This window comes from Copadichromis virginalis, linkage group LG8, assembly GCF_057382275.1.
Source record: "Copadichromis virginalis isolate Kocher_CV1m ecotype Utaka linkage group LG8, C_Virginalis_male_GT1.1, whole genome shotgun sequence".
NCBI classification, from domain to species: Eukaryota; Metazoa; Chordata; class Actinopteri; order Cichliformes; family Cichlidae; genus Copadichromis; species Copadichromis virginalis.
Window position 1 is genome coordinate 16,804,352 of NC_140625.1, and position 121,896 is coordinate 16,926,247.

Here is a 121,896-nt window from a genome sequence, read left to right on the forward strand (position 1 = left end):
GGCTGTCACCCCCGCCTTCCGGTCGATCTGCTGTTCGGCCTGGTTGAGGAAACTGAACCAGTGTCGCACGGGGGGTATGCTGAAAAGTGGCGTAAGAGAATGACAGAGGCCTATCAGGTTGCCACCAGGTTGCCTTCCCCTTAGCTAGTGCTAAGGGGAAGTCGTACTATGATCAGAAGGTGAGGGGAGTGGTACTGAAACCAGGGGACAGAGTGTTGGTGAGGAACTTAGGCGAGCGGGGTGGACCTGGCAAATTACGCTCCTACTGGGAGAACAGGATATATGTGGTCAAGGAACAGGCTTCGGATAACCCAGTGTATGTCGTCCATCCAGAGGGTAATGACCAGGGAAGGACTCGGACCCTGCACCGGAACTTGCTCCTCTTGGTCAATGATTTGCCAGTAGAGTTCCCACCACAACCAACTAAACTAACCTTAAGATCGACTCACAAACAGACCAATGCTCGAGTGAGGGGTAAAGACAGGGAAGGACGGATAGAAAATGCTGAGACCTCTGATTCAGATGATGACCCGGGTAGTGGCTACTGGCTGAGGGTACCACCAATCCAGGCTGAGTTCAGAACAACCGTCCCTTCCGGGAAACAGGCTGTCAGCCAGGACAGATTGGAACCGGGTAGGCAGACGCAGGCTCAGTTTGAAGGAGGATCTGTTCTGAGCCCGAGAGATCTTGAAGAGCCAGGACGAAGGACACCTGTGATAGATGCCGAGGACATTGTTGAGAATCTGTCAGAGGTGGCTGGAGCCCACGAAGGAGGTCCATTAGGAAGAGGGGGTCCCATGGCACCTGAGAATGGAGATGAAGTTGAGACTCACCAGTGTGACCGCGAGGGGAGTAACAGTTCGGCAGCCCTTAGCTTGCCTCAGTCAGAAGTGGAACCTGAGTTACCTCGACATGAGTGCTGTGATGAGCAGGTAGGAGACTCTCAGTCTAGCTCACCTGCCCCACTGAGGCGATCCACCCGACAGAGGCGTCCAGGCCAAATGCTCACCTATTCATCTCTAGGTCATCCAACATACCAGTCACGGCCCACTGTAAACATGGTAGATACTTACCTCGTGCCTTCGGCCACCCTGTGGCCCCCACAACCAAGCCTATCTTCATTCCAAGGCCCACCGGTCGTCCAGGTCCCATATATCTCTCTTCTCTACCCCATATGTAGTTATTAGGAAGAAGCCCTAAACTATGGTGGTTGCTTAATCCTAGAGAACCAAACATTCCTAAGTGCTTGAAGTTTTAATTTAAGGGTTTGATTATTCACTGTCCGAGATTTGACGAGAATACAGAGATTGGGAGTGTAAATTTGTTTCAAGTGTCAGGAGCCACTTTTGTTGTAGGGGAGTGTGTGGCACCCCTGTGAGGGAATGACCACATTAATGTTATTTTGTGTAAAACACTCATGTAACGGGACATTTTTCATTGCTATATGTATTTATCTTCAGTTCTTTAAGAGGATAGAAAATCCATGTAATAGGGATTCATTTTATGTTAGAAAGCAGTGAGGGCGGAACTTTGGTGCTTGCTCCGGGGTTTGGGGGTGCAGTAAGTGGAGCCCACCTTCCGCTGCTTCCTCAGACACGTTCTGGAGGAAAGCAGAGACGCATCGTGTCTTCCTTACTCCGCTCTTCACCTGCTTTTACAGGTCGGTAAATGGTGCTCGCACCGAAAATGTTGTTTATTGTTACCATGGTTACCCACGTTAACGTGAATGAGAGAGTTAAGGCGGTCCGCCCGAGTTAATTACATGTAAACGCGGGAGAAAACCAGAGGAGTGTCCCGTGCGACCGCACCGCGAGCCCGCTCGTTAGGTGGAGCGCTCGTGAAGCAGAGTCAGTGCGCTCCTATGCTCGGTGCAAACGTGTTGTAATGCTCCAATCGAATCAGTTCTGTGAGATGTGAATGTTAATAGTTATGTTGAAAGTGACTGAGTAGATTAGCTAGTGTAACACAAGCACTCTGAGCAACTCTGTGTAGCTAACAGAGGCATTCACGGGTTAATTAAACAAGCTGTGTTTCATGATGCACTAAATAGTGATTTTGCCAGTAAATTACTGGAGGGAACAAATGTAATGTATTTACCAATGCTGTTATTGAATATAACTGTTTAGCCAGTAAGACACTGCAGAAGACAATGTGATGTGTTTATTGATATGATAAAAGAATGTAGTTGTTATGGAAAGAAGTGTGAACTTAAGAAACTGAACCAGTTAAAAAGAGTATATTTCACTGATGTTGTGAAATAAGTAAATGTAATTGATGTGAATGAGGAACCAGCTGAACAGTATATTGAAAGCTCATGTTTAGTGTTTTATAGCATTTATTTGTGTGAAATAAATCAGACTCAGACACGTTCTGGAGGAAAGCAGAGACGCATCGTGTCTTCCTTACTCCGCTCTTCACCTGCTTTTACAGGTAACATATTGTCATCGTGGTCTTCATCCTTGGGACCCGTAACATTTACACTGGCTCCCTGTCCCCTACAGGATCCAATTTAAACTCTTACTTTTTGTCTTTAAGTCACTCAACGCCCGAGCCCCCCCCCTACTTGTCAGAGCTCCTCTCTGCCTATGCTCCAGGAAAACCCACGAGATCTAGTTCAAAACTATTGTTGTCCATTCCACGGACTAACCTCAAATCTCGTGGTGATAGATCCTTCTCTGTGGCAGGTCCCAGACTTTGGAATAGTCTCCCCTTTAATATTAGATCTGCTCAAACTCTTGAGCAATTTAAATCTTTACTAAAGACACACTTTTACGCTCTGGCTTTTAACACATTATGACCCAAGCATTTTGGATTTATCTGAATTAGTTAGTATTGTTTCAATTCTTCTATTTTATTGTTTCTATTGTTATTATTGTATTACACTGTAGTTTTTAATTTTATTGTTATTGTTAAGCACTTTGTGCAGCATCGGCTGTTGGAAATGTGCTATATAAATAAATCTGACCTTGACCTTGACCTTGACTAATAGTTTGAGAATGATTTACTGTGTCAGCAGTAAACCCTTTGTCTGAGATCTGTATCTATCGTTGTTAAAGTTACTGCTTGACTATTAACCATGGTGACGGTAACTGACATCATTCTTCTCTAAATATCCTTTGATGGAGTATTTGATTACATTTCCTAGGTAAATATCCCCAACTATATAAAGCCTTGTGTGTCCCCTGCAGTCTCAAATGAGCATGAGAGACTCACAACTAATATTACATCAAGATTCAACAGATTCATCTGAATTTAGCTCTGCACTTAGGTTATAAATTAAATTTTTTTTTTCCCTTTTTAATGAAGAGATCTGATTTGACAAAATGGCGGGTCAAATCGTGTTTTTTGTGCTGTTTTTGGGAATGACAGGTTAGTAATTGTGTGGATGCTTTAAGCATCCACACTATTGAGTTCCTGTTTCTCTTTATTCTTTATTGTGTGGATGCTTTAAGCATCCACACTATTGAGTTCCTGTTTCTCTTTATTCTTTATTTTTATTGTGTGGATGCTTTAAGCATCCACACTATTGAGTTCCTGTTTCTCTTTATTCTTTATTATTATTATTCTTCAAGTTGCTTCCGTACACTTTTCGCCGTAGAACTACTTCCACAATTTTCAGCCGATTTTCACCGTTCAAATTTTAAACTATTCTGCTATTTTTGCTCTTTCCGGCTATGACTTTTGCTATTTTTTGCTATTATACTTTTTAAAATATTAAGCTTTTTTCCTTTAATTTGTCCCATTGAAATGAATGGGAAACTTCAGCAATTCTGCTAAAATTTGCTTGTTTTTGAAACTTAACTACTTCCTCATACTTTCACCTAGAACAACCATTCAAATTTTAAAATGTTCACAAATTATTGGGCTATTCAGGTATGATTCAGCTTTTTCAAATCTTTTACTGTTTTACTTTTATGCCTCTTAAAGTTTTGAGTTGCAAAATTGTGATTTTTCACAAAATACATGTGTTGTTATGGTTGCTATGCTCTTGGCTTCCAGTGTGCCACTGAAGGTTTTGCAATTTTCACTTCATGTCCGAACAACTTCCTGCTACTTGCTCAATTTTCACTCAACTTCCACAAATTATACATCAAAACGTAGGTATTTTTGCTGGCTTTCAGAAAATGTCACCATCATTGTTGTGGGATTTATATAATTTTGGCAAATCTCCTCAGACTAACACAAGGTCAGAAAACTCTCCATATAAAGTCAATGGAGAGTTTGTTCAAAATCACCGCTGCATTTCTGTAATGAGAGGCATATTCGAATCGTCATATCTCCTTAACGAAGCAAAGTTAAGACATGAGGCTTGTCCCGGTATATCTTCAGACACTCCTGACGCTCACAATTCAAGAATTATTTTCTCACCTATTACCGTTCTGAAATGAGTTGGACTTGTTTGAGGGTAGGAAATTTGTCCTTCGCTCAGATTTCTTCAGATTTCAAACTGTGGAAATGAACCACTTTTTTCTCTCGTCATAACTTTTTGTTGGATTTCCACAGAGACCTGAAAATTTCCATGATTGTTCACCAAACCCTGCTGTCTCTTACGGTGAAAGAATGATATCGATACTCCAAATAGATTTAGAGTTAGAAAGCGTTGTTTGAGGGCAAGTCAAGGCAGTTTTTGCTTCGCTCTACTCAGTTATGGTGCATTAGAAGTCAAATATCTTTAATAATTCATATTTTAATGATAAATTGTAAACACTGGAAGATTCCCCCATCTCTTCTGAACAAAACGGTGTAAGAATGACCGCTCTAGCCCCTACGGTTAGGAAATTATTTTCATTTGTTTGAGGGGAGTCGTCACTATGAGAAATAGGCTGCAATAATCCTGTGCCTCTCTGTGCTGCGTGTGTAAAAAGAGGCACATGTTTTGGCGGGAAAAAGTACACAGGCTCTCTGATTGGTGGATTCAAATTCAGCAGCTCCCAGGCTGACCTAGAAACTTACTTCTCTCTCCCTGTGCATTTTTTTGCTGATTTTTTCATTTAACAAGTATATTTGAGGGACCCTCAGCATGTTCAGCATTTTTTCAGCTGTCCATTTTGCTTTTCCAATTTTTCTGTTTAACTTATTACTATTGTGCTAAATAATACTATTTCTGCTATTTTATAAGATTTGTGCCTAATATAGTATTTCTGCTAAATTACAATATTTCTGCTTTTTATACTAGTTGTGCTAAAACATAGTATTTCTACTAAATGTAGTATTTATGCTTAATCATACTATTTCTGCTTTTTATGGGATTTGTGCCTAATATAGTATTTCTGCTTTTTATAGGATTTTTGCTCAAACATAGTATTTCTACTAAATGTAGTGTTTATGCTTAATCATCCTATTTCTGCTTTTTATAGGATTTGTGCTTAATATAGTATTTCTGCTAAATTATAGTATTTCTGCTTTTTATAGTATTTGTGCTAAAACATAGTATTTCTACTAAATGTAGTATTTATGCTTAATCATAGTATTTCTATATATTTCTGCCAGGTCCCCAGGCAGCCAATCCTCTGTGAGGACTGAGAAATTCAAATTTTCAAATCAGGGCCTGCACGGCTTCCCAGCCAATCATATATGTGTCCTGAGGCATTCAAATTTGCATATTGGGGCCTTCATGGCTTCTAAGCCAGCCAATCATATCTGAGGGCTGAGGAATTCAAATCCACAAATCAGGGCCTGCACAGCTTCCCAGCCAGCCAATCATGTATGTGGGCTCCAGGTATTCAAATTTGCATATTGGGGAATTCGTGGCTTCTAAGTCAACAAGTCATCCATGTCATATATCTCTAAAAATTCATATTTTAATGATAAATTGTCAACACTTGAAGATTCCCCCATCTCTTCTGAACAAAACGGTGTAAGAATGACCGCTCTAGCCCCTATGGTTAGGAAATTATGGTCATTTGTTTGAGGGGAATCCTCACTATGTGAAATAAACTGAAAGAAGCAGGTCTATGTCTCTGTGCTGCGTGTGTAAAAAGATGCACCTGTTTTGGCGGGAAAACGTAAACAGCCTCTCTGATTGGTGGATTCAAATTCAGCAGCTCCCAGGCTGACCTAGAAACTTAGTCCTCTCTCCCTGTGTGTGTGTGTGTGTGTGTGTGTGTGTGTGTGTGTGTGTGTGTGTGTGTGTGTGTGTGTGTGTTTAGTGGGAGAGAGAGGACCCTGCCCTTATTTGACAGCATGTCATTGTAGGATTTAAATTGAACATAGTTAGACTGGTTGACTGGATTAGAGCCTTTGTTTGTGTGTCCCTCTGTGCATTTGTGTTTCAATAAGTTATTACTATTCTGCTAAATCATAGTATTTCTGGTACTTTTCGGTACTTGTGCTAAATACAGTATTTCTGCTAAATCATACTATTTCTGCTTTTCATAGGATTTGTGCTTAATATAGTATTTCTGCTAAATTATAGTTTTTCTTCTTTTTATAATATTTGTGCTAAAACATAGTATTTCTACTAAATGTAGTATTTATGCTTAATAATAGTATTTCTATATATTTCTGCCAGGTCCCCAGGCAGCCAATCCTCTGTGAGGACTGAGACATTCAAATTTTCAAATCAGGGCCTGCACAGTTTCCCAGCCAATCAAATAAGTGTCCTGAGGCATTCAAATTTGCATATTGGGGCCTTCGTGGCTTCTAAGCCAGCCAATCATATCTGAGGGCTGAGGAATTCAAATCCACAAATCAGGGCCTGCACGGCTTCCCAGCCAGCCAATCACATATGTGGTCTCAGGCATTCAAATTTGCATATTGGGGAATTCGTGGCTTCTAAGTCAACAAGTCATCCATGTCATATATCTCTAAAAATTCATATTTTAATATTAAATTGTCAACACTTGAAGATTCCCCCATCTCTTCTGAACAAAACGGTGTAAGAATGACCGCTCTAGCCCCTACGGTTAGGAAATTATGGTCATTTGTTTGAGGGGAGTCCTCACTATGAGAAATAGGCTGCAATAATCCTGTGCCTCTCTCTGCTGCGTGTGTAAAAAGATGCACCTGTTTTGGCGGGAAAAAGTACACAGGCTCTCTAATTGGTGGATTCAAATTCAGCAGCTCCCAGGCTGACCTAGAAACTTACTTCTCTCTCCCTGTGCATTTTTTTGCTGATTTTTTTCATTTAACAAGTATATTTGAGGGACCCTCAGCATGTTCAGCATTTTTTCAGCTGTCCATTTTGCTTTTCCAATTTTTCTGTTTAACTTATTACTATTGTGCTAAATCATACTGTTTCTGCTATTTCATAAGATTTGTGCTTAATATAGTATTTCTGCTTTTAATAGGATTTGTGCTTAATATAGTATTTCTGCTTTTTATAGAATTTGTGCTTAATATAGTATTTCTGCTTTTTATAGGATTTGTGCTTAATATGGTATTTCTGCTAAATTATAGTATTTCTGCTTTTTATAGTATTTGTGCTAAAACATAGTATTTCTACTAAATGTAGTATTTATGCTTAATCATACTATTTCTATATATTTCTGCCAGGTCCCCAGGAAGCCAATCCTCTGTGAGGACTGAGACATTCAAATTTTCAAATCAGGGCCTGCACAGTTTCCCAGCCAATCAAATAAGTGTCCTGAGGCATTCAAATTTGCATATTGGGGCCTTCGTGGCTTCTAAGCCAGCCAATCATATCTGAGGGCTGAGGAATTCAAATCCACAAATCAGGGCCTGCACGGCTTCCCAGCCAGCCAATCACATATGTGGTCTCAGGCATTCAAATTTGCATATTGGGGAATTCGTGGCTTCTAAGTCAACAAGTCATCCATGTCATATATCTCTAAAAATTCATATTTTAATATTAAATTGTCAACACTTGAAGATTCCCCCATCTCTTCTGAACAAAACGGTGTAAGAATGACCGTTCTAGCCCCTACGGTTAGGAAATTACGGTCATTTGTTTGAGGGGAGTCGTCACTATGAGAAATAGACTGCAAAAATCCTGTGTCTCTCTGTGCTGCTGCGTGTGTAAACAGATGCACCTGTTTTGGTGGGGAAAAGTGCACAGCCTCTCTGATTGGTGGATTCAAATTCACCAGCTCCCAGGCTGACCTAGAAACTTACTTCTCTCTCCCTGTGTGTCTGTGTGTGTGTGTGTGTCTGTGTGTGACAGAGAGAGAGAGAGAGAGAGAGAGAGAGAGAGAGAGAAAGGCTTTTAATGGGATGATCTCATTCTAAGATTTAAATTCAATATATTCAGACTGGTTGACTGAATTGGATCTTGTGTGTGGGTCTCTCTGTGCATGTGTGTTTCCTCATGTGTACATATTTGTGATTGTGTGGCTGTAATAAATTTTTTTGCAGATTTTTGTCATTTAACAAGTATATTTGAGGGACCCTCAGCATGTTCAGCATTTTTTCAGCTGTCCATTTTGCTTTTCCAATTTTTCTGTTTAACTTATTACTATTGTGTTGTACTATTTTTCTAAATCATAGTGTTTCTGTAATGTTTAAGTATTTTTGGCTAAATATATTCTTTCTGTTATCTTATACTATTTCTCCTAAATTCTTATATTTTTGAGAAGTTATCATGTTTCTGGTAAGTTACAATATTTCTGCTAAATTCTGCTATGCTATTGTATTTCTGCCAAGTATTATGTTTCCTCTAAGATATTGCAGTTCTGCTAAGTTATTCCATTTTAGCAAACTTATTTTGCTTCTGCAAAGTTTTTACAATTTCTGCAACTTTTCAGCTTTTTCAGCTAGTTTTTGCATACAGCTTCAGCTTTAAGCATCCACACTGCATTTTCGCAGGAAATGCAAATTTTTCTAGTTATTATTGTGTGGATGCTTTAAGCATCCACACTATTGAGTTCCTGTTTCTCTTTATTCTTTATTATTATCTTTATTATTATTGTGTGGATGCTTTAAGCATCCACACTATTGAGTTCCTGTTTCTCTTTATTCTTTATTATTATTATTCCGGGTGTTTCCGTACACTTTTCGCCGTAGAACTACTTCCACAATTTTCAGCCGATTTTCACCATTCAAATTTTAAACTATTCTGCTATTTTTGCTCTTTCCGGCTATATCTTTTGGTATTTTTAACTATTATACTTTTTAAAATATTCCACTTTTTTCCTTTAATTTGTCCCATTGAAATTAATGGGAAACTTCAGCAATTCTGCTAAATTTTGCTTGTTTTTGAAACTTAACTACTTCCTCAAATTTTCACCTAGAACAACCATTCAAACTTTAAAATGTTCACAAATTATTGGGCTATTCATGTATGTTTCAGCTTTTTCAAATCTTTTACTGTTTTACTTTTATGCCTCTTAAAGTTTTGAGTTGCAAAATTGTGATTTTTCACAAAATACATGTGTTGTTATGGTTGCTATGCTCTTGGCTTCCAGTGTGCCACTGAAGGTTTTGCAATTTTCACTTCATGTCCGAACAACTGTTTGCTACTTGCTCAATTTTCACTCAACTTCCACAAATTATACATCAAAACGTAGGTATTTTTGCTGGCTTTCAGAAAATGTCACCATCATTGTTGTGGGATTTATAGAATTTTTGCAAATCTCCTCAGACTAACACAAGGTCAGAAAACTCTCCATATAAAGTGAATGGAGAGCTTGTTCAAAATCACCGCTGGATTTCTGTAATGAGAGGCATATTCGAATCGTCATATCTCCTTAACGAAGCAAAGTTAAGACATGAGGCTTGTCCCCGAATATCTTCAGACACCCCTGACGCTCACAATTCAAGAATTTCTTTCTCACCTATTACCGTTCTGAAATGAGTTGGACTTGTTTGAGGGTAGGAAATTCGTCCTTCGCTCAGATTTCTTCAGATTTCAAACTGTGGAAATAAACCACTTTTTTCTCTCGTCATAACTTTTTGTTGGATTTCCACAGAGACCTGAAAATTTCCATGATTGTTCACCAAAGCCTGCTGTCTCTTACGGTGAAAGAATGATATCGATACTCCAAATAGATTTCAAGTCACAAAGCGTTGTTTGAGGGCAAGTCAAGGCAGTTTTTGCTTCGCTCTACTCAGTTATGGTGCATTAGAAGTCAAATATCTTTAATAATTCATATTTTAATGATAAATTGTAAACACTGGAAGATTCCCCCATCTCTTCTGAACAAAACGGTGTAAGAATGACCGCTCTAGCCCCTACGGTTTGGAAATTATGGTCATTTGTTTGAGGGGAGTCCTCACTATGAGAAATAGGCTGCAATAATCCTGTGCCTCTCTGTGCTGCGTGTGTAAAAAGAGGCACATGTTTTGGCGGGAAAAAGTACACAGGCTCTCTGATTGGTGGATTCAAATTCAGCAGCTCCCAGGCTGACCTAGAAACTTACTTCTCTCTCCCTGTGCATTTTTTTGCTGATTTTTTCATTTAACAAGTATATTTGAGGGACCCTCAGCATGTTCAGCATTTTTTCAGCTGTCCATTTTGCTTTTCCAATTTTTCTGTTTAACTTATTACTATTGTGCTAAATAATACTATTTCTGCTATTTTATAAGATTTGTGCCTAATATAGTATTTCTGCTAAATTACAATATTTCTGCTTTTTATACTATTTGTGCTAAAACATAGTATTTCTACTAAATGTAGTATTTATGCTTAATCATACTATTTCTGCTTTTTATGGGATTTGTGCCTAATATAGTATTTCTGCTTTTTATAGGATTTTTGCTCAAACATAGTATTTCTACTAAATGTAGTGTTTATGCTTAATCATCCTATTTCTGCTTTTTATAGGATTTGTGCTTAATATAGTATTTCTGCTAAATTATAGTATTTCTGCTTTTTATAGTATTTGTGCTAAAACATAGTATTTCTACTAAATGTAGTATTTATGCTTAATGATAGTATTTCTATATATTTCTGCCAGGTCCCCAGGCAGCCAATCCTCTGTGAGGACTGAGAAATTCAAATTTTCAAATCAGGGCCTGCACGGCTTCCCAGCCAGTCATATATGTGTCCTGAGGCATTCAAATTTGCATATTGGGGCCTTCATGGCTTCTAAGCCAGCCAATCATATCTGAGGGCTGAGGAATTCAAATCCACAAATCAGGGCCTGCACGGCTTCCCAGCCAGCCAATCATATATGTGGTCTCAGGCATTCATATTTGCATATTGGGGAATTCGTGGCTTCTAAGTCAACAAGTCATCCATGTCATATATCTCTAAAAATTCACATTTTAATGATAAATTGTTAACACTGGAAGATTCCCCCATCTCTTCTGAACAAAACAGTGTAAGAATGACCGCTCTAGCCCCTACGGTTAGGAAATTATGGTCATTTGTTTGAGGGGAGTCCTCACTATGAGAAATAGGCTGCAATAATCCTGTGCCTCTCTGTGCTGCTGCGTGTGTAAAAAGATGCACCTGTTTTGGCGGGAAAACGTAAACAGCCACTCTGATTGGTGGATTTAAATTCGGCAGCTCTCTCCCTCTGTGTCTGTCTGTGTGTGTGTGTGTGTGTGTGTGTGTGTGTGTGTGTGTGTGTGTGTGTGTGTGTGTGTGTGTTTAGTGGGAGAGAGAGGACCCTGCCCTTATTTGACAGCATGTCATTGTAGGATTTAAATTGAACATAGTTAGACTGGTTGACTGGATTAGAGCCTGTGTTTGTGTGTCCCTCTGTGCATTTGTGTTTCAATAAGTTATTACTATTCTGCTAAATCATAGTATTTCTGGTACTTTTCGGTACTTGTGCTAAACACAGTATTTCTGCTAAATCATAATATTTCTGCTTTTCATAGGATTTATGCCTAATATAGTATTTCTGCTAAATTATAGTATTTCTGCTTTTTATAGGATTTGTGCCTAACATAGTATTTCTGCTAAATTATAGTATTTCTGCTTTTTATACTATTTGTTCTAAATTATAGTATTTCTGCTTTTTATAGGATTTGTGCTTAATATAGTATTTCTGCTAAATTATAGTTTTTCTTCTTTTTATAATATTTGTGCTAAAACATAGTATTTCTACTAAATGTAGTATTTATGCTTAATAATAGTATTTCTATATATTTCTGCCAGGTCCCCAGGCAGCCAATCCTCTGTGAGGACTGAGACATTCAAATTTTCAAATCAGGGCCTGCACAGTTTCCCAGCCAATCAAATAAGTGTCCTGAGGCATTCAAATTTGCATATTGGGGCCTTCGTGGCTTCTAAGCCAGCCAATCATATCTGAGGGCTGAGGAATTCAAATCCACAAATCAGGGCCTGCACGGCTTCCCAGCCAGCCAATCACATATGTGGTCTCAGGCATTCAAATTTGCATATTGGGGAATTCGTGGCTTCTAAGTCAACAAGTCATCCATGTCATATATCTCTAAAAATTCATATTTTAATATTAAATTGTCAACACTTGAAGATTCCCCCATCTCTTCTGAACAAAACGGTGTAAGAATGACCGTTCTAGCCCCTACGGTTAGGAAATTACGGTCATTTGTTTGAGGGGAGTCGTCACTATGAGAAATAGACTGCAAAAATCCTGTGTCTCTCTGTGCTGCTGCGTGTGTAAACAGATGCACCTGTTTTGGTGGGGAAAAGTGCACAGCCTCTCTGATTGGTGGATTCAAATTCACCAGCTCCCAGGCTGACCTAGAAACTTACTTCTCTCTCCCTGTGTGTGTGTGTGTGTGTGTGTGTGTGTGTGTGTGTGTGTGTGTGTGACAGAGAGAGAGAGAGAGAGAGAGAGAGAGAAAGGCTTTTAATGGGATGATCTCATTCTAAGATTTAAATTCAATATATTTAGACTGGTTGACTGAATTGGATCTTGTGTGTGGGTCTCTCTGTGCATGTGTGTTTCCTCATGTGTACATATTTGTGATTGTGTGGCTGTAATAAATTTTTTTGCAGATTTTTGTCATTTAACAAGTATATTTGAGGGACCCTCAGCATGTTCAGCATTTTTTCAGCTGTCCATTTTGCTTTTCCAATTTTTCTGTTTAACTTATTACTATTGTGCTAAATCATACTATTTCTGCTATTTTATAAGATTTGTGCTTAATATACTATTTCTGCTTTTATAGGATTTGTGCTTAATATAGTATTTCTGCTAAATGTAGTATTTATGCTTAATCATACTATTTCTGCTTTTCATAGTATTTGTGCTTAATATAGTATTTCTGCTAAATTTAGTATTTCTGATTAATTATAGTTTTTCTACTAAATCATAGTACAGTATTTCTGCTTTTTATGGGATTTGTGCTAAAACAAAGTATTTCTACTAAATGTAGTATTTGTGCTTAATCATACCATTTCTGCTTTTTATAGGATTTGTGCTTAATATAGTATTTCTGCTAAATTATAGTATTTCTGCCAAATTATAATATTTGTGCTAAAACATAGTCTCAATTTAAAATTACAATATTCATAGTTCATCACAGTGTCTCTGGTAAATCACAATATTTCTGCTCTGTTGTACTATTTTTCTAAATCATAGTGTTTCTGTAATGTTTAAGTATTTTTGGCTAAATATATTCTTTCTGTTATCTTATACTATTTCTCCTAAATTCTTGTATTTTTGAGAAGTTATCATGTTTCTGGTAAGTTACAATATTTCTGCTAAATTCTGCTATGCTATTGTATTTCTGCCAAGTATTATGTTTCCTCTAAGATATTGCAGTTCTGCTAAGTTATTCCATTTTAGCAAACTTCTTTTGCTTCTGCAAAGTTTTTACAATTTCTGCAACTTTTCAGCTTTTTCAGCTACTTTTTGCATACAGCTTCAGCTTTAAGCATCCACACTGCATTTTCGCAGGAAATGCAAATTTTTCTAGTTATTCTTCAAGTTGCTTCCGTACACTTTTCGCCGTAGAACTACTTCCACAATTTTCAGCCGATTTTCACCGTTCAAATTTTAAACTATTCTGCTATTTTTGCTCTTTCCGGCTATGACTTTTGCTATTTTTTGCTATTATACTTTTTAAAATATTAAGCTTTTTTCCTTTAATTTGTCCCATTGAAATGAATGGGAAACTTCAGCAATTCTGCTAAAATTTGCTTGTTTTTGAAACTTAACTACTTCCTCATACTTTCACCTAGAACAACCATTCAAATTTTAAAATGTTCACAAATTATTGGGCTATTCAGGTATGATTCAGCTTTTTCAAATCTTTTACTGTTTTACTTTTATGCCTCTTAAAGTTTTCAGTTGCAAAATTGTGATTTTTCACAAAATACATGTGTTGTTATGGTTGCTATGCTCTTGGCTTCCAGTGTGCCACTGAAGGTTTTGCAATTTTCACTTCATGTCCGAACAACTTCCTGCTACTTGCTCAATTTTCACTCAACTTCCACAAATTATACATCAAAACGTAGGTATTTTTGCTGGCTTTCAGAAAATGTCACCATCATTGTTGTGGGATTTATAGAATTTTGACAAATCTCCTCAGACTAACACAAGGTCAGAAAACTCTCCATATAAAGTCAATGGAGAGTTTGTTCAAAATCACCGCTGCATTTCTGTAATGAGAGGCATATTCGAATCGTCATATCTCCTTAACGAAGCAAAGTTAAGACATGAGGCTTGTCCCGGTATATCTTCAGACACTCGTGACGCTCACAATTCAAGAATTATTTTCTCACCTATTACCGTTCTGAAATGAGTTGGACTTGTTTGAGGGTAGGAAATTTGTCCTTCGCTCAGATTTCTTCAGATTTCAAACTGTGGAAATGAACCACTTTTTTCTCTCGTCATAACTTTTTGTTGGATTTCCACAGAGACCTGAAAATTTCCATGATTGTTCACCAAAGCCTGCTGTCTCTTACGGTGAAAGACTGATATCGATACTCCAAATAGATTTAGAGTTAGAAAGCGTTGTTTGAGGGCAAGTCAAGGCAGTTTTTGCTTCGCTCTACTCAGTTATGGTGCATTAGAAGTCAAATATCTTTAATAATTCATATTTTAATGATAAATTGTAAACACTGGAAGATTCCCCCATCTCTTCTGAACAAAACGGTGTAAGAATGACCGCTCTAGCCCCTACGGTTAGAAAATTATTTTCATTTGTTTGAGGGGAGTCCTCACTATGAGAAATAGGCTGCAATAATCCTGTGCCTCTCTGTGCTGCGTGTGTAAAAAGAGGCACATGTTTTGGCGGGAAAAAGTACACAGGCTCTCTGATTGGTGGATTCAAATTCAGCAGCTCCCAGGCTGACCTAGAAACTTACTTCTCTCTCCCTGTGCATTTTTTTGCTGATTTTTTCATTTAACAAGTATATTTGAGGGACCCTCAGCATGTTCAGCATTTTTTCAGCTGTCCATTTTGCTTTTCCAATTTTTCTGTTTAACTTATTACTATTGTGCTAAATAATACTATTTCTGCTATTTTATAAGATTTGTGCCTAATATAGTATTTCTGCTAAATTACAATATTTCTGCTTTTTATACTATTTGTGCTAAAACATAGTATTTCTACTAAATGTAGTATTTATGCTTAATCATACTATTTCTGCTTTTTATGGGATTTGTGCCTAATATAGTATTTCTGCTTTTTATAAGATTTTTGCTCAAACATAGTATTTCTACTAAATGTAGTGTTTATGCTTAATCATCCTATTTCTGCTTTTTATAGGATTTGTGCTTAATATAGTATTTCTGCTAAATTATAGTATTTCTGCTTTTTATAGTATTTGTGCTAAAACATAGTATTTCTACTAAATGTAGTATTTATGCTTAATCATAGTATTTCTATATATTTCTGCCAGGTCCCCAGGCAGCCAATCCTCTGTGAGGACTGAGACATTCAAATTTTCAAATCAGGGCCTGCACGGCTTCCCAGCCAATCATATATGTGTCCTGAGGCATTCAAATTTGCATATTGGGGCCTTCATGGCTTCTAAGCCAGCCAATCATATCTGAGGGCTGAGGAATTCAAATCCACAAATCAGGGCCTGCACAGCTTCCCAGCCAGCCAATCATGTATGTGGGCTCCAGGTATTCAAATTTGCATATTGGGGAATTCGTGGCTTCTAAGTCAACAAGTCATCCATGTCATATATCTCTAAAAATTCATATTTTAATGATAAATTGTCAACACTTGAAGATTCCCCCATCTCTTCTGAACAAAACGGTGTAAGAATGACCGCTCTAGCCCCTATGGTTCTGAAATTATGGTCATTTGTTTGAGGGGAATCCTCACTATGTGAAATAAACTGAAAGAAGCAGGTCTATGTCTCTGTGCTGCGTGTGTAAAAAGAGGCACCTGTTTTGGCGGGAAAACGTAAACAGCCTCTCTGATTGGTGGATTCAAATTCAGCAGCTCCCAGGCTGACCTAGAAACTTAGTCCTCTCTCCCTGTGTGTGTGTGTGTGTGTGTGTGTGTGTGTGTGTGTGTGTGTGTGTTTAGTGGGAGAGAGAGGACCCTGCCCTTATTTGACAGCATGTCATTGTAGGATTTAAATTGAACATAGTTAGACTGGTTGACTGGATTAGAGCCTGTGTTTGTGTGTCCCTCTGTGCATTTGTGTTTCAATAAGTTATTACTATTCTGCTAAATCATAGTATTTCTGGTACTTTTCGGTACTTGTGCTAAATACAGTATTTCTGCTAAATCATACTATTTCTGCTTTTCATAGGATTTGTGCTTAATATAGTATTTCTGCTAAATTATAGTTTTTCTTCTTTTTATAATATTTGTGCTAAAACATAGTATTTCTACTAAATGTAGTATTTATGCTTAATAATAGTATTTCTATATATTTCTGCCAGGTCCCCAGGCAGCCAATCCTCTGTGAGGACTGAGACATTCAAATTTTCAAATCAGGGCCTGCACAGTTTCCCAGCCAATCAAATAAGTGTCCTGAGGCATTCAAATTTGCATATTGGGGCCTTCGTGGCTTCTAAGCCAGCCAATCATATCTGAGGGCTGAGGAATTCAAATCCACAAATCAGGGCCTGCACGGCTTCCCAGCCAGCCAATCACATATGTGGTCTCAGGCATTCAAATTTGCATATTGGGGAATTCGTGGCTTCTAAGTCAACAAGTCATCCATGTCATATATCTCTAAAAATTCATATTTTAATATTAAATTGTCAACACTTGAAGATTCCCCCATCTCTTCTGAACAAAACGGTGTAAGAATGACCGTTCTAGCCCCTACGGTTAGGAAATTACGGTCATTTGTTTGAGGGGAGTCGTCACTATGAGAAATAGACTGCAAAAATCCTGTGTCTCTCTGTGCTGCTGCGTGTGTAAACAGATGCACCTGTTTTGGTGGGGAAAAGTGCACAGCCTCTCTGATTGGTGGATTCAAATTCACCAGCTCCCAGGCTGACCTAGAAACTTACTTCTCTCTCCCTGTGTGTGTGTGTGTGTGTGTGTGTGTGTGTGTGTGTGTGTGTGTGTGTGTGTGTGTGTGTGTGTGTGTGTGTGTGTGTGTGACAGAGAGAGAGAGAGAGAGAGAGAAAGGCTTTTAATGGGATGATCTCATTCTAAGATTTAAATTCAATATATTTAGACTGGTTGACTGAATTGGATCTTGTGTGTGGGTCTCTCTGTGCATGTGTGTTTCCTCATGTGTACATATTTGTGATTGTGTGGCTGTAATAAATGTTTTTGCAGATTTTTGTCATTTAACAAGTATATTTGAGGGACCCTCAGCATGTTCAGCATTTTTTCAGCTGTCCATTTTGCTTTTCCAATTTTTCTGTTTAACTTATTACTATTGTGCTAAATCATACTATTTCTGCTATTTTATAAGATTTGTGCTTAATATACTATTTCTGCTTTTATAGGATTTGTGCTTAATATAGTATTTCTGCTAAATGTAGTATTTATGCTTAATCATACTATTTCTGCTTTTCATAGTATTTGTGCTTAATATAGTATTTCTGCTAAATTTAGTATTTCTGATTAATTATAGTTTTTCTACTAAATCATAGTACAGTATTTCTGCTTTTTATGGGATTTGTGCTAAAACAAAGTATTTCTACTAAATGTAGTATTTGTGCTTAATCATACCATTTCTGCTTTTTATAGGATTTGTGCTTAATATGGTATTTCTGCTAAATTATAGTATTTCTGCCAAATTATAATATTTGTGCTAAAACATAGTCTCAATTTAAAATTACAATATTCATAGTTCATCACAGTGTCTCTGGTAAATCACAATATTTCTGCTCTGTTGTACTATTTTTCTAAATCATAGTGTTTCTGTAATGTTTAAGTATTTTTGGCTAAATATATTCTTTCTGTTATCTTATACTATTTCTCCTAAATTCTTGTATTTTTGAGAAGTTATCATGTTTCTGGTAAGTTACAATATTTCTGCTAAATTCTGCTATGCTATTGTATTTCTGCCAAGTATTATGTTTCCTCTAAGATATTGCAGTTCTGCTAAGTTATTCCATTTTAGCAAACTTCTTTTGCTTCTGCAAAGTTTTTACAATTTCTGCAACTTTTCAGCTTTTTCAGCTACTTTTTGCATACAGCTTCAGCTTTAAGCATCCACACTGCATTTTCGCAGGAAATGCAAATTTTTCTAGTTATTCTTCAAGTTGCTTCCGTACACTTTTCGCCGTAGAACTACTTCCACAATTTTCAGCCGATTTTCACCGTTCAAATTTTAAACTATTCAGCTATTTTTGCTCTTTCCGGCTATGACTTTTGCTATTTTTAACTATTATACTTTTTAAAATATTCCACTTTTTTCCTTTAATTTGTCCCATTGAAATGAATGGGAAACTTCAGCAATTCTGCTAAAATTTGCTTGTTTTTGAAACTTAACTACTTCCTCATACTTTCACCTAGAACAACCATTCAAATTTTAAAATGTTCACAAATTATTGGGCTATTCAGGTATGATTCAGCTTTTTCAAATCTTTTACTGTTTTACTTTTATGCCTCTTAAAGTTTTGAGTTGCAAAATTGTGATTTTTCACAAAATACATGCGTTGTTATGGTTGCTATGCTCTTGGCTTCCAGTGTGCCACTGAAGCTTTTGCAGTCTTCTCTTCATGTCCGAACAACTGTTTGCTACTTGCTCAATTTTCACTCAACTTCCACAAATTATACATCAAAACGTAGGTATTTTTGCTGGCTTTCAGAAAATGTCACTATCATTGTTGTGGTATTCATAGAACTTTCGCAAATCTCCTCAGACTAACACAAGGTCAGAAAACTCTCCATATAAAGTCAATGGAGAGTTTGTTCAAAACCACCGCTGCATTTCTGTAATGAGAGGCATATTCGAATCGTCATATCTCCTTAACGAAGCAAAGTTAAGACATGAGGCTTGTCCCCGAATATCTTCAGACACTCCTGACGCTCACAATTCAAGAATTTCTTTCTCAACTATTACCGTTCTGAAATGAGTTGGACTTGTTTGAGGGTAGGAAATTCGTCCTTCGCTCAGATTTCTTCAGATTTCAAAGTCTGGAAATGAACCACTTTTTTCTCTCGTCATAACTTTTTGTTGGATTTCCACAGAGACCTGAAAATTTCCATGATTGTTCACCAAAGCCTGCTGTCTCTTACGGTGAAAGAATGATATCGATACTCCAAATAGATTTCAAGTTACAAAGCGTTGTTTGAGGGCAAGTCAAGGCAGTTTTTGCTTCGCTCTACTCAGTTATGGTGCATTAGAAGTCAAATATCTTTAATAATTCATATTTTAATGATAAATTGTAAACACTGGAAGATTCCCCCATGTCTTCTGAACAAAACGGTGTAAGAATGACCGTTCTAGCCCCTACGGTTAGGAAATTATGGTCATTTGTTTGAGGGGAGTCGTCACTATGAGAAATAGACTGCAATAATCCTGTGCCTCTCTCTGCTGCGTGTGTAAAAAGATGCACCTTTTTTGGCGGGAAAACGTAAACAGCCACTCTGATTGGTGGATTTAAATTCGGCAGCTCTCTCCCTCTGTGTCTGTCTGTGTGTGTGTGTGTGTGTGTGTGTGTGTGTGTGTGTGTGTGTGTGTGTGTTTAGTGGGAGAGAGAGGACCCTGCCCTTATTTGGCAGCATGTCATTGTAGGATTTAAATTGAATATAGTTAGACTGATTGACTGGATTAGAGCCTGTGTTTGTGTGTCCCTCTCTGCATTTCTGTTTCAATATGCCTCCATATTTGTAATTTTGTAAGTTATTGCTATTCTGCTAAATCATAGTATTTCTGGTACTTTTCTGTACTTGTGCTAAATACAGTATTTCTGCTAATTTATAGTGTTTCTGCTTTATTATACTATTTGTGCTAAAACATAGTATTTCTACTAAATGTAGTATTTCTGCTTTTTATACTATTTGTGCTAAATTATAATATTTCTGCTTTTTATACTATTTGTGCTAAATTATAATATTTCTGCTTTTTATACTATTTGTGCTAAATTATAATATTTCTGCTTTTTATACTATTTGTGCTAAAACATAGTATTTCTACTAAATGTAGTATTTCTGCTTTTTATACTATTTGTGCTAAATTATAATATTTCTGCTTTTTATACTATTTGTGCTAAATTATAATATTTCTGCTTTTTATACTATTTGTGCTAAATTATAATATTTCTGCTTTTTATACTATTTGTGCTAAAACATAGTATTTCTACTAAATGTAGTATTTCTGCTTTTTATACTATTTGTGCTAAATTATAATATTTCTGCTTTTTATACTATTTGTGCTAAATTATAATATTTCTGCTTTTTATACTATTTGTGCTAAAACATAGTATTTCTACTAAATGTAGTATTTCTGCTTTTTATACTATTTGTGCTAAATTATAATATTTCTGCTTTTTATACTATTTGTGCTAAATTATAATATTTCTGCTTTTTATACTATTTGTGCTAAATTATAATATTTCTGCTTTTTATAGTATTTGTGCTAAAACATAGTATTTCTACTAAATGTAGTATTTATGCTTAATCATAGTATTTCTATATATTTCTGCCAGGTCCCCAGGCAGCCAATCCTCTGTGAGGACTTAGACATTCAAATTTTCAAATCAGGGCCTGCACGGTTTCCCAGCCAATCATATATGTGTCCTGAGGCATTCAAATTTGCATATTGGGGCCTTCATGGCTTCTAAGCCAGCCAATCATATCTGAGGGCTGAGGAATTCAAATCCACAAATCAGGGCCTGCACAGCTTCCCAGCCAGCCAATCATGTATGTGGGCTCCAGGTATTCAAATTTGCATATTGGGGAATTCGTGGCTTCTAAGTCAACAAGTCATCCATGTCATATATCTCTAAAAATTCATATTTTAATGATAAATTGTCAACACTTGAAGATTCCCCCATCTCTTCTGAACAAAACGGTGTAAGAATGACCGCTCTAGCCCCTATGGTTAGGAAATTATGGTCATTTGTTTGAGGGGAATCCTCACTATGTGAAATAAACTGAAAGAAGCAGGTCTATGTCTCTGTGCTGCGTGTGTAAAAAGAGGCACCTGTTTTGGCGGGAAAACGTAAACAGCCTCTCTGATTGGTGGATTCAAATTCAGCAGCTCCCAGGCTGACCTAGAAACTTAGTCCTCTCTCCCTGTGTGTGTGTGTGTGTGTGTGTGTGTGTGTGTGTGTGTGTGTGTGTGTGTGTGTGTGTGTGTGTTTAGTGGGAGAGAGAGGACCCTGCCCTTATTTGGCAGCATGTCATTGTAGGATTTAAATTGAACATAGTTAGACTGGTTGACTGGATTAGAGCCTGTGTTTGTGTGTCCCTCTGTGCATTTGTGTTTCAATAAGTTATTACTATTCTGCTAAATCATAGTATTTCTGGTACTTTTCAGTACTTGTGCTAAATACAGTATTTCTGCTAAATCATACTATTTCTGCTTTTCATAGGATTTATGCCTAATATAGTATTTCTGCTAAATTATAGTATTTCTGCTTTTTATAGGATTTGTGCCTAACATAGTATTTCTGCTACATTATAGTATTTCTGCTTTTTATAGGATTTGTGCCTAACATAGTATTTCTGCTAAATTATAGTATTTCTGCTTTTTATACTATTTGTTCTAAATTATAGTATTTCTGCTTTTTATAGGATTTGTGCTTAATATAGTATTTCTGCTAAATTATAGTTTTTCTTTTTTTTATAGTATTTGTGCTAAAACATAGTATTTCTACTAAATGTAGTATTTATGCTTAATAATAGTATTTCTATATATTTCTGCCAGGTCCCCAGGCAGCCAATCCTCTGTGAGGACTGAGACATTCAAATTTTCAAATCAGGGCCTGCACAGTTTCCCAGCCAATCAAATAAGTGTCCTGAGGCATTCAAATTTGCATATTGGGGCCTTTGTGGCTTCTAAGCCAGCCAATCATATCTGAGGGCTGAGGAATTCAAATCCACAAATCAGGGCCTGCACAGCTTCCCAGCCAGCCAATCATGTATGTGGGCTCCAGGTATTCAAATTTGCATATTGGGGAATTCGTGGCTTCTAAGTCAACAAGTCATCCATGTCATATATCTCTAAAAATTCATATTTTAATGATAAATTGTCAACACTTGAAGATTCCCCCATCTCTTCTGAACAAAACGGTGTAAGAATGACCGCTCTAGCCCCTATGGTTAGGAAATTATGGTCATTTGTTTGAGGGGAATCCTCACTATGTGAAATAAACTGAAAGAAGCAGGTCTATGTCTCTGTGCTGCGTGTGTAAAAAGAGGCACCTGTTTTGGCGGGAAAACGTAAACAGCCTCTCTGATTGGTGGATTCAAATTCAGCAGCTCCCAGGCTGACCTAGAAACTTAGTCCTCTCTCCCTGTGTGTGTGTGTGTGTGTGTGTGTGTGTGTGTGTGTGTGTGTGTGTGTGTTTAGTGGGAGAGAGAGGACCCTGCCCTTATTTGGCAGCATGTCATTGTAGGATTTAAATTGAACATAGTTAGACTGGTTGACTGGATTAGAGCCTGTGTTTGTGTGTCCCTCTGTGCATTTGTGTTTCAATAAGTTATTACTATTCTGCTAAATCATAGTATTTCTGGTACTTTTCAGTACTTGTGCTAAATACAGTATTTCTGCTAAATCATACTATTTCTGCTTTTCATAGGATTTATGCCTAATATAGTATTTCTGCTAAATTATAGTATTTCTGCTTTTTATAGGATTTGTGCCTAACATAGTATTTCTGCTAAATTATAGTATTTCTGCTTTTTATAGGATTTGTGCCTAACATAGTATTTCTGCTAAATTATAGTATTTCTGCTTTTTATACTATTTGTTCTAAATTATAGTATTTCTGCTTTTTATAGGATTTGTGCTTAATATAGTATTTCTGCTAAATTATAGTTTTTCTTTTTTTTATAGTATTTGTGCTAAAACATAGTATTTCTACTAAATGTAGTATTTATGCTTAATAATAGTATTTCTATATATTTCTGCCAGGTCCCCAGGCAGCCAATCCTCTGTGAGGACTGAGACATTCAAATTTTCAAATCAGGGCCTGCACAGTTTCCCAGCCAATCAAATAAGTGTCCTGAGGCATTCAAATTTGCATATTGGGGCCTTTGTGGCTTCTAAGCCAGCCAATCATATCTGAGGGCTGAGGAATTCAAATCCACAAATCAGGGCCTGCACAGCTTCCCAGCCAGCCAATCATGTATGTGGGCTCCAGGTATTCAAATTTGCATATTGGGGAATTCGTGGCTTCTAAGTCAACAAGTCATCCGTGTCATATATCTCTAAAAATTCATATTTTAATGATAAATTGTCAACACTTGAAGATTCCCCCATCTCTTCTGAACAAAACGGTGTAAGAATGACCGTTCTAGCTCCTACGGTTAGGAAATTATGGTCATTTGTTTGAGGGGAGTCGTCATTATGAGAAATAGACTGCAATGATCCTGTGTCTCTCTGTGCTGCGTGTGTAAAAAGGATGCACCTGTTTTGGAGGGAAAGAGTGCACAGGCTCTCTGATTGGTGGATTCAAATTCAGCAGCTCCCAGGCTGACCTAGAAACTCACTTTTCTCTCCCTGTGTGTGTGTGTGTGTGTGTGTGTGTGTGTGTGTGTGTGTGTGTGTGTGTGTGTGTGTGTGTGTGTGTGAGTGACAGAGAGAGAGAGAGAGAGAGAGAGAGAGAGAGAGAGAGAGAGAAAGGCTTTTAATGGGATGATCTCATTCTAAGATTTAAATTCAATATATTTAGACTGGTTGACTGAATTGGATCTTGTGTGTGGGTCTCTCTGTGCATGTGTGTTTCCTCATGTGTACATATTTGTGATTGTGTGGCTGTAATAAATTTTTTTGCAGATTTTTGTCATTTAACAAGTATATTTGAGGGACCCTCAGCATGTTCAGCATTTTTTCAGCTGTCCATTTTGCTTTTCCAATTTTTCTGTTTAACTTATTACTATTGTGCTAAATCATACTGTTTCTGCTATTTTATAAGATTTGTGCTTAATATACTATTTCTGCTTTTATAGGATTTGTGCTTAATATAGTATTTCTGCTAAATGTAGTATTTATGCTTAATCATACTATTTCTGCTTTTCATAGTATTTGTGCTTAATATAGTATTTCTGCTAAATTTAGTATTTCTGATTAATTATAGTTTTTCTACTAAATCATAGTACAGTATTTCTGCTTTTTATGGGATTTGTGCTAAAATAAAGTATTTCTACTAAATATAGTATTTGTGCTTAATCATACCATTTCTGCTTTTTATAGGATTTGTGCTTAATATAGTATTTCTGCTAAATTATAGTATTTCTGCCAAATTATAATATTTGTGCTAAAACATAGTCTCAATTTAAAATTACAATATTCATAGTTCATCACAGTGTCTCTGGTAAATCACAATATTTCTGCTCTGTTGTACTATTTTTCTAAATCATAGTGTTTCTGTAATGTTTAAGTATTTTTGGCTAAATATATTCTTTCTGTTATCTTATACTATTTCTCCTAAATTCTTGTATTTTTGAGAAGTTATCATGTTTCTGGTAAGTTACAATATTTCTGCTAAATTCTGCTATGCTATTGTATTTCTGCCAAGTATTATGTTTCCTCTAAGATATTGCAGTTCTACTAAGTTATTCCATTTTAGCAAACTTATTTTGCTTCTGCAAAGTTTTTACAATTTCTGCAACTTTTCAGCTTTTTCAGCTAGTTTTTGCATACAGCTTCAGCTTTAAGCATCCACACTGCATTTTCGCAGGAAATGCAAATTTTTCTAGTTGTGTGGATGCTTTAAGCATCCACACTATTGAGTTCCTGTTTCTCTTTATTCTTTATTGGGTGGATGCCGTAGGCATCCACACTATTGAGATCCTGTTTCTCTTTATTCTTTATCCTTTATTATTCTAGTTGCTCCGTTTCTTTGCCGCTTAACTACTCCCTCAGTTTTCAGCCGATTTTTACCATTCAAACTCTAAACTGTTCTGCTATTTCTGCTTTCGACTGCTATATCTTTTGGTACTTATTACTATTATACTTTTTAAAATATTACACTTTTTTCCTTTAATTTGTCCCATTGAAATGAATGGGAAACTTCTACAATTCTGCTAAAACTTGCTTGTCTTTGAAACTTAACTACTTCCTCATACTTTCACCTAGAAACTCCATTCAAACTTTAAAACGTTCTCAGATGATTGGGCTATTCCTGTGTGATTCAGCTTTTTCATATCTGTTACCGTTTTCATGTAATGACTCTTTAAGTTTTCAGTTACAACTTTGTGATTTTTCAGAAAATACATGTGTTGCTATGGTTGCTATGCAATTAACTCCCACTGCACACTCGTCCGTTCTGAATTTTCTCTTCATGTCTGAACAACTCCTTGCTACTCGCTCAATTTCCACTCAACTTCCACAAATTATACATCAAAACGTAGGTATTTTTGCTGGCTTTAAGACAGTGTCACTATAATTATTGTGAGAGTTACGTTTTTTTCACAATTTGCCTCGAAGTGACACATGGTCTAAAAACTCCCCATTCAAAGTCTATGGGGAGGTTGTGAAACTCAGAGCTGAAATACTGAAACTGAAGGCATTTTCAAATCGTCATATCTCCTTAACGAAGCAAAGTTAAGACATGAGGCTTGTCCCTGTATATCTTCAGACACTCCTGACACTCACAATTCAAGAATTATTTTCTCACCTATTACCGTTCTGAGATGAGTTAGACTTGTTTGAGGGGTGGAAATCTGTCCTCCTCTCATTTTTCAAATTCCGAAAATGAAGCCGTTTCTTCTCTCGTCATATCTCCGCGACGGAGATACAAAGAGCTATGTAAATCGCAGTCAAAGTACACCAAAGTCCGCTGATTCACCCAGTGCAAGAATTATGCTTCTATCCCACCTAGTTTTTGAGTTACACGACGTTTTGTAACTCCAAAAAACGGCGTTTTTCGCGTCTCACCGCGATCTAATTCTGACTCCTCATCACCCTTTTTTTCAAAGCGCCCGCCCCCTTAGAGGTGGCGCGATTGGTAATGACACCGCTCTTCAGACCAGAGGTCGTGGGTTCGATTCCACCTTGGCCCACATGTTTTTTTTTTAACTACAAATTTATACACTATCACAGACCGGTAATTCATATTGATAATTTATTACAATTCTGCAAAGTTTAATGATTTTAGCAGCTTTTCTAATATGGACCTCAGATTCTGGTTAACAGTCTATGGCAGAAATACATACAAGTACACAGCCTGATGAAGCAGACAGAAGCAGTACCTCTGATTGGTTCCGCAGTTTCACCTCTTATCAGCACAAATCTCACCCTCTTCTGCTGTTTTCACCTCTTTTCTGCTAATTTGAGCTTCTGTTCCACAGTGCACTCAGCCTCTTCTGCTGTTTTCATTAGAATTTTAAGCTTTTCCACCTTTTTTCAGTTACGTGAGAACCAGTTTGGCTCAATGAGTAGCTGAAAAATATCAGCCTCTTCTGCTGTTTTAGCAGGATTTCAGAGTTCAGCTTTTTCACTTGTTTTAAGCACAAATTTCAGTTTCTTTACCTCATTTCACAACAAAGTTCTTCCTCTTCACCTCTTTTCTGCTAATTTGAGCTGCTGCTCCACAGTGCACATTTTCCCTCTCATCATATCTTTGCTTGTGACCAGAACTCATTTGGCTCAGAGGGTAGGGCATCTGTCGTGAGACCCGGTGGCAGAGGTTCGAATCCTACCTGTGACAGCTGCTACACATGTTCACTGCTTGCATGCCCTCTGCTTTCTTGACACTCTCCAGTGTGTCATTACACATACAGCCATCTTCAGCAAGCACTTCTGCTTCTACACTTCTTTTCAACTCGGCTTTTTGCTTCTTTACCTCTTTTCAGCAGAAATTATTCCTCTTCACCTCTTTTCTGCTAATTAGAGCTCCTGCTCCACAGTGCACTTAGCCTCTTCTGCTGTTTTCATTAGAATTTTAAGCTTTTCCACCTTTTTTCAGTTACGTGAGAACCAGTTTGGCTCAGTGAGTAGCTGAAAAATATCAGCCTCTACTACTGTTTTAGCAGGATTTCAGAGTTCAGCTTTTTCACTTGTTTTAAGCACAAATTTCAGTTTCTTTACCTCATTTCACAACAAAGTTATTCCTCTTCACCTCTTTTCTGCTAATTTGAGCTTCTGCTCCACAGTGCACATTTTCTCTCTCATCATATATTTGCTTGAGACCAGAACTCATTTGGCTCAGAGGGTAGGGCAGCTGCCGTGAGACCCGGGGGCAGAGTTTCGAATCCTACCTGTGACAGTTGCTACACATGTTCCCTGCTTGCATGCGCTCTGCTTTCTTGACACTCTCCAGTGTGTCATTACACATACAGCCATCTTCAGCAAGCACTTCTACACCTCTTTTCAACTCATCTTTTTGCTTCTTTACCTCTTTTCAGCAGAACTTCTTCTGATTCACCTCTTTTCTGCTAAATGTTTAGCCTTTTCACCTCTTATTAGCACAATACTAAGCAGCTTCTGCTAATTTCACCAGAATTGTCAGTCTCTCCACCTCTTCTTTGTAAGAATCAGTTTGGTCCAGTAAGGTGAGACGCCGCCTATAGATCAGAAAGGCCAGGTTCGAATCTCGCTCAGGGCAATGTTTTTTGTTTTTTCAACTTTTTCTGCTTTTTTCAGCAGAAATCTTCAGCGTAAGGCATCCACACAGCATTTTCGCAGGAAATGCAATTTTTTCTAGTTGGGTGGATGCCGTAGGCATCCACACTATTGAGATCCTGTTTCTCTTTATTCTTTATCCTTTATTATTCTAGTTGCTCCGTTTCTTTGCCGCTTAACTACTCCCTCAGTTTTCAGCCGATTTTTACCATTCAAACTCTAAACTGTTCTGCTATTTCTGCTTTCGACTGCTATATCTTTTGGTACTTATTACTATTATACTTTTTAAAATATTACACTTTTTTCCTTTAATTTGTCCCATTGAAATGAATGGGAAACTTCTACAATTCTGCTAAAACTTGCTTGTCTTTGAAACTTAACTACTTCCTCATACTTTCACCTAGAAACTCCATTCAAACTTTAAAACGTTCTCAGATGATTGGGCTATTCCTGTGTGATTCAGCTTTTTCATATCTGTTACCGTTTTCATGTAATGACTCTTTAAGTTTTCAGTTACAACTTTGTGATTTTTCAGAAAATACATGTGTTGCTATGGTTGCTATGCAATTAACTCCCACTGCACACTCGTCCGTTCTGAATTTTCTCTTCATGTCTGAACAACTCCTTGCTACTCGCTCAATTTCCACTCAACTTCCACAAATTATACATCAAAACGTAGGTATTTTTGCTGGCTTTAAGACAGTGTCACTATAATTATTGTGAGAGTTACGTTTTTTTCACAATTTGCCTCGAAGTGACACATGGTCTAAAAACTCCCCATTCAAAGTCTATGGGGAGGTTGTGAAACTCAGAGCTGAAATACTGAAACTGAAGGCATTTTCAAATCGTCATATCTCCTTAACGAAGCAAAGTTAAGACATGAGGCTTGTCCCTGTATATCTTCAGACACTCCTGACACTCACAATTCAAGAATTATTTTCTCACCTATTACCGTTCTGAGATGAGTTAGACTTGTTTGAGGGGTGGAAATCTGTCCTCCTCTCATTTTTCAAATTCCGAAAATGAAGCCGTTTCTTCTCTCGTCATATCTCCGCGACGGAGATACAAAGAGCTATGTAAATCGCAGTCAAAGTACACCAAAGTCCGCTGATTCACCCAGTGCAAGAATTATGCTTCTATCCCACCTAGTTTTTGAGTTACACGACGTTTTGTAACTCCAAAAAACGGCGTTTTTCGCGTCTCACCGCGATCTAATTCTGACTCCTCATCACCCTTTTTTTCAAAGCGCCCGCCCCCTTAGAGGTGGCGCGATTGGTAATGACACCGCTCTTCAGACCAGAGGTCGTGGGTTCGATTCCACCTTGGCCCACATGTTTTTTTTTTAACTACAAATTTATACACTATCACAGACCGGTAATTCATATTGATAATTTATTACAATTCTGCAAAGTTTAATGATTTTAGCAGCTTTTCTAATATGGACCTCAGATTCTGGTTAACAGTCTATGGCAGAAATACATACAAGTACACAGCCTGATGAAGCAGACAGAAGCAGTACCTCTGATTGGTTCCGCAGTTTCACCTCTTATCAGCACAAATCTCACCCTCTTCTGCTGTTTTCACCTCTTTTCTGCTAATTTGAGCTTCTGTTCCACAGTGCACTCAGCCTCTTCTGCTGTTTTCATTAGAATTTTAAGCTTTTCCACCTTTTTTCAGTTACGTGAGAACCAGTTTGGCTCAATGAGTAGCTGAAAAATATCAGCCTCTTCTGCTGTTTTAGCAGGATTTCAGAGTTCAGCTTTTTCACTTGTTTTAAGCACAAATTTCAGTTTCTTTACCTCATTTCACAACAAAGTTCTTCCTCTTCACCTCTTTTCTGCTAATTTGAGCTGCTGCTCCACAGTGCACATTTTCCCTCTCATCATATCTTTGCTTGTGACCAGAACTCATTTGGCTCAGAGGGTAGGGCATCTGTCGTGAGACCCGGTGGCAGAGGTTCGAATCCTACCTGTGACAGCTGCTACACATGTTCACTGCTTGCATGCGCTCTGCTTTCTTGACACTCTCCAGTGTGTCATTACACATACAGCCATCTTCAGCAAGCACTTCTGCTTCTACACTTCTTTTCAACTCGGCTTTTTGCTTCTTTACCTCTTTTCAGCAGAAATTATTCCTCTTCACCTCTTTTCTGCTAATTAGAGCTCCTGCTCCACAGTGCACTTAGCCTCTTCTGCTGTTTTCATTAGAATTTTAAGCTTTTCCACCTTTTTTCAGTTACGTGAGAACCAGTTTGGCTCAGTGAGTAGCTGAAAAATATCAGCCTCTACTACTGTTTTAGCAGGATTTCAGAGTTCAGCTTTTTCACTTGTTTTAAGCACAAATTTCAGTTTCTTTACCTCATTTCACAACAAAGTTCTTCCTCTTCACCTCTTTTCTGCTAATTTGAGCTTCTGCTCCACAGTGCACATTTTCTCTCTCATCATATATTTGCTTGAGACCAGAACTCATTTGGCTCAGAGGGTAGGGCAGCTGCCGTGAGACCCGGGGGCAGAGTTTCGAATCCTACCTGTGACAGTTGCTACACATGTTCCCTGCTTGCATGCGCTCTGCTTTCTTGACACTCTCCAGTGTGTCATTACACATACAGCCATCTTCAGCAAGCACTTCTACACCTCTTTTCAACTCATCTTTTTGCTTCTTTACCTCTTTTCAGCAGAACTTCTTCTGATTCACCTCTTTTCTGCTAAATGTTTAGCCTTTTCACCTCTTATTAGCACAATACTAAGCAGCTTCTGCTAATTTCACCAGAATTGTCAGTCTCTCCACCTCTTCTTTGTAAGAATCAGTTTGGTCCAGTAAGGTGAGACGCCGCCTATAGATCAGAAAGGCCAGGTTCGAATCTCGCTCAGGGCAATGTTTTTTGTTTTTTCAACTTTTTCTGCTTTTTTCAGCAGAAATCTTCAGCGTAAGGCATCCACACAGCATTTTCGCAGGAAATGCAATTTTTTCTAGTTGGGTGGATGCCGTAGGCATCCACACTATTGAGATCCTGTTTCTCTTTATTCTTTGGGTGGATGCCGTAGGCATCCACACTATTGAGATCCTGTTTCTCTTTATTCTTTATCCTTTATTATTCTAGTTGCTCCGTTTCTTTGCCGCTTAACTACTCCCTCAGTTTTCAGCCGATTTTTACCATTCAAACTCTAAACTGTTCTGCTATTTCTGCTTTCGACTGCTATATCTTTTGGTACTTATTACTATTATACTTTTTAAAATATTACACTTTTTTCCTTTAATTTGTCCCATTGAAATGAATGGGAAACTTCTACAATTCTGCTAAAACTTGCTTGTCTTTGAAACTTAACTACTTCCTCATACTTTCACCTAGAAACTCCATTCAAACTTTAAAACGTTCTCAGATGATTGGGCTATTCCTGTGTGATTCAGCTTTTTCATATCTGTTACCGTTTTCATGTAATGACTCTTTAAGTTTTCAGTTACAACTTTGTGATTTTTCAGAAAATACATGTGTTGCTATGGTTGCTATGCAATTAACTCCCACTGCACACTCGTCCGTTCTGAATTTTCTCTTCATGTCTGAACAACTCCTTGCTACTCGCTCAATTTCCACTCAACTTCCACAAATTATACATCAAAACGTAGGTATTTTTGCTGGCTTTAAGACAGTGTCACTATAATTATTGTGAGAGTTACGTTTTTTTCACAATTTGCCTCGAAGTGACACATGGTCTAAAAACTCCCCATTCAAAGTCTATGGGGAGGTTGTGAAACTCAGAGCTGAAATACTGAAACTGAAGGCATTTTCAAATCGTCATATCTCCTTAACGAAGCAAAGTTAAGACATGAGGCTTGTCCCTGTATATCTTCAGACACTCCTGACACTCACAATTCAAGAATTATTTTCTCACCTATTACCGTTCTGAGATGAGTTAGACTTGTTTGAGGGGTGGAAATCTGTCCTCCTCTCATTTTTCAAATTCCGAAAATGAAGCCGTTTCTTCTCTCGTCATATCTCCGCGACGGAGATACAAAGAGCTATGTAAATCGCAGTCAAAGTACACCAAAGTCCGCTGATTCACCCAGTGCAAGAATTATGCTTCTATCACACCTAGTTTTTGAGTTACACGACGTTTTGTAACTCCAAAAAACGGCGTTTTTCGCGTCTCACCGCGATCTAATTCTGACTCCTCATCACCCTTTTTTTCAAAGCGCCCGCCCCCTTAGAGGTGGCGCGATTGGTAATGACACCGCTCTTCAGACCAGAGGTCGTGGGTTCGATTCCACCTTGGCCCACATGTTTTTTTTTTAACTACAAATTTATACACTATCACAGACCGGTAATTCATATTGATAATTTATTACAATTCTGCAAAGTTTAATGATTTTAGCAGCTTTTCTAATATGGACCTCAGATTCTGGTTAACAGTCTATGGCAGAAATACATACAAGTACACAGCCTGATGAAGCAGACAGAAGCAGTACCTCTGATTGGTTCCGCAGTTTCACCTCTTATCAGCACAAATCTCACCCTCTTCTGCTGTTTTCACCTCTTTTCTGCTAATTTGAGCTTCTGTTCCACAGTGCACTCAGCCTCTTCTGCTGTTTTCATTAGAATTTTAAGCTTTTCCACCTTTTTTCAGTTACGTGAGAACCAGTTTGGCTCAATGAGTAGCTGAAAAATATCAGCCTCTTCTGCTGTTTTAGCAGGATTTCAGAGTTCAGCTTTTTCACTTGTTTTAAGCACAAATTTCAGTTTCTTTACCTCATTTCACAACAAAGTTCTTCCTCTTCACCTCTTTTCTGCTAATTTGAGCTGCTGCTCCACAGTGCACATTTTCCCTCTCATCATATCTTTGCTTGTGACCAGAACTCATTTGGCTCAGAGGGTAGGGCATCTGTCGTGAGACCCGGTGGCAGAGGTTCGAATCCTACCTGTGACAGCTGCTACACATGTTCACTGCTTGCATGCGCTCTGCTTTCTTGACACTCTCCAGTGTGTCATTACACATACAGCCATCTTCAGCAAGCACTTCTGCTTCTACACTTCTTTTCAACTCGGCTTTTTGCTTCTTTACCTCTTTTCAGCAGAAATTATTCCTCTTCACCTCTTTTCTGCTAATTAGAGCTCCTGCTCCACAGTGCACTTAGCCTCTTCTGCTGTTTTCATTAGAATTTTAAGCTTTTCCACCTTTTTTCAGTTACGTGAGAACCAGTTTGGCTCAGTGAGTAGCTGAAAAATATCAGCCTCTACTACTGTTTTAGCAGGATTTCAGAGTTCAGCTTTTTCACTTGTTTTAAGCACAAATTTCAGTTTCTTTACCTCATTTCACAACAAAGTTCTTCCTCTTCACCTCTTTTCTGCTAATTTGAGCTTCTGCTCCACAGTGCACATTTTCTCTCTCATCATATATTTGCTTGAGACCAGAACTCATTTGGCTCAGAGGGTAGGGCAGCTGCCGTGAGACCCGGGGGCAGAGTTTCGAATCCTACCTGTGACAGTTGCTACACATGTTCCCTGCTTGCATGCGCTCTGCTTTCTTGACACTCTCCAGTGTGTCATTACACATACAGCCATCTTCAGCAAGCACTTCTACACCTCTTTTCAACTCATCTTTTTGCTTCTTTACCTCTTTTCAGCAGAACTTCTTCTGATTCACCTCTTTTCTGCTAAATGTTTAGCCTTTTCACCTCTTATTAGCACAATACTAAGCAGCTTCTGCTAATTTCACCAGAATTGTCAGTCTCTCCACCTCTTCTTTGTAAGAATCAGTTTGGTCCAGTAAGGTGAGACGCCGCCTATAGATCAGAAAGGCCAGGTTCGAATCTCGCTCAGGGCAATGTTTTTTGTTTTTTCAACTTTTTCTGCTTTTTTCAGCAGAAATCTTCAGCGTAAGGCATCCACACAGCATTTTCGCAGGAAATGCAATTTTTTCTAGTTGGGTGGATGCCGTAGGCATCCACACTATTGAGATCCTGTTTCTCTTTATTCTTTATCCTTTATTATTCTAGTTGCTCCGTTTCTTTGCCGCTTAACTACTCCCTCAGTTTTCAGCCGATTTTTACCATTCAAACTCTAAACTGTTCTGCTATTTCTGCTTTCGACTGCTATATCTTTTGGTACTTATTACTATTATACTTTTTAAAATATTACACTTTTTTCCTTTAATTTGTCCCATTGAAATGAATGGGAAACTTCTACAATTCTGCTAAAACTTGCTTGTCTTTGAAACTTAACTACTTCCTCATACTTTCACCTAGAAACTCCATTCAAACTTTAAAACGTTCTCAGATGATTGGGCTATTCCTGTGTGATTCAGCTTTTTCATATCTGTTACCGTTTTCATGTAATGACTCTTTAAGTTTTCAGTTACAACTTTGTGATTTTTCAGAAAATACATGTGTTGCTATGGTTGCTATGCAATTAACTCCCACTGCACACTCGTCCGTTCTGAATTTTCTCTTCATGTCTGAACAACTCCTTGCTACTCGCTCAATTTCCACTCAACTTCCACAAATTATACATCAAAACGTAGGTATTTTTGCTGGCTTTAAGACAGTGTCACTATAATTATTGTGAGAGTTACGTTTTTTTCACAATTTGCCTCGAAGTGACACATGGTCTAAAAACTCCCCATTCAAAGTCTATGGGGAGGTTGTGAAACTCAGAGCTGAAATACTGAAACTGAAGGCATTTTCAAATCGTCATATCTCCTTAACGAAGCAAAGTTAAGACATGAGGCTTGTCCCTGTATATCTTCAGACACTCCTGACACTCACAATTCAAGAATTATTTTCTCACCTATTACCGTTCTGAGATGAGTTAGACTTGTTTGAGGGGTGGAAATCTGTCCTCCTCTCATTTTTCAAATTCCGAAAATGAAGCCGTTTCTTCTCTCGTCATATCTCCGCGACGGAGATACAAAGAGCTATGTAAATCGCAGTCAAAGTACACCAAAGTCCGCTGATTCACCCAGTGCAAGAATTATGCTTCTATCCCACCTAGTTTTTGAGTTACACGACGTTTTGTAACTCCAAAAAACGGCGTTTTTCGCGTCTCACCGCGATCTAATTCTGACTCCTCATCACCCTTTTTTTCAAAGCGCCCGCCCCCTTAGAGGTGGCGCGATTGGTAATGACACCGCTCTTCAGACCAGAGGTCGTGGGTTCGATTCCACCTTGGCCCACATGTTTTTTTTTTAACTACAAATTTATACACTATCACAGACCGGTAATTCATATTGATAATTTATTACAATTCTGCAAAGTTTAATGATTTTAGCAGCTTTTCTAATATGGACCTCAGATTCTGGTTAACAGTCTATGGCAGAAATACATACAAGTACACAGCCTGATGAAGCAGACAGAAGCAGTACCTCTGATTGGTTCCGCAGTTTCACCTCTTATCAGCACAAATCTCACCCTCTTCTGCTGTTTTCACCTCTTTTCTGCTAATTTGAGCTTCTGTTCCACAGTGCACTCAGCCTCTTCTGCTGTTTTCATTAGAATTTTAAGCTTTTCCACCTTTTTTCAGTTACGTGAGAACCAGTTTGGCTCAATGAGTAGCTGAAAAATATCAGCCTCTTCTGCTGTTTTAGCAGGATTTCAGAGTTCAGCTTTTTCACTTGTTTTAAGCACAAATTTCAGTTTCTTTACCTCATTTCACAACAAAGTTCTTCCTCTTCACCTCTTTTCTGCTAATTTGAGCTGCTGCTCCACAGTGCACATTTTCCCTCTCATCATATCTTTGCTTGTGACCAGAACTCATTTGGCTCAGAGGGTAGGGCATCTGTCGTGAGACCCGGTGGCAGAGGTTCGAATCCTACCTGTGACAGCTGCTACACATGTTCACTGCTTGCATGCGCTCTGCTTTCTTGACACTCTCCAGTGTGTCATTACACATACAGCCATCTTCAGCAAGCACTTCTGCTTCTACACTTCTTTTCAACTCGGCTTTTTGCTTCTTTACCTCTTTTCAGCAGAAATTATTCCTCTTCACCTCTTTTCTGCTAATTAGAGCTCCTGCTCCACAGTGCACTTAGCCTCTTCTGCTGTTTTCATTAGAATTTTAAGCTTTTCCACCTTTTTTCAGTTACGTGAGAACCAGTTTGGCTCAGTGAGTAGCTGAAAAATATCAGCCTCTACTACTGTTTTAGCAGGATTTCAGAGTTCAGCTTTTTCACTTGTTTTAAGCACAAATTTCAGTTTCTTTACCTCATTTCACAACAAAGTTCTTCCTCTTCACCTCTTTTCTGCTAATTTGAGCTTCTGCTCCACAGTGCACATTTTCTCTCTCATCATATATTTGCTTGAGACCAGAACTCATTTGGCTCAGAGGGTAGGGCAGCTGCCGTGAGACCCGGGGGCAGAGTTTCGAATCCTACCTGTGACAGTTGCTACACATGTTCCCTGCTTGCATGCGCTCTGCTTTCTTGACACTCTCCAGTGTGTCATTACACATACAGCCATCTTCAGCAAGCACTTCTACACCTCTTTTCAACTCATCTTTTTGCTTCTTTACCTCTTTTCAGCAGAACTTCTTCTGATTCACCTCTTTTCTGCTAAATGTTTAGCCTTTTCACCTCTTATTAGCACAATACTAAGCAGCTTCTGCTAATTTCACCAGAATTGTCAGTCTCTCCACCTCTTCTTTGTAAGAATCAGTTTGGTCCAGTAAGGTGAGACGCCGCCTATAGATCAGAAAGGCCAGGTTCGAATCTCGCTCAGGGCAATGTTTTTTGTTTTTTCAACTTTTTCTGCTTTTTTCAGCAGAAATCTTCAGCGTAAGGCATCCACACAGCATTTTCGCAGGAAATGCAATTTTTTCTAGTTGGGTGGATGCCGTAGGCATCCACACTATTGAGATCCTGTTTCTCTTTATTCTTTGGGTGGATGCCGTAGGCATCCACACTATTGAGATCCTGTTTCTCTTTATTCTTTATCCTTTATTATTCTAGTTGCTCCGTTTCTTTGCCGCTTAACTACTCCCTCAGTTTTCAGCCGATTTTTACCATTCAAACTCTAAACTGTTCTGCTATTTCTGCTTTCGACTGCTATATCTTTTGGTACTTATTACTATTATACTTTTTAAAATATTACACTTTTTTCCTTTAATTTGTCCCATTGAAATGAATGGGAAACTTCTACAATTCTGCTAAAACTTGCTTGTCTTTGAAACTTAACTACTTCCTCATACTTTCACCTAGAAACTCCATTCAAACTTTAAAACGTTCTCAGATGATTGGGCTATTCCTGTGTGATTCAGCTTTTTCATATCTGTTACCGTTTTCATGTAATGACTCTTTAAGTTTTCAGTTACAACTTTGTGATTTTTCAGAAAATACATGTGTTGCTATGGTTGCTATGCAATTAACTCCCACTGCACACTCGTCCGTTCTGAATTTTCTCTTCATGTCTGAACAACTCCTTGCTACTCGCTCAATTTCCACTCAACTTCCACAAATTATACATCAAAACGTAGGTATTTTTGCTGGCTTTAAGACAGTGTCACTATAATTATTGTGAGAGTTACGTTTTTTTCACAATTTGCCTCGAAGTGACACATGGTCTAAAAACTCCCCATTCAAAGTCTATGGGGAGGTTGTGAAACTCAGAGCTGAAATACTGAAACTGAAGGCATTTTCAAATCGTCATATCTCCTTAACGAAGCAAAGTTAAGACATGAGGCTTGTCCCTGTATATCTTCAGACACTCCTGACACTCACAATTCAAGAATTATTTTCTCACCTATTACCGTTCTGAGATGAGTTAGACTTGTTTGAGGGGTGGAAATCTGTCCTCCTCTCATTTTTCAAATTCCGAAAATGAAGCCGTTTCTTCTCTCGTCATATCTCCGCGACGGAGATACAAAGAGCTATGTAAATCGCAGTCAAAGTACACCAAAGTCCGCTGATTCACCCAGTGCAAGAATTATGCTTCTATCCCACCTAGTTTTTGAGTTACACGACGTTTTGTAACTCCAAAAAACGGCGTTTTTCGCGTCTCACCGCGATCTAATTCTGACTCCTCATCACCCTTTTTTTCAAAGCGCCCGCCCCCTTAGAGGTGGCGCGATTGGTAATGACACCGCTCTTCAGACCAGAGGTCGTGGGTTCGATTCCACCTTGGCCCACATGTTTTTTTTTTAACTACAAATTTATACACTATCACAGACCGGTAATTCATATTGATAATTTATTACAATTCTGCAAAGTTTAATGATTTTAGCAGCTTTTCTAATATGGACCTCAGATTCTGGTTAACAGTCTATGGCAGAAATACATACAAGTACACAGCCTGATGAAGCAGACAGAAGCAGTACCTCTGATTGGTTCCGCAGTTTCACCTCTTATCAGCACAAATCTCACCCTCTTCTGCTGTTTTCACCTCTTTTCTGCTAATTTGAGCTTCTGTTCCACAGTGCACTCAGCCTCTTCTGCTGTTTTCATTAGAATTTTAAGCTTTTCCACCTTTTTTCAGTTACGTGAGAACCAGTTTGGCTCAATGAGTAGCTGAAAAATATCAGCCTCTTCTGCTGTTTTAGCAGGATTTCAGAGTTCAGCTTTTTCACTTGTTTTAAGCACAAATTTCAGTTTCTTTACCTCATTTCACAACAAAGTTCTTCCTCTTCACCTCTTTTCTGCTAATTTGAGCTGCTGCTCCACAGTGCACATTTTCCCTCTCATCATATCTTTGCTTGTGACCAGAACTCATTTGGCTCAGAGGGTAGGGCATCTGTCGTGAGACCCGGTGGCAGAGGTTCGAATCCTACCTGTGACAGCTGCTACACATGTTCACTGCTTGCATGCGCTCTGCTTTCTTGACACTCTCCAGTGTGTCATTACACATACAGCCATCTTCAGCAAGCACTTCTGCTTCTACACTTCTTTTCAACTCGGCTTTTTGCTTCTTTACCTCTTTTCAGCAGAAATTATTCCTCTTCACCTCTTTTCTGCTAATTAGAGCTCCTGCTCCACAGTGCACTTAGCCTCTTCTGCTGTTTTCATTAGAATTTTAAGCTTTTCCACCTTTTTTCAGTTACGTGAGAACCAGTTTGGCTCAGTGAGTAGCTGAAAAATATCAGCCTCTACTACTGTTTTAGCAGGATTTCAGAGTTCAGCTTTTTCACTTGTTTTAAGCACAAATTTCAGTTTCTTTACCTCATTTCACAACAAAGTTCTTCCTCTTCACCTCTTTTCTGCTAATTTGAGCTTCTGCTCCACAGTGCACATTTTCTCTCTCATCATATATTTGCTTGAGACCAGAACTCATTTGGCTCAGAGGGTAGGGCAGCTGCCGTGAGACCCGGGGGCAGAGTTTCGAATCCTACCTGTGACAGTTGCTACACATGTTCCCTGCTTGCATGCGCTCTGCTTTCTTGACACTCTCCAGTGTGTCATTACACATACAGCCATCTTCAGCAAGCACTTCTACACCTCTTTTCAACTCATCTTTTTGCTTCTTTACCTCTTTTCAGCAGAACTTCTTCTGATTCACCTCTTTTCTGCTAAATGTTTAGCCTTTTCACCTCTTATTAGCACAATACTAAGCAGCTTCTGCTAATTTCACCAGAATTGTCAGTCTCTCCACCTCTTCTTTGTAAGAATCAGTTTGGTCCAGTAAGGTGAGACGCCGCCTATAGATCAGAAAGGCCAGGTTCGAATCTCGCTCAGGGCAATGTTTTTTGTTTTTTCAACTTTTTCTGCTTTTTTCAGCAGAAATCTTCAGCGTAAGGCATCCACACAGCATTTTCGCAGGAAATGCAATTTTTTCTAGTTGGGTGGATGCCGTAGGCATCCACACTATTGAGATCCTGTTTCTCTTTATTCTTTATCCTTTATTATTCTAGTTGCTCCGTTTCTTTGCCGCTTAACTACTCCCTCAGTTTTCAGCCGATTTTTACCATTCAAACTCTAAACTGTTCTGCTATTTCTGCTTTCGACTGCTATATCTTTTGGTACTTATTACTATTATACTTTTTAAAATATTACACTTTTTTCCTTTAATTTGTCCCATTGAAATGAATGGGAAACTTCTACAATTCTGCTAAAACTTGCTTGTCTTTGAAACTTAACTACTTCCTCATACTTTCACCTAGAAACTCCATTCAAACTTTAAAACGTTCTCAGATGATTGGGCTATTCCTGTGTGATTCAGCTTTTTCATATCTGTTACCGTTTTCATGTAATGACTCTTTAAGTTTTCAGTTACAACTTTGTGATTTTTCAGAAAATACATGTGTTGCTATGGTTGCTATGCAATTAACTCCCACTGCACACTCGTCCGTTCTGAATTTTCTCTTCATGTCTGAACAACTCCTTGCTACTCGCTCAATTTCCACTCAACTTCCACAAATTATACATCAAAACGTAGGTATTTTTGCTGGCTTTAAGACAGTGTCACTATAATTATTGTGAGAGTTACGTTTTTTTCACAATTTGCCTCGAAGTGACACATGGTCTAAAAACTCCCCATTCAAAGTCTATGGGGAGGTTGTGAAACTCAGAGCTGAAATACTGAAACTGAAGGCATTTTCAAATCGTCATATCTCCTTAACGAAGCAAAGTTAAGACATGAGGCTTGTCCCTGTATATCTTCAGACACTCCTGACACTCACAATTCAAGAATTATTTTCTCACCTATTACCGTTCTGAGATGAGTTAGACTTGTTTGAGGGGTGGAAATCTGTCCTCCTCTCATTTTTCAAATTCCGAAAATGAAGCCGTTTCTTCTCTCGTCATATCTCCGCGACGGAGATACAAAGAGCTATGTAAATCGCAGTCAAAGTACACCAAAGTCCGCTGATTCACCCAGTGCAAGAATTATGCTTCTATCCCACCTAGTTTTTGAGTTACACGACGTTTTGTAACTCCAAAAAACGGCGTTTTTCGCGTCTCACCGCGATCTAATTCTGACTCCTCATCACCCTTTTTTTCAAAGCGCCCGCCCCCTTAGAGGTGGCGCGATTGGTAATGACACCGCTCTTCAGACCAGAGGTCGTGGGTTCGATTCCACCTTGGCCCACATGTTTTTTTTTTAACTACAAATTTATACACTATCACAGACCGGTAATTCATATTGATAATTTATTACAATTCTGCAAAGTTTAATGATTTTAGCAGCTTTTCTAATATGGACCTCAGATTCTGGTTAACAGTCTATGGCAGAAATACATACAAGTACACAGCCTGATGAAGCAGACAGAAGCAGTACCTCTGATTGGTTCCGCAGTTTCACCTCTTATCAGCACAAATCTCACCCTCTTCTGCTGTTTTCACCTCTTTTCTGCTAATTTGAGCTTCTGTTCCACAGTGCACTCAGCCTCTTCTGCTGTTTTCATTAGAATTTTAAGCTTTTCCACCTTTTTTCAGTTACGTGAGAACCAGTTTGGCTCAATGAGTAGCTGAAAAATATCAGCCTCTTCTGCTGTTTTAGCAGGATTTCAGAGTTCAGCTTTTTCACTTGTTTTAAGCACAAATTTCAGTTTCTTTACCTCATTTCACAACAAAGTTCTTCCTCTTCACCTCTTTTCTGCTAATTTGAGCTGCTGCTCCACAGTGCACATTTTCCCTCTCATCATATCTTTGCTTGTGACCAGAACTCATTTGGCTCAGAGGGTAGGGCATCTGTCGTGAGACCCGGTGGCAGAGGTTCGAATCCTACCTGTGACAGCTGCTACACATGTTCACTGCTTGCATGCGCTCTGCTTTCTTGACACTCTCCAGTGTGTCATTACACATACAGCCATCTTCAGCAAGCACTTCTGCTTCTACACTTCTTTTCAACTCGGCTTTTTGCTTCTTTACCTCTTTTCAGCAGAAATTATTCCTCTTCACCTCTTTTCTGCTAATTAGAGCTCCTGCTCCACAGTGCACTTAGCCTCTTCTGCTGTTTTCATTAGAATTTTAAGCTTTTCCACCTTTTTTCAGTTACGTGAGAACCAGTTTGGCTCAGTGAGTAGCTGAAAAATATCAGCCTCTACTACTGTTTTAGCAGGATTTCAGAGTTCAGCTTTTTCACTTGTTTTAAGCACAAATTTCAGTTTCTTTACCTCATTTCACAACAAAGTTCTTCCTCTTCACCTCTTTTCTGCTAATTTGAGCTTCTGCTCCACAGTGCACATTTTCTCTCTCATCATATATTTGCTTGAGACCAGAACTCATTTGGCTCAGAGGGTAGGGCAGCTGCCGTGAGACCCGGGGGCAGAGTTTCGAATCCTACCTGTGACAGTTGCTACACATGTTCCCTGCTTGCATGCGCTCTGCTTTCTTGACACTCTCCAGTGTGTCATTACACATACAGCCATCTTCAGCAAGCACTTCTACACCTCTTTTCAACTCATCTTTTTGCTTCTTTACCTCTTTTCAGCAGAACTTCTTCTGATTCACCTCTTTTCTGCTAAATGTTTAGCCTTTTCACCTCTTATTAGCACAATACTAAGCAGCTTCTGCTAATTTCACCAGAATTGTCAGTCTCTCCACCTCTTCTTTGTAAGAATCAGTTTGGTCCAGTAAGGTGAGACGCCGCCTATAGATCAGAAAGGCCAGGTTCGAATCTCGCTCAGGGCAATGTTTTTTGTTTTTTCAACTTTTTCTGCTTTTTTCAGCAGAAATCTTCAGCGTAAGGCATCCACACAGCATTTTCGCAGGAAATGCAATTTTTTCTAGTTGTGTGGATGCTTTAAGCATCCACACAACAGGAAACAGGAAACAGGAACTCAATAGTGTGGATGCTTTAAGCATCCACACTATTGAGTTCCTGTTTCTCTTTATTCTTTATTATTCTTAGGACTTCCGTACACTTTTCGCCGTTTAACTACTTCCACAGTTTTTGTGCTATTTTCACCGTTCAAACTTTAAACTATTCAGCTATTTTTGCTAATTCCTGCTATATCTTTTGGTATTTTTAACTATTATACTTTTTAAAATATTAAGCTTTTTTCCTTTAATTTGTCCCATTGAAATGAATGGGAAACTTCAGCAATTCTGCTAAAATTTGCTTGTTTTTGAAACTTAACTACTTCCTCATACTTTCACCTAGAACAACCATTCAAATTTTAAAATGTTCACAAATTATTGGGCTATTCAGGTATGATTCAGCTTTTTCAAATCTTTTACTGTTTTACTTTTATGCCTCTTAAAGTTTTGAGTTGCAAAATTGTGATTTTTCACAAAATACATGTGTTGTTATGGTTGCTATGCTCTTGGCTTCCAGTGTGACACTGAAGCTTTTGCAATTTTCACTTCATGTCCGAACAACTTCTTGCTACTTGCTCAATTTTCACTCAACTTCCACAAATTATACATCAAAACGTAGGTATTTTTGCTGGCTTTCAGAAAATGTCACCATCATTGTTGTGGGATTTATAGAATTTTGGCAAATCTCCTCAGACCAACACAAGGTCAGAAAACTCTCCATATAAAGTCAATGGAGAGTTTGTTCAAAATCACCGCTGGATTTCTGTAATGAGAGGCATATTCGAATCGTCATATCTCCTTAACGAAGCAAAGTTAAGACATGAGGCTTGTCCCCGAATATCTTCAGACACCCCTGACGCTCACAATTCAAGAATTTCTTTCTCACCTATTACCGTTCTGAAATGAGTTGGACTTGTTTGAGGGTAGGAAATTCGTCCTTCGCTCAGATTTCTTCAGATTTCAAACTGTGGAAATGAAGCACTTTTTTCTCTCGTCATAACTTTTTGTTGGATTTCCACAGAGACCTGAAAATTTCCATGATTGTTCACCAAAGCCTGCTGTCTCTTACGGTGAAAGAATGATATCGATACTCCAAATAGATTTAGAGTTAGAAAGCGTTGTTTGAGGGCAAGTCAAGGCAGTTTTTGCTTCGCTCTACTCAGTTATGGTGCATTACAAGTCAAATATCTTTAATAATTCATATTTTAATGATAAATTGTTAACACTGGAAGATTCCCCCATCTCTTCTGAACAAAACGGTGTAAGAATGACGGCTCTAGCCCCTACGGTTAGGAAATTATGGTCATTTGTTTGAGGGGAGTCGTCACTATGAGAAATAGGCTGTAATAATCCTGTGCCTCTCTGTGCTGCGTGTGTAAAAAGGATGCACCTGTTTTGGCGGGAAAACGTAAACAGCCACTCTGATTGGTGGATTTAAATTCAGCAGCTCCCAGGCTGACCTAGAAACTTATTTCTCTCTCCCTGTGCATTTTTTTGCTGATTTTTTCATTTAACAAGTATATTTGAGGGACCCTCAGCATGTTCAGCATTTTTTCAGCTGTCCATTTTGCTTTTCCAATTTTTCTGTTTAACTTATTACTATTGTGCTAAATAATACTATTTCTGCTATTTTATAAGATTTGTGCCTAATATAGTATTTCTGCTAAATTACAATATTTCTGCTTTTTATACTATTTGTGCTAAAACATAGTATTTCTACTAAATGTAGTATTTATGCTTAATCATACTATTTCTGCTTTTTATGGGATTTGTGCCTAATATAGTATTTCTGCTTTTTATAGGATTTTTGCTCAAACATAGTATTTCTACTAAATGTAGTGTTTATGCTTAATCATCCTATTTCTGCTTTTTATAGGATTTGTGCTTAATATAGTATTTCTGCTAAATTATAGTATTTCTGCTTTTTATAGGATTTGTGCCTAACATAGTATTTCTGCTAAATTATAGTATTTCTGCTTTTTATAGGATTTGTGCTTAACATAGTATTTCTGCTAAATTATAGTATTTCTGCTTTTTATACTATTTGTTCTAAATTATAGTATTTCTGCTTTTTATAGGATTTGTGCTTAATATAGTATTTCTACTAAATTATAGTTTTTCTTCTTTTTATAATATTTGTGCTAAAACATAGTATTTCTACTAAATGTAGTATTTATGCTTAATAATAGTATTTCTATATATTTCTGCCAGGTCCCCAGGCAGCCAATCCTCTGTGAGGACTGAGACATTCAAATTTTCAAATCAGGGCCTGCACAGTTTCCCAGCCAATCAAATAAGTGTCCTGAGGCATTCAAATTTGCATATTGGGGCCTTCGTGGCTTCTAAGCCAGCCAATCATATCTGAGGGCTGAGGAATTCAAATCCACAAATCAGGGCCTGCACGGCTTCCCAGCCAGCCAATCACATATGTGGTCTCAGGCATTCAAATTTGCATATTGGGGAATTCGTGGCTTCTAAGTCAACAAGTCATCCATGTCATATATCTCTAAAAATTCATATTTTAATATTAAATTGTCAACACTTGAAGATTCCCCCATCTCTTCTGAACAAAACGGTGTAAGAATGACCGTTCTAGCCCCTACGGTTAGGAAATTACGGTCATTTGTTTGAGGGGAGTCGTCACTATGAGAAATAGACTGCAAAAATCCTGTGTCTCTCTGTGCTGCTGCGTGTGTAAACAGATGCACCTGTTTTGGTGGGGAAAAGTGCACAGCCTCTCTGATTGGTGGATTCAAATTCACCAGCTCCCAGGCTGACCTAGAAACTTACTTCTCTCTCCCTGTGTGTGTGTGTGTGTGTGTGTGTGTGTGACAGAGAGAGAGAGAGAGAGAGAGAGAGAGAGAGAGAAAGGCTTTTAATGGGATGATCTCATTCTAAGATTTAAATTCAATATATTTAGACTGGTTGACTGAATTGGATCTTGTGTGTGGGTCTCTCTGTGCATGTGTGTTTCCTCATGTGTACATATTTGTGATTGTGTGGCTGTAATAAATTTTTTTGCAGATTTTTGTCATTTAACAAGTATATTTGAGGGACCCTCAGCATGTTCAGCATTTTTTCAGCTGTCCATTTTGCTTTTCCAATTTTTCTGTTTAACTTATTACTATTGTGCTAAATCATACTATTTCTGCTATTTTATAAGATTTGTGCTTAATATACTATTTCTGCTTTTATAGGATTTGTGCTTAATATAGTATTTCTGCTAAATGTAGTATTTATGCTTAATCATACTATTTCTGCTTTTCATAGTATTTGTGCTTAATATAGTATTTCTGCTAAATTTAGTATTTCTGATTAATTATAGTTTTTCTACTAAATCATAGTACAGTATTTCTGCTTTTTATGGGATTTGTGCTAAAACAAAGTATTTCTACTAAATGTAGTATTTGTGCTTAATCATACCATTTCTGCTTTTTATAGGATTTGTGCTTAATATAGTATTTCTGCTAAATTATAGTATTTCTGCCAAATTATAATATTTGTGCTAAAACATAGTCTCAATTTAAAATTACAATATTCATAGTTCATCACAGTGTCTCTGGTAAATCACAATATTTGGGTGGATGCCGTAGGCATCCACACTATTTGGGTGGATGCCGTAGGCATCCACACTATTGAGATCCTGTTTCTCTTTATTCTTTATCCTTTATTATTCTAGTTGCTCCGTTTCTTTGCCGCTTAACTACTCCCTCAGTTTTCAGCCGATTTTTACCATTCAAACTCTAAACTGTTCTGCTATTTCTGCTTTCGACTGCTATATCTTTTGGTACTTATTACTATTATACTTTTTAAAATATTACACTTTTTTCCTTTAATTTGTCCCATTGAAATGAATGGGAAACTTCTACAATTCTGCTAAAACTTGCTTGTCTTTGAAACTTAACTACTTCCTCATACTTTCACCTAGAAACTCCATTCAAACTTTAAAACGTTCTCAGATGATTGGGCTATTCCTGTGTGATTCAGCTTTTTCATATCTGTTACCGTTTTCATGTAATGACTCTTTAAGTTTTCAGTTACAACTTTGTGATTTTTCAGAAAATACATGTGTTGCTATGGTTGCTATGCAATTAACTCCCACTGCACACTCGTCCGTTCTGAATTTTCTCTTCATGTCTGAACAACTCCTTGCTACTCGCTCAATTTCCACTCAACTTCCACAAATTATACATCAAAACGTAGGTATTTTTGCTGGCTTTAAGACAGTGTCACTATAATTATTGTGAGAGTTACGTTTTTTTCACAATTTGCCTCGAAGTGACACATGGTCTAAAAACTCCCCATTCAAAGTCTATGGGGAGGTTGTGAAACTCAGAGCTGAAATACTGAAACTGAAGGCATTTTCAAATCGTCATATCTCCTTAACGAAGCAAAGTTAAGACATGAGGCTTGTCCCTGTATATCTTCAGACACTCCTGACACTCACAATTCAAGAATTATTTTCTCACCTATTACCGTTCTGAGATGAGTTAGACTTGTTTGAGGGGTGGAAATCTGTCCTCCTCTCATTTTTCAAATTCCGAAAATGAAGCCGTTTCTTCTCTCGTCATATCTCCGCGACGGAGATACAAAGAGCTATGTAAATCGCAGTCAAAGTACACCAAAGTCCGCTGATTCACCCAGTGCAAGAATTATGCTTCTATCCCACCTAGTTTTTGAGTTACACGACGTTTTGTAACTCCAAAAAACGGCGTTTTTCGCGTCTCACCGCGATCTAATTCTGACTCCTCATCACCCTTTTTTTCAAAGCGCCCGCCCCCTTAGAGGTGGCGCGATTGGTAATGACACCGCTCTTCAGACCAGAGGTCGTGGGTTCGATTCCACCTTGGCCCACATGTTTTTTTTTTAACTACAAATTTATACACTATCACAGACCGGTAATTCATATTGATAATTTATTACAATTCTGCAAAGTTTAATGATTTTAGCAGCTTTTCTAATATGGACCTCAGATTCTGGTTAACAGTCTATGGCAGAAATACATACAAGTACACAGCCTGATGAAGCAGACAGAAGCAGTACCTCTGATTGGTTCCGCAGTTTCACCTCTTATCAGCACAAATCTCACCCTCTTCTGCTGTTTTCACCTCTTTTCTGCTAATTTGAGCTTCTGTTCCACAGTGCACTCAGCCTCTTCTGCTGTTTTCATTAGAATTTTAAGCTTTTCCACCTTTTTTCAGTTACGTGAGAACCAGTTTGGCTCAATGAGTAGCTGAAAAATATCAGCCTCTTCTGCTGTTTTAGCAGGATTTCAGAGTTCAGCTTTTTCACTTGTTTTAAGCACAAATTTCAGTTTCTTTACCTCATTTCACAACAAAGTTCTTCCTCTTCACCTCTTTTCTGCTAATTTGAGCTTCTGCTCCACAGTGCACATTTTCTCTCTCATCATATATTTGCTTGAGACCAGAACTCATTTGGCTCAGAGGGTAGGGCAGCTGCCGTGAGACCCGGGGGCAGAGTTTCGAATCCTACCTGTGACAGTTGCTACACATGTTCCCTGCTTGCATGCGCTCTGCTTTCTTGACACTCTCCAGTGTGTCATTACACATACAGCCATCTTCAGCAAGCACTTCTACACCTCTTTTCAACTCATCTTTTTGCTTCTTTACCTCTTTTCAGCAGAACTTCTTCTGATTCACCTCTTTTCTGCTAAATGTTTAGCCTTTTCACCTCTTATTAGCACAATACTAAGCAGCTTCTGCTAATTTCACCAGAATTGTCAGTCTCTCCACCTCTTCTTTGTAAGAATCAGTTTGGTCCAGTAAGGTGAGACGCCGCCTATAGATCAGAAAGGCCAGGTTCGAATCTCGCTCAGGGCAATGTTTTTTGTTTTTTCAACTTTTTCTGCTTTTTTCAGCAGAAATCTTCAGCGTAAGGCATCCACACAGCATTTTCGCAGGAAATGCAATTTTTTCTAGTGAGATCCTGTTTCTCTTTATTCTTTATCCTTTATTATTCTAGTTGCTCCGTTTCTTTGCCGCTTAACTACTCCCTCAGTTTTCAGCCGATTTTTACCATTCAAACTCTAAACTGTTCTGCTATTTCTGCTTTCGACTGCTATATCTTTTGGTACTTATTACTATTATACTTTTTAAAATATTACACTTTTTTCCTTTAATTTGTCCCATTGAAATGAATGGGAAACTTCTACAATTCTGCTAAAACTTGCTTGTCTTTGAAACTTAACTACTTCCTCATACTTTCACCTAGAAACTCCATTCAAACTTTAAAACGTTCTCAGATGATTGGGCTATTCCTGTGTGATTCAGCTTTTTCATATCTGTTACCGTTTTCATGTAATGACTCTTTAAGTTTTCAGTTACAACTTTGTGATTTTTCAGAAAATACATGTGTTGCTATGGTTGCTATGCAATTAACTCCCACTGCACACTCGTCCGTTCTGAATTTTCTCTTCATGTCTGAACAACTCCTTGCTACTCGCTCAATTTCCACTCAACTTCCACAAATTATACATCAAAACGTAGGTATTTTTGCTGGCTTTAAGACAGTGTCACTATAATTATTGTGAGAGTTACGTTTTTTTCACAATTTGCCTCGAAGTGACACATGGTCTAAAAACTCCCCATTCAAAGTCTATGGGGAGGTTGTGAAACTCAGAGCTGAAATACTGAAACTGAAGGCATTTTCAAATCGTCATATCTCCTTAACGAAGCAAAGTTAAGACATGAGGCTTGTCCCTGTATATCTTCAGACACTCCTGACACTCACAATTCAAGAATTATTTTCTCACCTATTACCGTTCTGAGATGAGTTAGACTTGTTTGAGGGGTGGAAATCTGTCCTCCTCTCATTTTTCAAATTCCGAAAATGAAGCCGTTTCTTCTCTCGTCATATCTCCGCGACGGAGATACAAAGAGCTATGTAAATCGCAGTCAAAGTACACCAAAGTCCGCTGATTCACCCAGTGCAAGAATTATGCTTCTATCCCACCTAGTTTTTGAGTTACACGACGTTTTGTAACTCCAAAAAACGGCGTTTTTCGCGTCTCACCGCGATCTAATTCTGACTCCTCATCACCCTTTTTTTCAAAGCGCCCGCCCCCTTAGAGGTGGCGCGATTGGTAATGACACCGCTCTTCAGACCAGAGGTCGTGGGTTCGATTCCACCTTGGCCCACATGTTTTTTTTTTAACTACAAATTTATACACTATCACAGACCGGTAATTCATATTGATAATTTATTACAATTCTGCAAAGTTTAATGATTTTAGCAGCTTTTCTAATATGGACCTCAGATTCTGGTTAACAGTCTATGGCAGAAATACATACAAGTACACAGCCTGATGAAGCAGACAGAAGCAGTACCTCTGATTGGTTCCGCAGTTTCACCTCTTATCAGCACAAATCTCACCCTCTTCTGCTGTTTTCACCTCTTTTCTGCTAATTTGAGCTTCTGTTCCACAGTGCACTCAGCCTCTTCTGCTGTTTTCATTAGAATTTTAAGCTTTTCCACCTTTTTTCAGTTACGTGAGAACCAGTTTGGCTCAATGAGTAGCTGAAAAATATCAGCCTCTTCTGCTGTTTTAGCAGGATTTCAGAGTTCAGCTTTTTCACTTGTTTTAAGCACAAATTTCAGTTTCTTTACCTCATTTCACAACAAAGTTCTTCCTCTTCACCTCTTTTCTGCTAATTTGAGCTGCTGCTCCACAGTGCACATTTTCCCTCTCATCATATCTTTGCTTGTGACCAGAACTCATTTGGCTCAGAGGGTAGGGCATCTGTCGTGAGACCCGGTGGCAGAGGTTCGAATCCTACCTGTGACAGCTGCTACACATGTTCACTGCTTGCATGCGCTCTGCTTTCTTGACACTCTCCAGTGTGTCATTACACATACAGCCATCTTCAGCAAGCACTTCTGCTTCTACACTTCTTTTCAACTCGGCTTTTTGCTTCTTTACCTCTTTTCAGCAGAAATTATTCCTCTTCACCTCTTTTCTGCTAATTAGAGCTCCTGCTCCACAGTGCACTTAGCCTCTTCTGCTGTTTTCATTAGAATTTTAAGCTTTTCCACCTTTTTTCAGTTACGTGAGAACCAGTTTGGCTCAGTGAGTAGCTGAAAAATATCAGCCTCTACTACTGTTTTAGCAGGATTTCAGAGTTCAGCTTTTTCACTTGTTTTAAGCACAAATTTCAGTTTCTTTACCTCATTTCACAACAAAGTTCTTCCTCTTCACCTCTTTTCTGCTAATTTGAGCTTCTGCTCCACAGTGCACATTTTCTCTCTCATCATATATTTGCTTGAGACCAGAACTCATTTGGCTCAGAGGGTAGGGCAGCTGCCGTGAGACCCGGGGGCAGAGTTTCGAATCCTACCTGTGACAGTTGCTACACATGTTCCCTGCTTGCATGCGCTCTGCTTTCTTGACACTCTCCAGTGTGTCATTACACATACAGCCATCTTCAGCAAGCACTTCTACACCTCTTTTCAACTCATCTTTTTGCTTCTTTACCTCTTTTCAGCAGAACTTCTTCTGATTCACCTCTTTTCTGCTAAATGTTTAGCCTTTTCACCTCTTATTAGCACAATACTAAGCAGCTTCTGCTAATTTCACCAGAATTGTCAGTCTCTCCACCTCTTCTTTGTAAGAATCAGTTTGGTCCAGTAAGGTGAGACGCCGCCTATAGATCAGAAAGGCCAGGTTCGAATCTCGCTCAGGGCAATGTTTTTTGTTTTTTCAACTTTTTCTGCTTTTTTCAGCAGAAATCTTCAGCGTAAGGCATCCACACAGCATTTTCGCAGGAAATGCAATTTTTTCTAGTAGGATTTGTGCCTAACATAGTATTTCTGCTAAATTATAGTATTTCTGCTTTTTATACTATTTGTTCTAAATTATAGTATTTCTGCTTTTTATAGGATTTGTGCTTAATATAGTATTTCTGCTAAATTATAGTTTTTCTTCTTTTTATAATATTTGTGCTAAAACATAGTATTTCTACTAAATGTAGTATTTATGCTTAATAATAGTATTTCTATATATTTCTGCCAGGTCCCCAGGCAGCCAATCCTCTGTGAGGACTGAGACATTCAAATTTTCAAATCAGGGCCTGCACAGTTTCCCAGCCAATCAAATAAGTGTCCTGAGGCATTCAAATTTGCATATTGGGGCCTTCGTGGCTTCTAAGCCAGCCAATCATATCTGAGGGCTGAGGAATTCAAATCCACAAATCAGGGCCTGCACGGCTTCCCAGCCAGCCAATCACATATGTGGTCTCAGGCATTCAAATTTGCATATTGGGGAATTCGTGGCTTCTAAGTCAACAAGTCATCCATGTCATATATCTCTAAAAATTCATATTTTAATATTAAATTGTCAACACTTGAAGATTCCCCCATCTCTTCTGAACAAAACGGTGTAAGAATGACCGTTCTAGCCCCTACGGTTAGGAAATTACGGTCATTTGTTTGAGGGGAGTCGTCACTATGAGAAATAGGCTGCAAAAATCCTGTGTCTCTCTGTGCTGCTGCGTGTGTAAACAGATGCACCTGTTTTGGTGGGGAAAAGTGCACAGCCTCTCTGATTGGTGGATTCAAATTCACCAGCTCCCAGGCTGATCTAGAAACTTACTTCTCTCTCCCTGTGTGTGTGTGTGTGTGTGTGTGTGTGTGTGTGTGTGTGTGTGTGTGTGTGTGTGTGTGTGTGTGTGTGTGACAGAGAGAGAGAGAGAGAGAAAGGCTTTTAATGGGATGATCTCATTCTAAGATTTAAATTCAATATATTTAGACTGGTTGACTGAATTGGATCTTGTGTGTGGGTCTCTCTGTGCATGTGTGTTTCCTCATGTGTACATATTTGTGATTGTGTGGCTGTAATAAATTTTTTTGCAGATTTTTGTCATTTAACAAGTATATTTGAGGGACCCTCAGCATGTTCAGCATTTTTTCAGCTGTCCATTTTGCTTTTCCAATTTTTCTGTTTAACTTATTACTATTGTGCTAAATCATACTATTTCTGCTATTTTATAAGATTTGTGCTTAATATACTATTTCTGCTTTTATAGGATTTGTGCTTAATATAGTATTTCTGCTAAATTTAGTATTTCTGATTAATTATAGTTTTTCTACTAAATCATAGTACAGTATTTCTGCTTTTTATGGGATTTGTGCTAAAACAAAGTATTTCTACTAAATGTAGTATTTGTGCTTAATCATACCATTTCTGCTTTTTATAGGATTTGTGCTTAATATAGTATTTCTGCTAAATTATAGTATTTCTGCCAAATTATAATATTTGTGCTAAAACATAGTCTCAATTTAAAATTACAATATTCATAGTTCATCACAGTGTCTCTGGTAAATCACAATATTTCTGCTCTGTTGTACTATTTTTCTAAATCATAGTGTTTCTGTAATGTTTAAGTATTTTTGGCTAAATATATTCTTTCTGTTATCTTATACTATTTCTCCTAAATTCTTGTATTTTTGAGAAGTTATCATGTTTCTGGTAAGTTACAATATTTCTGCTAAATTCTGCTATGCTATTGTATTTCTGCCAAGTATTATGTTTCCTCTAAGATATTGCAGTTCTGCTAAGTTATTCCATTTTAGCAAACTTCTTTTGCTTCTGCAAAGTTTTTACAATTTCTGCAACTTTTCAGCTTTTTCAGCTACTTTTTGCATACAGCTTCAGCTTTAAGCATCCACACTGCATTTTCGCAGGAAATGCAAATTTTTCTAGTTCTGCTCTGTTGTACTATTTTTCTAAATCATAGTGTTTCTGTAATGTTTAAGTATTTTTGGCTAAATATATTCTTTCTGTTATCTTATACTATTTCTCCTAAATTCTTGTATTTTTGAGAAGTTATCATGTTTCTGGTAAGTTACAATATTTCTGCTAAATTCTGCTATGCTATTGTATTTCTGCCAAGTATTATGTTTCCTCTAAGATATTGCAGTTCTGCTAAGTTATTCCATTTTAGCAAACTTCTTTTGCTTCTGCAAAGTTTTTACAATTTCTGCAACTTTTCAGCTTTTTCAGCTAGTTTTTGCATACAGCTTCAGCTTTAAGCATCCACACTGCATTTTCGCAGGAAATGCAAATTTTTCTAGTTGGGTGGATGCCGTAGGCATCCACACTATTGAGATCCTGTTTCTCTTTATTCTTTATCCTTTATTATTCTAGTTGCTCCGTTTCTTTGCCGCTTAACTACTCCCTCAGTTTTCAGCCGATTTTTACCATTCAAACTCTAAACTGTTCTGCTATTTCTGCTTTCGACTGCTATATCTTTTGGTACTTATTACTATTATACTTTTTAAAATATTACACTTTTTTCCTTTAATTTGTCCCATTGAAATGAATGGGAAACTTCTACAATTCTGCTAAAACTTGCTTGTCTTTGAAACTTAACTACTTCCTCATACTTTCACCTAGAAACTCCATTCAAACTTTAAAACGTTCTCAGATGATTGGGCTATTCCTGTGTGATTCAGCTTTTTCATATCTGTTACCGTTTTCATGTAATGACTCTTTAAGTTTTCAGTTACAACTTTGTGATTTTTCAGAAAATACATGTGTTGCTATGGTTGCTATGCAATTAACTCCCACTGCACACTCGTCCGTTCTGAATTTTCTCTTCATGTCTGAACAACTCCTTGCTACTCGCTCAATTTCCACTCAACTTCCACAAATTATACATCAAAACGTAGGTATTTTTGCTGGCTTTAAGACAGTGTCACTATAATTATTGTGAGAGTTACGTTTTTTTCACAATTTGCCTCGAAGTGACACATGGTCTAAAAACTCCCCATTCAAAGTCTATGGGGAGGTTGTGAAACTCAGAGCTGAAATACTGAAACTGAAGGCATTTTCAAATCGTCATATCTCCTTAACGAAGCAAAGTTAAGACATGAGGCTTGTCCCTGTATATCTTCAGACACTCCTGACACTCACAATTCAAGAATTATTTTCTCACCTATTACCGTTCTGAGATGAGTTAGACTTGTTTGAGGGGTGGAAATCTGTCCTCCTCTCATTTTTCAAATTCCGAAAATGAAGCCGTTTCTTCTCTCGTCATATCTCCGCGACGGAGATACAAAGAGCTATGTAAATCGCAGTCAAAGTACACCAAAGTCCGCTGATTCACCCAGTGCAAGAATTATGCTTCTATCCCACCTAGTTTTTGAGTTACACGACGTTTTGTAACTCCAAAAAACGGCGTTTTTCGCGTCTCACCGCGATCTAATTCTGACTCCTCATCACCCTTTTTTTCAAAGCGCCCGCCCCCTTAGAGGTGGCGCGATTGGTAATGACACCGCTCTTCAGACCAGAGGTCGTGGGTTCGATTCCACCTTGGCCCACATGTTTTTTTTTTAACTACAAATTTATACACTATCACAGACCGGTAATTCATATTGATAATTTATTACAATTCTGCAAAGTTTAATGATTTTAGCAGCTTTTCTAATATGGACCTCAGATTCTGGTTAACAGTCTATGGCAGAAATACATACAAGTACACAGCCTGATGAAGCAGACAGAAGCAGTACCTCTGATTGGTTCCGCAGTTTCACCTCTTATCAGCACAAATCTCACCCTCTTCTGCTGTTTTCACCTCTTTTCTGCTAATTTGAGCTTCTGTTCCACAGTGCACTCAGCCTCTTCTGCTGTTTTCATTAGAATTTTAAGCTTTTCCACCTTTTTTCAGTTACGTGAGAACCAGTTTGGCTCAATGAGTAGCTGAAAAATATCAGCCTCTTCTGCTGTTTTAGCAGGATTTCAGAGTTCAGCTTTTTCACTAGTTTTAAGCACAAATTTCAGTTTCTTTACCTCATTTCACAACAAAGTTCTTCCTCTTCACCTCTTTTCTGCTAATTTGAGCTGCTGCTCCACAGTGCACATTTTCTCTCTCATCATATCTTTGCTTGTGACCAGAACTCATTTGGCTCAGAGGGTAGGGCATCTGTCGTGAGACCCGGTGGCAGAGGTTCGAATCCTACCTGTGACAGCTGCTACACATGTTCACTGCTTGCATGCGCTCTGCTTTCTTGACACTCTCCAGTGTGTCATTACACATACAGCCATCTTCAGCAAGCACTTCTGCTTCTACACTTCTTTTCAACTCGGCTTTTTGCTTCTTTACCTCTTTTCAGCAGAAATTATTCCTCTTCACCTCTTTTCTGCTAATTAGAGCTCCTGCTCCACAGTGCACTTAGCCTCTTCTGCTGTTTTCATTAGAATTTTAAGCTTTTCCACCTTTTTTCAGTTACGTGAGAACCAGTTTGGCTCAGTGAGTAGCTGAAAAATATCAGCCTCTACTACTGTTTTAGCAGGATTTCAGAGTTCAGCTTTTTCACTTGTTTTAAGCACAAATTTCAGTTTCTTTACCTCATTTCACAACAAAGTTCTTCCTCTTCACCTCTTTTCTGCTAATTTGAGCTTCTGCTCCACAGTGCACATTTTCTCTCTCATCATATATTTGCTTGAGACCAGAACTCATTTGGCTCAGAGGGTAGGGCAGCTGCCGTGAGACCCGGGGGCAGAGTTTCGAATCCTACCTGTGACAGTTGCTACACATGTTCCCTGCTTGCATGCGCTCTGCTTTCTTGACACTCTCCAGTGTGTCATTACACATACAGCCATCTTCAGCAAGCACTTCTACACCTCTTTTCAACTCATCTTTTTGCTTCTTTACCTCTTTTCAGCAGAACTTCTTCTGATTCACCTCTTTTCTGCTAAATGTTTAGCCTTTTCACCTCTTATTAGCACAATACTAAGCAGCTTCTGCTAATTTCACCAGAATTGTCAGTCTCTCCACCTCTTCTTTGTAAGAATCAGTTTGGTCCAGTAAGGTGAGACGCCGCCTATAGATCAGAAAGGCCAGGTTCAAATCTCGCTCAGGGCAATATTTTTTGTTTTTTCAACTTTTTCTGCTTTTTTCAGCAGAAATCTTCAGCGTAAGGCATCCACACAGCATTTTCGCAGGAAATGCAATTTTTTCTAGTTATTATTATTCTTAGGACTTCCGTACACTTTTCGCCGTTTAACTACTTCCACAATTTTTGTGCTATTTTCACCGTTCAAACTTTAAACTATTCAGCTATTTTTGCTAATTCCTGCTATATCTTTTGGTATTTTTAACTATTATACTTTTTAAAATATTCCACTTTTTTCCTTTAATTTGTCCCATTGAAATGAATGGGAAACTTCAGCAATTCTGCTAAAATTTGCTTGTTTTTGAAACTTAACTACTTCCTCATACTTTCACCTAGAACAACCATTCAAATTTTAAAATGTTCACAAATTATTGGGCTATTCAGGTATAATTCAGCTTTTTCAAATCTTTTACTGTTTTACTTTTATGCCTCTTAAAGTTTTGAGTTGCAACATTGTGATTTTTCACAAAATACATGCGTTGTTATGGTTGCTATGCTCTTGGCTTCCAGTGTGCCACTGAAGGTTTTGCAATTTTCACTTCATGTCCGAACAACTGTTTGCTACTTGCTCAATTTTCACTCAACTTCCACAAATTATACATCAAAATGTAGGTATTTTTGCTGGCTTTCAGAAAATGTCACCATCATTGTTGTGGGATTTATAGAATTTTGGCAAATCTCCTCAGACCAACACAATGTCAGAAAACTCTCCATATAAAGTGAATGGAGAGCTTGTTCAAAATCACCGCTGGATTTCTGTAATGAGAGGCATATTCGAATCGTCATATCTCCTTAACGAAGCAAAGTTAAGACATGAGGCTTGTCCCCGAATATCTTCAGACACCCCTGACGCTCACAATTCAAGAATTTCTTTCTCACCTATTACCGTTCTGAAATGAGTTGGACTTGTTTGAGGGTAGGAAATTTGTCCTTCGCTCAGATTTCTTCAGATTTCAAACTGTGGAAATGAACCACTTTTTTCTCTCGTCATAACTTTTTGTTGGATTTCCACAGAGACCTGAAAATTTCTATGACTGTTCACCAAAGCCTGCTGTCTCTTACGGTGAAAGAATGATATCGATACTCCAAATAGATTTAGAGTTAGAAAGCGTTGTTTGAGGGCAAGTCAAGGCAGTTTTTGCTTCGCTCTGCTCAGTTATGGTGCATTAGAAGTCTAATATCTTTAATAATTCATATTTTAATGATAAATTGTTAACACTGGAAGATTCCCCCATCTCTTCTGAACAAAACGGTGTAAGAATGACCGCTCTAGCCCCTACGGTTAGGAAATTATGGTCATTTGTTTGAGGGGAGTCCTCACTATGAGAAATAGGCTGCAATAATCCTGTGCCTCTCTGTCCTGCGTGTGTAAAAAGATGCACCTGTTTTGGCGGGAAAACGTAAACAGCCACTCTGATTGGTGGATTTAAATTCAGCAGCTCTCTCCCTCTGTGTCTGTCTGTGTGTGTGTGTGTGTGTGTGTGTGTGTGTGTGTGTGTGTGTGTGTGTGTGTGTGTGTGTGTGTGTGTTTAGTGGGAGAGAGAGGACCCTGCCCTTATTTGGCAGCATGTCATTGTAGGATTTAAATTGAATATAGTTAGACTGGTTGACTGGATTAGAGCCTGTGTTTGTGTGTCCCTCTGTGCATTTGTGTTCCAATATGCCTCCATATTTGTAATTTTGTAAGTTATTACTATTCTGCTAAATCATACTATTTCTGCTTTTCATAGGATTTGTGCCTAATATAGTATTTCTGCTAAATATAGTATTTCTGCTTTTTATAGGATTTGTGCCTAACATAGTATTTCTGCTTTTTATAGGATTTGTGCCTAATATAGTATTTCTGCTTTTTATAGGATTTGTGCCTAATATAGTATTTCTGCTTTTTATAGGATTTGTGCTTAATATAGTATTTCTACTAAATTATAGTATTTCTGCTTTTTATAGTATTTGTGCTAAAACATAGTATTTCTACTAAATGTAGTATTTCTGCTTTTTATACTATTTGTGCTAAATTATAATATTTCTGCTTTTTATACTATTTGTGCTAAATTATAATATTTCTGCTTTTTATACTATTTGTGCTAAATTATAATATTTCTGCTTTTTATACTAATTGTGCTAAAACATAGTATTTCTACTAAATGTAGTATTTATGCTTAATCATACTATTTCTGCTTTTTATAGGATTTGTGCCTAATATAGTATTTCTGCTAAATTATAGTATTTCTGCTTTTTATACTATTTTGTGCTAAAACATAGTATTTCTACTAAATGTAGTATTTATGCTTAATCATACTATTTCTGCTTTTTATAGGATTTGTGCCTAATATAGTATTTCTGCTAAATTATAATATTTCTGCTTTTTATACTATTTGTGCTAAAACATAGTATTTCTACTAAATGTAGTATTTATGCTTAATCATACTATTTCTGCTTTTTATAGGATTTGTGCCTAATATAGTATTTCTGCTAAATTATAATATTTCTGCTTTTTATACTATTTGTGCTAAAACATAGTATTTCTACTAAATGTAGTATTTATGCTTAATCATAGTATTTCTATATATTTCTGCCAGGTCCCCAGGCAGCCAATCCTCTGTGAGGACTTAGACATTCAAATTTTCAAATCAGGGCCTGCACGGTTTCCCAGCCAATCATATATGTGTCCTGAGGCATTCAAATTTGCATATTGGGGCCTTCATGGCTTCTAAGCCAGCCAATCATATCTGAGGGCTGAGGAATTCAAATCCACAAATCAGGGCCTGCACGGCTTCCCAGCCAGCCAATCATATATGTGGCCTCAGGCATTCAAATTTGCATATTGGGGGAATTCGTGGCTTCTAAGTCAACAAGTCATCCATGTCGTATATCTCTAAAAATTCACATTTTAATGATAAATTGTTAACACTGGAAGATTCCCCCATCTCTTCTGAACAAAACGGTGTAAGAATGACCGCTCTAGCCCCTACGGTTAGGAAATAATGGTCATTTGTTTGAGGGGAGTCCTCACTATGAGAAATAGGCTGCAATAATCCTGTGCCTCTCTGCTGCGTGTGTAAAAAGATGCACCTGTTTTGGCGGGAAAAAGTACACAGGCTCTCTGATTGGTGGATTCAAATTCAGCAGCTCCCAGGCTGACCTAGAAACTTACTTCTCTCTCCCTGTGCATTTTTTTGCTGATTTTTTCATTTAACAAGTATATTTGAGGGAACCTCAGCATGTTCAGCATTTTTTCAGCTGTCCATTTTGCTTTTCCAATTTTTCTGTTTAACTTATTACTATTGTGCTAAATCATACTGTTTCTGCTATTTTATAAGATTTGTGCTTAATATAGTATTTCTGCTTTTAATAGGATTTGTGCTTAATATAGTATTTCTGCTTTTTATAGAATTTGTGCTTAATATAGTATTTCTGCTTTTTATAGGATTTGTGCTTAATATAGTATTTCTGCTAAATTATAGTATTTCTGCTTTTTATAGTATTTGTGCTAAAACATAGTATTTCTACTAAATGTAGTATTTATGCTTAATCATAGTATTTCTATATATTTCTGCCAGGTCCCCAGGCAGCCAATCCTCTGTGAGGACTTAGACATTCAAATTTTCAAATCAGGGCCTGCACGGTTTCCCAGCCAATCATATATGTGTCCTGAGGCATTCAAATTTGCATATTGGGGCCTTCATGGCTTCTAAGCCAGCCAATCATATCTGAGGGCTGAGGAATTCAAATCCACAAATCAGGGCCTGCACGGCTTCCCAGGCAGCCAATCATATATGTGGCCTCAGGCATTCAAATTTGCATATTGGGGGAATTCGTGGCTTCTAAGTCAACAAGTCATCCATGTCGTATATCTCTAAAAATTCACATTTTAATGATAAATTGTTAACACTGGAAGATTCCCCCATCTCTTCTGAACAAAACGGTGTAAGAATGACCGCTCTAGCCCCTACGGTTTGGAAATTATGGTCATTTGTTTGAGGGGAGTCCTCACTATGAGAAATAGGCTGCAATAATCCTGTGCCTCTCCGTGCTGCGTGTGTAAAAAGATGCACCTGTTTTGGCGGGAAAAAGTGCACAGCCTCTCTGATTGGTGGATTCAAATTCAGCAGCTCCCAGGCTGACCTAGAAACTTACTTCTCTCTCCCTGTGTGTGTGTGTGTGTGTGTGTGTGTGTGTGTGTGTGTGTGTGTGTGTGTGTGTGACAGAGAGAGAGAGAGAGAGAGAGAGAGAGAGAGAGAGAGAGAGAGAGAGAGAGAGCCTTTTTATGGCATGACCTCATTCTAAGCTTCAAATTCAGTATATTTAGACTGGTTGACTGAATTGGATCTTGTGTGTGTGTCTCTCTGTGCATGTGTGTTTCCTCATGTGTACATATTTGTGATTGTGTGGCTGTTATAGGTTTTTTTGCTGATTTTTTTCATTTAACAAGTATATTTGAGGGACCCTCAGCATGTTCAGCATTTTTTCAGCTTTCCATTTTGCTTTTCCAATTTTTCTGTTTAACTTATTACTATTGTGCTAAATCATACAATTTCTGCTATTTCATAAGATTTCTGCTTAATATACTATTTCTGCTTTTTATAGGATTTGTGCTTAATATACTATTTCTGCTTTTTATAGAATTTATGCTTAATCATACTATTTCTATATATTTCTGCCAGGTCCCCAGGCAGCCAATCCTCTGTGAGGACTCAGACATTCAAGTATACAGATCACAGCCTGCACGGCTTCCCAGCCAGCCAATCATATCTGAGGTCTCCCGTTTCCTCTCTCGTCATATCTCAGCGATAGATGTACAGAGAGCAATGAAAATCGCACTCAAAGTACACCGCTGATTCAGCCAGTAGAAGAATTATGCTTCTAGTCCACCTAGTTTTTGAGTTACACAACGTTTTGTAACTCCAAAAAACGGTGTTTTTCGCCTCTCACCGCGATCTAATTCTGACTCCTCATCAGCCTGTTTTTCCAAAGCGGCCGCTCTCTTTCCCAGTGGCGCAGTTGGTAATGACACGGCTCTGCAAGCCAAAGATCGTGGGTTCGATTCCACCTTGGTCAACATGTTTTTTTTCCCTACAAATTAATACACTGTCACAGACCAGTAATTCATATTCATCATTTATTACAATTCTGCAAACTTTTATGATTTTACCAGCTTTTGATAATATGGACCTCACATTCTTGTTAACACTCCATGGCACAAATACTCTTCCCTTTAGGCTCTGTGTATGTGTGTGTGTGTATCAATATTTCTCCCATTTTAAAGTATTACTCCTCCATAATTGTATTTCTGTTCAATCAAAGTACTTTTACTACATCTTAGTACTTCTGCTCAATCATAGTATTTCTGCTAAATCATAGTATTTTTGCCAAATCATGATTTTTGTGCCAAATCATAACATTTGTGTTATGTTAAAGTATTACTACTAATTGGAGGAATTTCTGTCATGTTACAGTATATGTGCTAAATATAGTATTTCTGCCAAATCATACTATTTCTACTATGTTATATTTTTCTTTCTAAATACAGCATTTCTGCTATATAATTGTATTTCTGCTTTTTATACTATTTGTGCCTAACATAGTATTTCTGCTAAATTATAGTATTTCTGCTTTTTATACTGTTTGTGCCTAATATAGTATTTCTGCTTTTTATAGGATTTGTGTTTAACCTTCAGAGGTCCTTAGGGACATTTATTGTCTTTTGCATTTTTAATTTTAATATAGTATTTCTGCTAAATTATAGTATTTCTGCTTTTTATAGGATTTGTGCTAAAACATAGTATTTCTACTAAATGTAGTATTTATGCTTAATCATACTATTTCTATATATTACTATTCTGCTAAATCATACTATTTCTGCTTTTCATAGAATTTGTGCCTAATATAGTATTTCTGCTAAATTACAGTATTTCTGCTTTTTATACTATTTGTGCTAAAACATAGTATTTCTACTAATGCTTAATCATACTATTTGCATATTGGGGAATTCGTGGCTTCTAAGTCAACAAGTCATCCATGTCATATATCTCTAAAAATTCACATTTTAATGATAAATTGTCAACGCTTGAAGATTCCCCCATCTCTTCTGAACAAAACGGTGCAGTGACCGTTCTAGCCCTTACGGTTAGGAAATTATAGTCATTTGTTTTGAGGGGAATCCTTAATGGATAATGTTTATATATATATATTTGTCTTTAAAACATCTTTGCAGACTGACTGTCCTGGACTGGCTGTTGTTTTGTTTTTTTCAGGTCTGGTGAACTCAGCTCTTTGGTGTTGGTGTTCAGGAGTAGAGCCTTCTAATAATATTTATTCAAGTTATAGATTTAAAGTTCTGCGAGTTTTTTCTGTAGCAAATAAATATTGTATAGAATATTTAAAATCACCTACATTTTTGATGTTTACAATGCCCATTGTGTGTAATACTGGAATTTCCTATGACCCGTGAACGCCTCATCTTTTACCTGACTGCCGGACATCCGCCTTTCCGCACACTTCGCTGAGTCCGCTCTGGGTGAGTGCAGCTGCTCTGCTTCTCCTCTTCTCTCCTAAATGTTTATAGTCTGTTTGTGCGATTTAACGAGTTCTTTTAGTGATTTATAAAGCCAACCGAGGTATAACTCATATTAGAGTAACACAGTGGTTGCTTTTTCTTAGTGAAACTTTGTCATTTTTGTATGTAAAAGGAGTGTTTGATGAGCTAACAACCCGATGCTAATGCCTAGCGCTCCTTTGAGCCCAGTGTGAAATGAAGATTTGACGGTAAACCACGGTTATTGTGTTGTTTTATTAATTACATTTGGTGTGTTCGTGTTTGTCAGTCTGTTACATAAGGTGCAGTTAGTTCTCTTCACAAATCAGTTGGTTAAAACAGCCTCATTCTTTATGCTGTAAAGTTTTTAACGAACCGCCATCTTAGATTCAGTGTCAGCTGTCGGCAAGATCAAAGGAGCCATTTTACCGCCTCTGACCGAACACGGGAGAAAAAGAGTCACGTGTGTGCAGGTCTTGTGGGTTAATTAAGACAAAGGAGGGGGGGAGAAACTGAGGATTAAACATAGGCTATGTCCCCACATACACGGGTATTTTTGAAAACGGAGATTTTCCGTTTCTGTTTTAAAAAACAATCCCGTCCACACATAAATGCAGAAATGAAGGAGAACGCTGCTAGGAACATGCCAAAGCAGCAGGTGGCGCTATATTCCTAACCGTGTAGAAATGTTGGCCAATCAGAAGTCTAGAAGCCTCGGTGGGAAATGGTAAACAAAGATGGGGCATAGAAGCAGAACCGAGTCATATCTGTGGGGGGACAGTAACTGTGTGCGCATATGTAAGCATTTAAACACTGCAGAGAGAACAATTAACAGTAACCGTATTGTAGAAATGCATTTCACCGAAACAATAACGTGGCGCACAGTGTGACGTCAAAAAAGGCGCTGCGTTTTCTCCGTTTCCCTGTCCACACATAAATGCAAAAACGGAGTTTTCGAAAATATTCTGGCAAGCGTTTTTAGTTTTTCAGTGACCGAAAACGCCGTTTAAGTGTGGACGAAAGGTGCAAACGCATAGAAAAATCTCCATTTTCAAAAGTACCTGTGTACGTGTGGACATAGCCCAAGAATAATAAGAACTCCTAATATGTAGACTTTAATTTTTAAGAACTGTTTAACAAAGGCTTGTTTGTGCCAACCTAAATCTGCAGCACAGTTTAAATTCTCACTTTGTGGGAAATTAATGAAATAAACAACAGCCCACCTTCACATAAATAAAATATGGCAGTATATTATTATTAGTATGGTACATAGATATTTATTTTAAAACTACAGCATATTTACTATGATACTATGTGCAGTTGGTAATATTTTAGGAAGTAGAATTTGAATGCAGACCACCTCAAATATTAAAGCCTTAAAAATATGTCGTGCAGTTTTTCATGTATGAGTGTTTTGCAATCTTAAATGAGATGTAGACCAAAGAAAACAGAGGAGAGTTGTTGTTTGTATTCCAGCTGTAGTAAACAAAGAAGTTTAGTGAATCTTTTTGACAACAGAGAGTGATGCAGTATTGATGCTGATTTGAGTTTTCTGATCCTGTATTTTTGTTCTTTGTCTTTTGTTACACAGAGTGAAATAAAGCTTGGTTTTGCCTTTGCTGGTAAGTAAACAGTGATTGTAACTGAAGCAATATGAAATTGGGATTGTGTAACATTTTTAGCAATTTACATACAATAGTTTGGCTTTTTGTGATATCTTGCCATTTGCTCATGGGCAAAAACACATTTAGGATTTATAAGCAGTAAAGCCCCCCCCCCACTAGATCTCTGAGTGTCCCTAAAAATGTCCCTGAAGTTTAATAGGCCATTTATGTCTAATTTTAAAGGCTTATCAAAGCATTTCTGTAGTAATTATTGTTTTTATTACACATGTTAAGGCCATTTGAGACTCTGCAATTAAATGTTGCCCTCTTTAGACTAAAGTGAGTTCATTTTGTCTGAGGTACAGTGCTGGGAAAAGTCTTTCTTCCTTGCAGATTTATTTTGTTCATGCTTTTTTGTCACATGTTTCAAATCATCTAACAGGGATGATATGAATAAATACAAAAAAGCATTTTAAAGTGATGATTTCACGTATGAAGCAGAGAAAACCAAACCAGAGCTATCTGTTCTAATGTGAGAACATGCTGGTCTCTAATACCCAGCTGTGGAAGCCCTGATACGAAGAACTACCATCAAGCATTTATAGTATCAAGTATTATTTGTGATTGTTGCACGCTTTGAAACTGTGATGTTATCATTTGATCAAGTGTGCAGTGCGAGCAAATCATTGCTTGTGGTATCTGCTGTGTTATGTAATAGCACCAAAGTATTAGAGCTTTACGTTCATGAGGAATTTCTGTGGAATTGCAGATGGATAAAACGACACATCACCTTAATAAAGACAGAAATCTTTAATAAGGTGCAGAAAGAGAAGATGGGGTGTTTATAGTAAAGCTGTTGTAAACAAAGAATTTAACAGATTTTTTTTTTCACTACAGATTGTGATGCAGTATTGACTCTGATGCTGATTTCAGTTGTCTGATTCTGTATTTTTGTTCTTTTGTTACAGAGTGAAACAGAACTTCGGTTTTGCCTTTGCTGGTAAGTAAGCAGCAATTGTAACTGCAGTAATATGACATTGTCACTGTGTAACATGTTTAGCAACTTACCTAACGTAGTTTGGTTTTTGTGACATTACCATTTACTGATGGGCAAAAACAAATGGTCAGAATTTATACCTTGTAGCAGCAAAGGCCCCACACATGACCTCTGACTGTCCCTGAAGTTTAACAGGCCATTTGTGTCTGATTTTTATGTTTGAACACAAACAACTGTTTTTATACAGTTGTTCATGTTCTCCGTTTGTTTATGGATTTACCTAGCAGACATAACTATGAACGCATTTTAGGTGAGTTAGTGTAAGTGGTAGCTTAAACACTTAAGAGCACCACAGTTGTTGATTTATATCTTCACTCATATTCTGCTTATGTATTACATTAAAGTCAGACCACTATAGAAGTATTTTTGCCTGAGTGAACAGAAGTGGTAGGTTAAACATTTAAGCAATAATAAAAGACTAAGAGAACCAGAGTTGTGAGTAGGCAATGTTGTGTATGTTAAAGCCTGTGTGTAATTTATGTACACTAAGTTTAAATCAGTTTCTTAATAAGTTGCTTGATACAATGTGTTTGAAAATTATATATAAAAGGGAAATATTGCAAAATACAAAAAGATTCCTGCCAACAGGTACAATGGAAGGACTTTTTATTATAATTTTTAAGAAATTAATTGTAAAAATGGCGTGCCACTGTTGTTACTATAACATGTCAGAATTGACATGTATTTTAGGATTTACATATTCAGATCAGAACTAAAACCTAATGAGGTTTTCCGTTGATTCTAACAGTTGTGGTTTTTCCACACTTTATTAAGCACTGACTTGTGATAGAAAATGATGGAGCTAAAAAGCCATAATCTGTACCAACAAATATTGGTGCCTCTTCTTTGCACTTCTGTAGTATGCATGCCTTTATTACACATGTTATCGTCTTGTGAGACTCTGTAACTGAAGTTTGTCCTCTTTAGACTACAGTGAGTTCATAAAGGCTTGAAGAAATTGAGGATCTTACTAGTTATTTCATGTCACAGTAAATTGGATTGTGTGTGAAGAGGTTCAACAGTGTAAGTCATTAAACAGTGATCTGATGTGTTGTTTCCTTTCTCTAGGATACTGATCTGATCGTCGCAAGTCTGGTAAGTAAAGGTTTTGTCTGCGGTACAGTGCTGAGAAAGGTCTTTCTTCTTTGCAGATTTATTTTGTTTATGCTTTTTTTCACATGTTTCAAATCATCTAACAAGGATGACCTGGATAAATACAAAAAGCAGTTTTAAAGTGATGATTTCATTTTTGAACCAGAACAACCTGGTCTAATGTAAAAACATATTGGTCTCTAATACCCAGCTGTGGATGCCCTGATAGCAACAATTACCATCAAGCATTTACAGTAACTGGTAATGACTGGTTTACATCACTGGTTGATTTTGGTCCACTATAATTTCAGAATTGTCTTAATTAGATCCAAACAGGACAGGCAAAAAAAGAAAAGAAAAAAGTCTTAATTAAGGCCCAATATAGGGTTTTCAAGTCATACCAAGTACCACGGTGGTTAGCACTGTTGCCGCACAGCAAGAAGGTCCTGAGTTTAATTCCAACATCAGGCCGGGGTCTTTCTGTGTGGAGTTTGCATGTTCTCCCGGTGTTTGCGTGGGTTCCCTCCGGGTACTCCGGCTTCCTCCCACCGTCCAAAGACATGCAGCTTGTGGGGATAGGTTAATTGAATAATCCAAATTGTCACTAGGTGTGTATCTGCGAATGAATGTGAGTGCGAATGGTTGTCTGTCCCTGTGTGTTGGCCCTGCGACAGACTGGCGACCTGTCCAGGGTGTACCCTGCCTCTCGCCCTATGACAGGTGGGATAGGCTCCAGTGCCCCCTGAAAAGGATAAGCGGAAGCGAATGGATGGATGGATGGATGGATGGATGGATAGGGTTTTCAAGTCATACCAAGTATCTTAATTTCATTAAAGTCCAGACTGATTCGTTTACACCAAGTGTTTTGTTTCATTCATTCAATTGGACTTGCTTGTGTGCTTCAGATCCTAAGTGTGATTAAACTTAAGCCCAGGACCTGATGAGTTGATGTAGGTCCTGAAGTAGTAAAGGAACTCTGGGACATCACAGTAACAGCACCATGTTTGACTTTAATGCTGGTGTTTTTCTCTCACTATAGATGATTCAGTTTAGTGCAGTTAGTCAGCACAGCTCTTGGTTATCATTGAGATATTATTAGGCAACTTGTTTTTGCCTGTTCAGCTACAACGTCTGGGAGGGTTTCTGTTTTCTGGGGTCTCCAGATCCTTAGAAATCTCTTTGTAAACCTTTACAGAACTATATGTGTTTGTTTCACATTAGAGCAGCTCACGACTAGCAGTTTAGGGACAATTAAATATTCACATAGGGCAGGGGTCTCAAACTCCACTCTTCAAGGGCCGGTGTCCTGAAGCTTTTCCACGTGTCCCTGTTACAAAACACCTGAATAACATTTGTAGGTCATTAGGGAGAGTATAGAATTTGACTGTGTTGAAGTGGCATCCCCGAAGACTGTTCAAATTTAAGTAATTTAAGTGTTTGGAAAAATGTACTTCTAAAAGTACTTTCATTGCATCATGTTCATTCACTCATGAGCTGCTATAACATGAATCAAATGGCTGAATTACCACCTCAGCATGCAGTCACGTTCTGTAGAGTTTTGCTAATGACCTACTAATGTTATTCAGGTGTGTTGCAACAGGGACACATAGAAAAGTTTCTGGACACCAGGCCTTAACGACCAGAGTTTGAGACCACTGGTGGTAGGGCATGGTGGATTTCAAAAGCTTCTTCCCTTAAATCACTGCCTAAAAACTGCTTTTTGTAATTTGTCATAATGACTTGCAAAATATAGGTGGGATGAAAACATAAACATAAGACATTTTATAGTGGCCTGATATTTTTATCAAGGCTGTTTTTTGAAAATAATCCTGCCCTAATTTACAAAAGATGAACTGTCTGAAAGTCATGTTTGTTTGTTTGTTTGTTTAAGAAATGTGGGAATCTCCAGCAAAGATCTTACATGCAACAGCTCAGATACAGCACTCACTTCTGTTCTTTTTATCATGAAATGATCTACAAAGAAATTATCATCATACTAAATTATGGTAATTAGGCCTTTATATCAGCTATGATAAGTTTATTATAGATTTAGTGTAGTGCTTATTGCTGTGTATCAAACATGCCCCAAATGTGACTGAAATATGTAGAAACTGCTGTGTAGAAACTAGCTGTCTCCAAATTTCTCATTTTGCCAAAATTCATACAGAGTGGCCTGAAACTGTCTGCTCTAACCTCAGTGTGTTGGTTTTGTTGGACCATATAATATTTACAGTAAGTTACTGTAGCAGCACGTCTTGGTTTGAGTTTAGACTTAGTTTATTGTTTTAATAGAACGTAAAAATGTCCTTATAACAGTTCCACCATCATTTGTTAAACATTGTCATTCTGTTCACTCCAATAATTTACTGTAGAACTCTTTAGTATTTAAAGCCCTACATGTACTGTATTTTTGAGATTATAAGGCATAACGTCAATAAACAAGCCTGTTTTTAAGGCAGATTAAGCCGAACAAACAGTCAGATAAGTCCAACTTTATTCAAGTCATTCACAACAACTCTCAACACTGTTCAGTTGTAACACATAAAATACAGAACAATACACTCACTTTTTCAGTTCATTCCTCATCTACAAATCCATCAAACTCTTCATGGGTTGATCAGTTTGAAATCTGCTTCATAAGCATGTCTCTTAGCACGTGCCAGGTCCTTGTACACACACCATAATGTTATGTTGAAGCACCGTACGAATTACTCTGCGAGGGTCCTGACTATGGTAGCCATAATGCTCTGACAATACATCAAGCAGCGCAGCTTTGTAGCTTACCGAAGTATTACTAAAATATTTCACAGAATTTTGAGCGCTGTGTACCACAGAAATCCCGTTTGAGGTCAGTAAGCATAACCAGAATCGATACACTAGGCACATTGTATATTTTTGAGAAAATGACAGGATTTTAGGTGTGCCATATAGTCTGAAGAATATGGTAAATCCAAGCATATTGGAAATACGACTAATTCCAGTCCTTTTGTGTCTTACAGGTGACCTGCTGCAGAAGATCCTCTCTCTCTCTATCATTATAAGCAATTCTGTCTATCCTATCACTCTCCCAACTCTATCTAATTTGAAAGCCATTCTATCTTGTATCCCTCTATCTCTACCGCTCTATCTAATTTGAAAGCCATTCCATCTTGTATCCCTCTATCTCTACTGCTCTATCTAATTTGAGAATCCAAGTTTTCAGAAATCCTTTTCAGAATCCAATCTATCTGTTACAGAATTCTGAGAGATCTCTGCTCTCACTGCTCTTTCTTTCCTGTCTTTAAACTCTCTCACATTCAGTCATTTTGCTGGAAATTACAAGTTGAATATACAGTAGTAGAATTACAGTACAGTAGAACTTATAGTAGAAACTACTTACACAGCCCTACATTTGTCATTTTAATTTTGCATTAGACTTTAGTTTGGACTGCTAGTTTGGCTTACTTTGATCAATTGTATAAAATATCACCTTTTTATAAGTTTATTTGTAATAAGATAATCTGGTTATTTTGTAATACATACATTCAGATAAATAATAAATTAGATCCAGTCTGTTAGTCTGTTTCATTGGCTATAACATTTGACTGCAAGTTTATAGTACTATTATTTAAGGACAAACCCATTTTGTCACTCAGTGTAAGTATTCAGTTAGTATTGTCATCGAGAAGCGCCTGAGGACTTCCTGTTTCCTGACTGCTGCAGAAAATCCAGCTGGAGAATCCTCATCACCAGTCATCTTATCACCACACCACCAAAGCTCCATATATTTGATTTCAATTTTAGATATCTGAAAGATTTACATAAACTCCCCTAAGAGCTAAGACTTTTAATATAGCCTGTTGATTGTTGAGATTTATTCTGCATATCATTTTACAGAAGTTGTAATTATTTATCAGTCTGGTTAAAAAAATATAAGTAAAATTATACAGTTTCAAAAAGAGCTACAATAAAACGGATCAAATTGTTTCCAGAGAACTTTGAATTTCCTTTATTTTGAGTTTGGAGTAGAAAATCAGCTTTTTATATATAATAGTACATTTCTCAGATTTAACAGTAATTTGAGGAGTTATACGTTTTTCTGTGTTTCAAGGTTCAGTTTTGTTTACATTTGTGTATAACCACATATAAGCTCCAGGTTGTACTTCAGCAAAATGCCAAGAAAAGGTCAAAGGTCTCAGTCTCAGAAGCTTAGACGTCAGAAGGAGAAAGAACAGCTGAATGTTTCTCAGAGCAGTGAGCAGGTAAAGGTGTGTGTTTCAACTTTTCCCAGCACTGAAGTGCAGAGCAGTGTTCAGACAGCCACAGTGTCTTATGCAGATGTGGTAAAGAAAGGTGTTCCCTCAGTGTCTGTCCCAGAGCCTGAAGTTATGCAGCTAATCCAGACTGAACCCCAGCTAACTGTACAAACACAGCATGATGAAGAGACAGCCACAGTGTCTTATGCAGATGTGGTAAAGAGAAGTGTTCCCTCAGTGTCTGTCCCAGAGCCTGAAGTTATGCAGGTAATCCAGACTAAACCCCAGCTAACTGTACAAACACAGCATGATGGACACGCTCCAGTACAGTCTCATGTACAGGTTACAAACAGTGAAAGTCCACGAGTGAGTAGCGTCTGTGCTTCCCGAAGCCAGGCCGCTCCTAGGTATGGAAAGTACCGGAATCAGCAATGCATGGCTAACAGTTTGGTTTTCCTGTCATTCTTACATGAGGATGAATTTATTACCAGAGCAGATCTAAACCGTGTGTTGGACAAAGGCCATGCCGTCTATTCAGATGCCAGACTGAGGTTTGTGAACAGTGTGTTTCTAGCCTGCGATGAACTTCCCTCAGTTGTTACCAGCCGCAGACACGAGTATCAAGTCGACATGTCTCAGTTTGCTCATTACGGCACATTTGATGGTACAGATCACTTTCCGAGCCTTGAACAGGGACTACAGTGTTTGGCTTCAGACGTTCGCTATGCTTTGCTAGTCATGGGAGGAACAGTCATCGCTGTTAGCAGGCTGACTTCAGGTGAATATGCATATTTTGACCCTCACCCACGTAAGTCTACTGGTATGCCATTGTCGCTAAGTGTAAGTGGTGGAACTGCAGTTATGTTGAAATTCACACGTCTTAATGACATGATTGACAGGATCAAACGTTTGTACAGAATGTTCAGCATCGCACCAAGCTGCACTTATGAACTACAGCCCATCGAGTTTCACAGTGAAAACGCTGCTGACCAAAGAGATGCTAATCAAACCACCGAATACAGACCAACAGCTACAACTGTTACAGCACCAGCTTTAAATGAAGCCGTTCATGAAATAAACTCCCAAAGATCTACTGACCAGACACAGAAGACTGTGAGAGACACTTTAACGACTGAAGTGACATCATCCAGAGTGGATTATTCAAATGAGACAGCTGCTACTGAAAACAACCATCTTCCTTCTGAGTATTTAGAAATAGAAACCTCTGCATCTTCTGTAAGAGACACTCAGGTAACATCAGATTCTGTTCCTCAGAATGATTCAAACAGTGCCTCCAGTTCAACTAAGATAACAGAGGAACTCTCAGATAAACTGCTGAAATATAGTAAACATGAAAGGCAAAAAATGAGGAGAAGATTATTGACCCAACAAAAGCTACCACAGAGAAAGGAAAATCAGAAGACGAAAGAAAGGCAGATGTACAGGTTTGATGAAAGCTTCAAGACAAAGAAAAAAAACTCAACTAAGAAGTGTAATGATCCTGATCACAGACAGAAAAAGAGTCTGTACAAAAATGAGCTGTATAAATTAAATGCTACCTATAAGGAGAAACACAGAGAACATTTGAGAAAGATGTATAGAGAAAGTGCTGAAATTAGAGAGAGAAAAAGAGAACGTGTCATAAGGACATATAGAGACAATCCCCTATTCAGAGATAAGCAGAAGGAACGTATAACAAGAACGTATAGAGAATCTCCCATATTCAGAGATAAGCAGAAGGAACGTATAACAAGAACGTATAGAGAATCTCCCATATTCAGAGATAAGCAGAAAGAGCGTATAAGAAGAATATACAGAACTTGTGCTGGATTCAGAGAGAAACATAAAGCTTACATGAGGTCATATGTATATAACCTATATAAAAAAAGCGAAGATTTTAAACAGAAAAAACGATCTTATATGACTAAGCGGTATGGAGAAGAAAAACAATTTCAGCAACAACACAAGGACAATATGAGAGAACGAATGAGAGTAAAATATTGGAACAGTTTTTCTTTCAGACAGATGCATAATATCAGATGTGCAATGAACATAAAACGGAAATATCGCCAGATGCATCGACCAGCTGAGACTTTACAGTGTCATCCAGAGAACACTTTAATGAATGAGGCCATATCTCGTTTCAGATCAAACATTAAGTCAGCACCATCTTATGTTTGTACTGTTTGTCTAAAAGCTTCTTTTCCTAATCAGGTAAAAATCTGCAAAAGACAAAATTACTCAAAACACCAGACTGTAGCTCATCAGTGTCTAACTGGTAAATATGTTCATGTGTGTGATGAAGCATGTAATGATCACTGCAGCTTTCCTGTTGAGAGAAAAAAAGAGTATATCTGTCACACGTGTCACAGTTCCCTCAAAAGTGGATGCATGCCCAGGCTTGCTGCTGTTAATGGTTTAGAACTGCAGGATATTCCAGCTGAACTTTGTGATCTCAACATTCTGGAGAGACATCTGATTGCCAAATGCATACCATTTGCTAAGATTATTCCTCTTCCAAAGGGGAGACAGAGACTTATACGTGGTAATGTGGTGTGTGTACCATCTGAGGTCCAACAAACAGTTGACTCTTTACCGAGGATCAGAAGCCAATCACAGATCATGAGGATAAAGCTGAAAAGACGACTGTGCTACAAAGGCCATCAGCTGTTCCAGACTGTCACCTGGTCTAAACTCATTCAAGCTCTGCGTAAACTGAAACAAATTCATCCACAGTACACAGATATTGTTATTAGAGATGATGCATTGCTTTGTGATCCAACGTTACCTGATGATGACAGCAGTGATGAAGCCAGCATGGCAAGTGATGATTATAATGAAGCAGATTTAATGGAAATTGACAACTATGAAAAAGATGCCCTTTTGTGCGAAAGTGAGTCTGAAAGTGAACAAGCTATTAATATGCAATCCTGTGATGAACAACCAGAGGAACAAAATCCAGATGAACCAGAAAGTGATTTGAACAATGGAGGTTTTGCTCTAGAAAGTTGTCTGCAGCCTGTAGACATTTCAGAAGAGATTCTCTGTTTCACTGATAACACATATTGTGTGGCTCCTGCAGAAAGAAACAATCCTGTTAGCTTCTTCAGAACTCCTCATTTGGAAGCCATGGCATTTCCTGTGCAGTTTCCTACTGGTCAGAATACACTGGATGAAAAGAGACGTCTTAAACTCACACCAAGTGCTTACTTCAAGTCAAGGCTTTTCAACATTGATGCAAGATTTGCTAAAGACACAAATTACCTGTTTTTCTCACAGTTTGTCACTGAAATACACTTGGCTAATTCCAGCATGACAATACAGCTAAGGAAAGGTAAAACTATGACCAAAGATGGACGCAAAATCACATCAGGAATGTTACAAAGTAAGACAGAAGTAGAGAAGCTGGTAAGAAATAAAGATGCAATCAGATTTATGCAGCCACTCAGAGGAACTCCAGCTTACTGGCAGAAAACTACCAGAGATCTATTCAGCATGGTTCGCCAAATAGGAACACCTCAGTTCTTTGTCACTTTCTCTGCTGCTGAGATGAGATGGCCTGAAGTGATTCAAGCAATAAAGAGACAGCAAGGTGAAGAGGTTGATTTTGAAGCCCTGGACTGGTCAGAAAAGTGTGAAATTCTAAGATCAAATCCAGTAACCACCATGCGAATGTTTGATAAACGTGTTGAGGCTTTGTTCAGAGATTTGCTTTTTTCTCCTGCACAGCCCCTTGGTGAGATCATTGATTACTTTTACAGAGTTGAGTTCCAGCACAGAGGTAGTCCACATATACACATGTTGCTGTGGATTCGAGAAAAGGTAGAAGCAGATGTGGATGATGACCAAACTGTCTGTGACTTTGTGGACAGATACATCTCAGCTCAACTCCCTGATCCAGAAAAACAACCTGAACTGCACAAAAAAGTCACTGAGCTACAAAAGCACAGCAAAAACCACACAAAGACATGCTTTAAGAGTGTGAACTCTGGTTGTAGATTTGGGTTTCCCAAACCACCAGCCACAAGAACAATGATTGTGAGACAGGATGAGGATTCAGACACTGAAGCTGCAAAAGCCAAACTCAGACCTTTGTTGAACCTGCTGAAGGAACCTGAAGCTGCTTCCCTCACCATAGAGCAGATTCTGTCACGATGCAACTTGACAATGAATGAGTATGAACAATGCCTCCAAGACATAAACAAGAAAACAGCTCTGATTCTGAAACGTGACCCAAATGAGTGTTGGATCAACAATTACAACCCAGACCTGCTTGAAGCCTGGAACTCTAATTTAGATGTCTCATTCATTTTGAATGCCTATTCATGTATAGAATACCTCTGTAAATATATAACAAAGAAAGAATCTGGCCTCTCTGAATACCTGAAGACAGTTATTGACAACTCTGATAAGAACACCGTCAATGAATGTGATGAAATGAGAGCTGTGATGCAGGCTTACTCAAAAAAGAGAGAAATCAGCGCACAGGAGTGTGTGACTCGAGTCTGTGGCCTAAAAATGAAAAAATGTTCCCGCAGTGTTGTATTTGTACCAACAGATGATAACCCAGTAAAAATGAGTCGCCCCATGAGCTTCCTGGAAAGCACAACACATGACAGTTGTAATATTTGGATGACAAGTTTGAGTGATAAATACAAATGCAGACCTGAGACCCCAGAATATGAGGAAATGTCACTGGCTGATTTTGCTGCCTTGTGCAGGTTGGTGAGTGGTCCAAATGAAGGAAAAGATGTGCTTCCTCTTCTAAACCAGCTTGGATTTGTACAAAGGCGAAAGAATGATAAACCAGCTATAATCAGGTATTACCACTGTTCACAGGAAAAAGATCCTGAGCAATATTATGGTCGACTGTTGAGACTTTACCTTCCACACAGATCAGAGCAGGAACTGAAACCACAAGGGTTCCAAACCTATCAGTCCTTCTACAACTCAGGTTTTGTACGACTTCCATGTTCAGACCACAGTGAGTCTGTGAAAAGGGTTGTGAAAAGAAATAAAGACAAGTATGAGAAGAACTCTGAGGATATTGAGAGTGCACTGGAAGAGTTTGAACAAAATAGGGATGTTGTGATTGATGAATGGTGTAATCTTGCTCCTGAATCTGAAGTTGTGAGGCTGCAATGTGATGAGAATCTTCCTGAGAGACATTCTGATGATGAGAACGAACAGGAGAATGTTCCCGACTACAGTCGTCAGTCTGATGCTGTAACAAAGATCAGAGCCGTCAGAGAACAACCTGCAGTAGATCCAGCCGTGGTACGTGTAATGTATCAGAATCTGAACCAGAAGCAGGCCTGCGTGTTCTATGCCATAAGAGACTGGTGTATTCAGCGAGTTTGTGGTTTGAACCCAGATCCATTTTTCTTCTATATCAACGGTGGTGCAGGAACTGGAAAGTCACATCTGATTAAGTGTATTCATTCTGAAGCATCAAAGATCCTGAGCAGACTGCCTGCTAATGCAGAAGAAGCTGACATATCAAATCCAACTGTTTTACTGACTTCATTTACCGGTACAGCAGCTTTTTCTATCAGTGGCTCTACGTTACATTCTCTACTGAAACTACCCAGGAGTCTGAAACCACCCATTCAAGGACTTGGTAACCAACTGGATGAAGTCAGATCTGAGCTGATGAATGCTGAAATTATTGTTATTGATGAGATTTCAATGGTTTCAAAACCCCTTTTTGCTTATGTGGATGCAAGACTGAAACAAATCAAAGGCACTCAGAGACCTTTTGGTGGAATGTCAGTTTTAGCTGTTGGAGATTTTTACCAGCTGCCACCAGTGCGACAGTCTAAACCTCTCTGTGTTTACGATCCAGAACAGATTGACCTATGGCAGGAACATTTTCAGATGATCACTCTAACCGAGATCATGCGTCAGAAAGATGATGTGGCCTTTGCAGAGATGCTGAACAGGATTAGAGTCAAAGAAAAGACGGATGAACTTTCTCAGTGCGACAGAGATTTGTTGTCACAGGCTGTGACTGCACCAGAAGAATGTCCAACTGAGGTCTTACACATTTATGCCACCAACAAGAATGTGGAATCCCACAACATAGATACCCTGAAGAAGCTTCATTCAAACATCATAATCATCAATGCAGACGATTTCCAGAAGGATAAATGTACAGGCAGAATGGAACGAAGAGACAAACCATTTACAGGTGGGCGAAATGATTTACCTGACACTCTGAATGTTGCTGAAGGAGCTCGAGTCATGCTGACCAGAAACTTGGACACACTAAACGGTTTAGTCAACGGTGCTTTTGGTATACTGGTAAAGGTGGTGAGATCTGAAAATGATGGACACATAATTAAACTGGGGCTCAGGATGGACAACCGGCAGCCTATGAGACACAACCGCAGTGCTAATGCAGCATCTGATGATCTTGTTTACATTGAGAGAGCAGAGGAGAGTCTGAAGTTTAAAGGAGCAGTACGCAGACAGTTTCCTGTAAAGCTAGCATTCGCCTGCACAATTCACAAAACTCAGGGTCTTACAACACAGACAGCTGTAGTTTCAATGAAGAACATTTTTGAACCAGGTATGGCTTACGTTGCTCTCAGCAGGGTGACGTCTCTCAGTGGACTCTATTTGCAGGACTTGGATGAGAAAAAGATTTACGCCAATCCCGAGGTAACTGCAGCGCTCCAAACCATGAGACAAGCCAGTGTTGAGGAAATGATGCCTCTTCTTCAGGTCAGAGAAACAGCCAGCAGACTTGACACTCTTACACTGATCCATCACAATACAGAGGGTTTGCCATCTCACATCAGTGACATCAAGAGTCATCATGAAATGTGTTTAGCAGATGTTTTGTGTCTCACTGAGTCTCACCTTCAAGGCTCCTTTGTTGCAGACAGTCTTCATTTGGACGGCTACACCATGTTCAAACGCAACAGACATGTGTCCTACACAAACTTTCCTCACATGGCCAGCAGAAGTGGTGGTGGAGTTGTTGTGTATTTGAGGAATCATTTTCAGGTTCAGGTAAAACAGTATCTGCATAATGTCACTGATCTTGAGTTTTTAGTGTTGAAGGTTCAGGCTCCATTCCCTGCACTCATTGCTGTTGTGTACAGACCCCCTGACTACAGTTTGACACCATTCATGCAAAACCTGGTAAGTCTTTTAGATTCACTTGAAATAATGGACTGTCACCCAATAATTGTGTGTGGAGATTTTAATGAGAACCAGTTGCAGAGTGGAAGAAAACAGATTCTGGAGCAGTTTCAGTCGAGAGGGTATTCACAGCTGATCACTTCTGCCACTACAGACAAGAACACCCTGCTTGACCTCATTTTTATTTCTCAGCCACAGAAATGTCTGTATTCAGGTGTTCTGAGATCATACTACAGTTACCACAACCCTGTCTTTTGTGTCCTGTCCTCGAGCCAATCATGAAGTCGTCTGGTGAGTTTTGAAACAATTACAGATCATGTTTGTTACAGAGTTTACTGATTGTAGAGCATGAAAAAGATTTTTCATTGAAAATATTGTCTTCCCTACTCTGTCTGTCAGAAGACCCTTTCTTATTGCAATGTTATTAATCATGTCACCAAATCATGGCTGTACTTCATGCAGAGCAGAGAACATCTGCTATCATGCACCTCTGATCTGAAATGTGCTGCAACATTTGATAAACCAACATCATGTTTTAAATGACTAAATCTTTTTACTATGACGTATGTAGCTCAACAAACGAGATCTTCCCCTCCAAGGGCTTTAAAATATGAAATAGTAAATAAATAAATCCCAGATAAATGCAGGTATATATTATGATGACATACACGAATAAATACAGACAATTATATTTTCTTGATTATAGTAGATTTTGTAGAATCAAAAGTTTTTGTGATGAATGAGTTTTTGCTTATCATGTTTTACAGGTAAAAAATGTCAAAAGTTTTAAACTATCTTTAGGCTACCAGAGATGTCTATAATGATACATTATGTAGAGAAAAACATTAGTACAGCTTACAGAATGTGTATAAAAACTGATGTAGAAGTAAATGGATAGTTTTCTGAAAGTTCCCGACTACAGTTTAACACCACCCACCCAGCTCAGCCCCCAAGTGTCTATGTAATGCTGGTATGGTGTGTGAGTTTGACTTGGCCTTTATCCGGGTGGGTTTGGGTTTGGGTGGATAAAGGCCAAGTCAGAATGCTCTGAGCAGCTGGAAAAAGCTGCTAATAAACAAAGACATCAGAAAGTGTGGGCTTTAGGTGTAGCCCCCGCTTTCTGATGCACTAATTAAACTTAGTAACCGACACCCCATACCAGCATTACATAGACACTTGGGGGCTGAGCTGGGTGGGTGGTGTTATAAGCACGTGTTTTGTTAGATATATTTTTTCAGATAGGGCACAGTCTCCTTTGTGGGAAAACCTTCAAACTTCACCATCCTCAGCTGAAACAACAACATCTTAACACCATCTTCATGAACTGCTGAGCCAAACCTGATCCATCAGTGCTGGACTGCACAGATAACTACATGCCACAAGGAGACTGCTGTGTTATGAACTGCCATACCAGTGTGTCTTCAATGGAGAAGATGACACACCCATCACCTGACCTCCTGCCTGATCATGCTGCCACACTACAACCTCTGAGACCATCAATGATGACTCATACTGAGGAAACTGTATTTCCTGTCAGAGATGCTCAGTGATCCTCAGAGCAGAGAGAGGTATGATTCTTTATCTTTGATAAAAAATGTCAGTGTTTTTAATTCAATTAATTAATTAAAATCTTGTTTATTGCATAAATAATTCCACACTCAAATGATTATACTTGTTGACACTTTTTGAGTTTTAATTCACATTATGGATTACAAATCTATGCTTTTTCTACTCTGTCTCTCTGTGCAGGTATTGCTGTCTTCTGAGTTCTTCAGTGTCCCAACTGAGACATTCAAACCTCATTGCAGAGCTCATGTCTTTCCTCACCATCATGCGAGTGTGAGATTGCTCTGGATTCTGGTTATGTGGCCCACAGCACCTATAAGGTATTTCAATATTGTTCATTGTATAACTTATTTGTAGTTTTTAGGGTTTGTACAGACAAATAAAATGTTCCTTTTTCTGTATTTTTTAGAACAAGCTCGTCCAGTGTGCCTGCATTCCAGCTTCTTAGACTCTACGCAAGTGGACAGAGTATCAGTGTTTGACCACTCTTACAGACACTGACTTCTGTCAACTCACTGCTACTGATCAGGCACTTCATCCAGGAAGACAGAGGGCTGCAAGCCTGTCATCATTTCCAGTGTGGCTTTGTATTCTTGGGGTAGCATCAGATTTTTCCCACAAATATTCAAAGGTAACATTTATTTTAAGCTTAGTTATTAAATCAAAAGTCTTCTCTTGTGTTATGTCTGTGAAGGTTCTCATGGTGTCCTTTGATGTAGTCTCTCTCTTTACTTGCATACCCACTACGGAGGCCGTGGAGACTGTCAGAAAACGACTACAAGAAGACAGCTCCTTGGAAGACAGGACCAACTTCACACCCGATCAGATTTGCACACTGTTAGACCTCTGCCTTACCACTACATATTTCAAATACAACGAGGGTTTCTACAGACAAAAACATGGCTGTGCCATGGGCTCCCCCGTGCCACCTATTGTAGCCAACCTTTGCATGGAGGAAGTGGAAAGGAAGGCTCTTGGCTCTTTCAAAGGAAGAGTACCCAGCCACTGGTACAGATATGTAGACGACACCTGGGTCAAAATCAAAACTCAAGAAGTGGAATCCTTCACTGCGCACATTAACGCCGTGGATAAAAACATCAAGTTCACCAGGGAAGACACAAAGGACGACTGTTTGCTTTTCCTGGACTGTGCTGTGCACATTGAAGAGAACGGCAACCTCAACATTGAAGTTTATTGGAAGCCCACACACACGGACCAGTACCTCCTCTTTGACTCCCATCACCCTCTGGAACACAAACTTGGAGTAATTAGGACACCCCCCCGGGCAGAACATGTTCCCTCTAAGCCTGAAGGGAAAAAGAAGGAACACAAACATGTAAATGAAGCACTTAAAACATGTGGCTATCCTAATTGGGCGTTTATAAAGTCAGCAAAGATGCACAGAAAAGAACATCAGATACCAGCGAGGGAGGATAAGAAAGACAGATGCAACAACATTGTCATCCCCCATGTACTAATTAGACTTAGTAACCGACACCCCATACCAGCATTACATAGACACTTGGGGGCTGAGCTGGGTGGGTGGTGTTAAAAGCACTTGTTTTGTTAGATATATTTTTTCAGAAACGGCACAGTCTCCTTTGTGGCAAAACCTTCAAACTTCACCATCCTCAGCTGAAACAACAACATCTTAACACCATCTTCATAAACTGCTGAGCCAAACCTGATCCATCAGTGCTGGACTGCACAGATAACCACATGCCACAAGGAGACTGCTGTGTTATGAACTGCCATACCAGTGTGTCTTCAATGGAGAAGATGACACACCCATCACCTGACCTCCTGCCTGATCTGGAGACCATCATCATGCTGCCACACTACAACCTCTGAGACCATCAATGATGACTCATACTGAGGAAACTGTATTTCCTGTCAGAGATGCTCAGTGATCCTCAGAGCAGAGAGAGGTATGATTCTTTATCTTTGATAAAAAATGTCAGTGTTTTTAATTCAATTAATTAAAATCCTGTTTATTGCATAAATAATTCCACACTCAAATGATTATACTTGTTGACACTTTTTGAGTTTTAATTGACATTATAGATTACATATCTATGCTTTTTCTACTCTGTCTCTCTGTGCAGGTATTGCTGTCTTCTGAGTTCTTCAGTGTCCCAACTGAGACATTCAAACCTCCCTGCAGAGCTCATGTCTTTCCTCACCATCATGGGAGTGTGAGATTGCTCTGGATTCTGGTTATGTGGCCCACAGCACCTATAAGGTATTTCAATATTGTTCATTGTATAACTTATTTGTAGTTTTTAGGCCTTAACACAAATAAAATGTTCCTTTTTCTGTATTTTTTAGAACAAGCTCGTCCAGTGTGCCTGCATTCCAGCTTCAACAACAACAACAACATTGTCATCCCCTATGTAGCCGGTGTATCAGAAAAACTCAGGAGAGTTTTCTCCAAATACGACATCCCAGTGTACTTCAGACCCAGTAACACACTCAGACAGAAACTGGTTCACCCGAAAGACAAAACTCCTAAACACAAACTTAACAATGTGGTGTACGCTGTACAGTGCAGCGAGGAATGCCCAGACTTCTACATCGGAGAGACCAAACAGCCACTTCACCAGCGCATGGCACAACATAGAAGAGCCACCTCCACAGGACAAGACTCAGCAGTTCATCTGCATCTAAAGGACAAAGGTCACTCTTTGAGGATGCCAATGTTCACATTTTGGACAGATGGAGGAGTGAAAGAAGCCATTTACGTCCACTGTGAGCGACCATCTTTGAACAGAGGCGGTGGTTTACGACACCAACTGTCTGCCATCTATAATCCAGTTTTGAGTTCCCTCTCCAGACACCGTAACGTCCACTCACATCCTGGGAGTGGGCGTGGGTGATTTCCTGACCTCAGGAAATCACATGATAGGGTGGGGCCAGGTTTCACAATGAGCTCACCCGAAACCCTGGCTGATTGGGACCCACACCCACTTTCACACCTTGGCTCATGTGATTAGGTAGAGGATCATCAGGGGGTTCTTTGTCCCTCTTTGGGGGGAAACTCCCACTGGGTTTAAATCTGGGACTCTCCACCATTGACCCTTAGAACTGAAGAAGCTTCTCGGATGAGAGGTGAAACGTCTTCAAGGAACTCAAAGAAGTCCAGACGCTTTTCTTTCCAAGCTCCTTAGACTTCACTTGTGTTAATTACATTTTATTTGTTGTTGTTTTCTTTTAGATTTATATGCAGTGATTGGATGTGGTGGAGCTTTGTTAACCGTGTGGAAAACATCTGTTTGTGATGATATTTACAATGAGGCTTTAAGGTGACAGTTTCCATGTAATTTCAATCCTTTTACTAAGCAAAAACATGTTTGCAATTAACATGTTTTTTCAGTTTTGTCTTTTGGATTTATGGTTAACATTCCTCTGTGACAGCAAATACTAAACTGGTCCAAGTAACCAGCATATCATTGGTCAAAGGCAAAAAGGACCACATGTCACACTAGCAATGAATTTTTGACTTTGTTTGTGTTAGTATAGAGTAGGTCTAACAATGGTTTTCCACATCTGCTCTAATATATATAGATAATGGGTCAGACATATAAAGTCATTTTGAAAAGTTCATAAAGGTCATTTATATGTGTTCCTCTTTATCATTTTATATCAGGTCAAACAGCTGACTTGAGTTTTGATCAGAGTAGAACCATAACATTCATGCTAATGGTTCTACTGTTTACAGTTACTTTATGATGGATTTCACCCTGGTCACAGCACTATGTGAAAAGCTGTTAGAGGTAAAGTTAAGCCAATTAATACATCATCATAAGTCACTCTCTAACGCAGGGCAGTGATTATTATTCACTGTAATTTATTCCACAACAATGTTCTTTATTTGATTCTTTAAATATGCACATCGATTGTTTTAGCTCTGTGACTCTCCACACCTGAAATATATCACAATGTGGACTTCATTTCGACAGTATTTTGTAGATTGGTACCATATTTATCATCGAATCATCTTGTGCACTTATTAACTAAATGTTGTTTGTTTTTGTTTTTTTGTTTGTTTGTTTGGGGGTTGTTGTTGCCATTTTTACCTTTCACCAACTGTGTAAATTCTGCAATTTTACCTTGGTTTTGTTTCACATCAGTTTATCTGCTGGCTGGTATTCCTGTCTTCCTTCTCTCACCCCAACCGGTCGCAGCAGATGGCCGCCCCTCCCTGAGCCTGGTTCTGCTGGAGGTTTCTTCCTGTTAATAGGGAGTTTTTCCTTCCCACTGTCGCCAAAGTGCTTGCTCATAGGGGGGGTCATATGTCATATGATTGTTGGGTTTTTCTCTGTATCTATGAAGCGCCTTAAGGTGACTTTTGTTGTGATTTGGTGCAATATAAATTGAATTGAATTGGTTTTCTTTCTTTTCTAATGTTTCTGGTCATTTTTCACAGTTAAACAAGTAACTTTGAGGTTACGTCATCGTTTTCAGCTGTTATCTGTATACATTTTTTTCCTAATAATTACATTTCTGCAAAATTATAGCAGTTCTGGTAAGTTGTAATATTTCTGCCAAGTTATTAATTTTTGACTAAATTATTACATTTCTGCTAAGTTGTAGCTTCTGGTAAATTACAACATTTCTGCTGAATTGTTATGTTTCTTCTAAGTTATTGCATTTCTGCTAAGTTATTACATTTTTGCTAACTTGATGTTGTTCTGCAAAGTTATTAAAATTTCAACAACTTTTTAAACACTGACTTTGATTTCTTCAGCTTCTTCAGCTATTTTCAAGTATTTTCAGCAGACAGCTTCAGCTTTACAGTTTCCTCTAAGTGATTGCAGTTCTGCTAAGTTATTACATTTTAGAAAAGTTCTTTTGCTTCTGCAAAGTTTTTACAATTTCTGCAACTTTTCAGCTTTTTCAGCTACTTTTTGCATACAGCTTCAGCTTTAAGCATCCACACTGCATTTTCGCAGGAAATGCAAATTTTTCTAGTTATTATTGTGTGGATGCTTTAAGCATCCACACTATTGAGTTCCTGTTTCTCTTTATTCTTTATTATTCTTAGGACTTCCGTACACTTTTCGCCGTGGAACTACTTCCACAATTTTCAGCCGATTTTCACCGTTCAAACTTTAAACTATTCAGCTATTTTTGCTAATGCCGGCTATGACTTTTGCTATTTTTAACTATTATACTTTTTAAAATATTCCACTTTTTTCCTTTAATTTGTCCCATTGAAATGAATGGGAAACTTCAGCAATTCTGCTAAAATTTGCTTGTTTTTGAAACTTAACTACTTCCTCATATTTTCACCTAGAACAACCATTCAAATTTTAAAATGTTCACAAATTATTGGGCTATTCAGGTATGATTCAGCTTTTTCAAATCTTCTACTGTTTTACTTTTATGCCTCTTAAAGTTTTGAGTTGCAAAATTGTGATTTTTCACAAAATACATGTGTTGTTATGGTTGCTATGCTCTTGGCTTCCAGTGTGCCACTGAAGGTTTTGCAATTTTCACTTCATGTCCGAACAACTTCCTGCTACTTGCTCAATTTTCACTCAACTTCCACAAATCATACATCAAAACGTAGGTATTTTTGCTGGCTTTCAGAAAATGTCACCATCATTGTTGTGGGATTTATAGAATTTTTGCAAATCTCCTCAGACTAACACAAGGTCAGAAAACTCTCCATATAAAGTGAATGGAGAGCTTGTTCAAAATCACCGCTGGATTTCTGTAATGAGAGGCATATTCGAATCGTCATATCTCCTTAACGAAGCAAAGTTAAGACATGAGGCTTGTCCCCGAATATCTTCAGACACCCCTGACGCTCACAATTCAAGAATTTCTTTCTCACCTATTACCGTTCTGAAATGAGTTGGACTTGTTTGAGGGTAGGAAATTCGTCCTTCGCTCAGATTTCTTCAGATTTCAAACTGTGGAAATGAACCACTTTTTTCTCTCGTCATAACTTTTTGTTGGATTTCCACAGAGACCTGAAAATTTCCATGATTGTTCACCAAAGCCTGCTGTCTCTTACGGTGAAAGAATGATATCGATACTCCAAATAGATTTCGAGTTAGAAAGCGTTGTTTGAGGACAAGTCAAGGCAGTTTTTGCTTCGCTCTACTCAGTTATGGTGCATTACAAGTCAAATATCTTTAATAATTCATATTTTAATGATAAATTGTAAACACTGGAAGATTCCCCCATCTCTTCTGAACAAAACGGTGTAAGAATGACCGCTCTAGCCCCTACGGTTTGGAAATTATGGTCATTTGTTTGAGGGGAGTCCTCACTATGAGAAATAGGCTGCAATAATCCTGTGCCTCTCTGTGCTGCGTGTGTAAAAAGAGGCACATGTTTTGGCGGGAAAAAGTACACAGGCTCTCTGATTGGTGGATTCAAATTCAGCAGCTCCCAGGCTGACCTAGAAACTTACTTCTCTCTCCCTGTGCATTTTTTTGCTGATTTTTTCATTTAACAAGTATATTTGAGGGACCCTCAGCATGTTCAGCATTTTTTCAGCTGTCCATTTTGCTTTTCCAATTTTTCTGTTTAACTTATTACTATTGTGCTAAATAATACTATTTCTGCTATTTTATAAGATTTGTGCCTAATATAGTATTTCTGCTAAATTACAATATTTCTGCTTTTTATACTATTTGTGCTAAAACATAGTATTTCTACTAAATGTAGTATTTATGCTTAATCATACTATTTCTGCTTTTTATGGGATTTGTGCCTAATATAGTATTTCTGCTTTTTATAGGATTTTTGCTCAAACATAGTATTTCTACTAAATGTAGTGTTTATGCTTAATCATCCTATTTCTGCTTTTTATAGGATTTGTGCTTAATATAGTATTTCTGCTAAATTATAGTATTTCTGCTTTTTATAGTATTTGTGCTAAAACATAGTATTTCTACTAAATGTAGTATTTATGCTTAATCATAGTATTTCTATATATTTCTGCCAGGTCCCCAGGCAGCCAATCCTCTGTGAGGACTGAGAAATTCAAATTTTCAAATCAGGGCCTGCACGGCTTCCCAGCCAATCATATATGTGTCCTGAGGCATTCAAATTTGCATATTGGGGACTTCATGGCTTCTAAGCCAGCCAATCATATCTGAGGGCTGAGGAATTCAAATCCACAAATCAGGGCCTGCACAGCTTCCCAGCCAGCCAATCATGTATGTGGGCTCCAGGTATTCAAATTTGCATATTGGGGAATTCGTGGCTTCTAAGTCAACAAGTCATCCATGTCATATATCTCTAAAAATTCATATTTTAATGATAAATTGTAAACACTGGAAGATTCCCCCATCTCTTCTGAACAAAACGGTGTAAGAATGACCGCTCTAGCCCCTATGGTTAGGAAATTATGGTCATTTGTTTGAGGGGAATCCTCACTATGTGAAATAAACTGAAAGAAGCAGGTCTATGTCTCTGTGCTGCGTGTGTAAAAAGATGCACCTGTTTTGGCGGGAAAACGTAAACAGGCTCTCTGATTGGTGGATTCAAATTCAGCAGCTCCCAGGCTGACCTAGAAACTTAGTCCTCTCTCCCTGTGTGTGTGTGTGTGTGTGTGTGTGTGTGTGTGTGTGTGTGTGTGTGTGTGTGTGTGTGTGTGTGTTTAGTGGGAGAGAGAGGACCCTGCCCTTATTTGACAGCATGTCATTGTAGGATTTAAATTGAACATAGTTAGACTGGTTGACTGGATTAGAGCCTGTGTTTGTGTGTCCGTCTGTGCATTTGTGTTTCAATAAGTTATTACTATTCTGCTAAATCATAGTATTTCTGGTACTTTTCGGTACTTGTGCTAAATACAGTATTTCTGCTAAATCATACTATTTCTGCTTTTCATAGGATTTATGCCTAATATAGTATTTCTGCTAAATTATAGTATTTCTGCTTTTTATAGGATTTGTGCCTAACATAGTATTTCTGCTAAATTATAGTATTTCTGCTTTTTATACTATTTGTTCTAAATTATAGTATTTCTGCTTTTTATAGGATTTGTGCTTAATATAGTATTTCTGCTAAATTATAGTTTTTCTGCTTTTTATAATATTTGTGCTAAAACATAGTATTTCTACTAAATGTAGTATTTATGCTTAATAATAGTATTTCTATATATTTCTGCCAGGTCCCCAGGCAGCCAATCCTCTGTGAGGACTGAGACATTCAAATTTTCAAATCAGGGCCTGCACAGTTTCCCAGCCAATCAAATAAGTGTCCTGAGGCATTCAAATTTGCATATTGGGGCCTTCGTGGCTTCTAAGCCAGCCAATCATATCTGAGGGCTGAGGAATTCAAATCCACAAATCAGGGCCTGCACGGCTTCCCAGCCAGCCAATCACATATGTGGTCTCAGGCATTCAAATGTGCATATTGGGGAATTCGTGGCTTCTAAGTCAACAAGTCATCCATGTCATATATCTCTAAAAATTCATATTTTAATATTAAATTGTCAACACTTGAAGATTCCCCCATCTCTTCTGAACAAAACGGTGTAAGAATGACCGTTCTAGCCCCTACGGTTAGGAAATTACGGTCATTTGTTTGAGGGGAGTCGTCACTATGAGAAATAGACTGCAAAAATCCTGTGTCTCTCTGTGCTGCTGCTGTGTAAACAGATGCACCTGTTTTGGTGGGGAAAAGTACACAGCCTCTCTGATTGGTGGATTCAAATTCACCAGCTCCCAGGCTGACCTAGAAACTTACTTCTCTCTCCCTGTGTGTGTGTGTGTGTGTGTGTGTGTGTGTGTGTGACAGAGAGAGAGAGAGAGAGAGAGAGAGAGAGAGAGAGAAAGGCTTTTAATGGGATGATCTCATTCTAAGATTTAAATTCAATATATTTAGACTGGTTGACTGAATTGGATCTTGTGTGTGGGTCTCTCTGTGCATGTGTGTTTCCTCATGTGTACATATTTGTGATTGTGTGGCTGTAATAAATGTTTTTGCAGATTTTTGTCATTTAACAAGTATATTTGAGGGACCCTCAGCATGTTCAGCATTTTTTCAGCTGTCCATTTTGCTTTTCCAATTTTTCTGTTTAACTTATTACTATTGTGCTAAATCATACTATTTCTGCTATTTTATAAGATTTGTGCTTAATATACTATTTCTGCTTTTATAGGATTTGTGCTTAATATAGTATTTCTGCTAAATGTAGTATTTATGCTTAATCATACTATTTCTGCTTTTCATAGTATTTGTGCTTAATATAGTATTTCTGCTAAATTTAGTATTTCTGATTAATTATAGTTTTTCTACTAAATCATAGTACAGTATTTCTGCTTTTTATGGGATTTGTGCTAAAACAAAGTATTTCTACTAAATGTAGTATTTGTGCTTAATCATACCATTTCTGCTTTTTATAGGATTTGTGCTTAACATGGTATTTCTGCTAAATTATAGTATTTCTGCCAAATTATAATATTTGTGCTAAAACATAGTCTCAATTTAAAATTACAATATTCATAGTTCATCACAGTGTCTCTGGTAAATCACAATATTTCTGCTCTGTTGTACTATTTTTCTAAATCATAGTGTTTCTGTAATGTTTAAGTATTTTTGGCTAAATATATTCTTTCTGTTATCTTATACTATTTCTCCTAAATTCTTGTATTTTTGAGAAGTTATCATGTTTCTGGTAAGTTACAATATTTCTGCTAAATTCTGCTATGCTATTGTATTTCTGCCAAGTATTATGTTTCCTTTAAGATATTGCAGTTCTGCTAAGTTATTCCATTTTAGCAAACTTCTTTTGCTTCTGCAAAGTTTTTACAATTTCTGCAACTTTTCAGCTTTTTCAGCTACTTTTTGCATACAGCTTCAGCTTTAAGCATCCACACTGCATTTTCGCAGGAAATGCAAATTTTTCTAGTTGTGTGGATGCTTTAAGCATCCACACTATTGAGTTCCTGTTTCTCTTTATTCTTTATTATTATTCTTCAAGTTGCTCGTTTTTCGTCCGCTAACTACTTCCACAATTTTTGTGCTATTTTCACCGTTCAAATTTTAAACTATTCTGCTATTTCTGCTAATGTGTGCTATGACTTTTGGTATTTTCTGCTATTATACTTTTTAAAATATTAAGCTTTTTTCCTTTAATTTGTCCCATTGAAATGAATGGGAAACTTCTGCAAACTTCTGCAATTCTGCTAAATTTTGCTTGTTTTTGAAACTTAACTACTTCCTCATACTTTCACCTAGAAAAACCATTCAAACTTTAAAATGTTCACAAATTATTGGGCTATTCATGTATGATTCAGCTTTTTCAAATCTTTTACCGTTTTACTTTTATGCCTCTTAAAGTTTTCAGTTGCAAAATTGTGATTTTTCACAAAATACATGCGTTGTTATGGTTGCTATGCTCTTGGCTTCCAGTGTGACACTGAAGCTTTTGCAGTCTTCTCTTCATGTCCGAACAACTTCTTGCTACTTGCTCATTTTTCACTCAACTTCCACAAATTATACATCAAAACGTAGGTATTTTTGCTGGCTTTCAGAACATGTCACTATCATTGTTGTGGGATTTATAGAATTTTGGCAAATCTCCTCAGACCAACACAAGGTCTCAAAACTCTCCATATAAAGTCAATGGAGAGCTTGTTCAAAATCACCGCTGCATTTCTGTAATGAGAGGCATATTCGAATCGTCATATCTCCTTAACGAAGCGACTTTAAGACATGAGGCTTGTCCCGGTATATCTTCAGACACTCCTGACGCTCACAATTCAAGAATTTCTTTCTCACCTATTACCGTTCTGAAATGAGTTGGACTTGTTTGAGGGTAGGAAATTCGTCCTTCGCTCAGATTTCTTCAGATTTCAAACTGTGGAAATGAACCACTTTTTTCTCTCGTCATAACTTTTTGTTGGATTTCCACAGAGACCTGAAAATTTCCATGACTGTTCACCAACGCCTGCTGTCTCTTACGGTGAAAGAATGATATCGATACTCCAAATAGATTTAGAGTTACAAAGCGTTGTTTGAGGGCAAGTCAAGGCAGTTTTTGCTTCGCTCTGCTCAGTTATGGTGCATTAGAAGTCAAATATCTTTAATAATTCATATTTTAATGATAAATTGTTAACACTGGAAGATTCCCCCATCTCTTCTGAACAAAACGGTGTAAGAATGACCGCTCTAGCCCCTACGGTTAGGAAATTATGGTCATTTGTTTGAGGGGAGTCCTCACTATGAGAAATAGGCTGCAATAATCCTGTGCCTCTCTGTCCTGCGTGTGTAAAAAGATGCACCTGTTTTGGCGGGAAAACGTAAACAGCCACTCTGATTGGTGGATTTAAATTCGGCAGCTCTCTCCCTCTGTGTGTGTGTGTGTGTGTGTGTGTGTGTGTGTGTGTGTGTGTGTGTGTTTAGTGGGAGAGAGAGAACCCTGCCCTTATTTGGCAGCATGTCATTGTAGGATTTAAATTGAATATAGTTAGACTGGTTGACTGGATTAGAGCCTGTGTTTGTGTGTCCCTCTGTGCATTTGTGTTCCAATATGCCTCCATATTTGTAATTTTGTAAGTTATTACTATTCTGCTAAATCATAGTATTTCTGCTTTTCATAAGATTTGTGCCTAATATAGTATTTCTGCTAAATTATAGTATTTATTATTTTTATAGGATTTGTGCCAAACATAGTATTTCTGCTAAATTATAGTATTTCTGCTTTTTATACTATTTGTGCCTAATATAGTATTTCTGCTTTTTATAGGATTTGTGCCTAATATAGTATTTCTGCTTTTTATAGGATTTGTACCTAATATAGTATTTCTGCTTTTTATAGGATTTGTGCTTAATATAGTATTTCTCCTTTTCATAGGATTTATGCCTAATATAGTATTTCTGCTAAATTATAGTATTTCTGCTTTTTATAGGATTTGTGCCTAACATAGTATTTCTGCTAAATTATAGTATTTCTGCTTTTTATAGGATTTGTTCCTAACATAGTATTTCTGCTAAATTATAGTATTTCTGCTTTTTATACTATTTGTTCTAAATTATAGTATTTCTGCTTTTTATAGGATTTGTGCTTAATATAGTATTTCTGCTAAATTATAGTTTTTCTTCTTTTTATAGTATTTTTGCTAAAACATAGTATTTGTACTAAATGTAGTATTTATGCTTAATAATAGTATTTCTATATATTTCTGCCAGGTCCCCAGGCAGCCAATCCTCTGTGAGGACTGAGACATTCAAATTTTCAAATCAGGGCCTGCACAGTTTCCCAGCCAATCAAATAAGTGTCCTGAGGCATTCAAATTTGCATATTGGGGCCTTCGTGGCTTCTAAGCCAGCCAATCATATCTGAGGGCTGAGGAATTCAAACCCACAAATCAGGGCCTGCACGGCTTCCCAGCCAGCCAATCACATATGTGGTCTCAGGCATTCAAATTTGCATATTGGGGAATTCGTGGCTTCTAAGTCAACAAGTCATCCATGTCATATATCTCTAAAAATTCATATTTTAATATTAAATTGTCAACACTTGAAGATTCCCCCATCTCTTCTGAACAAAACGGTGTAAGAATGACCGTTCTAGCCCCTACGGTTAGGAAATTACGGTCATTTGTTTGAGGGGAGTCGTCACTATGAGAAATAGACTGCAATAATCCTGTGTCTCTCTGTGCTGCTGCGTGTGTAAACAGATGCACCTGTTTTGGTGGGGAAAAGTGCACAGCCTCTCTGATTGGTGGATTCAAATTCACCAGCTCCCAGGATGACCTAGAAACTTACTTCTCTCTCCCTGTGTGTGTGTGTGTGTGTGTGTCTGTGTGACAGAGAGAGAGAGAGAGAGAGAGAGAGAGAGAGAGAGAGAGAAAGGCTTTTAATGGGATGATCTCATTCTAAGATTTAAATTCAATATATTTAGACTGGTTGACTGAATTGGATCTTGTGTGTGGGTCTCTCTGTGCATGTGTGTTTCCTCATGTGTACATATTTGTGATTGTGTGGCTGTAATAAATTTTTTTGCAGATTTTTGTCATTTAACAAGTATATTTGAGGGACCCTCAGCATGTTCAGCATATTTTCAGCTGTCCATTTTGCTTTTCCAATTTTTCTGTTTAACTTATTACTATTGTGCTAAATCATACTATTTCTGCTATTTTATAAGATTTGTGCCAAATATAGTATTTCTGCCAAATATACACTCAACAAAAATATAAACGCAACACCTTTGTTACTGCTCCCATTCCTCATGGGATGGACGTAGAGACCTAAAATTCATTCCAGATACACAATATAACCATCCCTCCCAAACAGTGGTCACAAATCAGTCCAAATGTGTGGTAGTGGGCACATCTGCTATATTGAGGTAATCCATCCCACCTCACAGGTGTGCCACATCAGGATGCTGATCTGACATCATGAGTAGTGCACAGGTGTACCTCAGACTGCCCACAACAAAAGGCCACCCTTTTCTGCAACTTTTCAGCTTTTTCAGCTAGTTTTAGCAGACAGCTTCAGCTTTAAAGCAATTCAGAATTCATATGATTACAACCAATATGTATTGGAGTAAAAGAAACAAATGTGCAATGAACATGTCAGGAGTCGCTGTTAAAAAGTCTCATGGCAGTGGGGTTAAGGGACCTCCTGAACCTCTTGAGTCCTGCAGTGGAGTGAGATGAGCCTCTGCAGCTCCTACTGTGAGGATGCTTAGGCGATCACCAACACCAGCTCCTTGGTGTTGGTGTTCAGAAGAAGACTGTTCTTATTACTGCAGTCAGTTAAATAAATCTATCATAATAAAGTACATTTTAACATAATGACCTTGTGTTTATTTATGTCTTTTAACCATTATTTCAAATTCAAAGAATCCCATTTGAAACATTTATTAAACTTATAGAATTAAATTAAAAGTTGTTTTTTGTTGCAAAAAAATCTAGTATAATAATATTTAAATTTACATATATTTTCACGTTTTCCATGCCAATTTTGTGTAATTGCGGAGTTTCCCACTTTCCCCACTACTCGTGAATGCCTCCTTTTTTATGTCTCCGCCTGACTCCTGAATCTCCGTCCACTCTCAGCTCAATCCGTGCCGGTAAGTGCTGCTTCTCTGTCTCTCTTATCTGAAATGAAATGTCTATAAACTGTATGAGGGATTTACCCAGTTGTTGTTAGTGACTTATGAAGCCAGTCGAAGTATAAGTCATGTTAAAGTAACACAATGGCTGCTTTTTTAGCGAAACGTTGTAATTTTACTATTTAAAAGGAGTGTTTGGTATGCTAGCCCTAAGTGCTAACGCCTAGCCTAGCTGCTATGGGCCCAGTGTGAAATTAATATGGTTCATTTGATTGTTTATTACAGTTATTGTGTTGTATTTGGTTCATTCGGTGTGTTAGTGTTTCTGAGTCTGTTAGGGAAGCTGAAGTTAGTTCTCTTCACAAATCAGTCAGTTAAAAACGGCCTCATTCTTTCGGTTGTGAGGTAATGAGCCGTCATTTTAGAACCACTGATTAGCTGCTGAAGCAGCAGGGTCGGCAACTTCAAAGGAGCCATTTTACCGCCATTAGCTGTGTCCCAAAACGTCGGCTGCATCTTTCGGAGGACCCAGCTTTCGCGGTCTACGTGGACCGAGAAGGCTGTGAAACTGGACGGTCTAGCCTTCAGATTTGCGTCACCGCTGTCTCGCTGGAGTTTAATAAACTCGGCCGTCTGCTCCTTGCTATTTAAAATATAACAGGACACTGGCGTAAATTCTCGACCGTTTAACGTTTATTGAGCTGTGTGAAAATCCCGGAGGACCCACCGGATGGATTAATAAAGCTTTATTTAATCTAATAATCTAATAACTTTGATCTCAGCCAAACCGATTTACTCCAGAACAAATAAAACACAGAAAAAGGCAAACAATTACATTTTTAAGTTATCAGAGTGACTTGTATATCATGTTTAACCTGAGTAGCGAAAGAGCGGGGGTCTGAACCCCCCTCCCGGCTTGCCATCGAGCCGGTGGGTGACAGACGTCTCTGAAAACGTCGGCACACTTTTGCAAATATGCGATGTCTTGATAAACCAAGCAGATATTTGTAATTTACACCGCTACTTTCTCGCCTAAAAATATGTTAAAAGTTTATTCGGGGAAATGAAGGACTCATTTGTCGGCCGCATTTGAGACAGCCTTCCTCGACTGGCTGTGACATAATCGGCCTTCAAATGCGGCCTCCGGAGGATGCAGCCGACATTTTGGGACACAGCTTCTGACTGAAAGCCGGGAGAAAAAGAGTCACGTGCCTGTACCGGTGTGTTTTTGTGCTGTGGGTTAATTAACAGAAGGGAGAGAGAGAGTGAGGATGAAACACATAATATAAGAATAATAACATCTCTTAACAAGAAGTTTTTTTAATTAGTTAATTTTAGTTTTTTAGTTAAATTTTAAGAACTGTTTAACAAACACTTGTTTGTGCAGGTTGTTTTTTTTTTTTTTAATGAAACCTACACCTGCAGCTCTGTTTAACTTCTCACTTTGTGAAAAACTAACGAAATATAAAAAAGTCCACCTTCAAATAAATAAAATGCAGCAGTGCACCATTAATATTATAAATATGATATGTAGATATTTAAAACAACAGCATATTAAATGATACTGTGTGCAGGTGATAATATTTTTAGGAAGCAGAATTTGAATGCAGAAGAACTCAAATGTTGAAGCCTACAAAAATAACATCCAAGCTTTCATTTATGATTGTTCATGCTTTGAAATTGTGATGTCAGAATTTGATAAAGTGTGCAGAGCTAGGTGTAGCAAATCATTGCTTATTAAATCTACTGTGTTATCTAATAGCACCAAACTAATAGAGCTATCACATAACTGAGAAACGTGTGTGGCTTATTACAAATGGATGAAACCACATTTTACCTTAATGAAGACAGTAATCTTTAATAAGGTGTAGAAAAAGGTGAGTTGTTTGTTGCTGTGGTAAACAAAGAATGTACTGAATCTTTTGTACTACACAGAGTGATGCAGTATTGACTGTGATGCTGATTTGAGTTGTCTCATTCTGTATTTTTGTGCTTTGTCTTTTGTTACACAGAGTGAAAGAGATCTTTGGTTTTGCCTTTGCTGGTAAGTAAACAGTGATTGTAACTGAAGCAGTATGAACCTGGCATTGCGTAGCACATGTGGCAACTTACATACAGTAGTTTGACTTTTTGTGATATGTTTCCATTTACTGATTGGCAAAAACACAAAGTCAGGATTTATTACACGTAGCAGCAAAGTCCTCACACGGGACCTCTGACTGTCCCTGAAAATGTCCCTGAAGTTTAATAGCCCATTTATGTATGATTTCAATTTCTTATGGCTTATCAAATCCAAACATACAGCTAAATGTCAGTTGTTCATTTTCTCCTTATGTTTGTGGATTTAAGTAGCAGACAAAACAATGAAAGTGTTTTAGGGGAGTCGGTATAAGTGGTTGCTCAAACACTTAAGAGCTGCACAGTGATTGATTCATATTGTCTCTCAAATTCTGCTGATGTGTTACATTAAAGTCAGAACACTGTAGAAGTGTTTTGTACAGTTAAGCAATAATGAAAAACTAAGAGAACCAGAGGTGTGAGTGGACATTGTTAGGTACATTACAGCCAGTGTGTCTAATTAGTTTATCACTTATTTGGTGAATATGTGTTTTAAAATTTAATAGAAAAGTTGCCAAAAAGGTGACTGCAAAATACATAAATATTCCTAGCAACAGGTATAATGAAAGGGCTTTTTAGTGTAAAAATTTAAGACATTTAATTTTAATTACAAAACATGGTGCACCTCTGCTATTGTAACATGTCAATATTTAAAGGTATATTCATATCAGACATGATGAGGTTTTCTGTTGCTTCTGATTTATATAATTACTTTGTATCTAACATTTTGAAAAGTTTTGGCTTTCACACTTTACTAGTACTGACCTGTTGTAGAAAATGTTGGAGCCACAAAGCTTCTGTTTAGGAAATATTTGGTATATCCTGCACTTGTGCCAACAAATATTGGTGCCTATTCTTTTTACTTCTGTAGTAATGAATGCCTTTATTACACCTGCTATAGCCATGTGAGACGCTGCAGTTCATTTATCTCCTCTTTAGACTACAGTAAGCTCATAAAGCCTTAAATAAATTAAGAATTTTACTAGTTAATTTTTGTCACAGTAAATTGGATTGTGTGGGAAGAGGCTCAACAGTCTGAATCATCAAACAGTGATCTGATGAATTGTTTCCTTTCTCTAGACTGCTGATCTGATCGTCTCAAGTCTGGTAAGTAAAGGTGTCTGAGGTGCAATGGTGAGAAATGTTTCTCATTATAGGAGATTCAGTGTAGTGCTGTGAGTGAGCACAGCTATTGGTGATCATCAAAAGTCATCAAATCCTAGAAAAGTCTGTGTAAACATTTCCAGACCTACAGAGGTCGGTAGGTTATTGTAGCAGCGCATATTTTTTCACATTAGAGCAGCTCATGAACAGCAGTTTAGGTACAATTAAGTCTTCAAGTAGGGCCTTGTGGATTTCCAAAGCTTCTTTCTCTTCATTAAATGAAGTCACTGTCTGAAAACTGCTCTTTGAATTAGTCTTTTAATTAAAGATTTTGTTGATGACTGGAAAAAATCAAAAGCACAGATACAGCACTCATTTCTGTATTTTATGATTAAATGATCTACAAAGAAATTATCGTCATACTACATTTTTAATTAGGCCTTTAAATCGACCATTATAAGTGCGTCCTAGATTTAGTGGAGTGCTTATGGCTGTGCATTAAACATGTGACTGAAATATGTAGAAACTGCTTTGTAGGAACCATCCATCTCCAAATTTCTCATTTTGTCAAAAGTCATTCTGAGTAAAGTATTGTTTACTTTTATGTTAACGGATCTCAAATCCCTGTTTCTGTGTGCCCAGATATTATCATGTACTGTTGTCACAGGTACTTTGGGGATTAAATAACCTGTGATGTGGCATAAATTTTAAGCAGGTGGTCTGAAACTGTCTGCTCTAACCTCAATGTGTGGGTTTTGTTGGACCATATGATATTTACAGTAGGTTATTGTAGCAGCACATCTTGGTTTATAGACACTGTTTGTTTTTATTGTGTTAATAGAATGTAAAAATTTCTTTAGAACACTTCCACCACCATTTTTGAGCATTTTCAATCAGTTCAGTCCAATAATGTACTGTGGAACTCTTCAATATGTAAAGCCCTGTATGTACTGTATTTTTCGGATTATAAGGTGTATGCAGCTAACCAAATATTCAGACAACTCAAACTATTCAACTCATTCACAATAACTCTCAACATTTTTCACTGGTAACACAGAACAGTACACTCACTTTCTCTTTTCAGTCCTCTTCCACAAATCTATCAAATTCTTCATGGATTGATCGGTTTTGAAATCTGCTTCGTACGCATGTCTGTAAACAGATGCCAGGTCCTCATACACACACCATAATATTATGTTTAAGGACAATACGAATTACTCGGCGAGGCTCCTGACTACTGTAGCTGTAATGCTCCAACAATCCATCAAGCGCTGCAGCTTTGTAGCTTTCCAAAGTCATACCTAAAACATTTTGACAGATGTTTGAGCGCCGTGGTAGCACATAAAATTGGGTTGAGGTCAGTAAGCACAGCCAGAATTAATACATAAGGTAAACTGTTGATTTTTGAGAAAACTAAAGGATTTCAAGTGTGACTTATAGTTTGAAAAATACTGGAAAGCCATGTTTATTGGAAATATGCCTAATTCCAGTCCCTTTTTGTCTTACAGGTGACCTGCTGCAGAAAACCCTCTCCCTCTATCTTTGACAAGCCATTAACAAGCAATTTCAGTCTGTCCTATCACTCTCCCTCTCCCTGCTCCATCTTTTTTGACAAGGGATTCTATCTTCTATCATTTCTCCGCCATGAACTCTATCTAATTTTGACAAGCATAAGCCCTAGTTTGACAAGAAACCAAGTTTGACAACAAACCAAGGTTGACAACAAACCAAGTTTTTGGAAATTGAAGTTACCGCAACTTCGACGATCTGTTTTCAGAAATCTGAGAGATCTCTGCTCTCACTGCTCCATCTTTCCTGTCGTTAAACTCTCTCATATCCACTCATTTTTTTGGAAATTACAAGTAAAAAGTTGAATATACAGTACAGTAGAACTCACTGTAGAAACTACTTACAGAGCCCTACATTTGTCATTTTAATTTTGCATTACACTTTGAAATAAACAGTGATAGTTTGGCTTACAGGTGCAATTACTTTGAGAAATTATATAAAATATACACCTCTTAAAGGTTTATTTGTAATAAGACAATCTGGTTATTTTGTAATATATAAATTCAGACTGCTCTATTTAGATAAATATTAAATTAGATTCAAATACATTTTTCAAGTCTGTTTCACTGGCTATAACATTTGACTACAAGTTTAAACTATTATTATTTAAGGACAAACCCTTTTTTTGTCACTCAGTGTAAGTATTCAGTTACAATTGTCATCTAGAGGCTGCCCTGAGAACCCAGACTTCCTGTTTCCTGACTGCTGCAGAACATCCAGCTGAAGAATCCTCATCGCCTGTCATCTGATCACTACACCACCACAGCTCCTTATATTTGCTTTAGATTTTAGATATCTGAAAGATTTACACAAAGTCTACTTTAAAACTAAGAGTTTTATTATAGCCTGTTGATTGATTGTTGAGATTTATTCTGCATATTACTTCACAGAAGTATAGACCTATTCATTAACCAGTCTGGTTAAAAAAAAAAGTATAATATACAGTTTTTGAAAAAGCTACAATAAAACTTTTTAAAGATCTTTCAATAACTTTTATATTGAGTTTGTATTTAAGTCAGCCTTTTACATCAATTAAACAGTTATAAGAACACTTTACCATTTGTATAGTTTTACATTTATCCATTTAATAGAAACTTGAGGAGTTTTTCAGTGTTTACAGGTTGATTTTTGTATACATTTGTGTATAAATACATATAAGGTCCAGTTTGTACTTGCACAAAATGCCAAGGAAAGGTCACAGTCCCAGAAGCTTAGATGGCAAAAGCAGAAGGAACAGGTAAATCTTTCTCAGACCGGTGAGCAGGTAAAGGTGTCTGTTACAAGTATTCCCAGTCCAGAAGTGCAGCTCAGCGTTCAGACAGCCGCAGTGTCTTATGCAGATGTGGTAAAGAGAGGTGTTTGCTCATCATCGGTGCCAAATGCTAAAGTACAGCAGGTAATCCAGACTGAACCCCAGCTAACTGTGCAAACGCAGCATGATGGAGAAGCTCCAGGACCGTCTCATGTACAGGTTACAAACAGTGAAAGTCGTCCACGAGTGAGTAGCATCTGTGCATCCCGAAGCCAGGCCAATGCTAAGTATGGAAAGTACCGGAATCAGCAATGCATGGCGAACAGTTTGGTTTTCCTGTCATTCTTACACGAGGATGAATTCATTACCAGAGCAGATCTTAACCGTGTGTTGGACAAAGGCCATGCCGTGTATTCAGATGCCAGAAAGAGGTTTGTGAACAGCGTGTTTCTAGCCTGTGATGAACTTCCCACTGTGATCATCAGCCGCAGACACGAGTATCAAGTCGACATGTCTCAGTTTGCTCTTTATGGCACATTTGACGGTACAGATCGTCTTCCGAGCCTTGAACAGGGACTACAGTGTTTGGCTTCAGACATTTGCTATGCTTTGCTAGTCATGGGAGGAACAGCCATTGCAGTTTCCAGGCTGACTTCAGGTGAATACGCATATTTTGATCCTCACCCACGTAAGTCTACAGGAATGCCATTGTCGCTAGATGTAAGTGGTGGAACTGCAGTGATGTTAAAATTCACACGTCTTAACGACATGATTGACAGGATCAAATGCTTGTACCGAAAGTTTAGCATCGCACCAACCTGTACCTATGAGCTACAGCCAATCGAGTTTCACAGTCAAAACGCTCCTTACCAAAGAGATGCTGATCAAACCACCGAATACAGACGAACCGCTGCAAGTGTTCCAGCCGCAGCTTTAAATGAACCTGTCCATGAATTAAATTCCCAAACAACCACTGAGCAGACACGGAAAACTGTTACGGAGACTGTAATCACTGAAGTGACATCATCCAGGGTGGATTCTTCAGATGAGACAGCTGCTACTGAAAACAAGAATCGTGCTTCTGATTATTTACAGAAAGAAACATCTGCATCTTCTGTGAGAGAAACTCAGGTAGTATCAGATGCTGTTCCTCAGAATGATTCAAACACTGCCTCCTGTTCAACTAAGGCAACACAGGAAGTGCCACATAAAATTTTGAAACGTAATAAACAGGAAGCACAAAAAATGAGGAGAAGGTCAGTGGCCCAACAGAAATTACCACAAAGAAAGGAAAATCAGAAAAGGAAGGAAAGGGAGATGTACACTTTTGATGAAAGCTTTAAGGCAAAGAAAAGAAATTCCAGTAGAAAGTCTAATGATCCAAATCACAGACAGAAAAAGAGAGTATACAAAAATAATCTGTATAAAGTAAATGCTACATATAGAGAGAAACAGACAGAACATTTGAGAAAGATCTATAAAGAAAGAGATGATTTTAAGGAAAAACAGAAGGAGCAAATGAAAAGGCTGTATAGAGAAAGTGCTAAAATTAGAGAGAAAAAAAGGGAATGTGTCATAAGGACATACAAAGACAATCCTATATTCCGAGAAAAGCAGAAAGAACGTATAAGAAGAACATATAGAGAGTCTTCTATATTCCGAGAAAAGCAGAAAGAACGTATAAGAAGAACATATAGAAGTTCTGTTGAATTCAGAGAGAAACATAAAGCCTGCATGAGGTCATATGTATATAAACTATATAAAGAAAGTGAAGAATTTAAAAAGAAAAAAATATCTTACATCACCAAACGTTATGGAGAAGAGAGACAATTTCAGCAACAACACAAAGAGAATATGAGAGAACGAATGAGAGTAAAATATTGGAACAGTTTTTCTTTCAGACAGATGCATAATATCAGATGTGCAATGAACATAAAACGAAAATATCGTCAGATGCATCGACCAGCTGAAAGTTTACAGTGTCATCCAGATAACAGTTTAATGAATGAGGCCATATCTCGTTTCAGATCAAACATTAAGTCAGCACCATCTTATGTTTGTACTGTTTGTCTAAAAGCTTCTTTTCCTAATCAGGTGAAAATCTGCAAAAGAGAAAATTACTCAAAACACCAGACTGTAGCTCAGCAGTGTCTAACTGGTAAATTTGTTCATGTGTGTGATGAAGCATGTCATGATCACTGCAGCTTTCCCGTTGAGAGAAAAAAGGAGTATATCTGTCACACGTGTCACAGTTCCCTCAAAAGTGGACGCATGCCAAGGCTTGCTGCTTTCAACGGTTTAGAACTGCAGGATATTCCAGCTGAACTGTGTGATCTCAACATTCTGGAGAGACATCTGATTGCCAAATGCATACCTTTTGCTAAGATTATTCCACTTCCAAAGGGCAGACAGAGACTCATACGTGGTAATGTGGTGTGTGTACCATCTGAAGTCCAACAAACAGTTGACTCTCTACCGAGGCTCAGAAACCATTCACAGATAATCAGGATAAAGCTGAAAAGACGACTGTGCTACAAAGGCCATCAGCTGTTCCAGACTGTCACCTGGTCTAAACTCATTGAAGCCCTGCGTAAACTGAAACAAATTCATCCACAGTACACAGATATTGTTATTAGAGATGATGCATTGCTTTGTGATCCAACGTTACCTGATGATGACAGCAGTGATGAAGCCAGCATGGCAAGTGATGATTATAATGAAGAAGATTTAATGGAAATTGACAACTATGAAAAAGATGCCCTTTTGTGCGAAAACGAGTCTGAAATAGAACTAGATATTAATATGGCATCCTGTGATGAACAACCAGAGGAACAAAATCCAGAGGAACCAGAAAGTGATTTGAACAATGGAGGTTTTGCTCTAGAAAGTTGTCTGCAGCCTTTAGACATTTCAGAAGAGATTCTCTGTTTCAGTGATAACACATATTGTGTGGCTCCTGCAGAAAGAAACAATCCTGTCAGCTTCTTCAGAACTCCTCATTTGGAAGCCATGGCATTTCCTGTGCAGTTTCCTACTGGTCAGAATACACTGGATGAAAAGAGACTTCTTAAACTCACACCAAGTGCTTACTTCAAGTCAAGGCTTTTCAACACTGATGCAAGATTTGCTAAAGACACAAATTACCTGTTTTTCTCACAGTTTGTCACTGAAATACATTTGGCTAATTCCAGCATGACAATACAGCTAAGGAAAGGTAAAACTATGACCAAAGATGGACGCAAAATCACATCAGGAATGTTACAAAGTAAGACAGAAGTAGAGAAGCTGGTAAGAAATAAAGATGCAATCAGATTTATGCAGCCACTCAGAGGAACTCCAGCTTACTGGCAGAAAACTACCAAAGATTTATTCAGTATGATTCGTCAAATAGGAACACCTCAGTTCTTTGTCACTTTCTCTGCTGCTGAGATGAGATGGCCTGAAGTGATTCAAGCAATAAAGAGACAGCAAGGTGAAGAGGTTGATTTTGAAGCCCTGGACTGGTCAGAAAAGTGTGAAATTCTAAGATCAAATCCAGTAACCACCATGCGAATGTTTGATAAACGTGTTGAGGCTTTGTTCAGAGATTTGCTTTTTTCTCCTGCACAGCCCCTTGGTGAGATCATTGATTACTTTTACAGAGTTGAGTTCCAGCACAGAGGTAGTCCACATATACACATGTTGCTGTGGATTCAAGAAAAGGTAGAAGTAGATGTGGATGACGACCAAACTGTCTGTGACTTTGTGGACAGATACATCTCAGCTCAACTCCCTGATCCAGAAAAGCAACCTGAACTGCACAAAAAAGTCACTGAACTACAAAAGCACAGCAAAAACCACACAAAAACATGCTTTAAGAGTGTGAACTCTGGTTGTAGATTTGGGTTTCCCAAACCACCAGCCACAAGAACAATGATTGTGAGACAGGATGAGGATTCAGACACTGAAGCTGCAAAAGCCAAACTCAGACCTTTGATGAACCTGCTGAAGGAACCTGAAGCTGCTTTGCTCACCATAGAGCAGATTCTGTCACGATGCAACTTGACAATGAATGAGTATGAACAGTGCCTCCAGAACATAAACAAGAAAACAGCTCTGATTCTGAAACGTGACCCAAAGGACTGTTGGATCAACAATTACAACTCAGACCTGCTTGAAGCCTGGAACTCTAATTTAGATGTCTCATTCATTTTGAATGCCTATTCATGTGTAGAATACCTCTGTAAATATATAACGAAGAAAGAATCTGGCCTCTCTGAATACCTGAAGACAGTTATCGATAACTCTGATAAGAACACCGTCAATGAATGTGATGAAATGAGAGCTGTGATGCAGGCTTACTCAAAAAAGAGAGAGATCAGCGCACAGGAGTGTGTGACTCGAGTCTGTGGCCTAAAAATGAAAAAATGTTCCCGCAGTGTTGTATTTGTACCAACAGATGATAACCCAGTAAAAATGAGTCGGCCCATGAGCTTCCTGGAAAGCACAACACATGACAGCTGTAATATTTGGATGACAAGTTTGAGTGATAAATACAAATGCAGACCTGAGACCCCAGAATATGAGGAAATGTCGCTGGCTGATTTTGCTGCCCTGTGCCGGTTGGTGAGTGGTCCAAATGAAGGAAAAGATGTGCTTCCTCTTCTAAACCAGCTTGGATTTGTACAAAGGCGTAAGAATGATAAACCAGCTATAATCAGGTATTACCACTGTTCACAGGAAAAAGATCCTGAGCAATATTATGGTCGACTGTTGAGACTTTACCTTCCACACAGATCAGAGCAGGAACTGAAACCACAATGTTTCCAAACCTATCAGTCCTTCTACAACTTGGGTTTTGTGCGACTTCCATGTTCAGACCACAGTGAGTCTGTGAAACGGATTGTGAAAAGAAATAAAGACAAGTATGAGAAGAACTCTGAGGATATTGAGAGTGCACTGGAAGAGTTTGAACAAAATAGGGATGTTGTGATCGATGAATGGTGTAATCTTGCTCCTGAATCTGAAGTTGTGAGGCTGCAATGTGATGAGAATCTTCCTGAGAGACATTCTGATGATGAGAACGAACAGGAGAATGTCCCTGACTACAGTCGACAGTCTGATGCTGTAACAGAGATCAGAGCCATCAGAGAACAACCTGCAGTAGATCCAGCCGTGGTACGTGTAATGTATCAGAATCTGAACCAGAAGCAGGCCTGCGTGTTCTATGCCATAAGAGACTGGTGTATTCAGCGAGTTTGTGGTTTGAACCCAGATCCATTTTTCTTCTATATCAACGGTGGTGCAGGAACTGGAAAGTCACATCTGATTAAATGTATTCACTCTGAAGCATCAAAGATCCTGAGCAGACTGCCTGCTAATGCAGAAGAAGCTGACATATCAAATCCAACTGTTTTACTTACTTCATTTACCGGTACAGCAGCTTTTTCTATCAATGGCTCTACATTACATTCTCTACTGAAACTACCCAGGAGTCTGAAACCACCCATTCAAGGACTTGGTAACCAACTGGATGAAGTCAGATCTGAGCTGATGAATGCAGAAATTATTGTTATTGATGAGATTTCAATGGTTTCAAAACCCCTTTTTGCTTATGTGGATGCAAGACTGAAACAAATCAAAGGCACTCAGAGACCTTTTGGTGGAATGTCAGTTTTAGCTGTTGGAGATTTTTACCAGCTGCCACCAGTGCGACAGTCTAAACCTCTCTGCGTTTACGATCCAGAACAGATTGACCTATGGCAGGAACATTTTCAGATGATCACTCTAACCGAGATCATGCGTCAGAAAGATGATGTGGCCTTTGCAGAGATGCTGAACAGGATTAGAGTGAAAGAAAAGACGGATGAGCTTTCTCAGTGCGACAGAGATTTGTTGTCACAGGCTGTGACTGCACCAGAAGAATGTCCAACTGAGGTCTTACACATTTATGCCACCAACAAGAATGTGGAATCCCATAACACAGATACCCTGAAGAAGCTTCATTCAAACATCATAATCATCACTGCAGACGATTTCCAGAAGGATAAACGTACAGGCAGAATGGAACGAAGAGACAAACCATTTACAGGTGGGAGAAATGATTTACCTGACACTCTGAATGTTGCTGAAGGAGCTCGAGTCATGCTGACCAGAAACTTGGACACACTAAACGGTTTAGTCAACGGTGCTTTTGGTATACTGGTAAAGGTGGTGAGATCTGAAAATGATGGACACATAATCAAACTGGGGCTCAGAATGGACAACCGGCAGCCTATGAGACACAACCGCAGTGCTAATGCAGCATCTGATGATCTGGTTTACATTGAGAGAGCAGAGGAGAGTCTGAAGTTTAAAGGAGCGGTACGCAGACAGTTTCCTGTAAAGCTAGCATTTGCCTGCACAATTCACAAAACTCAGGGTCTTACAACACAGACAGCTGTAGTTTCAATGAAGAACATTTTTGAACCAGGTATGGCTTATGTTGCTCTCAGCAGGGTGACGTCTCTCAGTGGACTCTATTTGCAGGACTTGGATGAGAAAAAGATTTACGCCAATCCCGAGGTAACTGCAGCGCTCCAAACCATGAGACAAGCCAGTGTTGAGGAAATGATGCCTCTTCTTCAGGTCAGAGAAACAGCCAGCAGACTTGACACTCTTACACTGATCCATCACAATACGGAGGGTTTGCCATCTCACATCAGTGACATCAAGAGTCATCATGAAATGTGTTTAGCAGATGTTTTGTGTCTCACAGAGTCTCACCTCCAAGGCTCCTTTGTTGCAGACAGTCTTCATTTGGACGGCTACACCATGTTCAAACGCAACAGACATGTGTCCTACACAAACTTTCCTCACATGGCCAGCAGAAGTGGTGGGGGAGTTGTTGTGTATTTGAGGAATCATTTTCAGGTTCAGGTAAAACAGTATCTGCATAATGTCACTGATCTTGAGTTTTTAGTGTTGAAGGTTCAGGCTCCATTCCCTGCACTCATTGCTGTTGTGTACAGACCCCCTGACTACAGTTTGACACCATTCATGCAAAACCTGGTAAGTCTTTTAGATTCCCTTGAAATAATGGACTGTCACCCAATAATTGTGTGTGGAGATTTTAATGAGAACCAGTTGCAGAGTGGAAGAAAACAGATTCTGGAGCAGTTTCAGTCGAGAGGGTATTCACAGCTGATCACTTCTGCCACTACAGACAAGAACACCCTGCTTGACCTCATTTTTATTTCTCAGCCAGATCAATGTCTCCATTCCGGTGTTCTGAGATCATACTACAGTTACCACAACCCTGTGTTTTGTGTCCTGTCCTCGAGCCAATCATGAAGTCGTCTGGTGAGTTTTGAAACAATTACAGATCATGTTTGTTACAGAGTTTACTGATTGTAGAGTATGAAAAAGATTTTTCATTGGAAAAAATTGTCTTCCCTACTCTGTCTGTAAGAAGACCCTTTCTTATTGCAATGTTATTAATCATGTCACCAAATCATGGCTGTACTTCATGCAGAGCCGGGAGATCTGCTTTCTGTTATCATGCACCTCAGATCTGAAATATACTGCATTAAACGGACATAATTTATTTTTTATTCTCATGTTTTAAATGACTAAATCTACTTATACATTTTTTCATGGATGTTAATTGTCATCTCCTTTTTTGATACTTTTTTTACTCTGACGTATGTATCTCAACAAACGAGATCTTCCCCTCCAAGATGCTTTCAAATATGAAATAGTAAATAAATAAATCACAGATAAATGCAGGTATTTATTATGGGTCACATGAATAAATACAGACAATTATATTTTCTTGATTATAGTAAATTTTGTAGAATCAAATGCTTTTTGGATGAATGAGGTTTTGCTTATCATGTTTTACAGGTAAAAAATGTTAAAAGTTTTAAACTATCTTTAGGCTACCAGAGATGTCTATAATTATACATTATGTAGAGAAAAACATTTTCACAGCTTACAGAATTTGTATAAAAACTGATTTAGAAGTACATGGAAAGTTTCTTCATCAATTTTCTGACTTGGCCTTTATCCGGGTGGGTTTGGGTTTGGGTGGATAAAGGCCAAGTCAGAATTCTCTGAGCAGCTGGAAAAAGCTGCTAATAAACAAAGACATCAGAAAGCGGGGGCTTTAGGTGTAGCCCCCGCTTTCTGATGCACTAATTAGATTTAGTAACTGACACCCCATACCAGCATTATATAGACACTTGGGGGCTGAGATGGGTGGGTGGGGAGGGGGGGTGGGTGGTGTTAAAAGCACTTTATGTTTTGTAGATGTATTTTTTTCAGACAGGGCACACACAGTCCTGTTTCCTTTGTGGGAAAACCTTCAAACTTCACCATCCTCAGCTGAAACAACAACATCTTAACACCATCTTCATGAACTGCTGAGCCAAACCTGATCCACCAGTGCTGGACTGCACAGATAACTACATGCCACACAGAGACTGCTGTTTTATGAACTGCCATACCAGTATGTCTTCAATGGAGAAGATGACACACCCATCACCTGACCTCCTGCCTGATCTGGAGACCATCATGATGCTGCCACACTACACACCTCTGAGACCATCAATGATGACTCCTACTGAGGAAACTGTATTTCCTGTCAGAGATGCTCAGTGATCCTCAGAGCAGAGAGAGGTATGATTCTTTATCTTTGATTAAAAATGATTAAATGATTAAAAATTAAAAAGTGTTTTTAATTCAATTAATTAATTAAAATCCTGTTTAGTGCATAAATAATTCCACACTCAAATGATTATACTTGTTGACACTTTTTGAGTTTTAATTCACATTATGGATTACAAATCTATGCTTTTTCTACTCTGTCTCTCTGTGCAGGTATTGCTGTCTTCTGAGTTCTTCAGTGTCCCAACTGAGACATTCAAACCTCATTGCAGAGCTCATGTCTTTCCTCACCATCATGTGAGTGTGAGATTGCTCTGGATTCTGGTTATGTGGCCTGCAGCACCTATAAGGTATTTCAACATTGTTCATTGCATAACTTATTTGTAGTTTTTAGGCCTTAACACAAATAAAATGTTCCTTTTTCTGTATTTTTTAGAACAAGCTCGTCCAGTGTGCCTGCATTCCAGCTTCTTAGACTCTACTCAAGTGGACAGAGTATCAGTGTTTGGCCACTCTTACAGACACCGACTTCTGTCAACTCACTGCTACTGATCAGGCACCTGACTCCAGGAAGACAGAGGGCTGCAAGCCTGTCATCGTTTCCAGTGTGGCTTTGTATTCTTGGGGTAGCATCAGATTTTTCCCACAAATATTCAAAGGTAACACTTATTTTAAGCGTAGTTATTAAGTCAAAAGTCTTCCCTTGTGTTAATTTTATTTTTTTTATTTGTTTTTGTTTTCTTTTAGATTTATGTGCACTGATCGGATGTGGTGGAGCTTTGTTAACTGTGTGGAAAACATCTGTTTGTGATGATATTTACAATGAGGCTTTAAGGTGACAGTTTCCATGTAATTTCAATCCTTTTACTAAGCAAAAACATGTTTGCAATTAACATATTTTTTTTAAGTTTTGTCTTCTGGATTTCTGGTTAACATTCCTCTGTGACAGCAAATACTAAACTGGTCCAAGTACCCAGCATATCATTGGTCAAAGGCAAAAAGGACCACATGTCACACTAGCAATGAATTATTGACTGTGTTTGTGTCATCAGATTTAACTAACAATATCAGACATATGAAACTGAACTCTGGATTAATGTGCAGATTTTTTTTGTGTTTTTTTTTTTTATTGTTGAATAATTATTTTGTAGAACAAACCAAATCTATTTACCCAAACAATGTAACTTGTTTGGGTAAATAGTGGATTAATATATCTAAGTCTATAAGTATAGCAAGCTGAATTCATACAGACACACAGCTCTAAATCCTGGATTGTAGGATGTACAAAAATGATCATGTGATTATTATGGACATTTAAATAACTATATCTATTGAACCATTACATGTATTCTTTTTAGAAATTACACAATCTCAAAATGTGAAAAAAGAAAGTGTTTAAGAGAATAAATAATGTGTGTTTGTATGAATCCTGCCTTAGTATGGGGTGTCAGTAACTACATTAGTATAGAGTAGGTCTAACAGTGGTTTTCCACATCTGCTCTAATACAGCAGTCCCCAACCTTTTTTGCGCCACGGACCGGTTTATGCCCGACAATATTTTCACGGGCCGGCCTTTAAGGTGTCGCGGATAAATATAACAAAATAAAACTAGTACCGGTACTGAAAAAAAGAAAATTTATTCATAACACACGTGAAAAGACCCAGGAAAACCGAGTAAACGATAAAAACGATAACAAAATAACGCTGAAAACCGATAAAAACCCTGAAAACTATACATTTCACACCTGAGCCTCATCTCTCGCGGCCCGGTACCAAACGACTCACGGACCGGTACCGGTCCGAGGCCCGGGGGTTGGGGACCGCTGCTGTAATATATATAGATAATGGGTCAGACATATAAAGTCATTTTGAAAAGTTCATAAAGGTCATTTATATGTGTTCCTCTTTATCATTTTATATCAGGTCAAACAGCTGACTTGAGTTTTGATCAGAGTAGAACCATAACATTCATGCTAATGGTTCTACTGTTTACAGTTACTTTATGATGGATTTCAGCCTGGTCACAGCACTATGTGAAAAGCTGTTAGAGGTAAAGTTAAGCCAATTAATACCTCATCATAAGTCACTCTCTAACGCAAAGCAGTGATTATTTTTCACTGTAATTTATTCCACAACGATGTTCTTTATTTGATCCTTGTTTCTTTAAATATGCAAATCGATTGTTCAGCTGTGTGACTCTCCACACCTCAAATATATCACAATGTGGACTTCATTTTGACAGTATTTTGTAGATTGGTACCATATTTATCATCAAATCAGGAAACTGTAAACTAATTGAAAAAATTAAGCTTATGAAAATTTTAATGTGGCATAGGAACATGTTGTTTATCCTTGCCAAATGGTATTTACACAAAACTCCAGCAAATCAGAGGATATATTTTTGTCTCTCACTTGCTATATATGTGTATATTTTTGCAGTTAATAGCCTATCATGTGTCTGCGCATCTTAGGGCCATAAACATAAACATGGCAAACAAGGATATGTTCACAATTCCAACAGATGCTTCAATTGTTTGTATAGATTTTAGATCAATTTGATTTGCATTTTCTATTAATATTTTTCTGTTTGTCCCAAATGGTATTTTTATTTCTTTATGCCATTATTGTAATCATTGGAAACAACTGAGTAAATATTTTGTATCATATGTTTCTAAAAATATTTGAATGTTCTACTTTTCTACTACTGGTTTTCTACTTTCTAAACTTTCTGCCACTTTTTGGCATTTCAATAACATTATTTTTGGGTGTTTTAATCTCTGACCGCAGCATCTTGTGCATTTATTACCTAAATGTTGTTTGTGTGGGTCTTGCCTTTGTTATGTTTTTTTGCCATTTTTAGATTTCACCAGCTGTGCAAACTCGCAATTTTACCTTGGTTTTGTTCCACATTAGTTTATCTGCCGGCACGTTTTCTTCCTTTTCTAATGTTTTTGGTAATTTTTCACAGTTAAACAAGTAACTTTGAGGTTACTTCAGCATTTTCAGCTGTTATCTGTTGACAGTTTTGCCTAATTATTACATTTCTGCAAATTTCTAGCAGTTCTGATAAGTTGTAATATTTCTGCCAAGTTTTTAATTTTCTACTAAATTATATTATTTCTGCTAGGTTACACTACTTTTGTTTGTTATGTTATGTTAAGTTATGTTATTCTAAATTATTGCATTTCTGCTAAGTTATTACATTTTTCTTAACTTGATATTGTTCTGCAAAGTTATTAAAATTTCAGCAACTTTTTAAACACTGACTTTGATTTCTTCAGCTTCTTCAGCTATTTTCAACTATTTTCAGCAGACAGCTTCAGCTTTACAGTTTCCTCTAAGTGATTGCAGTTCTGCTAAGTTATTACATTTTAGCAAAGTTCTTTTGCTTCTGCAAAGTTTTTACAATTTCTGCAACTTTTCAGCTTTTTCAGCTACTTTTTGCAGACAGCTTCAGCTTTAAGCATCCACACTGCATTTTCGCAGGAAATGCAAATTTTTCTAGTTGTATTTATGTTCCTTTAATCCATTTTATGGTGTGTTTATTTTTGCCTAAGTGATGACTTGAATTTTTTGGATCAGAAATAAAATCTTACAATCTTAAAAAACTTGTCATAATTTTATTTATCCGTGTTTTGTTTCATGTACAGGTGTAGTGACTGCTCAGGCTGTCAGTAAGTATCTTTTCAAAACTCTAAAGATTTGACTTTTAATGCTTTATCCTCAATTTATATCAGCCTCACATTTCACAGAGGAGTAAAGACTGAAAGCCTGTGATGAATATGTTTTATATTTATGTTTGCAGAATATTAACCATACAGGCCTTTTCTATCTTTTTGTCATGATCTACCTAATTGCTTATTAGGACCTCTTTACCCAACATCTGGAACTGTAAGCTCTGCGGTAGATGATGGAAGTTCTCCACCGATTACCCTGCTAAGACCTTTTTTCTATTTTGGGAGGACATATAACAGCATTTACGTATGTAAAATTAACAGGAACAATTCATTTACTACATTTGTACCATAAAAATATTTAGCTGTCTAATTAAACTTCCTGCCACTAATTACAATATAAAATGTGGTTTGCAAAACAAAATCCAAATCTGTTCATCTAGATGTTGTGACAGGAAATCTTTTTCTTTTCTATTTTTTTCAGGTCAATCATAATGGACACCTAACATTTACTGGTCCACTAAGTGAATTTACAAGTCAGAGGTTCCCACAACGTATCAGAGACATCATTGCTCCATTCTGGACAGATTTAGACAACAGAGGAAATGGTCAGATCTACTACAAACAATACACCAGTGGCAGTGTTCTCCAGCAAGCTACACAAGACATCAATCAATACTTTCCAGGACTGAACTTTAATGCCAACTGGGTCTTTGTTGCAACTTGGTTTGATGTGGCCTATTATCCCACAAGCGGAACAGTAAGTCAGCTTCCAAATTTTGGAATCAAATTATGTGCTTATGTGTGATGTGTACGTGAAAGTCTGTTGCCTACTTTACTAATTCAGGAACAGTAGATTAGTGTAATCCAGTGTCACCTTCCAGACATAAAGACATAAATTCATGTGATATATTTCATACAAAGATTATTTTTGAATATTGAGCTTTTTTTTTTTTTTTTTTTTAAAGTGATACCAGAAGATTACATAAAGCATTTCATACTAACAAACTAAGGTAGTTAATAGTATTTATCTGAAATCTAGATCATTCTAACCGAAGCACAACTTAATGTCTTATGAACTAATACATTTGATAAAGTGATACATGAAAAGTGTATCATAACAAAATTAGGTGTAAATCCAGCAGAACACTGATCAAACAGAAAATATAATAACTGAATTCATATTTTCCAGCGCACTACTGTCCAAGCTGTGCTGATCTCTGGAGGCCACTATTCATTTGTGCTGATGAACTACGGTATAATAGCCTCAACAACACTGAGAATTCAGGTCAGACCTACTATAGTCAATACTCTGCATATTTACTAATGAAAAAACATTCATTATTTCTAAATGCAATAATCATATTTTTGTGACTCACATTTGCAGGCTGGTTATGATACAATCGACTCCACTCACTATTATGTCCTCCCTGGATCATTCACCAGTGCTGCATCAGGGAGTAACTCAAATTTTCGCCTTGGCAGCAACGTCAATGAACCAGGTCGCTGGGCCTTCCGGACAGACCATGGATCAACAGGCTGCACTTTTAATGGTAAGACTGCAGGATACAGGAGGCAACTGCTTCTGCAGCCTTTGTGTTATATAACATTATAGTGATGTGCATCTGTGAAAGGCAAGGCAAGAATTCTAATCACAGTGCATTAAGAGTACAGTAAAGCAATGAGGTTGAGGTTATTAACGTTAAAGTGACTGTTGTTGGAATCAAGAACTAATGAAGGAATTTCAAATTGTTAGTTGGATGCTTAAAAACATTCGTCCTACCTGCTTAAAGGATGTTTAACCCATGAATTCAGAGGTTTTGAAAGATTTTGAATGGCAACATATGGCATGCAAAGAATAACAAATGCTAGAGAGAGAAGCTGTTCCCAACAAGGTGATTTATCCTAAGGCAAGATTCACATGGACACACAGATTACTTATCACAGTTATAACTTCTTCATTTTGGTACTTAACTGCATAAGGAACTATCTCCCTCGCTCAGGATATGTCCACTGATAACGGATTTGATTTAGTGGCGTCTGCACTGGTGTTTGAAAAGTTCCATATTTCAGCATAAACAATGCATGCAAAGCAGACAACGAAAAATGAAATGGATGAGGTTTCTCAGTACATTACAGCTGGAGCCTTAAATATGTAAATATGAATCCTACACCATTTGTACTTTGGTGGCCAGGAATCACTGGGTTAGGTGAAGGTCAACTTGTTGTTGAAGCAAGAAAGATGGACTTGGCACTACACCAGTAAGCTAAGTACCTGTTCTTTATCTAAGTAGGTTGATGTTGTGCAATGAGAGCTGACCTATATACAGAAGAGACACAATTGTCATGCACATCATACACTATTGCTCCTGGAACTGTTTTTGAATAATTATTTCACAGAATAATAATTTACACTTGTATTGCCCATCCCCATTTTACACATATTATTGTTATTGCATGTGTTTAGTCTGCTTAATCACAGTGCATTGTCATATATTTCATCGAGGATTTACAGCTCATCACAGTACGGAAACAGCTTTAGTGAAAGTTGCAGATGGCCTCTGACAGTGGACTCATATCTGTACTTGTGCTGCTAGACCTCAGCGGAGCGATTATTTTAACTAATAATATTTTAACTGCTATGCAGATGATCTCCAGCTCTGTCAATGAAGCCAAACGACGAAACTGTGGGAACGTCTTAAAGACATAAAAACACGGGTAACCTTCAACTTCCTGCTTCTAAATTCAGATCAAACTAAGTTGATTGCACTCAGCCATGAAAATCTTAAAAACATGATGTCTAACCAGATGCATACTCTGGATGGGATTACCTTGGCCTTAACACTAACAGAAATTTTGTTTTTGACCAGTTTATGTCCTTCACTGCTTATATTTAACACATATTCAGGATTGCTTTTTTTTTTTTTTTTTTTTTTTGCATTTATGCAGTATCTCTAAAATTATAAACATCCTATTTCAGAGTGATGCTAAAAAATTAGTTCATGCATTTATTACTTGAAGGCTGCACTACTGTGATTATCAGGTTGTCCCCAAAACTCACTGAAAAGCTTTAAGTTGATCCAAAATGCTGCAGTACGGATAGGGAGTAAAAAGACAGAACATAATTCTCCCTGTTAAATCCAGAATCAAACTTAAAATCCTTCTCCTCATGTATAATCAGGACCCATCTTATCTTAATGCTGGTAGGGGCTGTAAAACAGTTGGGATTTACCTGCTGTTATTTTGGGAACTTTACTCATATAAAGTGCCTTGAGGCAATTACTGTTGTTATTTGATACAATATGAAAAAATTTAAGGTGTGAAAGTTTTTTCCTAAAGCTTTATGAATGTAAATGTCTGGAAATTTTACACTGGGAATAAGGGACATTCCCTTTTACTCTTTTTAAGGTGAATTAGTGCAGCTGGGTGCTTCATTCTGGAGTGACAGGACCTGTGCACAGAAGTGCACATGTACCTCAACAGGCCTGCAGTGCCGCAATGAGCCGTGCTCCTTTTCACAGATCTGCAAGCCAGCTTCCTTCCAGTTCTCCTGTCAGACAGTGCCAAGAGGAACCTGCACCATAAGTGGTGATCCCCATTACTACACCTTTGATAACACAGTGTTTCACTTTCAAGGCACTTGCACGTATGTTCTCTCTGAGCAATGTAATAGTGGACTGCCCTACTACAGAGTAGAAGGCAAAAATGAGCACAGAGGCAGTACTCAAGTCTCTTGGACACGACTGGTGAAAGTGCATGTCTACAATGACACAATTGAGCTTGTCAAAGGACGCCGTGGTCAGGCTAAGGTTGGTCATTTTGATTCTGGATAAATTCTACACTTTATGACCAGATATACTTTTCTCACTTGATATATTTGCTGGTTTTTTACAGGTTAATGGGAACTTTGCATCCACTCCATTCTCCCTTAGCAATGGCACCGTGCAGGTTTATGAGTCAGGTTTTTCTGTGTTTGTCAGCACTGACTTTGGTTTAGTGGTGTCTTATGACACAAATCATCATGTCCAGATCAGCTTGCCCTACACTTACCAGAATGGTACATGCGGTCTTTGTGGAAACTTCAATGGCATTCGTAGAGATGACTTTCAAACTCGTGACGGTGAGGTTGTGAGCTCTGATGTGGTTTTTGCTAACAGCTGGCAAGCAACTGGGGATGATGAGCCTGGCTGTGGGCCACAGTGCGGAGGTCTGGACTGTGCTGTTTGCACTGTAGAAGAGACAGCATTGTACAGCAACACTGACCACTGTGGTATCCTCAGCAGTAGTTCTGGACCTTTCACTGCTTGCCATCAGCAACTTCCTCCACAGTCCTTTGTGGACAGTTGTGTGTATGATCTGTGTGTAGGAGGAGGGTACCAACCTATTCTCTGTCAAGCTTTAACCGTGTATGCAAGTCAGTGTCAACAAAGTGGTATTCAGCTACCAAGTTGGAGGACACCTGGCTTTTGTGGTATGTTAATCACTTTTTTTTTTTTTTTTGCATTATTTCAAAATATTATTGTATTAAAATTCCACTGATGTAAATATCGATGTTGTTCTCTTATTCCTAGAAATCCCATGTCCAGCCAACAGCCACTTTGAGTCTGAAGGCACAGGATGTCCACCTACCTGTGTTAATCCCAATTCTACCCATAACTGCCCTCTACCTCCCCAGGAAAGCTGCATCTGTGATTCAGGCTACATCCTCAGTGGTGGGGTCTGCGTCCCTCATGCTGAGTGTGGCTGCAGCTTTGAGGGCCGTTACTACCGCTCTGGACAAACTGTAATACTAGACGAAGACTGTGGGAGACGTTGTAGCTGCAGTTATGGCTCCATGACTTGCCACTCTCATGGTTGTGGGCCATTTGAATCATGCAGGGTGGAGGATGGAGAAAGAGGATGCAGACCAAATAGCTATGAAACATGCTGGATCAGAGGCCCAGGGTCATATCAGACATTTGATGGACTGACATACCAATATCCTGGGGCGTGTCGATTGACACTTGCCAAAGTTATGGGACTGTCCAGTCACCCACACTTCATGGTGACAGCAGAAAAAGTGCCAAAAGGCCAGCATGGTTTTGCACGAATTCTGCATTTTGAAGCAGAGGGGGTACACGTATCTATTGAGATGGCAAGGAACAGTAAAGTGAAGGTAAGTGAATGGAACACTTACTTAAAATTATGTTCTTCCTTTAATATTTATTTATGTGTACACAGACTCAATACTGTTTAAGTCTTGTTAACTGCAAAAAACTGGATGATCCCGCAGGTTAACGGTCAGCTGATCAGGCTACCTTTCAGCACTACATCCAACCGCATCCAGATCTTCCACAGCAGCATTTACAGTGTCATCATTCGCACCTCCTTTGGTGTAACTGTGCAGACAGTCTGGCCTCACTTTGTCCGTGTCACTGCTCCTGGTGTCTACAATGGTTCACTGGGTGGACTCTGTGGTAATTACAATGGTCATCCACATGATGACTTCAATACACCCAACGGTGTCCTGATCAACAGTTCTCAGGACTTTGGAGACAGTTGGCGAGATGGCTCTCTGGCTGCTCACTGCGTGGAAAGCATGAACCAAAATTCTACAACTAATTACAATTCTACTGAGTACTGTGGCATTCTCAGCTCACCAGATGGGCCATTTGTACCCTGTTGGTCTGTGGTTGACCCGAGCCAGCAGGTGGATGTATGTGTGGAGATCATGGGGGGCTCTAACAATCCAGCATCAACCCTGTGTGGCGTCCTACGAGATTATGCACTAATGTGTCAACAGAAGGGTGTTGCCTTAGGACAATGGAGAAATGCAACTGGCTGTGGTAAGCATTCAACTGTTTTTGAATTAATTCTAGCCATGATCTCCAAATGTTTAAAAATGCTTTTTTATGTTAACCTGTTTGTTTTTCTCCAGCACTAACCTGCCCATCAAACAGCCATTATGAACTCTGTGGAACCTCTTGTCCTTCTGCTTGCCCCAGCCTTTCTTTCCCCTTCACCTGTGATACTGTGTGCCAGGAGGGCTGTCAGTGTAACAGTGGTTTTATCCTCAATGGTGACCAGTGCGTTCCACCAACATCTTGTGGATGCTATCATCAAGGACGCTATCACCAAGGTGGTGAGCAGTTCTGGGATGGTGAAGAATGTCAGAGCTTGTGTACCTGTAACGGCACTACAGGGAACGTCCACTGTACTCCCAACTCCTGTGGGCCCCAGGAGTCCTGCCGTGTGGTGGAGGGCGAGTTTGGCTGCCATCCCAACCTTCATGGCACCTGCTCTGCCTCTGGAGACCCTCACTACATCACCTTTGATCGTAAGGCCTATGACTTCCAAGGAACCTGCCGCTATGTTCTGGTGACCCTCTGTAATGCCACTGATGAGCTCAATCAGTTTTCTGTGGAAGCTAAGAATGAGGCATTGAATGGGCTTCCACTTTCAATAGTAGCTGAAGTTTTTGTGAATGTCTGGGGCTACGACGTGCATATGTCAAGGGACAGAAGAGGTTTGGTACAAGTAAGTAGTTAGTGATAGTTCTCATTCGATGATTGTTATGAACAATTTCAGGTGTATGAAGTAAATGGCAGCTACATATATTTTAGGGATATTTTTACTGCTGTGAATGAAAAAAATAACAATTAAAAAGTAGAAAAACTACCCACTGATTTTCTTTGCATATCTCTTCTAGGTGAATGGAGTAACTAGAAATTTACCTATTATCTTGAATGAAGGTAATGTGTCTATCTATGCAACAGGATCTCGTATACTTGTCAGCACTAATTTTGGCTTGAGTGTTACCTATAATGGATATAGTGCAGTGTTTATCTCCGTACCACCAAATTACAGGTACAATTCCCACCCATCAAAGCTGCAGTAATTATTGTTTGACATGCTTTAAAAAACAGGATAATCCCAGCTATATAAATAATTTATTTACTAATAATTTATCCTTATGAAACTAACACAAGGACTATTGCTAACTGTTGTCATCAACAGAGAAAAAATATGTGGACTTTGTGGAAATTTCAATGGAAATCCAAATGATGACTTTCACACACCATCTGGAACGATAGTCACATCTCCAGATGAGTTTGGGAGAGCAATACAATACAATACAACTTTATTTGTATAGCACATTTAAAAGACCAGTGGTACACCAAAGTGCTTTACAATAAAAACAGGAAAATTAAGACAATAAATAAAAGACTATTAACAAAGTACCACATATGTCATCAGGTTAAGGGCACTAATTATACAACAATAAAAGGGAATATAAGAACAAAGTTACTAAGAACAGATATAGCTAAAAGATAAAGTACATAAATAAGAAATTGTAAATATCTGCAGCTATCACAGCATTCACAGCTAAATGCTGCTGTTCTCATCCTCACTAAAAGTACAACGTGCCATGCTCCGTCTGAGATAACGCACTACATTGTAAGCTCGTAGTTTACACCTGTAGAAAAGGAAGTGAATTACCTTGTCCGCCCATCTTATTACTGCAGAGTAAGAGAATTTTTGCAACTTCACCTTGTCTTAGCATTCTTTATTAAAAACTTGAAAGAGTCAGACCCAGACAGACCTCTCCTCGGTTTTCCACCAATTCTTCCTCATAATGAATTTTGCTACTTTGCTTTATAATCTGGGATATTTAAATGTCTTCCAGGGGTCCCAATGAAGCTGATGGAACAGTAGAGCTGATTCAGAACGGCATCTCCACTGAAGGCCCGATTCTCCTTCAGGATGTTCACTTTTACCAACTATTCATCCATTTACCTTCACTGACGGACCCACCTGGGTCTTTTGAGACACAACAATTGCACAGCATTATTGTTTTTCATTCTTATGTTATAAATTAGAAACAGTTAAATCAGCAGAAGCTTCTAAACATAACAGTTAAGAAATGCAACATTGGTGACATGATAAACTATATCTTCTGTTTAAGAAGAAACTCTACATATCAGTGATAACTGCTAGAGTCACAGTTGAGTATGATACACAGTGTGCAATAACTTATCACAATGAAATGTCAGCCACCCCTGCACCAATTCATTTACAGGAAAACTGGAACCTTTATGACATAATGACTTTATCTGAGAACAAGACAAGGAAGATAGCGCTTGCATTTTGATAAAATGCCCAGCTTTTACAGGTCCAGGGTGTTTTCCTTCTCTTCCTGAACAATAACAAGAAGTTATTGTATCATAAACCCTGAAAATAATACGCCCATAAAACTAAGAAGAAATCTAAAAAAAATAAAATAACATAAAACTATAAAATATAAGTAATAAAACAATACAACATTTGTGACATGACAAAAATGTAGCTTCTGTTTGAAAGGATGCACAACAACTGTCATGTTATATAATTGTCACATTTCATACTGATACACAGTGTGCAATAATATTAAATGTAGTTGTCACGATTGCTACTTTATGAGATTATCACTGTAGTCCTGAGTGGATTCACAAAGGACTTATTGTTATTTAACTAACAATAAACTCAGATGACTGTTTGGTAGTAGTATTAGTTAATGATATTGCTCATTAGATCATTGTTATGAATAATTTAATTTCAGATTTATCAAGTAAATGGCAGCTACATATATTTTAGGGATATTTTTTACTGCTGTGAAAGAAAAAAATAACAATTAAGCGCAAAAACTAACCTCTGATTTTCTTTTCTTTCTTTTTTTCTTTTCTCTTCGTGAATGGAGTAACTAGAAATTTACCTATGGTCTTGAATGAAGGCAATGTGTCTATCTATTCAACAGGACCTCGAATACTTGTCAGCACTATTTTCAGCTACAGTGTCACTTATAATGGATACAGTGCAGTGTTTATTTGTGTACCACCAAATGACAGGTACACTTCCCACCCATCAAAGCTACACTCATTTTTATTTGACATGCTTTAAAAACCAGGATAATCAAATCTACGTAACCCATTTATTTACTATTTATCCTTATGAAACTAACACAACGATCGTTGTTAACTGTTGTCATCAACACTGAGAAAAAATATGTGGACTTTGTGGAAATTCCAATGGAAATCCAAATGATGACTTTCACACACCATCTGGAACGATAGTCACATCTCCAGATGAGTTTGGGAGAGCCTGGAAGGTACCAGGTGCAATGATGGCTGTGGCTCCTCCTGTCCACAGTGTGCCAATGAACAGCCTGCTAGAGATCAGTGTGAAGTGATCCAGGCAGCTGATGGGCCCTTCAGTTTCTGCTAAGGAGATAGGCCCGGCACCATATTTCAATGGCTGCGTGTTTGATTTTTGCTTGTCAGTTTGGTTCTTTAATATATTAGGGTACCATTACCATATTGACACAATACTGGAATTAATCCCGCCTCATCCCCCAGCACTCTTTGTTGTTTGAACAGTGTAAATATTATGTCTAAATCTGATATCTTACCTGGAATTTTTTTTTTTTTTTTTTTTTATTGAGCAAGTGCAAGATGCTGTAGCTCTGATCAGACATCTGTCAGGGTTCCTGGGTCGTTGACCCAGTGTTTTCCGTTTTGTCATGTTCAGTTTATTTTCACATCTATGTTTTCTGTGCCAGCATACCGCCTGCGTATTGTGTTCCAGTTATTTCCATGTATCATTAGTCAGACTAAGTTCAGCTGCGTAATCACTGGTTTCTAATCATTCATCACCCAGCGTGTATTTAAGTCCTCAGTTCCATCCGATCGTTGTCGTGTCATTGATGTTATGTTGTTGTTTCCGCCTGCGTTCAGTCAGCC

At 38.2% G+C, this 121,896-nt stretch overlaps 2 protein-coding genes and 4 long non-coding RNA genes across 12 annotated transcripts; all 6 read left to right on the forward strand.

Annotated features, from left to right (window-relative positions):
• Positions 1–62,632: 62,632 nt before the first annotated feature.
• LOC146703124 (uncharacterized) lies at positions 62,633–70,375 on the forward strand. Of its 3 annotated transcripts, none has more exons than XR_014921956.1 (5): positions 62,633–63,052; positions 64,662–64,692; positions 65,643–65,674; positions 66,800–66,826; positions 68,715–69,816. It is a non-coding gene; the product is annotated as an uncharacterized LOC146703124 (long non-coding RNA). The 3 variants fall into 3 exon arrangements; XR_014921954.1 differs by lacking the exon at positions 68,715–69,816 and adding an exon at positions 69,823–70,375 and having other exon boundaries at positions 62,639–63,052; XR_014921955.1 differs by lacking the exons at positions 62,633–63,052; positions 68,715–69,816 and adding exons at positions 63,078–63,868; positions 69,823–70,375.
• A 2,473-nt stretch (positions 70,376–72,848) lies between these two features.
• On the forward strand, positions 72,849–78,130 carry LOC146703125 (uncharacterized). The gene is made up of 2 exons (XM_085466244.1): positions 72,849–77,784; positions 77,945–78,130. The coding sequence occupies exons 1-2, from the start codon at positions 72,913–72,915 to the stop codon at positions 78,053–78,055; spliced, it is 4,983 nt and encodes a 1,660-aa protein (XP_085322370.1). The 5' UTR covers positions 72,849–72,912; the 3' UTR covers positions 78,056–78,130.
• A 535-nt stretch (positions 78,131–78,665) lies between these two features.
• On the forward strand, positions 78,666–82,137 carry LOC146703126 (uncharacterized). Of its 3 annotated transcripts, none has more exons than XR_014921957.1 (6): positions 78,666–79,775; positions 79,957–80,093; positions 80,183–80,404; positions 80,493–81,701; positions 81,879–82,015; positions 82,102–82,137. It is a non-coding gene; the product is annotated as an uncharacterized LOC146703126 (long non-coding RNA). The 3 variants fall into 3 exon arrangements; XR_014921959.1 differs by having other exon boundaries at positions 81,905–82,015; XR_014921958.1 differs by having other exon boundaries at positions 79,983–80,093.
• An 11,616-nt stretch (positions 82,138–93,753) lies between these two features.
• Positions 93,754–99,000, forward strand: LOC146703127 (uncharacterized). Of its 2 annotated transcripts, none has more exons than XR_014921952.1 (4): positions 93,754–93,817; positions 95,812–95,843; positions 96,998–97,024; positions 98,530–99,000. It is a non-coding gene; the product is annotated as an uncharacterized LOC146703127 (long non-coding RNA). The 2 variants fall into 2 exon arrangements; XR_014921953.1 differs by lacking the exon at positions 93,754–93,817 and adding an exon at positions 93,866–95,019.
• A 9,088-nt stretch (positions 99,001–108,088) lies between these two features.
• Positions 108,089–111,733, forward strand: LOC146703128 (uncharacterized). Of its 2 annotated transcripts, XR_014921961.1 has the most exons (4): positions 108,089–108,479; positions 108,681–108,817; positions 108,904–109,126; positions 109,215–111,733. It is a non-coding gene; the product is annotated as an uncharacterized LOC146703128 (long non-coding RNA). The 2 variants fall into 2 exon arrangements; XR_014921960.1 differs by having other exon boundaries at positions 108,904–111,733.
• A 376-nt stretch (positions 111,734–112,109) lies between these two features.
• LOC146703129 (alpha-tectorin-like) lies at positions 112,110–119,273 on the forward strand. The gene is made up of 12 exons (XM_085467319.1): positions 112,110–112,122; positions 112,333–112,448; positions 112,626–112,901; positions 113,334–113,429; positions 113,529–113,694; positions 115,550–115,950; positions 116,036–116,612; positions 116,713–117,296; positions 117,414–117,966; positions 118,059–118,657; positions 118,830–118,987; positions 119,138–119,273. Exons 1-12 carry the CDS (start codon positions 112,110–112,112, stop codon positions 119,271–119,273), a joined length of 3,675 nt encoding a protein of 1,224 aa, XP_085323445.1.
• The last annotated feature ends 2,623 nt before the right edge of the window (positions 119,274–121,896 follow it).

Excerpts from the sequence above, each read along its gene's own strand:
- LOC146703129 (XM_085467319.1), top strand. Across the intron at positions 113,695-115,549 it reads AACAGGCTGCACTTTTAATG|GTGAATTAGTGCAGCTGGGT; the intron begins GTAAGACTGCAG and ends ACTCTTTTTAAG. Across the intron at positions 117,967-118,058 it reads GAGAAATGCAACTGGCTGTG|CACTAACCTGCCCATCAAAC; the intron begins GTAAGCATTCAA and ends GTTTTTCTCCAG.
- LOC146703125 (XM_085466244.1), top strand. The coding sequence starts at position 72,913 with ATGAGGTCATATGTATATAACCTATATAAAAAAAGCGAAGATTTTAAA. Across the intron at positions 77,785-77,944 it reads AAATGATGCCTCTTCTTCAG|ACAGTCTTCATTTGGACGGC; the intron begins GTCAGAGAAACA and ends CCTTTGTTGCAG.